The sequence below is a fragment of the Staurois parvus genome, unplaced genomic scaffold (genome assembly GCF_062004578.1).
Source record: "Staurois parvus isolate SC_StPar_1 unplaced genomic scaffold, SC_StPar_1.0 ptg001774l, whole genome shotgun sequence".
Lineage (NCBI taxonomy): Eukaryota > Metazoa > Chordata > Amphibia > Anura > Ranidae > Staurois > Staurois parvus.
Window position 1 is genome coordinate 386,010 of NW_028319570.1, and position 144,179 is coordinate 530,188.

The 144,179-nt window shown below is 46.8% G+C and overlaps 2 protein-coding genes across 2 annotated transcripts in view; one reads left to right on the forward strand and one right to left on the reverse strand.

Moving 5' to 3' along the window:
• LOC149434329 (alpha-1-antiproteinase-like) overlaps positions 1-22,573 on the forward strand; it is a 25,617-nt gene extending 3,044 nt beyond the window's left edge. The window contains exons 2-5 of the mRNA XM_089663814.1: positions 8,001-8,752; positions 12,167-12,428; positions 19,048-19,195; positions 22,331-22,573. Coding sequence (XP_089519940.1) covers positions 8,001-8,752; positions 12,167-12,428; positions 19,048-19,195; positions 22,331-22,519 — 1,351 coding nt within the window. The 3' untranslated portion in view covers positions 22,520-22,573. The remainder of the gene's footprint in view (positions 1-8,000; positions 8,753-12,166; positions 12,429-19,047; positions 19,196-22,330) is intronic.
• Positions 22,574-41,854: 19,281 nt separating this feature from the next.
• CLMN (calmin) lies at positions 41,855-93,049 on the reverse strand. The gene is given in 14 exon segments (XM_089663815.1): positions 41,855-45,915; positions 47,973-48,034; positions 53,707-53,767; positions 56,656-56,825; positions 62,100-63,353; positions 64,516-64,598; positions 65,550-65,743; positions 68,068-68,249; positions 71,141-71,233; positions 74,464-74,534; positions 74,537-74,546; positions 80,598-80,693; positions 91,330-91,463; positions 92,983-93,049. Coding segments are annotated over 14 exon segments (2,655 nt in total). The 3' UTR covers positions 41,855-45,737.
• Between the last annotated feature and the right edge of the window lie 51,130 nt (positions 93,050-144,179).

Genomic DNA, 144,179 nt, shown 5'->3' on the forward strand with positions numbered 1-144,179 from the left:
TCTTCTTCTTCTTCGTCGTGCCCCGTGACTGCCCAAATGAGTGAAGTGTGCGGTGATTCTAAGATCGACGGCACTCATCTGCATGTCATACTGACTGACAGTATTATTTCTCTTCCCCAGCAGACTCCAAGGGCATTTAAATTAAAGGTACAGTGTTCTGCACTAATATAAAGGCTCTCTGAAGCCTAGAAACACCCTTTTAATAAGTTAAATTCGCAGCGAATAAATTCGCATTGAATCGAATTTCTCCCGCAAATTCGGCGAATCAGCCGAATCAAATTTTTGAATAATTCGCTCATCTCTAATAATAAGTATTCATATTTTAATAAGCCTTTAGATAATAAACACATATATATATATACATATAGAAAATAGTAAAAAATAGATCTGTCTGTCTGTCTGTCTGTCTGTCTGTCTGTCTGTCTGTCTGTCTGTCTGTCTGTCTGTCTTATAGCAGATATAGTACATTTTACAGGGAGGTTCTTCTTTATTGGTTTGCGCTGCATTTGCAATGTTCTCTAAGCACTGGACCTCTGGAAGGTGTTACTCCCGTCATGACCCGGCCATCTCTTGCTATTTGGCACTGTGTTACATTAACTGGCAATTGCGCGGTCATGCAACACTGTACCCAAATGCCACTTATATCATTTTTTTCACACAAATAGAGCTTTCTTTTGCTGGTATTGGATCACCAATGGGTTTTTTTATTGTTTATTATATAAATGAAAAAAACATCAAATATGTTGAAAAAAAAATATTTTATTACTTTCTGTTATAAAACATATCCAATAAAACAATTTAAAAAAAATCAAATCTAGGCCAAATTGTGTTCTGCTACATGTAAAAAAAAAATCCCAATACGTGTATATCGATTGGTTTGCTGGAAAGTTTTAGTGTCTACAAACTCTGGGATATATTCTGGAATTTTTTGATCAGTGATCAGCAGGCAATCTGACAATAGATGATGCTCGATGGGAACTAACTAAATGACACGTCTCCAGTGACACCAATACAGTGATTGGTGATAATACTATACACTGTACTGATGACTAATGGGAAGGGGTTAACATTTAGGGCTAATCAAGGGGTTAACTGTGTGCCCACCAATGTTTACTGTGTGCTGATTTACTAAGCAAGGGAGAAAACAAATGGCATGCCTCTGCTTTCCTTAGAGAGCCCTGTGTTGTTAACCAACACAGGGCTCTCTTCTGTCATTTGCTGAGCCGGTCAGTGGGTCTCGGTCATAAATCATTGGCTGGGACCCACGAGCTGGATTACGTACATGATCTGGCGCAGTATACCTGCAGTAGGCGGTTAAGGATTGTGCATTCAATAATTTTCAATTGCTTTTGTTATTTATTATAGGTACTTATAGAGTGCCATCAATTTACGCAGCGCTTTACATATATAGTGTACATTCCCATCAGTCCCCGCCCCCGAGGAGTGTACAATCTAAGGTCCCTAACTCACATTCATACATACACATACTAGGGCCAATTTAGACAGGAGCCAATTCACCTACCAGCATGTCTTTGGAGTGTGGGAGGAAACCGGAGTACCCGGAGGAAACCCACACAGGCCCAGGGAGAGCATGCAAACTCCAGACAGTTGGTTCTGTGGTTGGGATTTGAACCAACGACCCGAGTACTGCCAGGCAGAAGTGCTAACCATTTAGCCGCTGTGCTGCCCGGTTATGAACTACTTGTTGATATGCAGGTCATCTACCTACAAATACACAATCATGGGAACATTGGAAGAAAACAATTATTCCTATACGTTATCAAAAATGGTCCAACTGCACCCATCGAGTGTTTCATATGGGGTGTAATTTCTGGATCTGTTGAGTTTTTTTGAGGTTTAGATCAGAGAGGTGAGTGGTGGTCGGTCAACCTATTGATTGGCCTGAGGAGTAATCATAAGAGGAATTGAATTCTTCTCCACCATCTTGTGAGGGGGGATTACGGCTGTGTAATGGGCGCTATATTACTGAGCCTTGATATATATATTTTTGGAATTTTTTCTCTTTGGTTCTCCAGCGTGTCCAGTAGACCTTCAAGGTCCCCCCATGGGCCGGGTGGGGCTCGACGCATGCCACCCAATCTTAGAATGCATTGACAACATGGGGCTTGTTAGAGGGAGCATTGCATACATCGTTGTTAGATAGATATTGGAGGACTTAAAGGTCCTGAGGAAGTGGGTCATTCTGTGAAACGGGTAGACCAACGTGTGGACCTTCATCAACTTTTCTCCTTTGAGCTCCATTCTTACTGACCTATTATATTCTTGCTTTATTGCATTTTATTCCTTGTTGAATATTTATGTCCTTCAGACATTTTTTCATATAAAAGTTTGTAATAATAAATTAATACATGTGTTCTAATGGTTTGTTGGAGGCCCATTTAAAATCCCATTTGCCTTGGTTTAAGAGAAAGTTTGTAGAATTGAATTTGGGTTTTAAGAGGGAAGGGTAATTTGTAGGGATGAGCTTGGGCACGGTAGAACTAGGATCTGAACCCACGTGCTCGAGCCCGTCAGGAAGTTGTCACCTGTACACAACCCTTGTATACGTGCAGCTCTGGGGTGGGGAATGCCCTACCACCGGTGATTGGGGACAGATTTCTTGCGGGTCAACATACATTTCTGCCAACTCACCATGGATCTTCAAGTAACAACCAAAAGCTTTAAATTCCAGCCTATCAGAGCCTAGCAGGACTGCCTCGACCACTTGCCGAACCAAGAGATCCAACATGGCTCTGAAATGTTGCACTTTTTGACTGTGATCACTCTGAATAAAAGCTTTTGGACGTTACTTGAAGATCCATGGCGTGTTGGCAAGTCGGTACATTGACCCTCAGTCTATATGAGGAACGTGTGCGATGGGTATATTGATCGTAGAGCCACCACCTGGGATCCTAGACCGAAACACCTAGTCGTTAGGCCAGATAGGCAACGTTGTCTTCAGGGTTCAACTTTTGAAGGGAAGTTCTCTCATTTTGAAGAGTCAATCTGGCCAAAACATCATCTTTTCAAACCCTCAGCAGATGGTTTCATTGGCATGGTGAGATATAACGGCTGTATCAACAGAAAATAAAAAAATAGAATTTCCCCATAATCAATGAAAATCCCAAAGTACAACTCCGTTACACAAAAGCCCCCACACCCATGTTTAAGGAAAGCTATGCAAAAAAACCAAAGTTTGCTACAAATAAGACAGCAGCTTACAATGGCTGCTGACCTTAAATCATCCACCAATTAAAATTTAAAAAAAAAAAAGGTAAAGAAAAAAATAATAAGAGTCCCCCAAAGAGTACAGCAAATAGTTTGCAAATAGAATTAAAGTCGAATTTCCTGAATGACCCTTACAGCAAAAAATGGTGGTTTACTGTAACTTAAAATAAAAGCTGTATCAACAGAAAATAAAAAATATAATTTCCCCATGTTTGAGGAAAGCCATGCAAAAAAACAAAGGTTGCTACGACTAAGACAGCAGCTTACAATGGCCGCTGATCTCAAATCATCTACCAATTAAAATTAAAAAAAGTAAAGAAAAAAAATAATAAAATTCCTCAAAAAGCACAGCAGCAAATAGTTTGCAAATAGAATTAAAGTAGAATTTCCTAACTGACCCTTACAGCAAAAAATGGTGGTTTTCTGTAACTTAAAAGCAGATGGTTTCATTGGCATGGTGAGATATAACGGCTATATCAACAGAAATTAAAAAAATATAATTTCCCCATAATAAATAAAAGTCCCAAAGTACAACTCCGTTAAACAAAAGCCCCCACACCCATGTTTAAGGAAAGCCATGCAAAAACCAAAGGTTGCTACATATAAGACAGCAGCTTACAATGGCAGCTGATCTCAAATCATCCACCATATAAAATTAAAAAAAAAAAGTAAAGAAAAAAAAAACAAATAATAAGAGTCCCCCAAAGAGTACAGCAAACAGTTTGATTGCACAAAAAGTTAGCAAAGAGAATTAAAATAGAATTTCCTGACTGACCCTTACAGCAAAAAATGGTGGTTTACTGTAACTTAAAATAAAAGCTGTATCAACAGAAAATAAAAAATATAATTTCCCCATAATAAATGAAAATCCCAAAGTACAACTCCGTTACATGAAAGCCCCCACACTCATGTTTGAGGAAAGCCATGCAAAAAACCAAAGGTTGCTACAACTAAGACAGCAGCTTACAGTGGCCGCTGATCTCAAATCATCTACCAATTAAAATTAAAAAAAAAAAAAAGTAAAGAAAAAAAAAAAAAATAAAATTCCCCAAAAGCACAGCAGCAAATAGTTTGCAAATAGAATTAAAGTAGAATTTCCTAACTGACCCTTACAGCAAAAAATGGTGGTTTTCTGTAACTTAAAATAACGCCTATATCAACAGAAATTAAAAAAATATAATTTCCCCATAATAATGAAAATCCCAAAGTAAAACTCCGTTACACAAAAGCCCCCACACCCATGTTTAAGGGAAGCCATGCAAAAAAAAAACAAAGGTTGCTACGCATAAGACAACATCTTACAATGGCTGCTGATCTTAACTCATCCAACAATTAAAATAAAAAAAAAAAAGTAAAGAAAAACAAATAATAAGAGTCCCCCAAAAAGTACAGCAAATAGTTTGCAAATAGAATTAAAGTAGAATTTCCTAACTGACCCTTACAGCAAAAAATGGTGGTTTTCTGTAACTTAAAAGCAGATGGTTTCATTGGCATGGTGAGATATAACGGCTATATCAACAGAAATTAAAAAAATATAATTTCCCCATAATAAATAAAAGTCCCAAAGTACAACTCCGTTACACAAAAGCCCCCACACTCATGTTTGAGGAAAGCCATGCAAAAAAAAACAAAGTTTGCTACAAATAAGACAGCAGCTTACAATGGCCGCTGATCTCAAATCATCCACCAATTAAAAATAATAATAATAATAAGAGTCCCCCAAAAAGTACAGCAAATAGTTTGATTGCACAAAAAGTTAGCAAGCAGAATTAAAGTACAATTTCCTAACTGACCCTTACAGCACAAAAAAATGGTTGTTTACTGTAACTTAAAATAACGGCTATATCAACATTAAATAAAAAAAAACAATTTCCAAATAATAAATAAAAATCCCAAAGTACAACTCCGTTACACAAAACCCCCCACACCCATGTTTGAGGAAAACCATGCAAAAAAACAAAGATTGCTACGAATAAGACAGCAGCTGATCTCAAATCATCCACCAATTAAAATTAAAAAAAAAAAAAGTAAAGAAAAAAAATAAGAGTCCCCCAAAAAGCACAGCAGCAAATAGTTTGCAAATAGAATTAAAGTAGAATTTCCTAACTGACCCTTACAGCAAAAAATGGCGGTTTACTGTAACTTAAAATAACGGCTGTATCAACAGAAAATAAAAAAATATTTTCCCCATAATAAATTAAAATCCCAAAGTACAACTCTGTTACACAAAAGCCCCCACACCCATGTTTGAGGAAAGCCATGCAAAAAAAACAAAGGTTGCTACGAATAAGACAGCAGCTGATCTCAAATCATCTACCAATTAAAATAAAAAAAAAAAAAAAGAAAGAAAAAAAATAATAAGAGTCCCCCAAAAAGTACAGCAAATAGTTTGCAAATAGAATTAAAGTAGAATTTCCTGACTGACCCTTACAGCAAAAAATGGTGGTTTACTGTAACTTAAAATAACGGCTATATCAACAGAAAATAAAAAAAAAATAATTTCCCCATAATAAATAAAAATCCCAAAGTACAACTCCGTTACACAAAAGCCCCCACACTCATGTTTAAGGGAAGCCATGCAAAAAAATGAAGGTTGCTACGCATAAGACAGCAGCTTACAATGGCCGCTGATCTTAACTCATCCAACAATTAAAATAAAAAAAGAAAAAAAAACATAATAAGAGTCCCCCAAAAAGTACAGCAAATAGTTTGATTGCACAAAATGTTAGCAAAGAGAATTAAAATAGAATTTCCTGACTGACCCTTACAGCAAAAACTGGTGGTTTACTGTAACTTAAAATAATGGCTGTATCTACAGAAAATAAAAAAAATAAAATTTCCCCATAATAAATGAAAAATCCAAAGTACAACTCCGTTACACAAAAGCCCCCACACCTATGTTTGAGGAAAGCCATGCAAAAAAAACAAAGGTTGCTACGCATAAGACAGCAGCTTACCATGGCTGCTGATCTCAAATCATCCACCAATTAAAAATAAAAATAAAAAATGAAAAAAATAATAATAATAAGAGTCCCCCAAAAAGTACAGCAAATAGTTTGATGGCACAAAAAGTTAGCAAACAATTAAAGTAGAATTTCCTGACTGACCCTTACAGCAAAAAATGGTGGTTTACTGTAACTTAAAATAACGACAGTATCAACAGAAAGTAAAAAAAATTAAATTTCCTCATAATAAATGAAAATCCCAAAGTACAACTCCGTTACACAAAAGCCCCCACACCCATGTTTGAGGAAAGCCATGCAAAAACCAAAGGTTGCAACGCATAAGACAGCAGCTTACAATGGCCGCTGATCTCAAACCATCCACCAATTAAAATTTAAAAAAAAAATGTAAATAAAAAAGTAATGAGACCCCCAAAAAGTACAGCAAATAGTTTGAATGCACAAAAAGTTAGCAAGCAGAATTAAAGTACAATTTCCTAACTGACCCTTACAGCACAAAAAAAAGCGGTTTACTGTAACTTAAAATAATGGCTGTATCAACAGAAAATAAAAAAATATTTTCCCCATAATAAATGAAAATCCCAAAGTACAACTCCGTTACACAAAAGCCCCCACACCCATGTTTAAGGAAAGCCATGCAAAAACCAAAGGTTGCAACGCATAAGACAGCAGCTTACAATGGCTACTGATCTTAACTCATCCAACAATTAAAATAAAAAAAAAGTAAAGAAAAAAAAAACATAATAAGAGTCCCCCAAAAAGTACAGCAAATAGTTTGATTGCACAAAAAGTTAGCAAACAGAATTAAAGTAGAATTTCCTGACTGACTCTTACAGCAAAAAATGGTGGTTTACTGTAACTTAAAATAATGGCTATATCAACAGAAAATAAAAAATATAATTTCCCCATAATAAATGAAAATCCCAAAGTACAACTCTGTTACACAAAAGCCCCCACACCCATGTTTGAGGAAAGCTATGCAAAAAAAACAAAGGTTGCTACTCATAAGACAGCAGCTTACAATGGCTGCTGATCTCAAATCATCCACCAATTAAAAATAAAAATAAAAAATAAAAAAAATAATAATAATAAGAGTCCCCCAAAAAGTACAGCAAATAGTTTGACTGCACAAAAAGTTAGCAAACAGAATTAAAGTAGAACTTCCTGACTGACCCTTACAGCACAAAAAAATGGTGGTTTACTGTAACTTAAAATAACGGCTATATCAACAGAAAATTAAAAAAAATAATTTCCCCGTAATAAATAAAAATCCCAAAGTACAACTCCGTTACACAAAAGCCCCCACACCTATGTTTAAAGAAAACCATTAAAAAAAAACAAAGTTTACTACGAATAAGACAGCAGCTTACAGTGGCCTCTGAAATCATCCACCAATTAAAATTAAAAATAATTGAAAAAAAAAAGTAAAAATGAAAAAAAAAAAATAAGAGTCCTCCAAAAAGTACAGCAAATAGTTTGGTTGCACAAAGAGTTAGCAAACAGAATTAAAATACAATTTCCTAACTGACTCTAAATGTGAAATGTGGCACATATTCTGTCATCTTATATCCAACCAGTAGATGGAGCTCTCATTCCTTTTTACATGTTGTCAGTTCTTACCTTCTATTCCAAAATGCCTGTTTTTTTTTTTTACGGAGCTCAAATGCTCAAGCTACAATTTACAGCCGCAAGAAATAAATAAGTCAGAGCAGCGCACAGGTCCAGGGAGGTATCAAATATCTATTTACAACAGTACAAACATACTTATAGATGAGCTGTTATTGAATTTTTTTTTTACTCTCTCTGCAGGAAAATGAGGGTTCTACTGTTCCTGGGTTTGAGTGTGGCTCTTCTTTACTCAGTGGTGTTTGCCGACCACCACATGGGTGAGGGGAAAAAACCTGGAAACAAAGACAATCATGAGAAGAAAGGTGACCCCCACCATCACCACCACCATGGCCACCACCATGGTCATCACCATGGCCACCACCATGGCCACCACCATGGCCACCACCATGACCACCACCATCATTGTAACAATGAAACACTGGCCTGCCACAAATTAGCAGCTAGCAATACCAAATTTGCATATGACCTCTACAGGCAGGTAGCGGCGGACCATCCATCAGAAAACATCGTCCTTTCCCCAATCAGTATATCTGTGGCACTGTCTTTTCTGTCCGTTGGTGCCAAGGAGAAAACCCATGACCAGATCATAGAAGGCATTGGCTTCAACACCTCTGAAATTCCAGAGAAAGAAATTCATGCTGGCTTCCACCATCTGCTGGATGTGCTCAACGATGACAACAGTGAGCTTCAAATCGACATTGGGAACGGCATTTTCTTAAGTGAGAAATGGAAGTTCCTCGATGAATTTCTCGACAAGGCCAAGAACCTCTACGATTCCGAAGCCTTCACTGTAGACTTTACTAATTCTGAAGAGGCCAAGAAACAAATCAACAGCTACGTTGAAAAGGAAACGAACGGCAAGATCGTGGATGTGCTGAACAGTGTAGCCAAGGACGCAGCCTTCGTTCTGGTCAACTTTATTTATTTCAGAGGTAAGTCATCGAGAGTAAGTTATAGGAGAACATTTAGAACCTTGCACTCCCAGCAAGCCCCTCCTCCTTGCTAAAATGCAGCAATATTAAAAAAAAAAACACCTGTGGATGAAAATGTTACATAATATATTCACCTTTCCCCAACTTCCATGGTACCTAGGGGTGATGCCAACCTACTGCCAATAAGATCTTGGGGAATGTTGAGGGCACCAAAACTCAAGAAAAGATACAGCAGCACATTGCAAGATCATCTTCTCCTGAGATTGAGCTATTCAATGATCCCTTGAATCTTGCCAGCAGCATGATGACGTCAACCTCTAGGCAGAAACTGGGGAAGAGGAAGGATATCATCTTACATTTTACCCCCACAGGGATTTTTATTAGGTTTCATTGGATGGTTTAGAGAGAGGGGGGTGGGCTGCCCTCAAAAAGTGGACCTTATGAATTTGGTGCAAGACCATCTTTTGGCATTGTAAGTGGCATCTGTCAGGGTGTAAACATCCAGGCTTCCATTTAGAAACTTACTGGGGTCAAGCAAAATTAAGGACGACACTAGATGGAAGCCTGGACCCTCCAACATGGCCCATTTCATACGGTAGAGAATATTCTTCTGGAGCCTTTTTTCTTCAAGTTTATGACCTAAAATTAACTCCTTTGCAAGAGTCCAGGCCCGATATTACAAAAAAATTGAGACAGAAGTTTATAACATTCTGTTCTTTGTGGAACTGATCTTGTCGGCGAATCCACAGTGCTTATCCCAAGGTAGGACCCACCTGTGCATCATTATTGGCCCATAAGCAGCTCAACCTTCAGGAGATAGGCCCTTATGCAGGCCATACATGGTTCGAATTCCGAATGATTTTTCATCCGAAAATCGGAAACGTTGTTCACTCGGTAATCCGATGGTGCCATCATTGATTTGGAAAATGGGCCGACAGAGTCATAAAGTTCCCATATAACAGGCAAAAATTCTGTTCCTTCCAGGTCACGGCTCGTGCGCATGTTCTTTTCAGAAAAACGAACGTATGATTTGACCATCATTGAGGCGAAAATCGGTCGTTTTTCACTAATTTTCCAACATGCCGATCACCGAAAAGGGGAGGAACCATGAAAATCAGCCGGTGCCATTGATCTCACTAACAGAGCGAAAATCGGCTGATTATTCTTAGGTCTGATTTTCGGACAAAAAATTGGTCGATTTTCAACCCATGTATGGCCGGCCTTAGGCCTCATTCACTGAGTAGCTGAGACCCGTCGTCTGTGAAGGGGCCATGTGATTACAGCTACTCATCCCAATTTGATAGGTGTATGGGTGAGCTGCCCTGAACCACAGTATACCCACAGTATACCCTCTTCTTCAGGGCTAGTAGCTCTGAGGAAGATTGGTTAGCCCTCGAAAAGCCCCACATGGAAGAAAAATATATCTGAAATATATTTTAAAAATATTCTTATCAAATATATTGACATATATTTAAAATGCCACAATTTTGGCCGTATTCAATATATTTCAATAAAAAAAAAAATATATATATATATATATATATATATATATATATATATATATATATGTATATATATATATAGATAGATATATATATATAGATATATATATACTGTGTGTATATATATATATATGTATGTATATATATACACACACAAAATATATGAAAGATATTTAAAAAAAATACATTTCAAATGTACTGTGTGTCTTTAAATGTACAAATCTACATTTTTGGAATGCATTTACAACTATTTGTAAAATTATATGTTAAAATTACTTTTTTAGATATTAAAAAAATCTGAAGAATGTATTTAAAAAAAAATATATTTTTAAAAATATATAATTTTTTAAATATATTCTTCAGATTTTTTAACATATATTTGTAAATGCATTCCAGAAATGTAGATTTGTATTTTTAAAGACGCACAGTATATTTGAAATGTGTATTTAATGGACAAAGGTACTGGGGAGCCAGAGATCAACCAGCAATTTGAGGGAGTGATGGGCTTCCTTATAAAGGCCGTCTGACACCAAACTGAGCTAATGCATGCGTAACTATGCGCCAGTCCGCATGTGTGTTCTGGCTCAAGTCCGTGCCGCAGTGCGCATGGATTTTCGCCACCGTGCATTTCTGCGGCCATGCAAGGTACTGGCAGGAATGCCAGGTCTCTGAGTACCTCTGCTGTGGACAGAGCCCTGACAGCCCCTGTGTAAATCTCTATAGTTAGTTGTCACCAGAGCACATGTTAGTTGATACCCTCACCTTTCCAATCAATTTCTGCCCCATTGGTAATGGACAACTAGTGATGATGAATGGAATGGAACAAGGAACACCATCACTCTTCCAAATGAGCTATAAACCTGTGTAACGCCCTCCAAGTTAGTTAGATAGGGTTTGGGTTAGATAGAGGCCTGGGATGAGTCAGCCTGGGAGTGAGGCAGGAGTTCACCTCAGGACAGGCTGGGAGGTTCTACAGTTCAGGGCTTCTGGAGCCCTCCCACCGTTCCAGACACTAAAGAACTTTCTGGAACAGGAGAGGAGGAGGGGAGGAGGCCTAGATATGCTTTCTTGAGGAACCATGGCCAATCACCTAGCAGGAGGTTGGGCATGGTGACTAGGGCAACCCTCAAATATGACATAGCCTGGGGAGAGGGGAAAGTTGGGTGGAAGATGGATTGAGAGGAGGCTGGAGTGTGGAGCCTGGGAGGTGGTCCCAGGGAGGGGAGCGTACCTACCGACAGGGTGCTGGACAGGAGGAACTCGACTGCTCAGTCACCTAAGTAGGACACCCTGAGCAGCAGGGAAGAAGCCAGCCCAGCAAAAGGTCTGAAGGCAGCTACCAACCCACCATGCTGGCAGGACAGTGTGAGTACTCCTGCAATCCCTAGGCCAGATAAGGAAAGGGGATAGTCAGGTGCAATGGCCAACTAGTCTTTATCCGGGACTGCTTAACTGCAAGATTTTGGGACCCCCTTGCTCAGGGATACCCCTCAGTACAGCTGGTAAAGAGGAGGGTCTGAGGAGGTACACCAAAACGGGACACTGCCATGTTTTTGCAAGTCCACATTTTTTGTACTTAGTTGCTGAGAGGTTCGCAGTCGGGTTCTGTAGTTCTTCGGCATCCCTTGTACCCCTAGATCCCATCCAATTTATTAACCCCTTAATAAAAACAACTGGAAACCAGCACAAGGACTTTTTAATGACGAGCACAAGTGTGGAAAGTGCGTGTTGCCTGGCCGTGCAAAGCTTAGGGGAACCCAGTCAAAATCCGGCGGCCCTTACGAGGGAAATGCTGCACCTGCCAAAGCCGTCTTTTCAGTGTCTGGTTTTCTGACACAAGTGCAGTTATAAGATAAGAAGAACTCATTTTTTTCCACATTATATATTTATTTTATCATTCATTCATTGGTAGGAAAATGGGAATATCCTTTTGAGGAGAAATTTACCGAAGAAGGAGATTTTCACGTGAGTAAGGATGAGACCGTGAAGGTGCCTTTCCTGTTTAAGACTGGCTTTTATAGCTGTGCGGTCTTAGATGATGCCACCGCCGTAGTCCTCCACTACAAAGGGAATGCCTCCGCCTTGTTCATCCTCCCCAACGAAGGCAAAATGGAAGAAGTGGAAGCTAACTGGAGGGATACAGTCAAGAAATTTAAAAAGTCCAATCACAGAGAGTAAGAGCACCTCTCCTTGGAACTGTTTATTACACGTTTTTCTCTCTATATATACTGTATATGTCATATGAAAAGAGAAGACTGAAGCAGACATTCTCAACCAGGGCAAGAGATCCATGGAATCCTAGGGTTCCTCCAGAAGTTGCTTGGGGTTCCTTGAGCCGTGCCTGATAGACCTCCCATCTGATGGTGCCTGTATACAGTGAAGGAAATGCGTATTTGATCCCCTGCTGATGCTGAATGTTCGCCCCTCACACAGAAATGATCGGTCTAACAATGGAATGTTCGGTGTAACACTGAGAGACAGAAGAGCAACAACAAATTCAGCAGAAATGCGTCTAACAGATGATGACTGATCTGCATGTTCATGAGGGAAAGAAGGATTTGATCCCCTTCACAAAACATGACTTAGTACTTGGTGGCCAATCCCTTGTTGGCCATCACAGAGGTCAGACGTTTCCTGGAGTTGGCCCCCAGGTTCGCACACATCTCAGGAGGGATTTTGGCCCACTCCTCTTGGCAGATCCTCTCCAAGTCATTAAGGTTTAGTGGCTGATGTTTGACAACTCGAACTTTCAGCTCCCCCCACAGATTTTCAATCTGATTAAGGCCTGGAGACTGGCTAGGCCACTCCAGGACCTTAATGTGCTTCTTCTTGAGCCGCTCCTTTGTTGCCTTGGCCGTGTGTTTTGGGTCATTGTCATGCTGGAACACCCATCCACCACCCATTTTCAATGCCCTGGCTGAGGGAAGAAGGTTCTCACCCAAGATTTGAGGGTACATTGCCCCGTCCATCGTCCCTTTGATGCGGTGCAGTTGTCCTGTCGCCTTAGCAGAAAAACACCCCTAAAGCAGAATGTTTCCACCACCATGTTTAACAGTTTGGATGGTGTTCTTGGGGCCATAGGCAGCATTCCTCCTCCTCCAAACACGGCGAGTTGAGTTGATGCCAAAGAGATCGATTTTGGTCTCATCTGACCATAACACTTTCAACCAGTCCTCCTCTTCATCACTTATTTCCCTCATGAACATGCAGATCAGTCATCATTTGTTAGACGCATTTCTGTTGATTTTTTTTGTTGCTATTCTGTCTCTCAGTGTTACAATACACTGAACATTCAATTTTTAGACCGATCATTTCTTTGTGAGGGGCGAACATTCAACATCAGTAAGGGATCAAATACGCATTTCCTTCACTGTATACAGGCACCATCAGATGGGAGGTCTATCAGGCACGGCTCAAAGAACCCCTAGCAACTTCTGGGCAAGAGATCCATGGAATCCTAGGGTTCCTCCAGAAGTTGCTAGGGGTTCCTTGAGCCGTGCCTGATAGACCTTCCATCTGGTGGTGCCTGTATAGTTCCAGGGCCAAGACCACTTAGCATAACCAGCTGCAGAACATCAATTTTTTTTAGCTGTCTGCATGGGTTTGTTCACAGTAGTTGGCAAGGGAGCGGTAAAACCAACTGGTCAAGTTGCAGCTTTACTGCTCTTAGACCACTCACCTGAACAATGACATGCAGCATGTTGCATGCAAGTCTATAGGGCGGCACCACAACCGCGTACAATGAACAGATTTGTGGCACAGTGGTGTGGCATTTACTATGCTGAAATCGGGAGGAGAGGAGGCGACATATTGCCTCCTCACTACCTGTCAAATGTGCTCTGAAAAGCAAAAAAGCAAACCACCATGGATAGCTTTTCAAAGGGGCAGCAAGGGCTGCCGCACAAGTGAATGAACCCTAATGGTGGCATTCTGTCCACCATTGTAAGGGGTGCATTCTTTCACTGGCCAATGACATAAGGGCTACTTTTCCCACTGACACCCAGTGAGGCACTTTCCCAATGACCCCTCCATTGAATTGGTTTTGGTAGGGGTTCTCCGATACCTGAATATTATTTCAAGGGTTCTAAAAGGTTGAGAAAGGCTGGACTGGAGGCTTCCTTCTTCCATTTAGTTTTACAGCTTCAGTGAGCATGCTCTTCTTCAGTCTTCATCCCCCTTATAGCTGTCCTTTTCAGAAGGGCACCTCCTGCTTCCTATCAGCGGCATCATTCAGCATGACACCCTCATGGTTCATGCCTTCTTACCTCATATAGCTGAGAAGTGCATCGATAGACCTTTACAAATACCAGAAGCCCTCAAAGAAAGTGTCCTCGTTGTCCCTCTGTAGCACTACCCCAAAGGAGCCGCTGATTTTAACTGGTTCTTCTCCAAACATTGCAGAAGCTACCAATCCCAGAGGCAAGAATCCATTCACTCTGGCTCCACCAAGCAGTCTAGGGCATATCTTTTAACATTGCATTTGCTTGTAGAATGTGTAACAGGTGAGGGATTGGAGTGGTAATGGATACTCCAGAACTCCAGGATACACTCAGAGACCAGAACAGAGATTCAGGACAGGACACAGTCTCAGAAATAGCTAGAGCTGGCACCCCAGGAGCACACAATCACTGAACCTTGAACTTGGGTCAGTACTCACAATATCCCATGGCAGCTGTACATCCCCCAGCATCCACCAGGCACTCCTAACTTATCCAGATGGAATCCTAAGCTCCAGATGAAATTAGGAATAGCTCCCCCAGCTCTGCCATGGCTGGAACCTCACTGACCATCAGTCAACTCTAGCAGGACTACCTCAGAGGAGCAGCAGCCCCTGAGGGTGGGAACTCCTCCAGTGGGACCAGACCACCCATGCCCTAGGCTTCAGACTATTTATGTCCCCTTCCACCCACCTACTGGGCACACCTCCCCAGGGATTAGCTGGAGCACCATAAAATTCAGGCTGCCCATTTGACTTTCCCAACCCTCTATGTTTTGGAAACCTCCAGATTGCAGGGGGAAACAACCAAACCAGCAGCCTGTGAAGCAAAAAAATAATCAATAGCTGCTCCAATGACAACAGAGAAAACAAAAACTACATTTTTCTAGCATCCTATACAAGGATAGCCACACCTCTGATTTGCATGTTCTCGATCCTCGATCTCCTGCTGAAAAATATGCAAAGAGCATGCTGAGTAGAGGGATTATGGGGATGCTCTGCTTCCCACAATACTCTTTTTCGGGATACTTGGTCATCCTACTCCACTCCTTAGGACCCTAGTCTGTTAATTGGTTCATCTACTACAGGGGTTCTGTAAACTTTATAAACAAAGGACCAGTTTACTGTCCTTCAGACTTTGGGAGGGGTTGGACTGTGGGTGTAAACAATACCCCATCATTGATATTAGGAGGAAATGTGCCCCATTGTTGGTGTCGTGGAGGAATAGTGCCCCATTACTGGTATTGGGAAGAAATGGTGTTCCATTGTTGGTATCAGGGAGGAATAGTACCCTATTGTTAGTATCAGGGGAAGGAATAGTGCTCCATTGTTGGCATCATGAAGGAATAGTGCTGCATTGTTAATATCAGGGGAAGGAACAGTGCCCCATTGTTGGGATCAGGGAGGAATAGTGCCCAATTGTTAGTATCAGGGGAAGGTATAGTGCTCCAATGTTAGTATCAGGGAGGAATAGTGCCCCATCATTGGTGTCAGTGGGAGGAATAGTGTCCCATCATTGGTGTTAGTAGGAGGAATAGTGCCCCGTCATTGGTGTTAGTAGGAGGAATAGTGTCCCATCATTGGTGTCAGTGGGAGGAATTGTGCCCCATCATTGGTATCAGTGGGAGGAATAGTGCCCCATCATTGGTGTTAGTAGGAGGAATAGTGCCCCATCATTGGTGTCAGTGGGAGGAATAGTGCCCCATCATTGGTGTTAGTAGGAGGAATAATGCCCCATAATTGGTGTCAGTGGGAGGAATAATGCCCCATCATTAGTATCAGTGGGAGGAATAGTGCCCCATCATTGGTGTCAGTGGGAGGAATAGTGCTCCATCACTGGTGTCAGTGGGAGGAACAGTGCCCCATCATTGGTGTCAGGGGGGGGGAATAGTGCCCCATCATTGGTATCAGTGGGAGGAATAGTGCCCCATCACTGGTGTCAGTGGGAGGAATAGTGCCCCATCATTGGTGTCAGTGGGAGGAATAGTGCCCCATAATTGGTGTCAGTTGGTGGAATAGTGCCCCATTGTTAGTGTCAGTGGCAGGAATAGTGTTTCATTGTTTTATTGGGGAGGAATAGTGCCCCATCATTGGTGTCAGTGGGAGGAATAATGCCCCATCATTAGTATCAGTGGGAGGAATAGTGCCCCATCATTGGTGTCAGTGGGAGGAATAGTGCTCCATCATTGGTGTCAGGGGGGGGAATAGTGCCCCATCATTGGTATCAGTGGGAGGAATAGTGCCCCATCATTGGTGTCAGTGGGAGGAATAGTGCCCCATCATTGGTGTCAGTAGGAGGAATAATGCCCCATAATTGGTGTCAGTGGGAGGAATAATGCCCCATCATTAGTATCAGTGGGAGGAATAGTGCCCCATCATTGGTGTCAGTGGGAGGAATAGTGCTCCATCACTGGTGTCAGTGGGAGGAACAGTGCCCCATCATTGGTGTCAGGGGGGGGGAATAGTGCCCCATCATTGGTATCAGTGGGAGGAATAGTGCCCCATCACTGGTGTCAGTGGGAGGAATAGTGCCCCATCATTGGTGTCAGTGGGAGGAATAGTGCCCCATAATTGGTGTCAGTTGGTGGAATAGTGCCCCATTGTTAGTGTCAGTGGCAGGAATAGTGTTTCATTGTTTTATTGGGGAGGAATAGTGCCCCATCATTGGTGTCAGTGGGAGGAATAATGCCCCATCATTAGTATCAGTGGGAGGAATAGTGCCCCATCATTGGTGTCAGTGGGAGGAATAGTGCTCCATCATTGGTGTCAGGGGGGGGAATAGTGCCCCATCATTGGTATCAGTGGGAGGAATAGTGCCCCATCATTGGTGTCAGTGGGAGGAATAGTGCCCCATCATTGGTGTCAGTGGGAGGAATAGTGCCCCATCATTGGTGTCAGGGGGGGAATAGTGCCCCATCATTGGTATCAGTGGGAGGAATAGTGCCCCATCATTGGTGTCAGTGGGAGGAATAGTGCCCCATCATTGGTGTCAGTGGGAGGAATAGTGCCCCATCATTGGTGTCAGTGGGAGGAATAGTGCCCCATCATTGGTGTCAGTGGGAGGAATAGTGCCCCATCATTGGTGTCAGTGGGAGGAATAGTGCCCCATCATTGGTGTCAGTGGAAGGAATAGTGCCCCGTCATTGGTGTCAGTGGGAGGAATAGTGCCCCATCATTGGTGTCAGTGGGAGGAACAGTGCACCATCATTGGTGTCAGTGGAAGGAATAGTGCCCCATCATTGGTGTCAGGGGGGGGAATAGTGCCCCATCATTGGTATCAGTGGGAGGAATAGTGCCCCATCAGTGGTGTCAGTGGGAGGAATAGTGCCCCATCATTGGTATCAGTGGGAGGAATAGTGCCCCATCACTGGTGTCAGTGGGAGGAATAGTGCCTCATCATTGGTATCAGTGGGAGGAATAGTGTCCCATCATTGGTGTCAGTGGGAGGAATAGTGCCCCATCATTAGTGTCAGTGGGAGGAATAGTGCCCCATCATTGGTGTCAGTGGGAGGAATAGTGCCCCATCATTGGTGTCAGTGGGAGGAATAGTGCTCCATTGTGAGTATCAGTGGGAGGAATAGTGCGCCATCACTGGTGTCAGTGGGACGAATAGTGTCCCATCATTGGTATCAGTGGGAGGAATAGTGCCCCATCATTGGTGTCAGTGGGAGGAATAGTGCCCCATCATTGGTGTCAGTGGGAGGAATAGTGCCCCATCATTGGTGTCAGTGAGAGGAATAGTGCCCCATCATTAGTGTCAGTGGGAGGAATAGTGCCCCATCATTGGTGTCAGTGGGAGGAATAGTGCATCATCACTGGTGTCAGTGGGAGGAATATTGCCCCATCATTGGTGTCAGTGGGAGGAATATTGCCCCATCATTAGTGTCAGTGGGAGGAATAGTGCCCCATCATTGATATCAGTGGGAGGAATAGTGCCCCATCACTGGTGTCAGTGGGAGGAATAGTGCCCCATCATTGGTATCAGTGGGAGGAATAGTGCCCCATCATTGGTGTCAGTGGGGGAAATAGTGCCCCATCATTGGTGTCAGTGGGAGGAATAGTGCCCCATCATTGGTGTCAGTGGGAGGAATAGTGCTCCATCATTGGTGTCAGTGGGAGGAATAGTGCCCCATCATTGGTGTCAGTGGGAGGAATAGTGCCCCATTGTGAGTATCAGGGGAAGGAATAGTGCCCCATCATTGGTGTCAGTGGGAGGAATAGTGTCTCACTGTTGGTATCAGATAAAGGAACGTTTCCCCATCGTTGGTCTCATTTGTAGGAATCATATATCAATGTTGGTGTCATTGGAGAAAGTGGGAGAAATAGTGCCCAACAGACCAGATAAAGACAAGCAAAGGCCCTCATCCGGCCCCCGGGGCCCAGTTTGGAGACCACTGATTTACTACCTACTAAGGGTTGATGATGACTCCACAACTGCGAGGTGCCGGGCTTTGGTCAGCCAGCAGAACAGACTAACATTGTCCATTCATATGTTTTCCTTTGCAGGTATTCCTGTGTCATCGAGTGATACATTGTTTTTATGCCATCACCTCCCTGTTTCTTCTCCCCTCCTCCAGTCTAGTGAATTTGAGCATCCCCAAGTTTTCTTTTTCCGGCTCCTTTGATCTAAAAGAAGTTCTTCCTAAGCTGGGAATAGCTGATGTGTTTACCAGCAAAGCGGATCTTTCTGGAGTCTCCGGGGCTCCCAACCTGAAAATTTCACAGGTGAATTGTTATTTTTTTTTTTTCTGGATATAAATTTGGGGGGAGGGGGAGCGAGATCGTCAAAAAGAAATGAGGTAAGAGCGATGGTCTACCTGGATTCTCAATTGTTCAGGTGTTTTCCGATGATTGCAAAAATTTGGGTTCCTATTCTGAGAATTTACAAAATGACCTTTTTATGTTAAATTTAATTTAGTGGCTTTCAGAATATATTTTTAGGGGGGTAGGGGTCATTGAAAAAAAAAAAAATCAGGAGATTTGCACCCCGTAATAAAAGATCAGCTGTAAGATTACACAAATGCATTGCTTGGTGTTTTCTATCAATTTACCTCCTTCATGACCACGCCATTTTTTGCTATTCAGCACTGCGCCACTTTAACTGGCAATGGCTCGGACCTACTGGCAGTCCAGTTCGGACCATCAGCCCACCATTCTGCTGTGTTGGATCCTCACTAAGCTGCAGTCATTGGTTGTTAGGATTGCCGGCATCATAGCAACCAATGACGTCACGTGTGTGCCCCGCCTCCTGCAGCGTGCTTCTCTTCCTAGCTCCTGCCCCCACCTGTCTCTAATGGACTCTATTGATCTATAGTGAGACTCTGATGTATGGGGGCACTCTGACGGGGACACCTGATGTAAGGGGCACTCTGACGGGGACACCTGATGTATGGGGGCACTCTGACGGGGACACCTGATGTAAGGGGGCACTCTGACGGGGACACCTGATGTAAGGGGGCACTCTGACGGGGACACCTGATGTAAGGGGGCACTCTGACGGGGACACCTGATGTAAGGGGCACTCTGACAGGGACACCTGATGTAAGGGGGCACTCTAACTGGGACACCTGATGTAAGGGGGCACTCTGACGGGGACACCTGATGTAAGGGGCACTCTGACGGGGACACGTGATGTAAGGGGCACTCTGACAGGGACACCTGATGTAAGGGGGCACTCTAACTGGGACACCTGATGTAAGGGGGCACTCTGACGGGGACACCTGATGTAAGGGGGCACTCTGACAGGGACACCTGATGTAAGGGGGCACTCTGACAGGGACACCTGATGTAAGGGGCACTCTGACGGGGACACCTGATGTAAGGGGCACTCTGACGGGGACACCTGATGTAAGGGGCACTCTGACGGGGACACCTGATGTAAGGGGCACTCTGACAGGGACACCTGATGTAAGGGGGCACTCTAACTGGGACACCTGATGTAAGGGGGCACTCTGACGGGGACACCTGATGTAAGGGGCACTCTGACGGGGACACCTGATGTAAGGGGGCACTCTGACAGGGACACCTGATGTAAGGGGCACTCTGACGGGGACACCTGATGTAAGGGGGCACTCTAACTGGGACACCTGATGTAAGGGGCACTCTGACGGGGACACCTGATGTAAGGGGCACTCTGACGGGGACACCTGATGTAAGGGGCACTCTGACGGGGACACCTGATGTAAGGGGCACTCTGACGGGGACACCTGATGTAAGGGGGCACTCTGACGGGGACACCTGTTGTAAGGGGCACTCTGACGGGGACACCTGATGTAAGGGGGCACTCTGACGGGGACACCTGATGTAAGGGGGCACTCTGACGGGGACACCTGATGTAAGGGGGCACTGTGGTTTTGGCAGCTGGTATATGGGAGCACTGTCATTGGGGAATCTGATATATGGGGGCACCCTGATTGGGACACCTGATGTAAGGGGCACCCTGATAGGGACACCTGATATGAGGTCACACTGATTTGGGACACCAGTTTCAAAGGGGTACTCTGATTGGGACACCTGATTTGATGAGGACACTTGATATGAGGGCGCACTGATGGGGACATCTGTTTTAAGGGTGTACTCTGATGGGGATCTTAATAAAAGGGAGTACTTTGATAGGGACACCTGATTTAAGGGGGTACTCTGATGGGGACACTTGATATAAGGGGGTACTTTGATGTGGACACTTGATATGAGGGCACACTGATGGTGAACCTCATGTATGGTGACACCTGATGTAATGGGGGCACTCTGATGGGGACACCTGATATGAGGGGACACTGATTGGGGAACCTCATGTATTGTGACAGTACTCTGATGGGGACACCTGATGTAATAGGGGCACTCAGATTGGGACACCTGATATAAAGGGGGTACTCTGATGGGAGCAACTGAACTAAGAGGTACTCTGATGGGGACACCTGATGTAAGGGGACACTCTGATTGGGACACTCTGATGGGGACACCTGATGTAAGGGGACACTCTGATGGGGACACCTGATGTAAGGTTGTTCTATTTTCTTTTACTTGAAAAGAAAGATTCGGACCTCGTCTGGAAGAAAATTTGAGCAACCGGACCTCCTTGAATTTTAATTCATTAACCCTGACCTACAGCATGCCTCCACTATGTGTTATGGAGAAGAGGAGAGGGGGAGAGTATTATGTAGTCCGGTGGGGAAAGCTCTACCAAGGCTGACAACACTTCTTCAGATTTCAGTACAAGGCTTGCTGTTGTCATCTCAAGCAGGAAGTTAGGAGCTCACTGGATGGGGAATCTCATGTATGGCGACACCTGATGTATGGGGGCACTCTAATGGGGACACCTGTTTTAAGAGGGTACTCTTATGGGGGCACCTGATATAAGGGTGTACTCTTATGGGGGCACCTGATATAAGGGTGTACTCTTATGGGGGCACCTGATATAAGGGGGTACTCTTATGGGGGCACCTGATATAAGGGGACAACCTGATGGGGACACCTGATATAAGGGGCACCCTGATGGGGACACCTGATATGAGGGCACACTGATGGGGGAACCTCATGTATGGTGACACCTGATGTATGGGGGGGCGCTCTGATGGGGACACCTATTTTAAGGGGGTACACTGATGGGAACACCTGCTATAAGGGGCACCCTGATGGGGACACCTGATATGAGAGCACACTGATTGGGGAACCTCATGTATGGTGACACCTGATGTAAATGGGAACTCTGGTGGGGACACCCATGTACTTGCAGCATTTTTTAAAGGGAGAACACATGGGGAGTTGCGCATATATTTCAGGGATGTCGTACATTTTTTTTTCCCTGGAAATATATTTTATAAACTTGATGTCAATTGGTTGTTTTTTTCCCCTCTGCAGGCTGTTCACAAAACTAAGATCACCGTAGATGAGAAGGGGACAGAGGCGGCCGGGACCACTGTACTGGAGGCCATCCCCATGAAACTTCCTATGCAGGTCACTATGAATCGTCCGTTCTTATTCAGTATTTATAACCACGAAACCAGAAGCGTCCTCTTCATGGGGAAAGTTGTAAACCCGGCAAAATAGTTCCCTGCGTGTGGCATTTCCGAAGCTTTAATAAAGATTATTCTTTTGGTTTAACACGTCTCGACTCCTTTATGTGCGGCATGTTGTGGGCGATCTTCAGAGGAACCCTTTTCCATCACAGCCGTGCGGATGGTTGGGTTCCCTGGCTCCTAGTGATAGCAACCATTCAGGCAATACCGCCCCATCTGACACACCAAGGCTGGAGGAAAAGATTCCCCCTCCCCCCCAAAAAGACAACGGGTAAACGAGATTGCTGAAAAAAAAAATGTCTATTGCACTTGCGAAGGTAAACTCGTCTCTCTAATAAAGGTAACCCCCTCCCCCAGTTATGTAGCACCCTCCTAGATAGGTTGATAGGAACATTGAGTTTTTGGCTTGGTGGTAGTTGGGTCTGTTCTGTTTGTAAAGTTGTGCACTTGGTGTTCTCCTAAGCTCAGTAGGGTTGTGATCTCTCACTCTTGCCAGTAGGTGTCACTGTCTATTGCACTTGGTGTTCTCCTAAGCTCAGTGGGGTTGTGATCTCTCACCCTTGCCAGTAGGTGTCACTGTCTATTGCACTTGCGAAAGGTAAACTCATCTCTCCAGTCAGGTAACCCCCTCCCCCTGGTTATGTAGCACCCTCCTCAGGGGCGGACTGACCATTTGGAAACTCGGGCACTGCCCGAGGGCCCGGGGTCAGTAGGGGGCCCCATGAGATGCCCCTGGTACCTTTTTCATAGGCTTTTTTGTTTGGGCAAGGACACAGGGGCCCCATGATCCCCTATTGCCCCATGAGCTGTCAGTTCGCCCCTGACCCTCCTAGATAGGTTGATAGGAAAATTGAGTTTTTGGCTTGGTAGTAGCTAGGTCTGTTTTATTTCTAAAGTTGTGCGCTTGGTATTCTCCTAAGCTCAGTTGGGTTGTGATCTCTCACCCTTGCCAGGAGGTGTCACTGGCTATTGCACTTGCGAAGGTAAAGTCTCTCCAATCAAAGGTAACCCCCTCCCCCTGGTTATGTAGCACCCTCCTAGATAGGTTGATAGGAACATTGAGTTTTTGGCTTGGTGGTAGTTGGGTCTGCTCTATTTGTAAAGTTGTGCACTTGGTATTCTCCTAAGCTCAGTGGGGTTGTGATCTCTCACCCTTGCCAGTAGGTGTCGCTGGCTATATTTTGTAACTTGCACTTATCGGAGTATTCCATGCCCCGTACCTCTCCCCAGTTACCCCTCCCCAGTTACAAGTGTTACCAGCATTACAACTAAATAAAGACATCCCCTAGACTGATAATTGGGTCAGTGTGCAGGAAGTTGCTATTTGTACCGACAGCCTCTGCAGAATCAGGAGAAGAACTTTGGTCCTCTGTGTGACTGTACTTTTATTACATTTTATTACCATCAGCCAGCAGCCCTTTTGGGGGGGGGGGGCGTGCCACTAAAATAATGACAACATTGTCATCTGATCCTCCAACACACATAACCACCACACCGGTAACCGTCATTGATAAAAAATGAAAAAAAAAAATGCATCTGATGACCCTATGATTGTGACGGGAGTGACTTTGGGTGGGGGGCCCATGGAACCCAGCTCACTTTGGAGGGGTGGGGAGACCCCTGTCTCAGCTCCCCATATCCCTCTTATGTGTAAGTCACCCTGTGCCTGTTAGGGGTACAGGGTGGTATGTCCTGATATTGTGTAGACATGTCTAGGAGATAGGTGGGGTGGGGGGGTTGTGGATTGTTTAATGTCATGTGGCTGCATCCCATTGTTCTATTGTTTGTCTGGCTTGGGAGCAAACTATTATGGGATGTATGTGTTTATGTGTATTAGCTTAGTGGGGGGTGGGGTGTCTCCAGCAGCCCTCCCTCCTGATGACACTGTCTGCTGGTGTGGAGTTTGAATACCTGTGTTTCTCTTGTTACTAAATGTAGATTGCCTCTCCCTGTGTCATTATGCAGGGAGGGGGGATTGTCCCCTGAGTGTATATATCTTGTATCTGTGTTCAAATAAAGTAGTCTACCTCCTGGTTTACTTCACATCTGGTGCCGTCTGGATCTTGGGGTAACAATAGCCAGAGTCACTGTTCTCGTGTTCCAGAGCCTGAAAAGCAGCGTCTTGATGGAGATACCCAGTCGTGGGTGTCTGGGGTTCGTTGCAATGATTCCCTGAGGCTGCCCAGGAACTTAACGAACTACATGCAGTTCTAAAGCTGGATGCACAGTACTTTCACTTTAATATTGCTATACATAGTCCTCAATCAGCAGTACAGAGGTAACAGGCTCATCCGGTGCAAACTGCCATGGCTTTATGACCACCCACTTAATAATAAGGTCCCCCAAAGCTGCCCTGACCTACTGCTGCATGGGCTCCACTAGACCTCTGAAGGGATCCTGTGGTATCTAGCACCTAGCGGTCAGTAGCAGATCCTTTAAATCTTGTAAGATGTGAGGTGGGGCTTCTGTGGATTGGACTTGTTTTTCCAACACATCCCGCAGAGGCTCGATTGGATTGAAATCTGGAGAATTTGGAGGCCAAATCATCGCCTCAAACTCGTTGTTGTGTTTTCTCAAACCTTTCTTGAATTCTTTAGACCAGGACACTGCTCCATAGTCCAGTTCTGACTCTCATGTGCCCATTGCAGGCACTTATGGTTGTGGACACGGGTCAGCATGGGCACCATGTCTGGTCTGTGACTACAAAGCCCCATACACAGCAAACTGTGATACCCTATGTGTTCTGACACCTTTCTATCAGAACCAGCATTCACTTTTCCAGCAGTTTGAACTCCAGTAGCTCTTCTATTGGATCGGTTTACATGGACCAGACTTCCCTCCCCACCTCCATGAATGAGCCTTCCATCCCCACCTCCATCAATGAACCATCCCTCTCCACCTCCACCAATAAGCCTTCCCCCCACCTCTATCAATGAGGCTTTCCTTCCCACCTTCATCAATGAGCCTTCCCTCCCACCTCCATCAATGATCTTTCCCCCCACCTCCATCAATGAACCATCCCTCCTCACCTCCACCAATGAGCCTTCTCTCCCCACTTCCATCAATGAGCCTTTCCCACCTCCTTCAATGAGCCTTCGCTCGCCACCTCCATCAATGAGCCTTCCCCCCACCTCCATCAAGGTGCCTTCCCTCCCCACCTCCATCAATGAGCATTCCCTCCCCACCTCCATCAATGAGCCTTCCCTCCCCACCTCCATCAATGAGCCTTTCCTCTCCACCTCCATCAATGAGCCTTCTCTCCCCACTTCCATCAATGAGCCTTTCCCACCTCCTTCAATGAGCACTCCCCCACCCTCATCAGTGAGCCTTCCCTCCCCACCTCCATCAATGAACCATCTCTCCCCCCACCTCCATCAATGAGTCTTTCATACACCTCCTTCAATGAGCCTTCCCTCCCCACCTCCATCAATGAGCCTTCTGTCCCCACCTCCATCAGTGAGCCTTTCCTACCTCCTTCAATGAGCCTTCATCCTACCCCATCAATGGGCCTTCCCTCCCCTCCTCTATCAATTAACCATCTCTCCCCCCACCTCTTTTAATGAGTCTTGGCCACCCATGACCCTGTCTCCAGTTCTTCCTTGGACCACTTTTAGAACATCCCAAAAGAGCTGCAGAAGTCCACATGGTCAACTGACCGAAAGAGACAAAAGGACATTGCACAGAACTGTGACCCGGAATAAGAAAACAACTGCTGCAAAAATGACTGTAGAGCTCAATCTCAGTCCTGTGAAGACTGAGTCCCATGAGGCTAATGGTGCCTGCAGTGCCTTCCATCCAGGAATACTAACCCCCCTCCCCCCCCATAGAAGGAGACCTCTGAACAGGAGAAATGCATGGGGGTGGAATACACACAAGTACAGAAAGCCCAAAAATGAGGTTCTAGGCTACTGTGTGGTAGACGTATTATTGAATACAGAGGATCATATTGATGGGTTATAACATGTACAGTGGTTATAAAAAGTCTACACACCCCTGTTAAAATGTCAGGTTTCTGCGATGTAAAAAAATTAGAGAAAGATAAATAATTTTTGAACTTTTTCCACCTTTAATGTAACCTATAAACCTATATAGGTGGAGGGAAGTAAAAATAAAAAACTAAAATAATCTGGTTGCATAAGTGTTCACACCCTTACACTAATCCTTTGTTGAAGCCCCTTTTGGTGTGATTCCAGCACTCAGTCTTTTTGGGGAGGAGTCTATCAGCACGGGACATCTTGACTTGGCAATATTTGCCCACTCTTCCTTGCAAAAACACTCCAAATCTGTCATATTGTGAGGACATGTCTTGTGCACAGCGCTCTTCAGATCACCCCACAGATTGTCCATCGGATTCAGGTCTGGGCTCTGGCTGGGCCTTTCCAGAACTTTCCTCTTCTTCTGGTGAAGCCATTCCTTTGATTTGGATGGATGCTTTGGGTCGTTGTCATGCTGGAAGATGAAGTTCCTCTTCATGTTCAGCTTTCTAGCAGAAGCCTGAAGGTTTTGTGCCAATATTGACCGGTATTTGGAACTGTTCATAATTCACTCTACCTTGACCAAGGCCCCAGTTCCAGCTGAAGAAAAACAGCACCAAAACATGATGCTGCCACCACCATGCTTCACGGTGGGTATGGTGTTCTTTTGGTGATGTGCAGTGTTGTTTTTGCGCCAAACATATCTTTTGGAATTACAGCCAAAAGGTTCAACCTTGGTTTCATCAGACCAGAACACATCTCCCATATGATTTTGGGAGACTTCAGATGTGTTTTTGCAAAATTTATCTGGGCTTGGATGTTTTTCTCCATAAGAAAACTCTTACATCTTGCCACTCTATCCCATATCCCAGACATATGAAGAATACAGGAGATGGTTGTCACATGGACCACACAGCCAGGACTTGCCAGATATTCCTGGAGCTCCTTTCATGTTGCTGTAGGCCTCTGGGCCGCCTCCCAGACCAGCTTTCTTCTCGTCTTTTCATCCATTTTGGAGGGACATTCAGTTCTTGGTGATGTCCCTGTTGGTGATGTCACTGTTGGTGATGTCACTGTTGTGCCATATTTTCTCCACCTGATGATGACGGTCTTCACCATGTTCCATGATATACCTAATGCCTTCGAAATTCTTTTGTACCCTTCCTCTGACTGATACCTTTTAACAATGAGATCCCTCTGATGCTTTTTGAAGTTCTCTACGGACCATGGCTTTTGCTGTAGGATGTGACTAAGAAAATGTTAGGAAATAGCTACTAGAACAGATGAACTTTATTTGGGGTTAATCAGAGGCACTTTAAATGATGGCGGGTGTGTACTGACTCCTATGTAACGATTGTGAATGTGATTGCTTAATTCTGAACACAGCGACATCCCCAGTTATGAGAGGGTGTGCACCAGGGGCGGACTGACCATTTGGAAACTTGGGCACTGCCCGAGGGCCCGGGGTCAGTAGGGGGCCCCATGAGATGCTCCTGGTACCTTTTCATAGGCTTTTTTGAGTTTGGGCAAGGACACAGGGGCCCCATGATCCCCTATTGCCCAAGAGCCACATGAGTTGTCAGTCCGCCCCTGGTGTGCACACTTATGCAACCACAGTATTTTAGTTTTTTATGTGCTGTGCACAGGAGATGCCCTCACAATCTGACAGATTTGGAGTGTTTTTGCAAGGAAGAGTGGGCAAAGAGTGTCTCCAATGCACCCGTGTGACCTCAGATCTTCAGAGCTTTACTGGGTGACCCCATGTCTCTTGTGCCAACCTGTGTCTCCTCTGTGCCCCTGTGTGAACCTGTGTCTCCAGTGCATTCCTCTGTGACCCTGGACCTCCAGATCTTTCCTGGGTGACCCCATGTCTCTAGTGCCACTCTGTCTCCACTTTGCCCGAGTGAACCTCTGTCTCCAGTGCATCCCTGCATGACCCCGGTTCTTCAGAGATTTCCAGGATGACCCCATGTCTCTAGTGCCACCCTGCATCTCCACTGTGCCCGCGTGAACCTGTGTCTCCAGTACACCCGTGTGTGATCCCGGATTTCCAGAGCTTTCCTGGGTGAACCCATGCTTCTACTGCCAACCTGCGTCTCCACTGTACCCGTGTGAACCTGTGTCTCCAGTGCACCCGTGTGTGATCCCTGATCTCCAGAGCTTTCCTGGGTGACCCCATGTCTCTAGTGCCACCCTGCATCTCCACTGTGCCCGCGTGAACCTGTGTCTCCAGTACACCCGTGTGTGATCCCGGATTTCCAGAGCTTTCCTGGGTGAACCCATGCTTCTACTGCCAACCTGCGTCTCCACTGTACCCGTGTGAACCTGTGTCTCCAGTGCACCCGTGTGTGATCCCTGATCTCCAGAGCTTTCCTGGGTGACCCCATGTCTCTAGTGCCACCCTGTGTCTCCACTGTGCCCCTGTGTGAACCTGTGTCTCCAGTGCACCTGTGTGTGATCCCAGATCTCCAGAGCTTTTGCTGGGTGACCCCATGTCTCTAGTGCCACCCTGTGTCTCCAGTGCATTCGTGTGACCTCAGATCTCCAGAGCTTTCCTGGGTGACCCCATGTCTTTAGTGCCACCCTGTGTCTCCACTGTGCCCCTGTGTGAACCTGTGTCTCCAGTGCACCCGTGTGTGATCCCAGATCTCCAGAGCTTTTGCTGGGTGACCCCATGTCTCTAGTGCCACCCTGTGTCTCCAGTGCATTCGTGTGACCTCAGATCTCCAGAGCTTTCCTGGGTGACCCCATGTCTCTAGTGCCACCCTGTGTCTCCACTGTGCCCCTGTATGACCCTGGCAAGGTAAAGAACAAAATGACTGGAGTTAGGCTTTAAAGCAGAACTTTGCTTTGAGTGAAGTTGTCGTTTAATTAATCCCCCCTTTCCCCCTGAGGGCTGGCTGAGACTCATTCCGGATCAGCTCCTCTTCATTAGGCCCATTTGTGGTCCTGCTTGTGGTTGACTTTGTGGTCGACTGTGTGGTCACATTTATTTCTATATTGGCCGGCAGCAGTCCTTCGAAATACACTTCTCCCCATTGGAATGAACAGGCTGCAGAAACATGTAAAAAAAAATGGCAGTTTGATGGACCACTTGGTCTTTATCTTCTTTCAGTATTCCATGTTTATTCCAGTCTTTAGCAGAATGTTTTTGTTCAGACTTTGTTGATGGTGAAATATATTGAATATGGCCAAAAGTGTAGCATTTCAAATATATATATACCGTATTTGCCGGCGTATAAGACGACTTTTTGACCCTTGAAAATCTTCTCAAAAGTCGGGGGTCGTCTTATACGCCGGTACACATGTTAGGGGGGCTGCGGCATTAAGTACAGGGGTTTGCAGGGGCTGACGTCTCTTACCTGGATCCAGTCCCACGGCGATCCGGTCCAGGAAGCGCGGCGTCTCCTTCAGTTCGGCCACTGGATGTTCGTGCGGCTGCGCGGCTCCGCCTCCTCACCGGTGATTGGCCGCCAGAACTGTAGCTCGGGAAAGGCACACAGGCGGCCAATCACCGGCGAGGGGGCGGAGCCGAGCGGCCCCGCGAAAATTGAGTGCCGGAGCAGCAGGTAAGTGCTCTGTGTAGAGGTGCTGCTACAACCACATATGCTGGCTGCAGCAGCACCGTACTAGAACAGGGTCAGCAAGTGTCAGTGGGAGGAATAGTGCCCCATCATTGGTGTCACTGATACCAATGATGGGGCACTATTCCTCCCACTGATACCAACGATGGGGCACTATTCCTCCCACTGACACCAACGATGGGGCACTATTCCCCCCCCCACTGACACCAACGATGGGGCACTATTCCCCCCCCCACTGACACCAACGATGGGGCACTATTCCACCCCCCACTGACACCAATGATGGGGCACTATTCCACCCCTCACTGACACCAATGATGGGACACCATTCCTCCCACTGACACCAATGATGGGGCACTATTCCTGCCACTGATACCAATGATGGGGCACCTATTCCCCCCACTGATACCAATGATGGGGCACTATTCCTCCCACTGATGCCAATGATGGGGCACCATTCCTGCCACTGATACCAATGAAGGGGCACCTATTCCCCCCACTGATACCAATGATGGGGCACTATTCCTCCCACTGACATCAATGATGGGGCACTATTCCTCCCACTGACACCAATGATGGGGCACTATTCCTCCCACTTACACCAATGATGGGGCACTATTCCTCCCACTTACACCAATGATGGGGCACTATTCCTCCCACTGATACCAATGATGGGGCACTATTCCTCCCACTGATATCAATGATGGGGCACTATTCCCCCCACTGATATCAATGATGGGGCACTATTCCTCCCACTGACATCAATGATGGGGCACTATTCCTCCCACTGGTGTGCATTGGAAGAGGGGTAGTCTTATACGGCGAGTATAGCCCAAACACTACATTTTAGCAGGAAAAGTAGGGGGGTCGTCTTATACGCCGGCAAATACGGTATATTTATTTATTTATAATGTTGAAATGTGTTTTTATTACAAAATATGTGAAAAATATTTTTACAAATATATTTTCAAATATACTGTACGTCTGTAAAAATACAAATCTACATTTTTGGCATGCATTTACAAATGTATGTAAAAATTGCTTTTTTATCTGTTAAAAAAAATCTGATTATATTAAAAAAAAATTAGATTTTTAAAAATAGATTTTTTAAAATATGTTCTTCAGATTTTATTTAACATATAAGCTTGAGGTGATTGTAGCCGTATTAGTGCACTTGTGAATTTTTGTCCTCAATGTAACTAACAATGTTAATGCAAATAAAAAAAGTATCACAGACAGTACTCAATTGTTTTTTACATATATTTGTAAATGCATTCCAAAAATGTAGATTAAATGTATTTTTAATGACATACAGTATATTTGAAATGTATGTTTAAAAATATTTTGTCATAACAATGCATTTCAACATACAGTGTGTGTATATATATATATTTATTGAAATATATTTTGAAATATACTGAATACAGTCAAAATTGTAGTATTTCAAATATTGGTCAATATATTTGGGAAGAATATTTTTAAAATATATTTCAACTATATTTTTCTTCCATATGGGAAGGGCCACGAGCTGAGTGCCAGGGGGGGGGGGGGCTGTATTTTTAATGACATACAGTATATTTGAAATGTATTTTTAAAAATATTTTTCATATATTTTGTAATAAAAACACATTTCAACATACAGTGTGTGTATGTACATATATATATTGAAATATATTTTGAAATATATTGAATACGGCCAAACTTGTAGCATTTAAAATATATGTCAATATATTTTGGAAGAATATTTTTAAAATATATTTCACATATATTTTTCTTCCATATGGGAAGGGCCACAGGCCGGGTGCTGGGGGGTGGGGCTGGAACCCCTTGAAACACAAAGATAACACATAGCCTTCAGAAATAGATCAATCTTTATTACAATGTATTCATCCATCAGTTCTATGTACACTGGCTGTCGTTATACTGCGGATATTAGTGCAATAAGTCCTGCAGGAAAGAATTATACGCTGCGTCTAAAAACGGGTACAAAGTGCAAAGTTTCATGAGAGCTCTTATTCATGGAAGCCCCGAGTCTGGCCTGAAACAGCGTTCTTCAAAAACTTTATTGGCAGGAACCGACTGGCAGTGAGGGGTTCATATCTCTTACAGAAGCTTCGTCTTGCGTGTCATACAACCCGGCAAAGAGATTCAGGGACAGCGCTGGAAATCAGGTGAGTATTGCAGCTGGAACTGCAAGCTCTAAGATAGAACTGAAGACACATTCATTTCTCCGCAAGGCTTCACTGCTGGTTTCCCTTAGTCAAGATGGCGGCACCAGCACCCAATAGCCAACTGAAGAATCGGCTTGGGTGAGGACACTGCTGGTTTCCCTTAGTCAAGATGGTGGCACCAGCACCCAAGAATTGGCTTGGGTAAGGACACTGCTGGTTTCCCTTAGTCAAGATGGCAGCACCAGCACCCAAGAATCGGCTTGGGTGAGGACACTGCTGGTTTCCCTTAGTCAAGATGGCGGCACCAGCACCCAAGAATCGGCTTGGGTGAGGACACTGCTGGTTTCCCTTAGTCAAGATGGCGGCACCAGCACCCAAGAATCGGCTTGGGTGAGGACACTGCTGGTTTCCCTTAGACAAGATGGCGGCACCAGCACCCAAGAATCGACTTGGGTGAGGACACTGCTGGATGCCCGGACAGGTAAGTGCCCTAATATCAAAAGTCAGCAGCTCCAGTATTTGCAGATACTGACATTTATTTTTTATTTTTTTTAGGGGCCCTGGAACGCCTCTTGAAGTTTAGGTATGGCAATTGTTAGAACTTGTCCAATGTATGTAAGTGCCATACCTGTGGGATCCCCATGGAAGCTGGAGGTCACTGCAGTAGGCACCGCTACTACATTACTACTACAGTGAATGCTGATAGCTTCTGAGTCCAGTGCTGCAACAGGAGGTTGCTAGCTTAGCAAGGGGACCATTCAGAGAACTCTTTATATATAAGCAATAAATGCACAGCTTTCTCTGATTGGATGAGGTGGAGATCGTGACATCACAGCCACGACTCTCCACCTCATCCAATTAGTGAACCATTTGCAATCTTTGAGAAAATGCAAAGTGTTCCTAGAATGGTCCCTGTAATGAGCAAGCTGTATTCACAATGCAGAAGGGCAGTTGCTCGGCAAGGGACCCGATGCCGACTGCAATGATCTCCAGCTTCCACGGGGATCTGACAGGTATGGCACGTATGTACTTGCATTAGTCCAAGCTGGACCATGTGGCCATATATATGCATACGACCAGTGCTCACGGATTATCCCAAACTTCCGTTTCTTGGAAGCCTACTGGAGAAGAAAACAGCTGCCACCTAAAGCAATGATCTCCAGCTTTCACGGGGATCTGACAGGTATGGCATATATGTATTTACATTGGTCCAAGCTGGACCATGTGGCCATATACGTACATTCGACCAGTGCTCATGGATTAGCCCAAACTTTTTTGGAATACCACTGGAGAAGAAGACAGTTTCTGCCTAAAGCAATGATCTCCAGCTTCCACGGGGATCTGACAGGTATGGCACACACGTACATGCATTGGTCCAAGCTGGACCGTGTGGCCATATGTGCATATGACCAGAGCTCCTGGATTAGCCCAAACGTCCCTTTCTTGGGAGCCCATTGGAGAAGACAGCTGCCGCCTAAAGTAATGATCTCCAGCTTCCACGGGGATCTGACAGGTATGACACACAGGTACTTGCATTGGTCTAAGCTGGACCATGTGGCCAGTAGGCTTCCAAGAAACTTCCGTTTCTTGGAAGCCTACTGGAGAAGAAAACAGCTGCCACCTAAAGCAATGATCTCCAGCTTTCACGAGGATCTGACAGGTATGGCATGTATGTACTTACATTGGTCCAAGCTGGACCATGTGGCCATATAAATATGCATACGAACAGCGCTCATGGATTAGCCCAAACTTCCCTTTCTTGGAAGCCCACTGGAGAAGACAACTGCCGCCTAAAGCAATGATCTCCAGCTTCCATGAGGATCTGACAGGTATGGCACACAGGTACTTGCATTGTTCCAAGCTGGACCATGTGGCCATATATATATATATATACACATATGACCAGCGCTCATGGATTAGCCAAAACTTCCCTTTTTTGGAAGACCACTGGAGAAGAAGACAGTTTCTGCCTAAAACAATGATCTCCAGCTTCCACGGGGATCTGACAGGTATGGCACACACGTACATGCATTGGTCCAAGCTGGACCATGTGGCCATATATATGCATACGACCAGAGCTCCTGGATTAGCCCAAACGTCCCTTTCTTGGGAGCCCATTGGAGAAGAAGACAGCTGCCGCCTAAAGCAATGATCTCCAGCTTCCATGGGGATCTGACAGGTATGGCACACAGGTACTTGCATTGGTCCAAGCTGGACCCTGTGGCCATACGTATGCATACAACCAGCGCTCCTGGATTAGCCCAAACTTCCCTTTCTTGGAAGCCCACTGGAGAAGAAGACAGCTGCCACCTAAAGCAATGATCTCCAGCTTCCACGAGGATCTGACAGGTATGGCACACAGGTACTTGCAGTGGTCCAAGCTGGACCATGTGGCCATATATATGCATACGACCAGCGCTCATGGATTAGCCCAAACTTCTCTTTCTTGGAAGCCCACAGAAGAAGACAGCTACAGCAGTGGTCTATCTCCAGCGGTCCCCCCCCCCCTGCACAGTCACAGCTACTATGCTCCAATCAGCAGGAAGCTTATTTATTTTCTGAGATACATTGTAACTACTTGATAGGTGCCTATATCAGCACATGACTCAATGACATACAGCGCCAACTTATGGTTGCATAAGGACTGCATCTAGAAAAGATAACGTCCAGTTGTATACTGTGAGCGGTTGAGTTAATAAATAAGTTCAAATGTCCCAGCTCACTGGAAATGAAGGCCATAACCAACCAATGAGATGCCTGGCTGATATCGAACTCACTGTGTCCTCCTAAAAATTGGCTCACAGTTCAGTTGAACTGTTTAAATGTACGACTAAAATTGATATTGCATTCCTGACACTGCCAGTGGGTTCAGTCCATCCCTCCGTGTGGTGAATCTGATTCTGCCAGCCTTTCAATAGAAAAACATTGAAACAATTTTACAAAAAGCATTGACAACCTTCGGTGTAATAGAAAAATATGGCTGTACACGTTTCATCAAACCCTAACAATAAATAACCTCTTGAAACACACATACTTCACAACTCATTTTAGGGTGGACCTGTCCCCGGCACACACAATGGAGACAACCAGCCCACTGGAAATAAGATGCCTGGATGATATCGAACTCGCTCCTCCTAAAAATGAGCTCACTCCCAAGATGGTGGACTCCACTCTGTGTATGACAGGTCTTCTTTAAGCACATCCTTAATACATGTTCACAACTCTGCTACAGTCCACCATTTTTCATACAACATAAAATTTACACAGATCTTTATTATAGAATAGATTTTTATATACAAAATTCCCGGCGCGTGGCACGATCCCGATACTTGCCTAGCACAGAAAGATAATTATTTTAAAAATAGATTTAGCTCTTTTGACAACAGACCACTGAAAGAGATGGTTCCTCAGGTAAGTGGAGACAGCAAAGCACAGGAAAAGATGCTTTTCATCACTATAGGTCTAAAAGTTGGTTGGACACATGACTATCACACCTACATGGGTTTGTTGGACATCCCATCCCAAAATCATGGCCATTAATATGACGTTGGCTATCATTTAGGGTTAGAACATCTACTATTCATCTGGGAAGGCTTTCCACAAGATTTTGTAGTGTGTTTGTAGGAATGTGTGCCCATTTAACCGGAGGTACATTTGAGGGGTCAGGTACTGATGTTGGCTGAGAAGATCTGGCTCATAGTTGCTATTCTATCTCATTCCTAAGGTGCTCATAGGGTTGAGGTCAAGGCTCTGTGAAGGCCACTCGAGTCCTTCCACACAATTGACTAAAGTGTCTTTGTATGCTGTAGTATAACAGTATTAACAGTTCCCTTCTCTGGAAACACTTGACGATCATACCTACACATGTTTGACGACCCATTCCAAAATCATGGTCATCAGTATGGAGTTGCCCCATTATTTTGTGGCTACAACATCCTCCACTCGTCTAGTGGAGTTTCTATACCTTCAGACCTCAGATCACCCCAATTCCTGCACCATCACACTTTTGATCACACCCAATTCCTTCACCTTTAGACCTCAGATCACCCCAATTCCTGTACCTTCAGACCACAGACCACCCAGTTCCTGTACCTTCAAATTTCAGATCACCCCAATTTCTGCACTTTCAGAACTCAGATCACCCAGTTCCTCTATATCTTCAGACCTCAGATCACCCAAATTCCTGCACCTTCAGATCTCAGATCACCCCAATTCCTGCACTTTCGGACCTCAGATCACCCCAATTCCTGTACCTGCACACCTCAGATAAGCCCCAAATTCTACACCATTCAGGGGTTTTACACGCCTATCACTGCAGCTTGCGGTTTCACTTAGAGGATGAAGAAGGTAGGCTTCTTCAAATAGTACATCGATGTCTGCAGTCATCCTCTAAGTGAAACTGCAAGCTGCATTGATAGGCTAGTAAAACCCCTGAATGGTGTAGAGTTTAGGGCTGATTTGAGGTGTGCAGGTGCAGGAGTTGGGGTAAACTGAAGTCTGAAAGTGCAGGAATTGGGGTGATCTGAGGTCTGAAGGTGCAGGGATTTGGGTGATCTGAGGTCTGAAGATACAGGAACTGGGTGATATGAGTTTTGAAAATGAAGGAATTGGGGTGATCTGAGGTCTGAAAGTGCAGGAATTGGGGTGATCTGAGGTCTGAAGGTGCAGAGATTTGGGTGATCTGAGGTCTGAAGATACAGGAACTGGGTGATATGAGTTCTGAAAGTGCAGGAATTGGGGTGATCTGAGGTCTGAAGGTGCAGGGATTTGGGCGATCTGAGGTGTGAAGATACAGGAACTGGGTGATATGAGTTCTGAAAGTGCAGGATTTGGGGTGATTTGAGGTCTGAAGGTGCAGGAACTGGGTGATATGAGTTCTGAAGGTACAGGAACTGGGTGGTCTGTGGTCTGAAGATGCATACTGGGCCTACACTGATACTGGGAGTCGAACCACCGCCCAAATGTTACTGATGTCATGCAGGTGGGTGGGCCGTGGGTGCAGAGGAGCAGTCCAGGCTTTGTGACTGATAGCTTAGGGCAGCGGCACTTCGGGGGCCACATACAAAGACGCAGGAGGCCTGCTTGTTCTAGGTTGCTGACCCCCGCCCCATCCTAACCTATGTTTTATTGTCTGTGATATTAAACCTCTGTCCAGTGCTAAATATCGCCACGTATTTGTCAGTCTCTGCTGCCACTGAAAGTCTTGGGCTTTTATCGATAAATTCTCTGGTCAGTATCAATATATTCTATAGTTGATCTTTTTTAAAACTTTGCGTAAAAAAATAGACGATAAGCGCGGCGCACATTCCCTATCGGATAGCTTCTTCTCTTTAGATTATATTTTACTTCATTATATACAAAGATGTATTTCCCATTTAGGGACAGACTCACGATGTCCTGACCACGGTCCTTCAGCAGGACACTGGGAATGTCAAACCACTAAAAGTAAGAAGAAAATCCACGCGTGGCCGTAATGTGTGAGCGGCTAACTATATTATCTTGCTAAATAAACTTCTGAGATACTTAGAATGAAACATTACTTCACCTAACAAACATAATGCACATACATCTGTGATCCCTCCACCTCTAAATTGTACTAAAAGGACGATGACAGCTATTATCCGCCCTACAGGCACTGTGCCACTGCCCCGCCCACTCACACGGGTGACACCCACCTTGAACTCTCCATTGCTGTACTCCCACCTAACTACCTCCCTCATCGAACGCGGACCGGCGCTACACTTGTGTGGGAAAGTCAAGTATAAAAATGGGCTGTAAAGTGGAAGTGGTTTATTGAATTGCCCATATGGAAGAAAAATGTGTATGAAATATATTTAAAAAATATTCTTCCCAAATATATTGACGTATATTTGAAATGCTACAATTTTGGCCGTATTCAATATACTTAAAAAAAAACAAATATATATATATATATATATATGTATGTACACTGTATGTTGAAATGCATTTTTTAATATATTAATATATGAAAAATATTTTTTAAAACATATATTTTTTAAAATATAGTCTTCAGATTTTTTTAATATATAAAAAATTCATTTTAACATATATTTGTAAATGCATTCCAAAAATGTAGATATATACATGTCTATAATCTACATTTTATATATACTGCATGTTGAATTGCATTTTTTTAATATATTAATAATATATAATATTTTTTAAAATATATATTTTTTAAAATATAGATATGTATATATATATATATATATATATATATATATATATGTGTGTGTATACTGCATGCTGAAATGCATTTTTTGTTATATATAACAAAATATATATATATACATGTCTATAATCTACATTTTATATATACTGCATGTTGAATTGCATTTTTTTCCATATATTATTAATATATAATATTTTTTAAAATATATATTTTTTTAAATATAGATATGTGTATATATATATATATATATATATATGTGTGTGTATACTGCATGCTGAAATGCATTTTTTGTTATATATTACAAAATACATGAAAAATATTTTTTAAAATATATATTTTTTTAAATATAGTCTTCAGATATTTACCATATAAAAAAGACATTTTAACATATATTTGTAAATGCATTCCAAAAATGTAGATTATATATATATATATATATATATATATATATATATATATATATATATATATATATATATATATGTATACTGCATGTTGAAATGCATTTTCTTTATATATTACAAAAAAATATGAAAAATATTTTTTTAAATATATATTTTTTTACATATAGTCTGCAGATTTTTTTCAACATATAAAAAAGTCATTTTAACATATATTTTGACATATATTTGTAAATGCATTCCAAAAATGTAGATTTGTATTTTTAAAGACGTACAGTATATTTAAAAATGCAGTATATATATATTTATTTTTATTTTTTTTAAATATATTGAATACGGCCAAAATTGTACCATTTCAAATATACGCCAATATATTTGGGAAAAATATTCGCCAATATACACTCACCGGCCACTTTATTAGGTCCACCCATTCAATTGCTTGCTAATACAAATTGCTAAGCAGCCAATCACATGGCAGCAACTCAATGCATTTAGGTTACATTCACACTTGAGCGTTTTGTAGCTCGAAGCTCAGAAAACTTAAAAAAATCCATTCTTCTCTATGGTGCCTGTTCGTGTGATCAGGTGTGAACAGGCACTATAGAGGACAATTGATTTTTGTAAGTTTGAGCTTTTTTGGAGCTTCAAGCTACAAAACACTCAAGTGTGAATGCAGCCTTAGGCATCTAGGCGAGGTGAAGATGACTTAGTTACACAGTTAGTCTGGCTGAAAAAAGACAAAAGTCCATCCAGTTCAACCATTAAAAAAAAAAAGTTATAATCCTACATCCACAGTTGATCCAGAGGAAGGCAAAAAAACCCAGCAAAGCACGATCCAATTTGCTCCTGCAGGGAAAAAACTCCTCCCTGATCCCCCGAGAGGCAATCGGATATTCCCTGGATCAACTTTCCCTATAAATGTTATATCCAGTTATATTCTGTGTATCCAAGAAAGAATCCAGGACTTTCCTACAGCAATCCACTGAGCTGAAGTTTAAACCGAGCATCAGAATGGGGAAGAAAGGGGATTTAAGTGACTCTGAACGTGGCATGGTTGTTGGTGCCAGACAGGCTGGTCTGGGTATTTCAAAAACTGCCGATCTCCTGGGATTTTCACGCACAACCATCTCTAGGGTTTACAGAGAACGGTCCGAAAAATAGAAAATATCCAGTGAGCGGCAGCTGTGTGGAAGAAAATACCTTGTTGAGGTCAGAGGAGAATGGGCAGACTGGTTGCTGTGACATTCCGATGGTAGGCTCAGAATTTGGAAGAAACAACATAAAAGAATGGATCCATCCTTCCTTGTATCAATGGTTCAGGCTGGTGGTGTCATGGTGTGGGGAAGATTTTCTTGGCACTAGCAAGGTGGACCTAATAAAGTGGCCGGTAAGTGTATGTGTCCCATTGGAGACATCAGGGGCCACTTTTGAGGTGTGGTTAACAGAGAATGGTCCGAAAAAGAGAAAATATCCAGTGAGCGGCAGTTGTGTGGAGGAAAATGCCTTGTTGATGTCAGAGGAGAAAGGGCAGTCTGGTTCCAAAGGATAGAAAGGCAACAGTAACTCATGCCAATATGGATCAAAATCTCTGAGGAATGTTTCCAACACCTCGTTGAATCTACGCCATGAAGAATGAAGGCTGTTCTGAAGGCAAAAGGGGGTCCAACCCGGGACTAGCAAGGTGGACCTAATAAAGTGGCCGGTGAGTGTAGTCAAGTACATATTATTTCATGTTTTTTGAGATCTTCTACTTGGAGGTAGTTGTAGAATATATCCAGTGAGCGGCAGTTGTTTGGAGGGAAAATGCCTTGTTGAGGTCCAAGGTCAGAGAAGAATGGGCAGACTGGTTCAAGAGGGTAGAAAAGCAACAGTAACTCACGTCAATATGGACCAAAATCTCTGAGGAATGTCTCCAACACATTGTTGACTCTATGCCACAAAGAATGAAGGCAATTCTGAAGGCAAAAGGGGGTCCAACCTGGTACTAGCCAGTTGGACCTAATAAAGTGGCCGGTGAGTGTAGTCAAGTAGATATTACTTCATGTTTTTTGAGGTCTCCTTCTACTTGGAGGTAGTTGTATCTGACCTCCAGAAACATAGTAGGATGTTCCTGCACCAAATCAGGACTTCCCTATAGTCAAGTACATATTATTTCATGTTTTTTGAGATCTTCTACTTGGAGGTAGTTGTAGAATATATCCAGTGAGCGGCAGTTGTTTGGAGGGAAAATGCCTTGTTGAGGTCCAAGGTCAGAGAAGAATGGGCAAACTGGTTCAAGAGGGTAGAAAAGCAACAGTAACTCACGTCAATATGGACCAAAATCTCTGAGGAATGTTTCCAACACCTTGTTGACTCTATGCCACGAAGAATGAAGGCAATTCTGAAGGCAAAAGGGGGTCCAACCCGGTACTAGCCAGTTGGACCTAATAAAGTGGCCGGTGAGTGTAGTCAAGTACATATTATTTCATGTTTTTTGAGATCTTCTAGTTGGAGGTAGTTGTAGAAAATATCCAGTGAGCGGCAGCTGTTTGGAGGAAAATGCCTTGTTGAGGTCCATGGTCAGAGAAGAATGGGCAGTCTGGTTCAAGGTGCATAGAAAGGTAACAGTAACTCATGTCAATATGGACCAAAATCTCTGAGGAATGTTTCCAACACCTTGTTGAATCTACGCCATGAAGAATGAAGGCAATTCTGAAGGCAAAAGGGGGTCCAACACGGTACTAGCCAGTTGGACCTAATAAAGTGGCCGGTGAGTGTAGTCAAGTACATATTATTTCATGTTTTTTGAGATCTCCTTCTACTTGGAGGTAGTTGTATCTGACCTCCAGAAACATAGTAGGATGTTCCTGCACCAAATCAGGACTTCCCTATAAATATGGTCCCATACCTGGCAGATTTTTGACATCTTTCTAAATATTTCTTATATTTTGAATATTTGGTCAATAAAAGTTGTGTTTTAGGCCACGGTGGGTCTGAGGCGTGGGCTTAGCACATTCCCGCTCATTATCCTTTGAATGCCATTTCCCACAAACGGGCCAGCGGATTATAGTTTAGTGATAGCAATTTTTAATTATAAAATTATAGTTCAGGCCAGCAATTCGCAATTTATTATTATTTGTTTTTTATTCAACCCGACTCACGTTGAAGAATGTTTTTGGAATAAAGAAGCCAGTTTACTTCCCAACTGAATTAACCCTCTACTAATTCATACTAGTCCAATATTCAAACCAGCAGTATGAGCCCTACAGAAGAAGGAACCCTAAAGTACCCAAAAACTGTTGGCGTGTGGTTTCTGGGCCTCTAATTTTCAAGGAAAACTTTTGGACCTCTAAACATTTGGCGTTCTTCTTTTTCCTACACCTTCCGGTGCTTGGATGCACCTTTGAGGCCCCTTTGTGTTAGAGAGCTGCCTAGCCAAAATTGTTGTACTCTACAGCAGGGGGTCTCCAAACAAAGGGCCAGTTTGCTGTCCTACTGACTACTTCAATTTTTGGATCAAACTTGTCTGTATATCCTCCAAGGTGCCTAGTGCAGCAACACAAAGGAGGCCAGGGCCTCCCCCAGGAAAGAAAAGCTAATATAGCTAATGTGCTTGTCTTTATGTTAGCATATAGGGCTGAGATTGAGGGCGGGGGGGGCAGTGATTCAATGAGGTTCTACCCAGGGGCGGACTGACCATTTGGAAACTCGGGCACTGCCCGAGGGCCCGGGGTCAGTAGGGGGCCCCATGAGATGCTCCTGGTACCTTTTTCATAGGCTTTTTTAAGTTTGGGCAAGGACACAGGGGCCCAGGGGCGGACTGACCATTTGGAAACACGCGCACTGCCCGGGGGCCCGGGATCAGTAGGGGGCCCCATGAGATGCCCCTGGTACCATTTTCATAGGCTTTTTTGAGTTTAGGCAAGGACCAAGGGGCCCCATGATCCCCTATTGCCCGGAGGTCCCATGAGTTGTCAGTCCGTCCCTGGTTCTACCACATCCCACAGTGCTGTCAGTCTAACACGGAGTTGCTATGGGCAGGTCGGTGACCAACTTGAAATCCCTTACTGTAGAAGACAGTAAGGTCACCGGCCTGGCCGGTCACAAATTTTTTTTTTTTGGCAAAATAAGACATCACACACACAATGGTTTTGAGGTTAGGTCTAGGGCTCTGTTCACACTAGTGCCATTTCAGATGCAACTTGAACCGCAAGACATCGGACAGCACATTATTCTCTATGGCATCCATTCCCATCAATTCAACTTTTGGAAATGGTTCCTGTACTACCTTGGTGCAAATCCAGCATGATTTTGGCCCCATGGAATAGGCAAACCGCTTCTAAGTAGCATCCAAGCTGCATCCGAGTTGGACTACATATTCGCAGCCCAATCAGAATCGGGTGGCGAGCAGCGTGAACCTGGACTCAGAAGTTTGCCTGGACTGTAGCTTTATCATCGTTTGGTCTTTCTGCAAAGTTGTGCAAAGTCAAGAAGACTACCTAGCAGTAAAAAGGTTTAAAGATATAAAATTACGTGTAAGTTTGTATGAAGCAGCTAAACCGAAAACAAAAAAAGAGTTACATTTATGTCAAACATTCCGCTTACCGGCACAGAGAAGGAGATCTCCGGCGTGTCTTCTAACGTCAACGTGCAGCTTATTATTCCACGTTTTCTGCCATTTAAAGACTTATAAGTGACGGCTGCTTGTATTTCTATGGCGTTACTAGGCAGCAAGTCTTCTGTGCTCAATGGTACATCATTCTTCTTAACGCCTTTCTCATTAAAAATACACTATATTGCCAAAAGTATTGGGCCCGCCCTTCAAATCATGTGATTCAGGTGTTCCAATCCCCTCCATATCATGTGATTCAGGTGTTCCAATCCCCTCCATATCATGTGATTCAAGTGTTCCAATCCCCTCCATATCATGTGATTCAGGTGTTCCAATCCCCTCCATATCATGTGATTCAGGTGTTCCAATCCCCTCCCAATCATGGGATTCAGGTGTTCCAATCCCTTCCATATCATGTGATTCAAGTGTTCCAATCCCCTCCATGGCTACAAATGTATAAAATCAAGCCCCTAGGCATGAAGACTGCTTCTACAAACATTTGTGAAAGAATGGGTCGCTCTCAGGAGCTCAGTGACTCAAAGCAATCTCTTCCAAAAAGACCCATGGGCTGAAGGAAAGGCTATACTGTACATACACTATATTGCCCAAAGTATTGGGCCCGCCCTCCAAATCATGTGATTCAGGTGTTCCAATCCTCTCCATGGACACAGGTGTATACAATCAAGCCCCTAGGCATGCAGACGGCTTCTACAAACATTGGTGAAAGAATGGGTCGCTCTCAGGAGCTCAGTGACTCCAAGCGTGGTCCCGTGATAGGTGGCCACCTGGGCAATAAGTCCATCCGTGACATTTCCTGGCTACTAAATATTCCACGCTCAACTGTTAGTGGGATTATAACAAAGTGGAAGCCACTGGGAACAACAGCCACTCAGCCACCAAGTGGTAGGCCACGTCACATGACAGGGCGGGGTAAGTGCATGCTGAAGCACACAGTGTGCAGAAGTTGCCAACTGTCTGCAGAGTCAATAGCTAAAGACCTCCAAGCTTGGTGTGGCCTTCAGATGAGCCCAACAACAGTGCGTAGAGAACTTCATGGAATGGGTTTCCATGGCCGAGCAGCTGCATCCAAGCCTTCCATCACCAAGTGCCATGCAAAGCGTTGGATGCCGTGGCGTAAAGCACGCCACCACTGGATTCTAGAGCAGTGGAGATGTGTTTTCTGGAGGGACCAATCACGCTTCTCTGTCTGGCAATCCGATGGACATGTCTGGGTTTGGTGGTGGCCAGGAGAACGGTACTTGCCTGACTGCATTGTGCCAAGTGTAATGTTTGGTGGAGGGGAGATTATGGTGTGGGGTTGTTCCTCAGGGGTGGGCTTGGCCACCTAGTTCCAGTGAAGGGAACTCTTAAGGTGCCATTTTGGACAATTTCATGCTCGCAACTTTGTGGGAAGAGTTTGGGGATGGCCCCTTCCTGTTCCAACATGACTGCGCACCAGTGCACAAAGCAAGGTCCATAAAGACATGGAGGATCCAGTTTGGGGTGGGGGAACTTGACTGGCCTGCACAGAGTCCTGACTTCAACCCCATAGAACACCTTTGGGATGAATTAGAGCGGAGACTGCAAACCAGGCCTCCTCCCCCGACATCAGTGCCTGACCTGACAAATGTGCTTCTGGAAGAATGGTCCAACCTTCCCATAGACACCCTCCTAAACCTTGTGGACGGCCTTCCCAGAAGAGTTGAAGCTGTTATAGCTGCAAAGGGCGGGGCCAACTCAATATTGAACCCTACGGACTAAGACTGGGGGGCCATTAAAGGTCATGTGCATGGAAAGGGCGGGGCCAACTCAATATTGGACCCTACGGACTAAGACTGGGGGGCCATTAAAGGTCATGTGCATGGAAAGGGCGGGGCCAACTCAATACTGAACCCTACGGACTAAGACTGGGAGGCCATTAAAGGTCATGTGTGTGGAAAGGCCGGCGGCCCAATACTTCTGGCAATATAGTGTATATTATGTTCTGAGTTCCTCAGAATTTACATATTTATTTTAAAAAAGTACCAAAAAATGATTTGACATAAACCTGTGATTTACGTTTCATGGCCCTCTAAGGCAGCATTTTAGCCTGCAGACGAGGACTAGAAATGCAAACTAAGCCTTCCCAGCAGCTGCTACATAAGACAACAGCAAGAAAAGGTTCAAGGAATGGCAGTAGCAAGCTAGTTCGCACAAAGGCACAAAATGATAATATTTTGCTCATTGTGTCTGATTTGTTACGGGCTGCTATCAGGGTGCTAGCAGTATAAATTATTGCTGTAGGAGACATTGGCGATAGGAAATTGGTCAACAATTTGAAGCCGTGGGCCGGCGCTTATTCGTCCTTCACTAAGAATTCAACTTTGTCCATATCCAACTCCGGGAGGATGAAGATGCAGTAGCAAATAAACCACAGCAGGATCCCGATGGGATACAGCTTCCTCAGGTCATGATCGGACATGAAAGCTCCAGATCCCGGGGACCCACTTTGGGTGTCACCATACTCGTTTTTGCTGCAAAGAAAGAGAAAAGGACAGTTAAAAAATAGAAGAGAAGAGCATATACAAAAAGGTACTAGCTACGAGTTCTCGAATTCCACAGAATGCAAACCTCTAAGAGGGAGCATACAAGTTGTTGAGTAGGTCAGGGGTCTCCAGACTTACTATACAAAGGGCCAGTTTACTGTCCTTCAGACTTTAGTGGGGCCGGACTGTGGACATTGGGTGTAGAAAATCCTCCCCCATCATGGAAGTAAATGATGCCCCATCATTGGTGTCAATGACAGGAATGTGCCCCATTGTTTTTGTCAGTGAAAGGAACTGTGATCCATCTCTGGTGTCGTTGGAAGAAATTGCACCCCATCATTGGTGTCGTTGGGAGGAATAGTGCCCCATCATTGGTATCGTTGGGAGGAATCGTATCCCATCATTGGTGTCGTTGGGAGGAATCGTGCCCCATCGTTGGGAGGAATTGTGTCCCATCGTTGGGAGGAATCGTGTCCCATCGTTGGGAGAAATCGTGTCCCATCATTGGTGTCGTTGGGAGGAATCGTGCCCCATCGTTGGGAGGAATCGTGTCCCATCATTGGGAGAAATCGTGTCCCATCATTGGGAGAAATCGTGTCCCATCATTGGTGTCGTTGGGAGGAATCGTGCCCCATCGTTGGGAGAAATCGTGTCCCATCATTGGGAGAAATCGTGCCCCATCCTTAGTGTCAGTGGGCCCCTAGCGTTGGTGTCACTGGGAGGAACTTTGCCCCATTGTTGGTGTCAATGTTGAAATAGTGCTCCAAGGGCCAGCTAAAAGCAGACGAAGGGCCGCATCTGGGCCCTGGGCCACAGTTTGGAGACCACTGGAGTAGGTGGTACTACACCCCAGATAAAAGCTTCTCTTGCAGATCACCAGACTGTTAATGAAAGTATCCCATGATATGGCAGAATTGTTAAGTAGCCTCCTCCTTCTGGAGAACGGTTGGCGGTCTGGTGTTGGATAGCTTCAGATGTTGGACACAACTGATGGCTTGGTCAATGTTACTGAAAGAGGGAGCATTCAAGTTCTGGAGGAAGCGGTTCTACACCCCAGCTTGACTTCATAAAAACTTCCCGTCTAGTTCTCCTGATTGTTTATGAAAGTGTCCCATGATGTGGTGGCATTGCACAGTAGCCTCTTTTGGATCTTTGTTACTCAAAGAGGGAGTATACAGGTTGTTGAGTATGAGGTACTATGACCCAGCTAGACAGATGTTGAACACAACTGATGGCTTGGTCAATGTTACTGAAAGAGGGAGCATTCAAGTTCTGGAGAAAGTGGTACTACACCCCCACTAGACCTTATGGAAGCTTCCTGTCCAGTTCGAATGATTGTTATTGAAAGTGTCCCATGATGTGGTGGCATTGCAAAGTAGCCTCCTACTTCTGGTGGACCATTGGGGGTCTGGTCCTCGATCTCCTCAGATGCAGGATACAACTGATGCCTTAGACAACGTTATTCAACGAGGGAGCATACAGGTTTATGAGAACGTGATACTACACCCCAGATAAACTTTATAAAGCTTGCCCTCTAGTTCTCCAGATTGTTATTGAAAGTGCCCCATGATATGGTGGAATGAGCAACCTTTTGGAGGACAATTGAAGGTCTGCTGTTGGATCTCTGATTTCAGGTTCTCAGGATTTATCTGAGCTTTGTCTGAGCTTTCAGAAAGCAGGGGGCGGAGAGCTGAAATTACACTCAGCAGAGCTCAGTAAGGAAAACTCTAACAACTGATTGGAGGGAAGGGACACACACAGAGCTGAGACTGTCGATCACAGGCTGTGTGCTGGAGGTTGTTTCCCTGTCACCTTTTTGCTCTTGGTGTTAGGAAAATCTGTCAGATGTGACTGGTGCTGATAGCAGAGGAAAGGGGCAGCAAACAGAAATGACACTCAGTGCTCTGGATTGAGGCAAGTACACACTATAGAGGGATAGGCTTTGTTCATGTTTCAAATCTGAAGTTTACAACCACTTTAAGGATCTCCTTTAGTGTCACTTTAAGCTCTATGTTCACCCATCGCCTTTGATGAACGGAACTCACCTCAGTCCTGAATTTTGGTCTTTATCATCCTCTGTGTGTTCCTCCCTCAAAGTGATCAGATTCTGCCAAATACGCATGAAAATATTGTTATTCTTTAAAAGAATAAAAAGTGAAAATTAGATTAAAAATGACAAAAGATGAAAAGAGTTACAATCATTGAATCTGATTAATAGCCGAAGCCAAAACCTTTATTCCTGCCTCTGTCAAGGCTCAGGATCGAATTTTCTCCACCATGGCCTCTTCTATTCTACGCCTCTTTTTGTCTGCTAATGACTTATAATACTTTGTATCTGGAACATGCAGCCACCCTCCGAAAATATGTGCTTACAGTGTTACTAAATCCAGGACCCGCATTCACTATATCCGCTCTCCCCGGACCCCGCATTCACTATATCCCCTCTCCCCGGACCCCGCATTCACTATATCCGCTCTCCCTGGACCCCGCATTCATTATATCCTCTCTCCCCGGACCCCCCATTCACTATATCCGCTCTCCCCGGACCCCGCATTCATTATATCCGCTCTCCCCAGACCCCGCATTCACTATATCCGCTCTCCCCGGACCCCGCATTCACTATATCCGCTCTCCCCGGACCCTGCATTCACTATATCCGCTCTCCCCGGACCCTGCATTCACTATATCCGCTCTCCCCGGACCCCGCATTCACTATATCCGCTCTCCCCGGACCCCGCATTCATTATATCCGCTCTCCCCGGACCCCCCATTCACTATATCCTCTCTCCCCGGGCCCCGCATTCACTATATCCGCTCTCCCCGGACCCCCCATTCACTATATCCGCTCTCCCCGGACCCCGCATTCATTATATCCTCTCTCCCCGGACCCCGCATTCACTATATCCGCTCTCCCCGGACCCCCCATTCACTATATCCGCTCTCCCCGCACCCCGCATTCACTATATCCGCTCTCCCCGGACCCCGCATTCACTATATCCGCTCTCCCCGGACCCCGCATTCACTATATCCGCTCTCCCCGGACCCCGCATTCACTATATCCGCTCTCCCCGGACCCCGCATTCACTATATCTGCTCTCCCCGGACCCCCCATTCACTATATCCGCTCTCCCCGCACCCCGCATTCACTATATCTGCTCTCCCCGGACCCCGCATTCACTATATCCGCTCTCCCACAGTACTCAGAACATGGAAATGCAATAATTTTAGTAAATATAAACTGATAAATCCCTTTTCTCATCAGCAGTATAGAGCAGTCTTGTGACTTCTATCAGTGTCCAGCAGATTACTGGTTAAAGCTTGTAGGAGGAGTTTTCATTCTGCTTTAGGAGGATGCAGAACCCCTGGCCTCTTTCTGAACAGAGAGGATTAGCCCTGTGCTGATCACATGCACTCTCCCAAGAAAAAAAAAACCTCTCTAGCAATACACACCAAACTGAGCTTGTGAAGAGTGTCTCCACACGATATAACTTATCAAGAGATAAAAGGGGGACGCTAGAAGAAGGGGAGGATCAGAGAAGACAGGATCAAACAGCCTTTTTACATAATGTGGAGGATTAACCCCTTAGGTTCCACAGTGAGTATAACCAGCATGCTTTGCTGCATCTACAGACTGATGTCACTGTTGCGGGTTTAGTAACACTTTAAGTACTTGAACCCCAAGGCCACGTCTGACATTTCTCTCCTACATGTACACAAATCTGCATTTTTTTGCTAGAAAATTACCTAGAACCCCCAAACATTATATATTTTTAAGCAAAGACCATGGAGAATAAATGGTGGGTGTTGCGATTTTTGTATATCACGATATTTGCGCAGTCGTTTGTCAAACACCAATTTTTTTTTGGGGAAAAAAAACCTCAATGAATTTTAGTGAACACAAACACAATATAATACCCAATTTTTTTTTTTGAAAAATATAAAAAAAAGATGCCACAGTATATTGGCTACAAACGCGTCACGCTTTAAAATTGCGCAGAAGGGCAACTGATTACATTAAATTATCCATAGGAGACCCTTCAAAAACCTTTACAGGTCCCCGGATCAGAGCCCCATACACACAATGAGAATGTCTGACGAACGATCGCCCGCTTTTTTTTTTTTTTTTTTTTCATGCGAGTTTACGATCGATAATAAAAAAAGGTTACTAAATTTACCAAAAATCTAGTAGGATAGAATAAAAATTTGATGTCATGTACAGTGAAGGAAATATTTGCTCCTCGGCTGATGTTGAATGTTCGCCCCTCACACAGAAATGATCGGTCTAACAATGGAATGTTCGCCCCTCACACAGAAATGATCGATCTAACAATGGAATGTTCGCCCCTCACACAGAAATGATCGGTCTAACAATGGAATGTTCGGTGTAACACTGAGAGACAGAATACAACAACAAATTCAGCAGAAATGCGTCTAACAAATGATGACGGATCTGCATGTTCATGAGGGAAAGAAGGATTTGATCCCCTATCATTCAGCAGGATTTCTGGCTCCCAGGTGTCTCTCATACAGGTAACAAGCTGAGATTAGAAGCAGTCTCTTAAAGGGAGTGCTGCTAATCTCATTGTGTTACCTGTATAAAAGACACCTGTCCACAGGAGCCATCAAACCATCAGATTCCAAACTCTCCACCATGGCAAAGACCAAAGAGCTGTCCAAGGATGTCAGGGACAAGATGGTAGACCTACACAAGGCTGGACTGGGCTACCAAACTATGGCCAAGCAGCTTGGTGAGAAGGTGACAACAGTTGGTGCAATCATTCACAAATGGAAGAAACACAAAACAAGTGTAATGTATTTGTATTGGATTTGCAGATGAAAACTATAATGATTAAACAAAAAAATTGTACAGTTTGGTATTTTGCATTTTTTTAGCGTTCCCCCCCCCCCCCCCCCCCAAAAAAAAAAAATTTTGGGGGTTAAAAAACATCCAAAAACGCAGGTATGCGGCATTTTAGTGCAATTTTTTGAAGCATTAGAGTGTTTTTACAGCTAAAAAAAACTCCTCTAGAAACCCACTAGATCTGGGGGGTTTTCCCAGCCAAAAAAAGTTTTTAGCATTTTTGCATTAGCATTTAGCCGCATTTGCGTTTTTCCACGTTTTGGTTTTTTTAACCCAAAAATTTTTTTTTTTGGTCTGAAAAACGTCCAAAAACGTGAGGTGTTTTACTGCGTTTCTCAGCTTTACAGTGTGTTTACAGCTAAAAAAACTCCTCCAGAATCCCACTATTCCTGGGTTTTTTTCCAGCCAAAAAACGTTGATTCCAGTCTGTGTGTGTATGGACACCGAGGATAACATGCTGGGGGGGCTACCGGCTGTAGAAAAAAACCCATCAAAAGCCAAAAACAGCCGCTGTAAAAACGTCCCGTGTGCGTGAGGAATCAAGCATGGGGGCGCTTTAAAAAAAATATTTAATTTTATTATTTGTTTGCTTTTTTTTTTTTTTTTTCACTGTAACTTTCATTTTGTTTTCTGGATCAACTTTATTGCTATCACAGGATGGGCCGTGACAGGTCCTCTTTATGGAGAAATCTTCTGTCTGTTAGACCCCCAGATCTCTCCTCTGACCTCCAAAGCATCTGATCGAGACCAAGATCGGATACTGCTGTACAAGCCGGTAACAGCTTGCCACCGGCCGACCCGGAAATCGGAAGTGACGAAATCCCCACCGCTTCTGGTTTATGACATCACAGAAGAGGGGTGGGAACTTCTGTTCCCTCCACTCTTCCTAGGGAATGCGACCGAATAGGTTGCGTCTTTATTGGTCTCCCCAATTGGACAGGAGAGTCTAGTAAAGACAGTGGAAAAGGGGGGGGGGGAGGGGCTTCCACTGCCTGTAAAAGTGATCCAGCGGTTGTATAGCCGCTGGATCACTATTACAGAAAAATAAAAAAGAGAATCGCCAGCTGATAAGAACAATACCAAGATCATGGTTGTAGCTGTAACTACAATCCTGGTATAACCACCTCAATACCAGGCTGTATATATACAAATGGCGTTAATGATGTGGCTACAGCAGGACTTCACTCAAAAATCGGTTAACCCCCGTTAAAGTTTTTTTGAAGATTGGGGGAGGGGGGAGTGAGTACTGATTGTTATCGGTACCCACTTCTGCAATCCTCACCTAGGTAAGGATGGTGTCTCTTGCAACCCCAACCAACTATGCATTGTTGATAAGTCATTACCCTTGTGCTGATTTTTTTTTTATCATTCATCTGCCCATTCTCCATTCATAAATCGTTTTTCATTCATGGAAGCTATAGCACAGCTTCTATGAATGGAGAACGGGGGAGGGGTGTGGAAATGGGGGCATAGTTGGTACACTTGATGAATGCCTATGGCAGGTCCCTCGGCTCTGTTAACCTCCATGGAAGTGGAAGAGTACGGTGGTGCAAAGTAGGCATGCTTGATGACTGCCTATGAGGAGGGTGGGGGTTGGGAGTAGGGTGTCAATGGAGGAAGATTTGAATGAATGCAGGAGCCCATCAGCACAAGGGATACAATGCATTGTTACTAAGTCATGTTCCTTGTGCTGAATTTTTTTTTTTTTCATTCATCTGCCCTTCCTCCATTCATAGATCGTTTTTCATTCATGGAAGCTATAGCACAGCTTCTATGAATGGAGAACGGGGGAGGGGTGTGGAAATGGGGGCATAGTTGGTACACTTGATGTATGCCTATGGCAGGTCCCTCGGCTCTGTTAACCTCCATGGAAGTGGAAGAGTACGATGGTGCAAAGTCGGCACGCTTGATGACTGCCTATGAGGGTGGTGGGGGTTGGGAGTAGGGTGTCGATGGAGAAAGATTTGAATGAATGCAGAAGCCCAGCAGCACAAGGGATACAATGCATTGTTAGTAAGTCATGTTCCTTGTGCTGATTAATTTTTTTTTTCATTCATCTGCCCTTCCTCCATTCATTGATGGTTTTTCATTCATGGAAGCTATAGCACAGCTTCTATGAATGAAGAATGGGCGAGGGGGAGGGGGGGGGTGGAAATGGTGAGCATAATTGGCACAACTGATGAATGCCCATGAGGGTGGTGGGGGTTGGGAGTAGGGTGCCGATGGAGAAAGATTTGAATGAATGCAGGAGCCCAGCAGGCAGCACAAGGGATACAACGCATTCTTAGTAAGTCATGACCCTAGTGCTGTTTTTTTTTTTCATTCATCTGCCCTTCCTCCATTCATAGATCATTCTTCATTCATGGAAGCTATAGTACAGCTTCTATGAATGGAGAAGGGGGTGGAAATGGTGGGCATAATTGCAACATGAATGCCTATGACAGGTCCCTCGGCTCTGTTAACCTCCAATGAACGGGAAGATCACGTTGGTGGGGGTTGGGGAAGGTGGTGGGGTGTCAATGGAGAAAGATTTGAATGAATGCAGGAGCCCATCAGCACAAGGGATACAATGCATTGTTAGTAAATAATATCCCTTTTGCTGAGTTTTTTTTTTTTTACTGAACTTAAGCTGTCCATAGATGGATTAAAATTGAAAGCGGTTCAGCGGGGACCGGCTGAATTTGGAACCATGTGTGACCTTCCCTGTTCGACAGAAGTCGATCGTTGAACCGGATTGCTAAAAAATGTTTCTCGATCAGCGTCTGCATTGTTAGAAGCGGGCAATGGCTGCCTGCGTATTTTCTAACCCTTTCCACCAATCTGGGCATTGCCATTATATACAGATAGGAGGACATAACTGGAGGAAAGGCCGTGGTTGTGTCTTCTGCAATATATAAATAAAAAGGAAAGCGACTTACCAAAGGTTTGTGAACTTTGCGCTCTCTTCTGTTGCGGGCGCGCGCGCCATTCTGTAGCTCTCTGTGAAAAATGCAAAATGTGTCAACTGGACGTTGCTCAACACCAGAATATCTTCCCCATGAAGGACTTAGTCTTCCTCCCGTAGACATGGATGACTTGGGGACTAAAGGATAATAAATGTCGCCAGGGCCGGGACAAGGGGTGGGCGGGAGGGGCAGCTGCCCCGGGCGCAATGGTTTACTATAGGGATGGGGGGCGCCCTCCTTCTGTTACAAGGCTGACAGCAGCAGTGATTTTGAAAAGCGAGTGACTGCCAGGTGTAGGATCTCCTAAGCTTCCACAACATAAATGGGGAGGCGGGGGGGGGGGGGCAATGTCATGTGTTCCCACACACCATCAATCATGAAAAAAAAAATCGCAGCCGCTATCAAACCCGGATCAGAATTGCATCATCTCCCCTTATTCCTAAAGTGTATATAGTTAGTCTGGCTGAAAGAAGACAAAAGTCCATCCAATTCAACCATTAACCCCTTCCAGTCCGGACACTTTCCCCCCCTTCCAGTCCGGACACTTTCACCCCCTTCCAGTCCAGACACTTTCACCCCCTTCCAGTCCAGACACTTTCACCCCCTTCCAGTCCAGACACTTTCACCCCCTTCCAGTCCGGACACTTTCCCCCCCCTTCCAGTCCGGACACTTTCACCCCCTTCCAGTCCGGACACTTTCACCCCCTTCCAGTCCGGACACTTTCACTCCCTTCAAGTCCGGACACTTTCCCCCCCTTCCAGTCCGGACACTTTCACCTCTTCAAGTCCAGACACTTTCCCCCCCTTCCAGTCCGGACACTTTCACTCCCTTCCAGTCTGGACACTTTCACCCCCTTCAAGTCCGGACACTTTCACCCCCCTTCCAGTGCGGACACTTGCCCCCCCTTCCAGTGCGGACACTTTCACCCCCTTCAAGTCCAGACACTTTCACCCCCCTTCCAGTCCGGACACTTTCACCCCCTTCCAGTCTGGACACTTTCACCCCCTTCAAGTCCGGACACTTTCACCCCCCTTCCAGTGCGGACACTTGCCCCCCCTTCCAGTGCGGACACTTTCACCCCCTTCCTGCCCAGGCCAATTTTGAGCTTTCAGCGCCATCACATGTCATAGTGTGATGGATCCATCCTGCCTTGTATCAATGGTTCAGGCTGGTGACTGCCAGGTGTAGGATCTCCTAAGCTTCCACAACATAAATGGGGAGGCGGGGGGGGGCAATGTCATGTGTTCCCACACACCATCAATCATGAAAAAAAAAAATCGCAGCCGCTATCAAACCCAGATCAGAATTGCATCATCTCCCCTTATTCCTAAAGTGTATATAGTTAGTCTGGCTGAAAGAAGACAAAAGTCCATCCAATTCAACCATTAACCCCTTCCAGTCCGGACACTTTCACCCCCCTTCCAGTCCGGACACTTTCCCCCCCTTCCAGTCCGGACACTTTCACCCCCTTCCAGTTCAGACACTTTCCCCCCCTTCCAGTCCGGACGCTTTCCCCCCCTTCCAGTCCGGACGCTTTCACCCCCTTCCAGTCCGGACGCTTTCACCCCCTTCCAGTCCGGACGCTTTCACCCCCTTCCAGTCCGGACGCTTTCACCCCCTTCCAGTCCGGACGCTTTCACCCCCCCTTCCAGTCCAGACACTTTCACCCCCTTCCAGTCCAGACACTTTCACCCCCTTCCAGTCCAGACACTTTCACCCCCTTCCAGTCCAGACACTTTCACCCCCTTCCAGTCCAGACACTTTCACCCCCTTCCAGTCCGGACACTGTCACCCCCTTCCAGTCCGGACACTTTCACCCCCTTCCACTCCGGACACTTTCACCCCCTTCCAGTCCGGACACTTTCCCCCCCTTCCAGTCCAGGCACTTTCACCCCCTTCCAGTCCAGACACTTTCCCCCCTTCCAGTCCGGACACTTTCCCCCCCTTCCAGTCCGGACACTTTCACCTCTTCAAGTCCAGACACTTTCCCCCCCTTTTAGTCCGGACACTTTCACTCCCTTCAAGTCCGGACACTTTCCCCCCCTTCCAGTCCGGACACTTTCACCCCCTTCCAGTCCGGACACTTTCACCCCCTTCCAGTCCGGACACTTTCCCCCCCTTCCAGTTCAGGACACTTTCACCCCCTTCCAGTCTGGACACTTTCACCTCTTCAAGTCCAGACACTTTCACCCCCTTCAAGTCCGGACACTTTCACTCCCTTCAAGTCCGGACACTTGCCCCCCCTTCCAGTGCGGACACTTTCACCCCCCTTCCAGTCCGGACACTTTCCCCCCCCTTCCTGCCCAGGCCAATTTTGAGCTTTCAGCGCCATCACATGTCATGGTGTGATGGATCCATCCTGCCTTGTATCAATGGTTCAGGCTGGTGGTGGTGGAGTCATGGTGTGGTGGATCCATCCTGCCTTGTATCAAAGGTTCAGGTTGATGGTGGTGGTGTCATGGTGTGATGGATCCATCCTGCCTTGTATCAATGGTTCAGGCTGGTGGTGGTGGTGTCATGGTGTGGTGGATCCATCCTGCCTTGTATCAATGGTTCAGGCTGGTGGTGGTGGTGGTGTCATGGTGTGGTGGATCCATCCTGCCTTGTATCAATGGTTCAGGCTGATGGTGGTGGTGTCATGGTGTGATGGATCCATCCTGCCTTGTATCAATGGTTCAGGCTGGTGGTGGTGGTGTCATGGTGTGGTGGATCCATCCTGCCTTATATCAATGGTTCAGGCTAGTGGTGGTGGCGTAATGGGGTGGTGAGATTTTCTCGGCACTCGCATGGTGGACCTACTAAAGTGGCCTATGAGTGTTAAAGGAACTTAGGGGTTTCTTGACTGTCTCCATTCTGGTTTCTTGCAATTCATTTTAACTCGAAAACCATTTCATAAATAACCATTTCGCACATTTCATTACCTTGAATGCCACGGATCCTGAAGACTGGCCCCGATTTCTGCAGCAAGTCTGGAAGTCCGATCCTCCATGAGATAGAATTCTTCATCCGAATCTGACTTCCTAGCATAGATTCTTCCTCTACTTGGAGCTTCATCCCAGTCATCATCAGGATCTTCGGTGTGTTCAAAAACCTGAGATTAGTAAAGCCATGTTATCTTCAAGACATTCTAAATCAACGACTTTTAAAGACCAATCCTGAGCGAATGGGTTTACGGGCATGGTTTTGGGTCAATTATATTCTCATTTTTTATTATTCTCAAGTTTTATTACTTTTTTTACAAATTTTTATTCTTGGCATAAAATACATGTTCTCCATGAAAAGCCCAGTACTGGCCACTCACTCACTGACTGCTCTCGACTAATTTCAAATTCGTAAAGATTTCATGATTTTTACATTTTACCCTTGAAAAAAAATAATTATACACAGTACTGTGCAAAAGTTTCAGGCAGGTGTGAAAAAATGCTGTAAATGAAGAATTCTTTCAGAAATAGAAGTGTTATTAGTTTCTTTTTATCAATTTACAGAATGGAAAGTAAATGAACAGAAGATAAATCCAAATCCAATCAATATTTGGTGTGACCCCACCCCTTTGCCTTCTTCTAGGTAGACTTGCACCCAGTGAAGGAACTCGGCAGGTAGGCATCTCAGAGAACTAAGCACCAATCTTCTATGGATGTCGACCGCCTCAAATCCTTCTGTCTCTTCATGTCATCCCTGACAGACTCCAGATCGGGGCTCTGTGGGGGCCAAACCATCACTTCTAGGACTCCTTGGTTCTTCTTTACATTGAAAATAGTTCTTAATGACATTGACTGTATGTTTGGGGTGGTTGTCCAGCTGCAGAATAAATTTGGGGCCAATCACACTCCTCCCTGTTGGTACAGCATGATGTATCTGCTTGTATTTCTCAGCATTGAGGACACCATTGATGAAGGGCAACATTGAGGAGCATAGACACAGTGGTCAGCCAAGGAAACCTAATGCAGCGGATGAAAGACACATCATGCTTACTTCCCTTCAACATGGCAGGGCCAATAACACACCTCCCTGATGGTATGGCATGATGGAGAAGTATCTGCCTGTATTTCTCAGCATTGAGGACACCATTGATCCTGACCAAATCTCCAACTCCTTTTGCAGAAATGCAGCCCCAAACTTGCAAGGAACCTCCAACCATTTTTGGTTGCAGACTCTCATTATTGTCCCGCTCTCAAACCCTTCGCCTTTGCCTCGTGCTACAGCTAAATATTTCACATTGTGACTCATCAGCCTAGAGCACCTGCTGCCATTTTTCTGCATCCCAGTTCCTATGTTTTCCTACATAGCTGAGTTGCTTAGTCTTGTTTCCACATCAGAGGTGTGGCTTTTTGGCCGCAATTCTTCCATGAAGACAACTTCTAGCCAGACTTCTCCAGACAGTAGATGGGTGTACCTGGGTCCCACTGGTTTCCGCCAGTTCTGTGATGATGGCACTGCTGGACACCTTCCGATGTGGAAGGGAAGTAAGCAAGATGTGTCTTTCATCTGCTGCATTAAGCTTCCTTGGTCGACCACTGCATCTACGATCCTCAACGTTACCCAACCACCATGTCCATACTCCTCAATGTTGTCTATTTCTTTGTGCTTCTTCAAAAGATCTTGATGAATGGAATTAATCTTTCAGCCTTTCGTCAACAAACTGCCTCCTGCTACAGCCAAATATTTCACATTTTGACTCATCAACCTACAGCACCTGTTGCCATTTTGCTGCACCCCATGGTTCCTGTTTTCCTGCATAGATGAGTTGCTTAGCCTTGTTTCCATGTCATAGGACTAGCTTTTTTGGCCACAATTCTTCCATGAAGACCACTTATCCATACAGTAGATGGGTGTACCTGGGTCCCACTGGTTTCCACCAGTTCTGTGCTGATGGTACTGCTGGACACCTTCCGATGTGGAAGGCAAGTAAGCAAAATGTGTCTTTCATCTGCAGCATTAAGTTTCCTTGGTCGATCAATGCATCTACGATCCTCAACGTAACCCAACCACTGTATCTACACTCCTCAACGTTGTCTATTTCTTTGTGCTTCTTCAAAAGATCTTGATGAATGGAATTAATCTTTCAGCCTTTCGTCAACAAACTGCCTCCTGCTGCAGCCAAATATTTCACATTTTGCCTCATCAGCCTAGAGCACCTGCTGCCATTTTTCTGCACCCCATCTTTCCTATGTGTTCCTGCATAGCTGAGTCGCTTAGCCTTGTTTCCATGTTAGATGTCTGGCTTTTTGGCCGCAATTCTTCCATGAAGACCGCTTCTAGCCAGACTTCTCTGTACAGTAGATGGGTGTACCTGGGTCCCACTGGTTTCAGCCAGTTCTGTGCTGATGGCACTGCTGGACACCTTCCAATGTGGAAGACAAGAAAGCAAGATGTGTCTTTCATCTGCTGCATTAAGTTTCCTTGGCCGACCACTGCATCTACGATCCTCAACGTTACCCAACCACTGCGTCTACACTCCTTAATGTTGCCTATTTCTTTGTGCTTCTTATTTCTTTGTGCTTCTTCAAAAGATCTTGATGAATGGAATTAATCTTTCAGCCTATCGTCAACAAACTGCCTCCTGCTATAGCCAAATATTTCACATTTTGACTCATCAGCCTACAGCACCCGTTGCCATTTTTCTGCACCCCATGGTTCCTTTGTTTTCCTGCATAGCTGAGTTGCTTAGCCTTGTTTCCATGTCATAGGTCTTGCTTTTTGGTCGCAATTCTTCCATAAAGACCACTTCTCCGGACAGTAGATGGGTGTACCTGGGTTCCACTGGTTTCCACCAGTTTTGTGCTGATGGCACTGCTGGACACATTCCAATGTGGAAGGGAAGTAAGCAAGATGTGTCTTTCATCTGTTGCATTACGTTTCCTTGGCTGACCACTGCATCTACAATCCTCAATGTTACCCAACCACTTTGTCTAAACTCCTCAATGTTGCCTATTTCTTTGTGCTTCTTCAAAAGAACTTGATGAATGGAATTAATCTTTCAGCCTTTCGTCAACAAACTGCCTCCTGCTACAGCCAAATATTTCACATTTTGACTCATCAGCCTAGAACACCTGTTGACATATTTCTGCACCTCATGGTTCCTATGTTTTCCTGCATAGCTGAGTTGCTTAGTCTTGTTTCCATGTCAGAGGTGTGAATTGTTGGACGCAATTCTTCCATGAAGACCACTTCTAGCCAGACTTCTCTGGACGGTAGATGGGTGTATCTGGGTCCCACTGGTTTCCACCAGTTCTGTGCTGATGGCACTGCTGGACACCTTCCAATGTGGAAGGGAAGTAAGCAAGATGTGTCTTTCATCTGCTGCATTAAGTTTCCTTGGCCGACCACTGCATCTACGATCCTCAACGTTACCCAACCACCATGTCTACACTCCTCAACGTTGCCTATTTCTTTGTGCTTCTTCAAAAGAGCTTGATGAATGGAATTAATCTTTCAGTGTTTCATCAACAAACTGCCTCCTGCTACAGCCAAATATTTAACATTTTGACTACAGCACCTGTTGCCATATTTCTGCACCCCATGGTTCCTATGGTTTCCTGAATAGTTGTTGCTTAGCCTTGTTTCCACATTGGAGATTTGGCTTTTTGGCCACAATTCTTCCATGAAGACCACTTCTGGCCAGACTTCTCCAGACATAGATGGGTGTACCTGGGTCCCACTGGTTTCCACTAGTTGTGTGCTTACGGCCCTGCCATGTCGAAGGGAAGTAAGCATGATGTGTCTTTCATCTGCTGCATTAGGTTTCCTTGGCTGACCACTGTGTCTACGCTCCTCAATGTTGCCCTTAACCAATGGTGTCCTCAATGCTGAGAAATACAAGCAGATACATCATGCCGTACCAACAGGGAGGTGCGTGATTGGCCCCAAATTTATTCTGCAGCAGGAAAATGACCCCAAACATGCAGCTAATATCATTAGGAACTATCTTCAGTTCAAAGAAGAACAAGGAGTCCTGGAAGTGATGGTTTGGCCCCCACAGAGTCCCAATCTCACCACTATGGAGTCTGTCTGGGATGACATAAAGAGACAGAAGGACCGGAGGAAGCCGACATCCACAGATCTGTGCTTAGTTCTCCAAGATGTACACAGAACAACCTACCTGCCGATTTCTTTCATAAACTGTGTGCAAGTCTGCCTAAAAAAAGGCAAAGGGTGTTCCCCCCAAATATTGACTGGATTTGGATTTCTCTTCACCATTTTTATAACTGATAAAAATAAACTATTACCACTTCTATAGGTCAGGACACTCTACCACAAAGATCTGGCCATAAGAGATAAAGGAAGGTGATTTAACTCATTAGAACGTACCAAAAGGAAGTATACATTTTGGGTGGATTGAACTTTTAAAATGGAGAGCTGCTGAGCAATTACAACCAGCAGACCTTCTTGTCTTCCTTGCTTGCAGTGGTAGTGAAAGGAATATGCCATCCAGGGCATTAAACCCTCAAAAAGAACATATTACATTTTGGGTGTTTGGCTTGTTCTGGTTCAGACTCAGCTATAACATTCCAAAGCAGACTGGAAATACACAGTGCATGTGTGGAAGTAAATATGGTGGCAAATCTGGGCTTGAAGACCCTCACTCTTCTAATAGACGTAGCCTATCCTACCCAATTCCGTGGCTTGCAAACACATCACCTCCCCAAGCCCCTTGAGACCCACAGTGGCCTTTTCATGGGAATCTTGCTACCACTTCCTTCTTTTCCTAACCTACTCTTTCTTACTGTGCCCTCCCCCTTCCCCAGGAACCTAATAAATACTGTCCCACTGCCAATAATAATTCTTATTCTTAAAAATAAGTTCTTAATAATCATGCCCTGAACCGCCTTCTGACCATTTGGTGGCTCCTTTCTTCTCATCTTACCCCAATACTTCCCTTAGCTTGACCATTCATACACCTGCAAGGACTCTCAATTGGGGTCGTAAAATACTGCAGGTACAAAGAAATGTGTTAATGTTGCTAGAAATCCTGTGAACTCCTAACTTCTTGTAGTGAGTTATCAACTCTGCCGTATTCAAAGCCAAAGCAGTGTTGTCAGGCCTGTCTGAGTCCTCCCCTGCTGGACTACAGAACCCCTGACCCTTATGTTATGGGTAAGAGGAGGAGGGATGTTCTGTAGTCTAGCAGCGAGAACGTGGCAGGGATGAAAGCACAACTTAGGATTTTAGTATACAGGAAGTTAGGAACTTACTGGATTTCTGAATGGTCAACAGGTTTTTTTTCTGTATTTTTTATTGTATTTAGAGTGAAAACACTTTGGGCATGTACTCATTTTTTCGTTTTGCCTGGAAATACACTTCAAAGACCAAGTTTATCCAAAACTAATATTTTATGGTGACACTGGTCTACCTCTACAGATATTACCTGAGAAGTTTCATGATGGTCAGAGCGAAAAGCAAAATTGTTGGGCTGTAGGTCATAGACTGCTTGAGACACTGATCCATTCAATATTGATCCTACCGATTGAGATGGTGAGCCAGTCTTTGTGTATCTCACGTCTTGCACATAGTCCTTCAAACTTAACTCCCAGTCTTCAGATTCTGGTGTCAAAGTCATTTTTTCTATCTTCTCTCCATCCAGTTCGTCATCACTGAATAATTCGCTGTCCCCTGAGTGGCCTTCAGATGAATCATCAAAGTCTGTACTGACATCAACAATACTATCTTTACAGGGGTCAGCAAAGGCTTGCAAGACATCTGCAATGGGAACACTATAATGGGGATAATAAAATAAGTCATGAGGGATTATGGAAATTTTAGCAGCGCTCTTATCATCCATTGGGTAAGTTCCCTCTTGTGGGTCTTCAACAGAATCCAGATGATTTCTTGAATTAAACTTATCTTCTGTGCTTGATCTGTATGCTTGGAAGACGGTCAACTGTCTGGAGTGGTCACCTTCTAAATGACCTCTGGGCTTATGTAGGACATACTTGAAGGGGTCATCTTCTTCATTATGGTCATGTGGTGTCACTAATCCACTATCATCAGACATCGGTGATGGCTTTATGGAATCTTGAGAGTCCTCAGAATGATAAAAGAGGTCATTAGGTTCAGAAATTGAAGAAAACGATGAAGAAGAGTCACAATATCTGTTGTAGTTATCACTAAATATATACGTTGGCTCCTGATAAATGGGTCCACCTGACGTTGATTTGGGTGAAATTTGATCTAATAAGTTGTGGTGAAGGTCTCCTTGTCCATTAGGAAGTAAAACTGTTTCCATTTGACTTTCAATATTTAGGATTTTATTTGATCCATTAGCAGAGATTTCCCCAGATACATCAGAATTCAATGAAGACATTTCAGGCCGACGTGAAAACTTGTCAAACGTAAACCCAACCATCTTCAGTACTGAGCCCTGATTAGCTTCTGCTAGGAGTTGATGTGGTCTGCTCAAACTGTTCATGGAACTCGACCTTCTGTCATCTGCAACATTAACTTCTGTATAGACGTGCGTCTCCGGAGGTGTAAGAGGCCTTGTCTGGAGTTCCACCGTAAACTCATTCTCCTCATTTTTGGGTAAAGTAATAATCTTGCCTTCTTCTTCCCTAGGACCATCTTTGTATCGCACGTACGTCATTTCCACCGGAGCATCTTCGGTGTGACCTGTGAAGTCATCCTACCGAGTAATGGACAAACATAAGTTTGGACTTAAGAAATTAACATTTAACAACATCTTCATTGACATGAAATCTACAAGGGACCTTTTTAACTCCATACTTGGAAGCAACCTATTTCAAACATAAAATAACCTAATTTACTATGAGAAATTTTGCTATTTGGTATCCAAAACCTGGAAAATATCTGGTTTGGGATGGAGAGCATGCTGGATCGGTCACTAGTCATGGATAGGCAGCTGAGTGGGCAGTGGGGAAGGAATCCCATCCAGTGGGTTGTGTTCGGTGTTGGATGGTGGTAGTGCCAGGACAAGCTCATTCAGCACCCAGGGCAAAGATGACAAACTGTGCCCCCTTTTCCCCTTCCTTCCTGCTCATGATGTGCACGTTTAGGGAACCCTATACCCAGCAGTCACTTGCTTATCAAAATCACTGCCCCTGGCACTACTCCTGTCAGCCTTGTAACAGAAGGAAGGCACCCCCATCCCTACAGTAAACCTTCTAAATAACCTCTGGGCTTATGTAGGACATACTTGAAGGGGTCTTCTTCTTCATTATGGTCATGCGGTGTCACTAATCCACTATCATTGCACCCAGGGCAGCTGCCCACCCCTTGTCCTGGCCCTGGATGATGATGGTGGTGGATCCTCTTAGGGGCTTGGGCTGCATTCTGGTATGGCCTTGTTGTCATTGCAGCAAGAAGACTTTGGTGGCCAGGAAGGAGCACCTGGTGTCCAGAAAAGTGCCACTCTTGATGTCGGGTTCACAGAACGCTTATTGAAAATGTACACATTGAGCCAACAAGTTTCGGGGGGGAACTGACTCCCCCTTCTTCAGGGCTACTGCTGAGTGCTAGTGGATTTCTAGATATCCTCAACAGCCATGATCCTAGCACTGTCCTAATGTATATATTATTTTTGAAGCCCAGCATTGAAGGATATCTAGAAACCCTTTTTGGGAACCACCCCCACCCACTGGCACGCAGCAACTGCCCTGAAGAAGGCGGAAGTCCATTCCCTCGAAACACGTTGGCTTAATGTACATGTTTACATTTTCAATAAATGTTCTATGAACCCGACATCAAGAGTTGCACTTTTCTGGACACCGGGTGCTCCAGCCAACCGCAGGAAAAAAAACACAAACAATGTCGTAAATGAAACTTACCGGGTCAAGTTCTGGAAAATGCTCCAGGAACTGTGTGACGTACGTCATTATGGAGTGTTCATCTGGTGAATCCACCATCACATCTACAACCAGAAGGATTGGACATTTAGACTTAACAAAAGGAATGAAGAGCAGATTTGCACAAAATCAGAGTTTAGATTACTGAAGTCAGATTGGTGAGGAATGACTACCAAGGGCTGATGTATGTGAATGCACTTTGTACTGGGTGTCCTCTCGTATCTAATGTATGTATTCTGTTACATGAATAACTAGACTGGGCCAGTCCTGTGATCCAGACACCCCTTACCAAGGTTTTTCACATCACTTTTCTACGTGTAGTTAGGCAGCATAGCCTGGCCAGCAGCCCAAGCCTACTAATGGAAGGAGTAGAAGCACATTGACCTCAGTGGAGAGGACCTCACTCTCTACTCCTGTTAGCCAACAATACTCATTATTAGACTGACAGCACTGTGCAATGTGGTACAATACAGGTAGCTAACACTGATGCCCAGGGGTGGACTGACAACTCATGGGGCCCCCGGGCAATAGGGGATCATGGAGCCCCTGTGTCCTTGCCCAAACTCAAAAAAGCCTATGAAAAAGAGGTACCAGGGGCATCTCATGGGGTCCCCTACTGACCCCGGGCCCTGGGGCAGTGCCCGAGTTTCCAAATGGTCAGTCCGCCCCTGCTGATGGCCTTCCCTCTTAATCCAAGCCAAGATTTGTAATTCTGTTCAAGTAGATCCAGGCACCCCTCCCACACAGAACAGCGGGGGCCTCACTTTTCACCACTGCACTTGAGTTATGAAGCAGTAGCCTGCTGACTGGACAATGGAGGAGAGACAGCATGCGTTTAAGGTGGTTCTAGGCTGAGATGATGTCATCAGTCTGTTGCAGGCAGGAGGAAGCATTTCCTCAGTCTCCCCTCTTGTGATAAGATGTCAACATTGTAACTTTGTAGCATGTCGCAAGTTGTCCACCTATTTGTTGGCCTGTATTACTCTGTACCCCAATGTTAGTTTTTTATCCTTTACCCTCTGGTTCCAAAAGCCGAGGGATGTTGAGACTCTGCTGTGCAATAGTAAAGGCGTCTTCCAAGTTCTCCCTGGGCGATCTCTCCAGTGCCTTCTTGATGTCCACAAGGCTGGAGTCTATGGCTTTAATAATGGCCAAGAAGGCGATTCCACTTCTCCAACTACCAGCAAAATCCTGAACCGCCACTCCGTACCTGAGAGGAAGGAGAAAGGGGAACACATGGTTTGGGAATGCTTAGAGTCACACTCACCAAGAAATTAATACTGATTGTGTCTGCAACACCCTTTCCTATGAACTGTCTGAATGTTCTATTGTGCTTGGGTTTATCGGTTACATAGATGTCTATGAGCTAGCCATTCATTATTCATGAGCTCATGTATAAGCAGTACATAGATGTCTATGGGTTGCCTGTTCATCATTCATGGCATCATGCATGAGCAGTAGATACAGGTCTATGGCTTGCCCATTCATTTTCCATGGGGTCATGGTTCAGCAGTACATAGATGACTATGGGTTGCCTGTTCATCATTTATGGGGTCATGTATTAGCACTACATAGGTGTCTATGGGTTGCTCATCAATCATCCATGGAGTCATGTACAAGCAATACATAGATGTCTATGGGTTTCCCATTCATGGAGTCCTGTATAGGCACTAAATATTTGTCTATGGGTTGGCCGTTCACTATTATTGGACTCATGTACAAGCAATACATAGATGTCTATGGGTTGTCCACATTCATCATTTACGGGCTCATGTACAGGCAGTACACAGATGTCTATGGGTCGCCCGTTCATTCAGGGCATCATGCATTAGCAGTAGATACAGGTCTATGGGTTGCCCGTTCATTTTTCATGGGGACATGCATGAGCAGTACATAGATGTCTATAGGTTGTCTTTTCATTATTCATGGGGTCATGTATGAGCTCTACATAGATGTCTATGGGTTGTTCACATTCATCATTTACGGGCTCATGTTTGGGCAGTACATAGCTGACTATGTGTAGCCCGTTCATCATTTATGGGTTCATGTATGAACATTACATACATGTCTGTGGGTTGTCCATTCAGAACATGACTATGCAGAACTAGAGGAACTCCGGCACTCAGACTATGTACAACTAGAGGAACTCCGGCACTCAGACTATGTACAACTAGAGGAACTCCGGCACTCAGACTATGTACAACTAGAGGAACTCCCGCACTCAGACTATGTACAACTAGAGGAACTCCCGCACTCAGACTATGTACAACTAGAGGAACTCCCGCACTCAGACTATGCAGAACTAGAGGAACTCCCGCACTCAGACTATGTAGAACTAGAGGAACTCCCGGACTCAGACTATGCAGAACTAGAGGAACTCCCGGACTCAGACTATGCAGAACTAGAGGAACTCCCGCACTCAGATTATGTAGAACTAGAGGAACTCCCACACTCAGACTATGCAGAACTAGAGGAACTCCCGCACTCAGACTATGCAGAACTAGAGGAACTCCCGCACTCAGACTATGCAGAACTAGAGGAACTCCCGCACTCAGACTACGCAGAACTAGAGGAACTCCCGCACTCAGACTAAGCAGAACTAGAGGAACTCCCACACTCAGACTAAGCAGAACTAGAGGAACTCCCGGACTCAGACTATGCAGAACTAGAGGAACTCCCGGACTCAGACTATGCAGAACTAGAGGAACTCCCGCACTCAGACTATGTAGAACTAGAGGAACTCCCGCATTCAGACTATGCAGAACTAGAGGAACTCCCGCACTCAGACTATGCAGAACTAGAGGAACTCCCGCACTCAGACTATGCAGAACTAGAGGAACTCCTGCACTCAGACTACGCTGACCTAGAGGAACTCCCGCACTCAGACTATGCAGAACTAGAGGAACTCCCACACTCAGACAATGCAGAACTAGAGGAACTCCTGCACTCAGACTACGCTGACCTAGAGGAACTCCCGCACTCAGACTACGTAGAACTAGAGGAACTCCCGCACTCAGACAATGTAGAACTAGAGGAACTCCCGCACTCAGACTATACAGAACTAGAGGAACTCCTGCACTCAGACTACGCTGACCTAGAGGAACTCCCGCACTCAGACTATGCAGAACTAGAGGAACTCCCGCACTCAGACTATGCAGAACTAGAGGAACTCCTGCACTCAGACAATGCAGAACTAGAGGAACTCCTGCACTCAGACTACGCTGACCTAGAGGAACTCCCGCACTCAGACTACGTAGAACTAGAGGAACTCCCGCACTCAGACAATGCAGAACTAGAGGAACTCCCGCACTCAGACAATGCAGAACTAGAGGAACTCCCGCACTCAGACTATGCTGAACTAGAGGGCCACATTGTTTCCATGCCTGCTCTGGGAAAAGATAGAAAATAACTAAAATGCAAAAATTTTTATTAAAAAGCACATTTTTTTCCTGCCAGCAGTCGGCCTTCAAACTCCGAGCTAATCAGCCCAGAACATGAGGCTACAGCAAGGCGGAAAGGGCCGACTCTTCTTACTTTCTTGTCCTCTGCTGAACCCAGCTGAGCAAAGCTTTGATGGCCTTCCGCTGATCCTTAATTGAAACGGACAGACTTTTCTCCGCGCTGGGATGAGACGCGTCGGACTCGTTCCCGCCAGGCAGGGAGGATAGACTGGAAGACGACGACATTCTGTTCAGGTTTCCTGTGAGTTCTTTAATCTGGGAGCAGAGAGAATACAGACGATATAAACATTTGCTGCACAAAACCGATAACGGCATGAGATGGTCTACGCGTTTCTGTGGACAGAATGTTCCTTTCTGAATACGGAATGGAAAAATCCCCAAATTACTGCACAAGGCATTTTATCTGCTTCCATGATTCTCTAATCGTAACAGAAACGGGTTGCTAAGCAGACATGTGAACGCCGGAAATGTTCGTCTCGTTATGGATGCATTTGTTCATCAGAGAATTTCATTTCGGATGTTGAACTGATTCATTTTTGGAATTTGTTTCCTAACTTCCTATTCATTTCATATATTCGTTGTTCTGGGTGGATTTAAAAAAATAGCATTTTTTTACAGCAGATTGATATATTCGATATACACTAAATTGCCAAAAGTATTGGTCCAGCCCTCCGAATGATTGGATTCAGGTGTTCCAATCTCCTCCATGGCCACAGATGTAAGGTGAAGGGGAGGCGCAGCAAATGGCCAGAAGAACTGGACATGCTACACACGTCCTGTGTACTTTGATGACTTTTTTTTTCAGGCATGTGTAGCACAGCATGGTGTGTGTTTGTGTGTGTATACACTATATTGCCAAAAGTATTGGGCCCACCCTCCAAATCACTGGATTCAGGTGTTCCAATCCCCTCCATATCATGTGATTCAGGTGCTCCAATCCCCTCCATATCATGTGATTTACGTGTTCCAATCCCCTCCATGGACACAGGTGTATACAATCAAGCCCCTAGGCATGCAGACTGCTTCTACAAACATTGGTGAAAGAATGGGTCGCTCTCAGGAGCTCAGTGACTCCAAGCGTGGTCCCGTGATAGGTGGCCACCTGTGCAATAAGTCAGCCAGTTTGGGGTGGAGGAACTTGACTGTCCTGCACAGAGTCCTGACCTCAACCCCATAGAACACCTTTGGGATGAATTAGAGCGGAGACTGCGAGCCAGGCCTCCTCCCCCGACATCAGTGTTTGACCTGACAAATGTGCTTCTGGAAGAATGGTCCAACCTTCCCATAGACACCCTCCTAAACCTTGTGGACGGCCTTCCCAGAAGAGTTGAAGCTGTTATAGCTGCAAAGGGCGGGGCCAACTCAATATTGAACCCTACGGACTAAGACTGGGGGGCCATTAAAGGTCAAGTGCGTGGAAAGGGCGGGGCCAACTCAATATTGAACCCTACGGACTAAGACTGGGGGGCCATTAAAGGTCATGTGCGTGGAAAGGGCGGGGCCAACTCAATATTGAACCCTACGGACTAAGACTGGGGGGCCATTAAAGGTCATGTGCGTGGAAAGGGCGGGGCCAACTCAATATTGAACCCTACAGACTAAGACTGGGGGGCCATTAAAGGTCATGTGCGTGGAAAGGGCGGGGCCAACTCAATATTGAACCCTACAGACTAAGACTGGGGGGCCATTAAAGGTCATGTGCGTGGAAAGGCCGGCGGCCCAATACTTTTGGCATTATCAAATCGGACAGATTTGAATCGGAAAGATTTTATATTTTCAGATGCTAGTACAACCCACCAAGGGAAATAACACGAGCTGACTGGATAATATCAACTGGCATAGCGTTCATTTGAATTAACGATGGATGTAATCGAACAAATTCGAAAACTGAATACATTTCCCCATGGGCCTGAACTACGATCGCATCATGTGATGTCATCCGAATGAAATGAATGAAACAAATGTATATAGTTTTGTTACTTTTTTTTTGATTCGTTGACATTCCTTCCTATGTCCATTCAGAGATTCGGATGAATCCGAATCTCCAAAAATGATGTTTTTGTCTGAAATATGAATTGTAACGAAGTGCACGTCTACTGCTAACCAGTGGCCACAGGGCCATCAATATGGCCAGTACGCCCTGCACAGGACTTAGGCCCCACCACATCGGCAGAGGGGACCGTCCATTCGTCCCACCTCCCCCATTCATGTCATGGTAAACATGTTGCCAAGGAAGGAGAGATGGCAGCAAGAAAAGGCAGCACAAGTCCACAATGCTGTATATGGGCTTCTCAGAGCCGGCCGCCATCCACACAGCGCCAATGACAACCATACAACGCCCGTAGGTTCTCCTTCTGCATCTAGTATAATTATTCGATCTAATGGCTACCCGGATGAAAGCAGAATCCATTCACTGCTGGATGGGTGGTATCAATTCTCCTTCATACCACCCCTTAAGCAGGCCATAGACGGGTCGAAAACCGTCCGTTTAAAAAAAAAAAACGAAAAATTGGTCATTCGATCGGCCAACGTTACTACCAACAGTAAAAAAATCAGACGATTTTTGTCCTGTCTATAGCCGGCATTGAACCCCATAATTACTTCTGTCCCTTGCAGAGATAGGGGAGCACACAGGGGAGCAATACATAACAAGAAGAAGAAGAAGAAGAAAAAGAAAAAGAAGAAGAAGAAGAAAAAGAAGCAAAAGAAGAACAAGAAGTAGAACAAGAAGTAGAAGAAGAAGAAGAAGAATTCCAGTCCACTATTATATTTTATATGAAAGTCTTGCGGTTGCAACAATGTATCCATTTGTATCCATTTCTGATACAGATGTTTTTATTCGGATACAAATGGATACATTGGTGCAACCGCAAGACTTTTATGTAAAATATAATAGCGGACTGGAATTCTTCTTTTTCTTGCAGGTCACGGCTCATGCGCAGATTTTTTATCGGTAAAACGATCAGCCGATTTGCCCATCATTGCCTTGAATTTTCCAATGTGCCCAATAAAAAATATGTGCAAAAAGCCCAAAAAAAGGCCGACCAATTAACCCACTAATGGTGCGAAAATCAGCCGATTTTTTTTCCGGACGAAAAATAGGCCGATTTTCGACCCGTCTATGGCCGGCATTAGACGTGATCTACCTGCAGGAAGAGGATGATGTTCCAGATCAAACCGAGAACCAACGAGGGGTTTCCATCAGCGATTTCGGCGGCATCTATACTGACCAACTTCACCTGGAAAGAAGAGAATACCAACATTAATATAATCTGCAGCAGTGTTTCTCCACCTATTTAACCCAGAGGAACCCCTAAAATAATTTTCAGGTCTCGGGGAACCCTTACTGAAGCCAAATTTAGGTGGTTAACGGCAAAAATTCCCTTTGTGTTGGTGGTCAGTAGAAAGAATGCAGCCCTTACGGTGGTGGCCAGAATAGCACCCTGACAGGCAGCGTTTCCAAGTGGTGCAGGTCCTGGAACCCTACAGACACCATCAATGGAGGTCAATGAACCCCAAGCAACCTCTGGAGGAACCCTGTGGTTCCATGGAAGCCTGGCTGAGAATGGCTGATCTACAGAGACACCTCTCCTGTCTTCTTCTATGTATAGGATCCTTCCAACCACGAGATTTCCCCACCAGAATTCTGTTCCTGCCAAGGGCGGACTGACAACTCATGGGGCCCCCGGGCAATAGGGGATCATGGGGCCCCTGTGTCCTTGCCCAAACTCAAACAAGCCTATGAAAAAGGTACCAGGGGCATCTCATGGGGCCCCCTACTGACCCTGGGCCCTCGGGCACTGCCGATTTTCCAAATGGTCAGTCCGCCCCTGGTTCCTGCACACCTGGAAGATATGGGCGTTCCCAACCACCTTTGTGCATTCTTAGCTCCCCCTGATATGACCTACGTAATATAAAATATATAAAAACACAGCAGGAGTTGTGGGAACCCCTCATAATGGGCACAGTGGGTGTACAGACTCGGAAACTGAGCACAGGGATGGTGGGAACCCCTCATAATGGGCACAGCGGGTGTACAGACTCAGAAACTGAGCACAGGCATGGTGGGAACCCCTCATAATGGGCACAGCGGGTATACAGACTCGGAAACTGAGCAAAGGGATGGTGGGAACCCCTCATAATGGGCACAGCAGGGGTACAGACCCGGGAACTCAGCACAGGGATGATGGGAACCCGTCATAATGAGCACAGCGGGGGTACAGACCCGGGAACTCAGCACAGGGATAATGGGAACCCGTTATAATGGTGGCCCGCCATCCAAAATGTGTCGTCCTTCAGTAGATTACAGCTGAAAGAGGCTGGATATGTGTTTTCAAAAATAATCCAAAAATTTTTATTGAATGGGCATTTTCTTCATTTAAAATCCAGATTCTTTCAATAAATAAAACCCATTAGGACCTCCACAATCTTTTTCCTATAATTCTGGTGATTCTCCGGTCTCCTCCTCAGCCCGGTGCAGACACCCCCTACAGCTGGAACGCTTTAATTGTCACAGCAGGCTGATTGCGTTCCCATAATCTGGAGTCGGACAGCCCAGCCGGCTTAGGAATTGCTCTGAATTAAATCTCAGAAATCCGATTAAAGATCGACGCGCCTCTGGAGGAGAACGGGTCACAAAAAGCATTTAGTCAATTAATCCGCGCGCTGCACATCGGACTGACAGCTGGAGGACACAGGCCAGGGGGGGAGTACACAGGCTGCCCTTACTGAACTCCTTCTGGAAATGCTGGTTGCCTGGCTGGCCTGACGGTCCATTAGCATTGCTTCAGGGCAAGCATGCAACAAGTTGGGCAAAAAAAACAAAATTTTAAAAATGTAAAACGCATCAAAAACCACGCCAAAAACACACAGCAAAAATGCAAACTGCACTGGAATGAACCAGGCCTGAAATGCATTGAAAACGCACCAAAAGATGCACACGTGTTGCGTTTTTGATGCATTTGGCATTTTTAATCTGCCCAGTTGGCCAAAAAAATTCACAAAATGCATCAAAAACGTAAAACGTACAGCAAAAAGCACCTCAAAATGGACAAGACGCAAACTCCATTGGTGTGAACCAGCCCTGAAATGCACTAAAAAAGCATTGAAAATGCACATCTGTTGCGTTTTTAAACTTCCCAGCAAGTTGACCGAAAAAAATTTACAAAATGCATCAAAAACGCAAAACGTACTATAAAATGGTCTGCAATGCATTGAAAAAGCATAAAGAATGCACACACAGCATTTTTTGATGTGTTTTTAAATTGGGGGGGGGGGGGGATTTGTGCTGGGAGCATATAGGGAGAGAGAGGATTTGAGCTGGGGGGGAAGGAGGGGTGCAACAATTTGTCCTGGGAGGGGGGATTTCAGCAGGGGGGCAAATTTGTACTGGGAGGGGAATTTCAGCAGGGGGGGGCAGATTTGTACTGGGAGGGGGGATTTCAGCAGAGACGGGGCAGATTTATACTGGGAGGGGGGATTTCAGCACGGGGGCAGATTTGTACTGGGAGGGGGATTTCAGCAGGGGGCAGATTTGTACTGGGAGGGGGGATTTCAGCAGGGGGGCAGATTTGTACTGGGAGGGGGGATTGCAGCAGGGGGGCAGATTTGTACTGGGAGGGGGGATTTCAGCAGGGGGGCAGATTTGTACTGGGAGGGGGATTTCAGCAGGGTGGCAGATTTGTACTGGGAGGGGGATTTCAGCAGGGATGGGGCAGATTAATATTGGGAGGGGGGATTTCAGCAGGAGGGCAGATTTGTACTGAGAGGGGGGATTCCAGCAGGGGGCAGATTTGTACTGGGAGGGGAGATTTCAGAGGGGGGCAGATTTGTACTGGTAGGGAGATTTCAGCAGGGGGGCAGATTTGTACTGGTAGGGGGGATTTCAACAGGGGGACAGATTTGTACTGGGAGGAGGGGTAATGTATGCTTAGGGTGTGAGCATGCAAATTAGGTCTTGATTTTTTTTGGGGGGGGGGGGGGGGGTAGAGGGGCTTTTTGCTGACTCAAACATCTTGGGGGGGGGGGGGCGCAGGTTTTGCCATTTTTGCTCTGGGCTCTGTATGACCCAGTGCTGGGTGCCCTTTTCATTCCTATTGGGACCCTCACTCATCCACCTGTCCTATGAGGACAGAGACTGTGTCCATGCCCTGTGTGTCCCCATAGAAGTGAATGGGTCGCTGGCACAGGGATCTACACGATACCAGTGCTTCCCCACGCTGGCAAATCACGGACACGGGGACACGTGCAACTACTGGAGAAATGGACTGAATTTTTTATTTTTTTGCTCCACCTGCGCACATCCACACACTGGAAGAGCAGTTTTGCCTAACTGCCACTTTGTCACCGCCCTCCTCCCTGGTCCTGAGACGCGCAGGCCGCTACAATGAGCCTGGGCGCCCTGCAGATTCTGCGAGAGGAAAACACGCACACACACCGGTCCGGTATGTCGATCAATGAAGACACTTACATTGCTGTCTTCCAGAAACTTGAGCGATTTGGCGATGTTATTCAGCCGGAATATGCGATGAGACGACGATTGTATTCATGGAGCTGAAAACACAGACAGGAGCGGCATTATCAGTCCGCAATGGAAGACATATTCAAATATTACCCAGAAATATACTAGGAGTCACATTGGATGGATAAATAAACAGGAACAAAAGGTCTAAAATGCTGCTCCATGCTCCCTCCAGGCCTGCTCCGCCCTATGTGTTTCGTCACATCTAGGACGAAACCTGTAGGGCAGAGCCTGCTGTGATGTCATCACGCACCAGAAGTTTGCTGGAGGCCATCTTCCTTACTGGCCAGACTGTTTGTTTATACACCCTTTTGAAACCTTGTATACAGTGCCTTGAAGAAGTCCCCCTCCCCTTGAAATGTCCCCCATGTTGTCATGTTACAATGTATTCCTCCCTCCCCCACTGAAAATGTCCCCATGTTGTCATGTTACAATGTATTCCCCCCCCTGAAAATGTCCCCCATGTTGTCATGTTACAATGTATTCCCCCTCCCCCCCCCATGTTGTCATGTTACAATGTATTCCCCCCCCCCCCATGTTGTCATGTTACAATATATTCCCCCTCCCCCACTGAAATGTCCCCCATGTTTTGTCATGTTACAATGTATTCCCCCTCCCCTTGGAATGTCCCCCATGTTGTCATGTTACAATGTATTCCCCCTCCCCCCCCATGTTGTCATGTTACAATGTATTCCCCCCCCCCCCCCCCATGTTGTCATGTTACAATATATTCCCCCTCCCCCTTGAAATGTCCCCCATGTTGTCATGTTACAATGTATTCCCCCTCCCCCCCCATGTTGTCATGTTACAATGTATTCCCCCCCCCCCATGTTGTCATGTTACAATGTATCCCCCCATGTTGTCATGTTACAATGTATCCCCCCCCCCATGTTGTCATGTTACAATGTAACTATCGGGATTGGATGTGATGGACGGACACAAAGTGGCACATAATTATGAAGTGGAAGGAAAATGAGAAATGGTTTCCAACATTTGTGACCAATAAATCTGTGAACAGTGTGGCGGCATTTGTATTCGGCCCCCCCAGAGTCAATACTTTGTAGGACCCCCTTTGGCTGCAATTTCAGCTGCAAGTCTTTTTGGGGATGTCTCTTTGCACATCTACAGAGGGACATTTCTGCCCATTCTTCTTTGCAGAATCCCTCAAGCTCTGTCAGACTGGATGGAGGGCGTCTGGGAACAGCAATTCTCAGGTCTGGCCACAGATTCTCCATTGGATTTGGGTCTGGACTGTGACTGGGCCATTCTAACACATGAAGATGCTTTGATCGGAACCATTCCATTGTAGCTCTGGCTGGATGTTTCGGGTCGTTGTCCTGCTGGAAGGGGAACCTCCGCCCCGGACTCAGGTCTTCTGCAGACTAACAGGTCTTCTTCTAAGATTGCCCTGTATTTGGCTCCATCCATCTTCCCATCAACTTTGACCAGCTTCCCTGTCCCTGCTGAAGAAAAGTATCCCCACCACATGATGCTGCCACCACCATGTTTCACAGTGGGGATGATGTGTTCAGGGTGATGTGCAGTGTTAGATTTCCGCCACACATAGCGTTTTGCTTTTAGGCCGTAAAGTCCCATTTTGGTCTCCTCTGACCAGAGCCCCTTCTTCCACATGTTTGCTGTGTCCCCCACATGGCTTCTCACAAACTGCAAAAAGGCAGATTTGTGGAGTGCACGACTAATAGTTGTCCAGAGGACAGATTCTCCCCCCTGAGCTGTGGATCTTTGCAGCTCCTCCAGAGTTCCCATGGGCCTCTTGGCTGCTTCTCTGATGAATGCTCTCCTTGCCCGGCCGGTCAGTTCAGGTGGATGGCCATGTCTTGGTAGGTTGGCAGTTGTGCCATACTCTTTCCATTTTCGGATGATGGATTGAACAGTGCTCTGGGAGATTTTTTTTATAATGCAATCCCACTTTAAACTTCACCACAACTTTATCCCTGACCTGTCTGGGGTGTTCCTCGGCCTTCATGATGCTGTTTGTTCACTAATGTTCTCTAACAAACCTCTGAGGGCTTCACAGAACAGCTGGATTTATATTGAGATCACATGACACACAGGGGGACTCTATTTACTAATTAGGTGACTTCTGAAGGCAATTGGTTCCACTAGATTATAGTTAGGGGTATCAGAGTAAAGGGGGCTGAATACAAATGCACGCCACACTTTGTATTTATTTGTAAAAAATGTTGAAAACCATTTCTCACTTTCCTTCCACTTCACAATGATGTGCTACTTTGTGTTTGTCCATCACCACCAATCCTGGTGAAATACATTGACGTTTTTGGTTGTAACCTGACAAATTGTGGAAAATTTCAAGGGGTATGAATACTTTTTCAAGGCGCTGTATATGGATGGCCCCTGAACTGCAGTTTGGAGGTTGCTGTTCTATAAGTAGGCCCTTTGGTAACTGGATTTAGTACTTTTTAAGACTGTCATACAGAAGCCTTCAGTTGTACTTTAATCTGCTAAGGATGACCCCTGCTGGTGGCCAAATCCTCCATCTGCTACAGGCAGCTCAAATACTCATAAAGCAATGCAAAACCAAGAACCACAGGGGTGGGAGCTGTGTCCTTCAATGAACTCCAGTGAGTAGACCCCCCCCCCCGCCCCAAAGTTTTCGCTTACGTTCCCTGAAGGGCACAGCCCAGCAGAATCTTGACCGTAGGGATGTCCCACAACAGTGACCATCGAAGGGTGGGCAACCAAAACCAAATGACCCGAAAGACCCCCCAAGGGAAGCAAAAGACTGAGCTGCTTGTAGCAGATTGGGGGGGGGGCACCAACAGGGGTCTAACTAGGTGTTCTTTTTCTGCTTATTGTTCTCCTAAAGGTGGTCAAGATTCTACTGGGCTGTGTCCTTCAATGAACTCAGAGAAAGCAATTGTACCGCGAGTAGAAAAAAAACCCAGTTTCTCTTGCGTTCATTGAAGGACACAGCCTGGTAGAATCTTGACCATAGGGATGTCTCAAATCAGTGGCCATCGAGGGGTGGGTAGCCAGAACCAAACAACCCAAAAGACCCCCCTAGGGAGGCAAAAGACTGAGCATTTGGGGGGTTGGGTTTAGTCACCAGAAGGTGGTACCCCTTTGCCAAGGTTTGTTGTTCTTTGCTGCCTATTGTCCTACTCCGGAAGGTTGTACCTATAACCCTATGGTCAAGATTCTACTGGGGTATGTCCTTCAATGAACTCCAGTGAGTAGATCCCCCCTTCCCAGTTTTCTCTTACGTTCACTGAAGGACACAGCGCAGTAGAATCTTGACCGTAGGGATGTCCCACAAGGGTGACCATCAAAGGGCGGGCAACCAAAACCAAATTACTTGAAAGACTCCCCAAAGGAAGCAAAAGGCTGAGCTGCTTGTAGCAGATTGGGGGGGCCACCAGCAGGGGTCATAACTAGGTGTTTTTTTTCTGCTTCTTGTTCTCCTAAAGGTGGTCAAGATTCTACTGGGCTGTGTCCTTCAATGAACTCAGAGAAAGCAATTGTTCCGCGAGTAGAAAAAAGAAAACCCAGTTTCTCTTACGTTCATTGAAGGACACAGCCTGGTAGAATCTTGACCATAGGGATGTCTCAAATCAGTGGCCATCGAAGGGTGGGTAGTTAGAACCAAACAAGCCAAAAGACCCACCTAGGGAGGCAAAAGACTGAGCAGATGGGGGTTGGGTTTAGTCACCAGAAGGTGCTACCCCTTTGCCAAGGTTTGTTGTTCTTTGCTGCCTATTGTCCTACTCCTGAAGGTTGTACCTATAACCCTATGGTCAAGATTCTACTGGGGTATGTCCTTCAATGAACTCCAGTGAGTAGAAGCCCCCCTCCCCAGTTTTCTCTTACGTTCACTGAAGGGCACAGCCCAGTAGAATCTTGACCGTAGGGATGTCCCACAACAGTGACCATCAAAGGGCGGGCAACCAGAGCCAAATGACTTGAAAGACCCCCCAAAGGCAGCAAAAGACAGAGCTGCTTGTAGCAGATTTGGAGGGGGGGGGGGGGGGTTGGCCACCAGCAGGGGTCATAACTAGGTGTTTTTTTCCTGCTTATCGTTCTCCGAAAGGTGGCGCTATAACCCTACGGTCAAGATTCTACTGGGCTGTGTCCTTCAATGAACTCAGAGAGAGCAATTGTACCGTGAGTAGAAAAAAGAAAACCCAGTTTCTCTTACATTCATTGAAGGACACAGCCTGGTAGAATCTTGACCGTGGGGATGTCCCACAACAGTGACCATCAAAGGGCGGGCAACCAGAACCAAATGACTTGAAAGACTCCCCAAAGGAAGCAAAAGACTAAGCTGCTTGTAGCAGATTGGGGGGTAGAATCTTGACCATAGGGATGTCTCAAATCAGTGGGCATCGAAGGGTGGGTAGCCAGAACCAAACAACCCAAAAGACCCACCTAGGGAGGCAAAAAAGTGAGCAGATGGGGGTTGGATTTAGTCACCAGCAGGTGCTACCCCTTTGCCAAGGTTTGTTGCTCTTTTCTGCCTATTGTCCTACTCCTGAAGGTTGTACCTATAACCCTATGGTCAAGATTCTACTGGGGTGTGTCCTTCAATGAACTCCAGTGAGTAGATCCCCCCTTCCCAGTTTTCTCTTACGTTCACTGAAGGACACAGCGCAGTAGAATCTTGACCGTAGGGATGTCCCACAAGGGTGACCATCAAAGGGCGGGCAACCAAAACCAAATTACTTGAAAGACTCCCCAAAGGAAGCAAAAGGCTGAGCTGCTTGTAGCAGATTGGGGGGGCCACCAGCAGGGGTCATAACTAGGTGTTTTTTTTCTGCTTATTGTTCTCCTAAAGGTGGTCAAGATTCTACTGGGCTGTGTCCTTCAATGAACTCAGAGAAAGCAATTGTTCCGCGAGTAGAAAAAAGAAAACCCAGTTTCTCTTACGTTCATTGAAGGACACAGCCTGGTAGAATCTTGACCATAGGGATGTCTCAAATCAGGTGGCCATCGAGGGGTGGGTAGTTAGAACCAAACAAGCCAAAAGACCCACCTAGGGAGGCAAAAGACTGAGCAGATGGGGGTTGGGTTTAGTCACCAGAAGGTGCTACCCCTTTGCCAAGGTTTGTTGTTCTTTGCTGCCTATTGTCCTACTCCTGAAGGTTGTACCTATAACCCTATGGTCAAGATTCTACTGGGGTATGTCCTTCAATGAACTCCAGTGAGTAGAAGCCCCCCCTCCCCAGTTTTCTCTTACGTTCACTGAAGGGCACAGCCCAGTAGAATCTTGACCGTAGGGATGTCCCACAACAGTGACCATCAAAGGGCGGGCAACCAGAGCCAAATGACTTGAAAGACCCCCCAAAGGAAGCAAAAGACAGAGCTGCTTGTAGCAGATTTGGAGGGGGGGGGGGGGGGTTGGCCACCAGCAGGGGTCATAACTAGGTGTTTTTTTCCTGCTTATCGTTCTCCGAAAGGTGGCGCTATAACCCTACGGTCAAGATTCTACTGGGCTGTGTCCTTCAATGAACTCAGAGAGAGCAATTGTACCGTGAGTAGAAAAAAGAAAACCCAGTTTCTCTTACATTCATTGAAGGACACAGCCTGGTAGAATCTTGACCGTGGGGATGTCCCACAACAGTGACCATCAAAGGGCGGGCAACCAGAACCAAATGACTTGAAAGACTCCCCAAAGGAAGCAAAAGACTAAGCTGCTTGTAGCAGATTGGGGGGTAGAATCTTGACCATAGGGATGTCTCAAATCAGTGGGCATCGAAGGGTGGGTAGCCAGAACCAAACAACCCAAAAGACCCACCTAGGGAGGCAAAAAAGTGAGCAGATGGGGGTTGGATTTAGTCACCAGCAGGTGCTACCCCTTTGCCAAGGTTTGTTGCTCTTTTCTGCCTATTGTCCTACTCCTGAAGGTTGTACCTATAACCCTATGGTCAAGATTCTACTGGGGTGTGTCCTTCAATGAACTCAGAGAAAACAGGGGCAGACTTGATGGACTACATGGTCCTCCTCCAGGTATAGCCATGTTACTTTGAAGAGTAATGTTTCCAGCTTTAGGATATTTTTGAACCCTGGTGAGCCCCGACCCAACTACCCAACCAAAGATGACTTACCAAGCTCTGCCCCGTCAGAACCTCCAAGAGGGCCATCAGGATTTTACCGTCTTGAATATCCACAAACAAATCCTTGACTTCCAGCGGTGGGGTGCACTGTGGAGACACACAAATGGCAGATATTATTACTGTGCTGACCAAAGCTAAAAACACACACACAGGTCCTCCAGAAGAGGGCGCTATCTAAAGCTGGCCATACACTAACAGATTTTCCAACGAACATTCGTATGAAAATTCTCAGTACATTCGGTGACTTAAAGAATGTCGTTCAAAAATATTTCAACATTTCTGACCATCTCCTGTACCTTTTCTGCAGTCTCTGACCATCTCCTGTACCTTTTCTGCAGTCTCTGACCATCTCCTGTACCTTTTCTGCAGTCTCTGACCATCTCCTGTACCTTGTCTGCAGTCTATAACCATCTCCTGTACTATGTCTGCAGTCTCTGACCATCTCCTGTAGTGTGTCTGCAGTTTCTGACCATCTCCCGTACCATGTCTGCAGTCTCTGACCATCTCCTGTACCATGTCTGCAGTCTCAGACCATCTCCTGTACCATGTCTGCAGTTTCTGACCATCTCCTGTAATAATGTCTGCAGTCTCTAACCATCTCCTGTAGAATGTCCGCAGTCTCTGACCATCTCCTGTGCTATGTCTGCAGTCTCTGACCATCTCCTGTACTATGTCTGCAGTCTCTGACCATCTCCTGTACTATGTCTGCAGTCTCTGACCATCTCCTGTACTATGTCTGCAGTCTCTGACCTTCTCCTGTACTATGTCTGCAGTCTCTGACCATCTCCTGTACTATGTCTGCAGTCTCTGACCTTCTCCTGTACTGTGTCTGCAGTCTCTGACCATCTCCTGTACTATGTCTGCAGTCTCTGACCGTCTCCTGTATTATGTCTGCAGTCTCTGACCGTCTCCTGTACCATGTCTGCAGTCTCTGACCGTCTCCTGTACTATGTCTGCAGTCTCCGACCATCTCCTGTACCATGTCTGCAGTCTCAGACCGTCTCCTGTACCATGTCTGCAGTCTCTGACCATCTCTGGTATTATGTCTGCAGTCTCTGACCATCTCCTGTACCATGTCTGCAGTCTCTTGTCATCTCCTGTACTATGTCTGCAGTCTCTGACCATCTCCTGTGCTATGTCTGCAGTATCTGGTCATCTCCTGTACTATGTCTGCAGTCTCTGACCATCTCCTGTACTATGCCTGCAGTCTCTGGTCATCTCCTGTACTATGTCTGCAGTCTCTGACCATCTCCTGTACTATGTCTGCAGTCTCTGACCGTCTCCTGTATTATGTCTGCAGTCTCTGACCATCTCCTGTACTATGTCTGCAGTCTCTGACCGTCTCCTGTACTATGTCTGCAGTCTCTGACCGTCTCCTGTACTATGTCTGCAGTCTCTGACCGTCTCCTGTACTATGTCTGCAGTCTCTGACCGTCTCCTGTACTATGTCTGCAGTCTCCGACCATCTCCTGTACCATGTCTGCAGTCTCTGACCGTCTCCTGTACCATGTCTGCAGTCTCTGACCATCTCTGGTATTATGTCTGCAGTCTCTGACCATCTCCTGTACTGTGTCTGCAGTCTCTGACCATCTCCTGTACTATGTCTGCAGTCTCTGACCGTCTCCTGTATTATGTCTGCAGTCTCTGACCATCTCCTGTACCATGTCTGCAGTCTCTGACCGTCTCCTGTACTATGTCTGCAGTCTCCGACCATCTCCTGTACCATGTCTGCAGTCTCAGACCGTCTCCTGTACCATGTCTGCAGTCTCTGACCATCTCTGGTATTATGTCTGCAGTCTCTGACCATCTCCTGTACCATGTCTGCAGTCTCTTGTCATCTCCTGTACTATGTCTGCAGTCTCTGACCATCTCCTGTGCTATGTCTGCAGTATCTGGTCATCTCCTGTACTATGTCTGCAGTCTCTGACCATCCCCTGTACTATGTCTGCAGTCTCTGGTCATCTCCTGCACTATGTCTGCAGTCTCTGACCATCTCCTGTACTATGTCTGCAGTCTGTGATCATCTCCTGTATTATGTCTGCAGTCTCTGACCGTCTCCTGTATTATATCTGCAGTCTCTGACCATCTCCTGTACTATGTCTGCAGTCTCTGACCATCCCCTGTACTATGTCTGCAGTCTCTGACCATCTCCTGTACTATGTCCGCAGTCTCTGACCATCTCCTGTACTATGTCTGCAGTCTCTGACCATCTCCTGTACTATGTCTGCAGTCTCTGACCATCTCCTGTACTGTGTCCGCAGTCTCTGACCATCTCCTGTACTGTGTCCGCAGTCTCTGACCATCTCCTGTACTGTGTCCGCAGTCTCTGACCATCTCCCGTACCATGTCTGCAGTCTCTGACCATCTCCTGTACCATGTCTGCAGTCTCAGACCATCTCCTGTACCATGTCTGCAGTTTCTGACCATCTCCTGTAATAATGTCTGCAGTCTCTAACCATCTCCTGTAGAATGTCCGCAGTCTCTGACCATCTCCTGTGCTATGTCTGCAGTCTCTGACCATCTCCTGTACTATGTCTGCAGTCTCTGACCATCTCCTGTACTATGTCTGCAGTCTCTGACCATCTCCTGTACTATGTCTGCAGTCTCTGACCTTCTCCTGTACTATGTCTGCAGTCTCTGACCATCTCCTGTACTATGTCTGCAGTCTCTGACCTTCTCCTGTACTGTGTCTGCAGTCTCTGACCATCTCCTGTACTATGTCTGCAGTCTCTGACCGTCTCCTGTATTATGTCTGCAGTCTCTGACCGTCTCCTGTACCATGTCTGCAGTCTCTGACCGTCTCCTGTACTATGTCTGCAGTCTCCGACCATCTCCTGTACCATGTCTGCAGTCTCAGACCGTCTCCTGTACCATGTCTGCAGTCTCTGACCATCTCTGGTATTATGTCTGCAGTCTCTGACCATCTCCTGTACCATGTCTGCAGTCTCTTGTCATCTCCTGTACTATGTCTGCAGTCTCTGACCATCTCCTGTGCTATGTCTGCAGTATCTGGTCATCTCCTGTACTATGTCTGCAGTCTCTGACCATCTCCTGTACTATGCCTGCAGTCTCTGGTCATCTCCTGTACTATGTCTGCAGTCTCTGACCATCTCCTGTACTATGTCTGCAGTCTCTGACCGTCTCCTGTACCATGTCTGCAGTCTCTGACCATCTCTGGTATTATGTCTGCAGTCTCTGACCATCTCCTGTACTGTGTCTGCAGTCTCTGACCATCTCCTGTACTATGTCTGCAGTCTCTGACCGTCTCCTGTATTATGTCTGCAGTCTCTGACCATCTCCTGTACCATGTCTGCAGTCTCTGACCGTCTCCTGTACTATGTCTGCAGTCTCCGACCATCTCCTGTACCATGTCTGCAGTCTCAGACCGTCTCCTGTACCATGTCTGCAGTCTCTGACCATCTCTGGTATTATGTCTGCAGTCTCTGACCATCTCCTGTACCATGTCTGCAGTCTCTTGTCATCTCCTGTACTATGTCTGCAGTCTCTGACCATCTCCTGTGCTATGTCTGCAGTATCTGGTCATCTCCTGTACTATGTCTGCAGTCTCTGACCATCCCCTGTACTATGTCTGCAGTCTCTGGTCATCTCCTGCACTATGTCTGCAGTCTCTGACCATCTCCTGTACTATGTCTGCAGTCTGTGATCATCTCCTGTATTATGTCTGCAGTCTCTGACCGTCTCCTGTATTATATCTGCAGTCTCTGACCATCTCCTGTACTATGTCTGCAGTCTCTGACCATCCCCTGTACTATGTCTGCAGTCTCTGACCATCTCCTGTACTATGTCCGCAGTCTCTGACCATCTCCTGTACTATGTCCTGCAGTCTCTGACCATCTCCTGTACTATGTCTGCAGTCTCTGACCATCTCCTGTACTGTGTCCGCAGTCTCTGACCATCTCCTGTACTGTGTCCGCAGTCTCTGACCATCTCCTGTACTGTGTCCGCAGTCTCTGACCATCTCCTGTACTATGTCTGCAGTCTCTGACCGTCTCCTGTACTATGTCTGCAGTCTCTGACCGTCTCCTGTACTATGTCTGCAGTCTCTGACCGTCTCCTGTACTATGTCTGCAGTCTACGTGGCCCCTGAGCAAACCTTGCCCTGGTGCCATTATTATCTGGTGCAGGCTCGAATCTAACTAATAGCACAGCAGCAACACAGACAGTTTCCTATTTCAGTTGGTCTGGCCAATGAGTAGGTCTGAGCAGCTGCGGCGCCCTCTGCAGTCCCATCAATGGTGTAGAGCGATGCCGGAGATAAAGCGGAATACATTAAATCTGGAATTCCCTGTTTTTTGCACCAAAAGGACCAACAACAAGAGTCCCACAACCAGCCCCCCCCCCCCCCCTCCCCGTCCGGAGGAAAGTCAGCGATTTTGTCTCTTTGATTTTCTTTAATGTCCTTGAATGCCATTGAGGAGCCTCTCGTGTATAAATCCTCCGCCCCCCCCCACGCCACCCCCGCCCCCACCCCCGCACTGAACGCATTCTGCACCGCCATACACAAAGCTGCAGCAACCAGCCGCTTAGTCGATTCTAAAAGATTTTTTTTGTACTTCAGATCTGAGGATCCCGACCTTCTCTGTGTGCAGGCAGAACATTCCGACCGAATAACACCCCCATCCAGGGAGCTGATCATCCTTCAAGGAGGACTCCCCTGCAAAGGCACCATGGGGTGTAGTGCAGCTGGCTATTACAGTTACAGTTAGGGGGTCTATTTTCTACACATTGGCGCAGGCGGCACGAACTTTGCCTGTAATTTCCATAATAGATGAATTCCTATGATCGTCGGCTCCATCTAGTGACCAAAACGTGATATATTTTCTCATTGAGGTATTTCAGAAAACTGTACTGCATTTTGGCCACTAGATGGAGCGCAAGATCATGGGAATTCATCTATTAGAGGAATTACAGGCAAAATTTGTACAGCATGCGCCAGGGTGTGTGTGACATTCGTACAGCAAATGTTTTGTAAGTGTGTCTAAACCCACAAAGAAAAATGTAACATACTACAGAGTATCAGTCCGTAGGTGTGAGGCTTGCATTTAATGTGATCTTTTCATTGTTTAAGTGGTGAACCTACCAGTGAGACATACTTCCTGTCCCTGGGTGGCTACGCTCACTTCTCCACTGTATCTAAGGAGGGAGAAATGGTTGTCACCCAGGCTGGACTACAGACAAGCCTGCCCCTTGTTCATGCCAGTTACATAGGGAATGGGGACGTCAGTAGTTTACCTTCTATACTTGTAGAGAATGTGTTGCCACCCTGCCTCACTGACTTCCAATAGAGCGTTTTTCAATACTTGACACAGGCCCGGTCCACTGTTGACACCGTCATGGCACGGTCCACTGTTGACACCGTCATGGCACGGTCCACTGTTGACACCGTCATGGCACGGTCCACTGTTGACACCGTCATGGCACGGTCCACTGTTGACACCATCATGGCACAGTCAAAGTTGAAACCATCATGGCACAGTCCACTGTCAATACCATCATGACATGGTCCACTGTCGACATCATCAAGGCTTGGCCCACTGTTGACACCATGGCACGGTCCACTGTCGACACCATCATGGCATGGTCCACTCTTGACATCATCAATGCTTGGCCCACTGTCGAAACCATCATCACACGGTGCACTGTTGACACCATCATGGCACAGTCAAAGTTGAAACCATCATGGCACGGTCTGCTGTCAACACCATCATGGCAAGGTCCACCATCATGGCTCGGCCCACTGTCAACACCATCATGGCAAGATCCACTGTCAACATCATCAAGGCTCGGCCCACTGTCGACACCATCAAGGCTCGGCCCACTGTCGACACCATCATGGCATGGTCCACTGTCGACACCATCATGGCACGGTCCACTGTCGACATCATCAAAGCTCGGCCCACTGTCGACACCATCATGGCACGGTGCACTGTCGACACCATCATGGCATGGTCCACTGTTGACACCATCACTGCACAGTCCACTGTTGATGCTATCATGACTCGTCCCACTGTTGACGCCATCATGGCACTGTTTACTGTTGACACTATCATGGCACGGTCCATTGTTGACACCATCATGGCAAGGTCCATTGTTGACACCTTTATGGCACTGTTCATTGTTGACACCTTTATGGCACTGTCCATTGTTGACACCATCATGGAACTGTCCATTGTTGACACCATCATGGCACGGCCTACAGTTGACACCATCATGGCACGGCCTACAGTTGACACCATCATGGCACTGCCTACAGTTGACACCATCGTGGCACGGCCTACAGTTGACACCATCATGGCACGGCCTACAGTTGACACCATCATGGCACAGCCTACAGTTGACACCATCGTGAAACCAACCCTGAGAAATTGCAAGCAACCATCGCTTGAGTGCATTTATGCAGGAAGTGGCTGCAAAGAAGCTGCAGTGATCAGCAGAAGCCATCAAGGTTTAAAAAAATGGGAAATAATCGCAATAATAATTACAAAAAGCAATTGCTTCTGATACACAATACACAATGCTTTAGAAAACGAAGGGTCACCCAGATTCAGATTTATTTTAGGCTATTAGAAATGAGAACAATACACAGCACATACATAACAGGTGGAAAATGTGAGGGAGGTGAAGTCCAGGTCTCTGATGAAGGCCATGCATGCCAGAACAAAGGTGCTTTTGTCAGTCGGTGTGGCTCGTGTGTGTTGGCACGGGCTCCGTGGAAGGTGTGGTGCACCCATGATGTAAGGTTGCACTCGATCCCGCACATCAGAAGGCCCACATAAACCCAGCAGACAAAGGAGGGCCTGTGCCCCCCCCAGTACCCCCACTCACTGCCATCGATCAGTGTCTGGGTCAACTGTGCTGGGGGCCCCATAACTCCAAATGTCAGTTTTTTAGGCAGCCTAGAAAATGACCAGAGGGGAGATCGGTGCTCTCCAGTAACTGACACAGTCCAGGCCTGCAGGTCTCAGGCCGAGTCTGGAATGCCGAGCTTTTATTTATGCCATTACCCCAGCACCGCCGGAAGCTTTTGCAGCAACAAGTGCAGGCTTAAATACTTTCAGGATGAGGAAGTCAAAGCAGTAATAAACCCAAAAGCAAACATTTATTATATAGCAGCTTACTAATTCTTAGATGTGATGGCTGCATTCACTTTCTTTTTTAGGCTGTTTTCACCTGGTTGATACTCAATTTTAAAACCAAACTTTACCCTACAATTGCCTATGAACATTCAACCAGAGGAGAAAATAGCTTAAAACAATGGCCTAAGAACATTCAACCAGAGGAGAAAATAGCCTAAAACAATAGCTTAAGAACATTCAACCAGCAGAGAAAATAGCCTAAAACAATAGCCTAAGAACATTCAACCAGAAGAGAAAATAGCCTAAAACAATAGCCTAAGAACATTCCATCAAACATAGCATAAAACAATAGCCTAAGAAGTTCAACCAGAAGAGAAAAAAGTCTGAAACAATAGTCTAAGAACATTAAACCAGAAGAGAAAATAAGCCTAAACAATGGCCTAACAACATTCCATTAAAAATAGTCAAAAACAATAGCCTAAGAACATTCAACCAGAGGAGAAAATAGCCTAAAACAATAGCATAAGAACATTCCATCAAAAATAGCTCAAGACAGAAGCCTAAGAAAATTAAACAAGAAAAGAAAATAGCCTAAAACAATGGCCTAACAACATTCCATCAAAAATAGTTAAAAACAGTAAACTAAGAACATTCAACCAGAAGAGAAAATCGCCTAAAACAATAGCCTGAGAATATACAAGCAGCAGAGAAAATAGACTTAAACAATAGCTTAAGAACATTCAACCAGCAGAGAAAATAGCCTAAAACAATGGCATAACAACATTCCATCAAAAATAGTTAAAATCAGTAGCCTAAGAACATTCAACCAGAAGAGAAAATCGTCTAAAACAATAGCCTAACAACATTCCATCAAAAACAGTCAAAAACAATAGCCTAAGAGCATTCAACCAGAGGAGTAAATAGCCTAAAACAATAGCCTAACAACATTCCTTTAAAAATAGTTAAAAACAATAGCCTAAAATATTCAACCAAAACAGAAAATAGCCTAAAACAATGGCTTAAGAACATTCCATCAAAAATAGTCAAAAACAGTAGCCTAAGAACATTCAACCAGCAGAGAAAATAGCCTAAAACAATGGCTTAAGAACATTCAACCAGAAGAAAAAATAGCCTAAAACAATGGCTAACAGTCCATCAAAAACAGCCAAAAATAATAGCCTAGGTACATTCAACCAGAAGAGAAAAAATTCTCAGACGGTTCAGCAGGGATTGGCCGAGATTCAAGCCATGTATAGCCAGGCTGAATGTACCCAAGTTGATCAATCGATCAACTTGGGTACAGCCAGCCTGTCAGATTTTCCATGCAATTACTGCTAGAGCCTATTATAGACGCTAGCAGGTTTCTCCTGGTGCAGAAAGAAAATCGCTCCTTCTATGGCCGACCTTAAAACAATCACCTATAACAATAGTCTAAGAACATTCAACCAGAAGAAAAAATACCCTAAGAACATTCGATCTAACCTCGCTCACACAACAGCCAAAGCTTTACACAATATGAGAAAAATCCCTAAAACTTGCGAGGAAATGCTGGTCAGTTCACACAGAACGAAGGTACATTCAGTTCCGCTGGACGGTTAGCTGTGCATTTTTAATGTTCAGCCAATCTATAGCCGAAGCGGAATCTCTAACACTCGCCCTGCGTTTGCTGTCCCCCTCCTTCGGCCTCTGCGAATCATTAATTGGATTTCACAGTCCGTCCCGTACAATTGTAGACGGAAGCTCGGTGATGGATTTTTTGGCTCGAGTTATTCCCGAGAGCAGACGTCCCAACAAATGATTTCACTTTGACAGGTGAAGGCTAGCAGGGTTGAGCGGGGGGGGGGGGACTGGAGGGGGAGGGAGGGAATTGGGGGGGGGTCGCAGTCTATGTTCCATCCAAAAAAAAACCGTTCTCTTTTTTCCTGCACAGAGGAGCCTCATAGGAGCCTCACCTAATAACTTTCACAAAAGCCAAAATCTCTCAGGAGAGGACTGATGGTCAATGACAGGTGCCCATTGGTGCGCGGATCCATTCAGGTAGGTGATACAATTAGCCCCTTGAATTGAGAGGGTCCCATGACATGGAGCGGCCACCATTCACTCTTAATGGTCGACTTCATTCAAAATTGATGTTTGGGTTCGGAGTGGACCACCACCACCATCTTATATATCATGTGATACCCAGACAAATGATTGTTCTGCAACCCCTAGGAGGTCCACACTAAGGTGTCACATGTCTGACCCAATTATTCATCCTGTGTTATGGAGGATCCATCAATGGAGCGTGACTCCAACAGTTGGCTGGTACTTGACATTTCTGCCAGGACTTCTGATGGTCTTCACAGAATCCATGCCAAGACTTCCAGTGGTGCTCTCAGAATCCCTGCCAGAACGTCCAATGGTACATAAAGAACCAGAGCAGGCATTTCAATGGTACTCGTAGAATCCCTGTTAGGACTTCCAAAGGTACTTGCAGAACTCTTGCCAGGACATCTAATGGTACTCATAGAAACCTGCCAGAACTTCCAATGGTACTCAGAATCCCTGCCAGGATTTCCAAAGGTACTCAAAGAATCCCTGCAAGAACATCCAATGGTACTCAGAATCCCTGCCAGGACTTCCAATGATATTTACAGAATCCCAGCCAGAACTTCCAATGGTACTCAGAATCCCTGCCAGGACTTCCCCAATGGTACAGTAAAAACAGTGGCAGGAATTTCAATGGTACCCGTAGAATCCCTTTCAGGACTTTGAAAGGTACTAACAAAATCTTTGCCAGGATATCCAACAGTACTTACAGAAACCCTGCCAGGATTTCCAACGGTACCCATAGAAACCCTGCAAGAACTTCCAATGGTACTCAGAATCCCTGCCAGAACTTCCAATGGTACTCAGAATCCCTGCCAGAACTTCCAATGGTACTCAGAATCCCTGCCAGAACTTCCAATGGTACTCAGAATCCCTGCCAGGACTTTCAATGGTACTCAGAATCCCTGCCAGGACTTTCAATGGTACTCAGAATCCCTGCCAGGACTTCCAATGGTACTCAGAATCCCTGCCAGGACTTCCAATGGTACTCAGAATCCCTGCCAGGACTTCCAATGGTACTCAGAATCCCTGCCAGGACTTATAATGGCACTCATAATCCCTGCCACGACTTCCGATGGTACTCAGGATCCCTACCAGGATTTCCAATGGTACTTAGAATCCCTGCCAGGACTTCCAATGGTAATCAGAATCCCTGCCAGGACTTCTAATGGCACTCAGAATCCCTGCCAGGACTTCTAATGGCACTCAGAATCCCTGCCAGGACTTTCAATAGTACTCAGAATCCCTGCCAAGACTTCCAATGGTACTCAGAATGCCTGCCAGGACTTCCAATGGTACTCAGAATCCCTGCCAGGACTTCTAATGGTACTCAGAATCCCTGCCAGGACTTCTAATGGCACTCAGAATCCCTGCCAGGACTTCTTTGCCTTGTGACAGGCATCAATGGTACAAGAAATGGGGGGAATCACTATTAGCGATGAAAAAACATACTTTTTCCTGAGTAAATTACTATGTAGCAGACTTCCAGGATTCGTTTTTAGTGTCTGCCCGGAGGAATAAGTAATATCTCGTCATACCTTTTCCAGATGAAGGTTCATCCACCGCGTGAACGTTCTTTTCTGTACATTTTCCCGTTCAGCTAGAAGGAAAAAAAAAAAGTCGATGAATAAAACAAGAAATACGGATCTACAAAATAATTCGGCCTTAAAGTCTATGGAAATCTGAACACTGAAATCTCACGTATGCAATAAATATAAAATCAGTGAGACTCGATAATATAGCAGCGATTGCATGTAAAGGTAAAACCTCATAAAACTCAAATGCATTAAAGTGCAGCGCTTAAAAGTATTTCAAAGTATAATAGTATAAAATTATATTTAAAATTGTTGACAGTTCGTGATAAAGTGCTTGATACAGGAGTTGATGGTGACTTTAAATTCCAGTGGCGTGCCAGTGAATAGTAAAAATACGCACTCACCAGATGCGTATCTTTAAATACGCATATAATTAGTATGACCAGAGGTCCCCCTCTCAGGATGGGATGGATGAGTTGGGCCGTTTTAACGGACTCTTCTCCCTCTTGATCCAGATAAAGATACGCATCTGGTGAGTGCGTATTTTTACTATTCACTGGCACGCCACTGGAATTTGACATCACCATCAACTCTTGTATCAAGCACTTTATCACGAACTGTCAACAATTTTAAATATAATTTTATACTGTTATACTTTTAAATACTTTTAAGCGCTAAGAGAACAGAATAGTAAATCAGAACCACTTGTCCTGCGCTCCCGCGATGTCCCTCCTGCAGTGTCCCCGGCAATGTAGTCCGGCCGATGCCGGCATCCGTCTTCCGGGTTCCGTCCCCTGCGAGCGTCGGGACGTACGGGGGACGGAACTGGCGGGAAGTTTGAAAATGACAAAAAGTGACATTCACTAAAATCCCATAGTATAACATTCCTGTATCAACCCATTTCACATACATTTTGTCCCGAGTGCTTTGTCCGGCGCCCTGCCTGCATTTTTACTGTTCTTTCTGCCTGGAAACTGAGAAACGTCCATGGCGTCCAAAAAGCGTCCCTTTAGGTCAGACGCGGTTTTAGACCGGCTAGAGAACAGCGATAGTAAATCAGAACCACTTGCAGAATTGAGTGATAATGATTGGTGGGGGAAATTCCTCATCAGACACTGAAAACGATTCTGCGACTGAGCTCAGCGATGGGCCAACTTGGCGCTCTATTTCACATTTCAGTGTTTTTGGTTTCATTATATTATTGAATTACATTTATTATTATTATATTATTATTTTTTATGATTATTTATTAAATTATAATTTATGATTTCGTGTTTCCAGTTTTATCCTCCCCGGGATGTTTACTAGACTCTTGTTCGGACAGATTTCAGTGAGTTATTCCTGAGAATTACAGGCCTACAATATAAAAAATACATATTTCCATGCAAAAAAATGTACCGCTTTGAGCACAGAAATACTGACATCATCAGACCGCTAGGGAGGCTACAGCTACAAATCCCGATCTAGTAGGGAGTTATGTTTTCATTTTTCTTCAAAGTTTCCCTTTTATCACGAGTCTGTTTGTGAACGTCAAGGCACTGAAGCCTGAGAATCGCTTTCATCAAGGACCCTGATTCATTGTGACATTACGTGACACAAACAATGGCAGCCTTCATTAGCCGCACACAGAAGCCCAGCTTAGATGTCTTTAATTACTGAGCTGCGTCTGCAGGACGGCGGCGCTGACCTTGCCTAAATGAACGCCGCGTTCCGTCTGATGCATCTCGGTGGGTGAAGCCGTCCGATGCTTTGCAGGTTGTCAGTTTGCCCTATAAAGGTGTCAGCCCTCCTCAGCAATGAAATGATTGTTATTGGGAGGAGAGGGCGGCTAGGCTGGGAGGTGTGGAATGCACAAATAACTGACATGCTTTGTATATATCATCAGCGGCCGAAATGGTAAGGAAGAGAACTTCAGGCAGTCGGCAAAGCCTGTAGACACTTTTTTGAACCTTTAGGGCTCCATTTACACTGCGGCTGATAAACTCACGTTTAGGAGCTGTTCAGCGTTTTTTTCAGCAGCCCCTGAACTCTCCCTAATGTTCTCCTATGTGTCCGTGTACACCTTGTCATTTACAGTCGTTTACAGTCGTTTTGAGTTCACTGTCGTTTTTTTTTAACGCAACAAACTTGCGTTCAGACGTTGTTATCAGCGTTTCAAACGCAAACCGCTTATAAACGTGGCTAAATGCGTCAAATTGCGTTTATAAGTGTTTGCGTCTGAAATTTTTTTTTAACTCTTCCAGTTCCCGATGCTGTCCAGAGCATTTTTTTCATCATGAAAAATGCATGCAAAGAGTTTTCAAGGTACTCAGATGGACAAAACACTGAACACAGGATGTTCCTACCAAGCTTGTCACACATTGTAATGACCAATTCACACCTCAGACCTCCCCCACCCTTGGAAACAAAAGATATGTTAATGACCATTCACACCTCAGACCTCCCCCACCCTTGGAAACAAAAGATATGTTAATGACCATTCACACCACAGACCTCTCCCACCCTTGGAAACAAAAGAGACATTAATGACCATTCACACCTCAGACCTCTCCCACCATTGGAAACAAAAGATATGTTAATGACCATTCACACCTCAGACCTCTCCTACCCTTGGAAACAAAAGATATGTTAATGACCATTCACACCTCAGACCTCTCCCACCCTTAGAAACGAAAGATATGTTAATGACCATTCACACCTCAGACCTCTCCCACCCTTGGAAACGAAAGATATGTTAATGACCATTCACACCTCAGACCTCTCCCACCCTTGGAAACAAAAGATATGTTAATGACCATTCACACCTAAGACCTCTCCCACCCTTGGAAACAAAACATATGTTAATGACCAATTCACACCTCAAACTCCTCATGAAGACCCCCTGCCGGGTGACCTTAATGACTCCACCAGACACCTTTCCCACCCTTGGCAACAAAAGAAATGTTAATGATCAACTCACACCTCAGTTAATCTCAACACATACTGCTGTCTCTGCTTCTACTCTCTGTATTTCTCTGAAACAGTCTTAAATAGCTCATAATTTAATTTTCAGTGCATTCTGGGCATTTGGGAGGTTCTGCTGTACTTATGTTTAAAAAACGCTTCTAAACACAAATGCACAAAAACGCGCATAAACGCATTATGCAAACGCGGCTAAACAGACATTTTTTAACCTACGTTTTCCAGCAGTCAGTTTCCATCGTTCAGAAACGTCCCGTGTACATGGGGCCTTAATCTCAAAGTACCCTCTAAACTGTACCTTTGTCCTTCCCCGATCCTCTAGTGGCAAATCTAAACCTCCAGCAAAATGAATTCTGTTGTGAAGATAAGTTCTACCACAGTGGAGCAAATAATCCATACAGCAAAAAGTGTGTACACATCTCTTCAAATGATTGAGTTCGTGTGTCTCCAGTGAAGGGGAGGGATGTGTTTGGGTTCCGTCTGACCCAATCAGCTACAGCTGGGTCATTCCCCGTCTTCCAGCTAGACATACACAAAAGGGGTACGGATGTTTGTGACATCATTGACCTAAAAGGGCCACATGGACCCACCAAACCCAAGCTCATCCTTAGTAAAGGGTACTGTTACTACGTCCTAATACAAAGACATTTTAAACGATTGTGCTCTTCCAACCTTGTGGCAACAGTTGAAGGAAGACCCTTTTCTGTTCCAACATGACTGCGCTCCTTATGACCAGCTCCATAAAAACATGGTTTGACAGACTGAACACCTTTGAGATGAATTGGAATGCCAATTACGAGCCAAGTCTTCTCATCCAACATCAAGACATGGTTTGACCAGTTTGGTGTGGAGGAATTCGAGTGTCCTGCACAGAGCCCTGAACTCAACTCTACTGAACACCTTCGGGATGAATTGGAATGCCAGTTGTGATCCAGGTCTTCTCATCCAGCATCAGAACCTGACCTGGTTTGACAGACTGAACGCCTTTGAAATGAACTGGAATGCCAATCACGAGCCAGGTCTTCTCATCCAACGACAAGACATGGTTGACCAGTTTGGTGTGGAGGAATTCGAGTGTCCAGCACAGAGACCCCGACCTCAACGCTACTGAACACCTTCGGAATGAATTGGAATGCCAATTGTGATCCAGGTCTTCTCATCCAGCATCAGAACCTGACCTCACAAATGGGCCTATATTCCCACAGATAGTTACATAGTTAGTCTGCCTGATAAAAGACAAAAGTCCATCCAGTTCAACCATTAAAAAAAAAAAAGTTATAATCCTACACCCACAGGTGATCCAGAAGAAGGCAAAAAACCCAGCAAAGCACGATCCAATTTGCTCCTGCTGGGAAAAAAATTCCTCCCTGATCCCCCAAGAGGCAATCGGATATTCCCTGGATCAACTGTAACTATAAATGTTATATCCAGTTATATCCTGTGTATAAATCTTCTCAAGAGAGAATAAATTCAATTCCTCTAATCTTTCCTCATAGCTGATCTCCTCCATGCCTCTTATCAGTTTGGTTGCCCTTCTCTGTACTTTCTCCAGTTCCCCAATGTTCTTTTTGTGAATTGGTGCTTAAAACAGATACACTCCAAGATCTTGTGGAAAGTCTTCCCAGAAGGGTGGAGGCTACTGAAGCCACAAAGGGGCGGTGGGGACTCCATAATGACCATAGGGAATGTGGGGCAACTCTATATTAATGCCCATGGGGTGCCAACTTCATATTAATGACCATGGTGGGGCAACTCCATAATATTGGTCACGAGATGCCAGTTCAATATTAATGGCCATGGTGGAGCAACTCCACATTTATGGCCATAATGAAAGTGGGGCAACTCTATATAAATGGCCATGGATTGGAATGGGATGTCCAACAAGCTCCAGGTCACCAAAAACATTCGGCCAAAGAGTGTTTTATCCTAATCTCAGTTTGAAAGCCACTGCGCCAAATTACGACGCACCAAATTATAAGCTCTGAAAGCTGGACATCAAGATAACACAACCCATCAAATCAGTGTTCTACTTACTAACCCTCCCAGCTTATTAACGCATATAAAACCTCTGAAATAATAAAAAATGCTGCCAATAATCAATGCTAACTAAATGCATAATCCAATTTTGCAAATTTGTCCAAATTTTTAAAGCAGTTTTTCTTTAATTTCTCCTTCACAATTTTGTGAAAAATGGAAGAACAAGCAAAGAAGGAAAAAAAATTGGGTCATGGAAAGAAAGACAATAAAAGGCAAGAAAAGGAAGGACAAGGAAGAAAGAACAAAGCCGGAAGGAAATGAAATAGAAAGGAAGGAAATGGATGGGAAGACTGGGCATGGTAATATGGACAAAGAAGTAAGGAAAGAAAAGGATGAAAGGAAAACAAAAAAGAAAAAGAAAGGAAGAATGAATTATTATTATTATTACAACTTACAATCCAATAGTGAAGAAGGAAAGAAATGAAAGAAAGGTTAAAGGAAATAAAAGGAAGAACAAGGAAGGTAAGACAAGGAAATAAGGAGGAAGGAAAAGACAAGAATGGAAGGAAGTAAAAGGAATTAAGAAAATGGAGGGAAAGACAAGGAAGGCAGGACAAGTTAGGAACTGAAGAAATAAAACGAAGATAGGAAAAGGATAAAAGGCCTAAGAACTATAGAAAATGATGAAAGGAAATTAAAGGAAGGACAAGGAAATAAAGACAAAAGAAGGAATAAAGAAGGAAGGACATGACTGGAAGGAAAAGGAAGAAAATAAATTGAAGGGATGAGTAGGAAGGCAGGGTAAAGAAAGAATAAAGGAAGGGAAAAATACTGTATGTAAAGGAAGGAAGGATCAGGACCTATAGAAAAGGATGAAATGAAATCAAAGGAAGAAGAAGGAAAGATAGCAGGAAGGAAAAGAAAGAGAAGAAAAGGGCCAGGAATTATAGAAAAGGATGAAAGGAAATTGAAGGAAGAAGGGTAGGAGGAAGGAAGGAAAGAAAAGAGAAAAAGGACAGGGTTAGGAACTATAGAAAAGGATGAAAGGAAATTGAAGGAAGAAAAGGAAAGAGGAAAAGGAAGAATGGGCCAGGAAAGAATGAAAGGAAATTGAAGGAAGAAGGAAGAAAAGGAAAGAGGAAGAGGAGGAAAGGGCCAGGAACTATAGAAAAGGATGAAAGGAAATTGAAGAAAGAAAAGGAAAGAGAGGAAAAGGAAGGGCCAGTAACTACACAAAAGAATGAAAGGAAATTGAAGGAAGAAGAAGGAAAGGATGAAGGAAGGAAAGAAAAGAGGAAAAGGAGGAAAGAGTCAGGAACTATAGAAATGGATGAAAGAAAATTGAAGGAAGAAGAAGGAAAGAATGATGGAAGGAAATAAAAGAGAGGAAAGGTAAGAAAGGACCAGGAACTACAGAAAAGGATGAAAGGAAATTGAAGGAAGAAGGGTAGGATGAAGGAAGGAAAGAAAAGAGGAAAAGGAGGAAAAGGTCAGGAACTATATAAATGGATGAAAGGAAATTGAAGGAAGAAAAGGAAAGAGAGGAAAAGGAAGGGCCAGGATCTACAGAAAAGAATGAAAGGAAATTGAAGGAGGAAGAAGGGTAGGATGAAGGAATGAAAGAAAAGAGGAAAAGGAGGAAAGGGCCAGGTACTACAGAAAAGGATGAAAGGACATAGAAGGAAGAAAAGGAAAGAGGAAAAGGAGGAAAGAGTCAGGAACTATGGAAATGGATGAAAGGAAATTGAAGGAAGAAGAAGGAAGAAAAGGAAAGAGAGGAAAAGGAGGAAAGGGCCAGCAACTACCAAAAACGATGAAAGGAAATTGAAGGAAGAAGAAGGAAAGGATGAAGGAAGGAAATAAAAGAGGAAAAGTAAGAAAAGGCCAGGATCTACAGAAACAGATGAAAGGAAATTGAAGGAAGAAGAAGGAAAGGATGAAGGAAGGAAAGAAAAGAGGAAAAGGCCAGGAACTACAGAAAAGGATGAAAGGAAATTGAAGGAAGAAGGGAGAAAAGGAAAGAGAGGAAAATGAGGAAAGGGCCAGGAACTACAGAAAGGAATGAAAGGAAATTGAAGGAAGAAGAAGGAAAAAATGAAGAAAGGAAAGAAAAGAGGAAAAGGAGGAAAGAGTCAGGAACTATAGAAATGGATGAAAGGAAATTGAAGGAAGAAGAAGGAAGAAAAGGAGGAAAGGGCCAGGAACTACAGAAAAGGTTGAAAGGAAATTGAAGGAAGAAGAAGGAAAGGATGAAGGAAGAAAAGGAAAGAGAGGAAAAGGAGGAAAGGGCCAGGAACTACAGAAAAGGTTGAAAGAAAATTGAAGGAAGAAGAAGGAAAGGATGAAGGAAGGAAAGAAAAGAGGAAAAGGAGGAAAGTGCCAGGAACTACAGAAAAGGTTGAAAGGAAATTGAAGGAAGAAGAAGGAAAGGAGGAAAGGGCCAGAGACTAGAGAAAAGGATGGACAAAGAAGGAAGGAAAAAGAATGAAAGACAAGATTAGAAGGAAGGACGGAATGGCAGGACAAGGAAGGAACTTACTATCCCCATACACCACCAACACTGGACATAGAAGTATTTTGTCTCAAATCTCCCACTTCCAGTAATCCCCACTCCACCTGGAATGTGTCTCTCTGTGGGTTCCCAGATTCCAGCCCATTAAACTTCGGCAATATTAGTAACATTAACTTCTTACAAATGTGTTTCCATTTCATGGGCCGAGTATTAGCCGTCTACAGGGAATCTCACACTGTAACATTTTAATGTTGGCTCGTTTCGGAGCACATGGCACACATGGGAAGCCTACATCTGGAGATGGCAGTAAACTTTACGGCAAGAGAGCCCTCATAAACGTCCACTGTGTACACAGACGACAATGCTCTAAGTGCCCTCCAGTGCCAGCCTGAGTCCGGGGGCCACACACGCTTATTTTGGTTCCAATAAATGGTAGGTCTTATGTAAGGAAGGTGCCGTACCGAACACAGACAGCCAACGACTGACCGGGCAGAGCGCTGTTTATCATGGCGCTGGACGGCTCGGATATTATTTCAGCACAAAGTGGCACCTTGGAATTCTATCAATCCCCGTAACCCGGCACTGCGTAAAACAGGCCCTGCTCCCGCGTCCCGCCGCCAAGAACTGTTACGGCAATAAAGTTTTCCTTTCCTGAGGAGCGTCAATCACTGCTGCACCCTCCAGTAATAATTTCTTTTAAAAACATTTTTTTTAATGAATTCCTGCCAAAAAGTAGCACTTTTCAAACTCCTATTAGTAGGGTTCGAAAACGGAAATGGCTCTAAGTAAAAAAAAGATGGCCCTGCCAAGCCTGTACCTTCTACAACCAAAGGATTAGCACTTCTTGCCATTCTTGTGCTAAATCCTCAGTCTTCGGAGCATTGATGTCATAACGGCTGCCTGCGTCCAACAAGTTGCGCTTAAAGCAGGACTCCAGCCAAAAATGACAAGATAAGAAATTACCAACCAAACGATAAGAAGAACAAAAACAACTTTAGATGCAGTATTAGTTTTCAATCCAGAGATTTTCTCCTGCAGTACTTTTTTTCTGCCACTAGATGTCCTCAGTCTGATAGCCAGAATTATTCCACCTACTTCCCCTGAGCTCAGGTCATCCTGGACCCGCCCCCCCCCCCCCCCAGCCTGTGAGTGGGCAGTGAAAGGAGAAGCAGTGTCGTGATGAGCTCATCTCTCTGTCAAGGTGCTCTCTCCTCCTATCAGCATGCTCCTTGTCAGTATGTGAACTGATTGGCTCCTTGTGCTGTTTCTCCCTCTCTTAATCTGAGCTCTGCTGTACAGGGACTGCGAAAAAGCTGCTACCAGAAGGTACTCGCACTGCTTGTATTTAAAAAAATAAGTTTCATGATGATTTACCCTTTTCACGCTGTCCACACGCAAATGTGCGTCTGCGCCGAGACGCCGAGTGGCCGCACATTTGCATGCAATTAAGAAAAACATATGTGCTGAGAGCGCGCGCCTTGCGAGCTCCCAGCACACATGTCCGGTACTCACGGAAAGGTCCCGATCTCTTCTTTCGATCGGGACCTTTCCCGATCATGTGACCGCTGTGACGGCCAATCATAGCGGTCACATGACCCTAAAACCCCGCCCCGCCTCCCTGCTTCTGAAACCTTTAAAGGGCCGGGAGGCGCCGGCGCCAAGGGGTTAATGATTACAGGGCTGTATTAAAATTGGATCTTTTTTATTTCTTTCTAATTCCCCCACCCCCACGTAGTGGAGGAAAAGAAAGGAAGATGTGTTAGTGGTCCAAATCGACTGAAGGGCTAATTGGAGGGGGAAGGCTAAGTGACAACTATCGCACCTTTCATAGATACATTGGATGGGTGGTGTCAGGGGCGGACTGACCATTTAGCCACTCGTGCACTGCCCGAGGGCCCCAGGTTAGTAGGGGGCCCCATGAGATGCCCCTGGTACCTTTCATAGACTTTTCTGGGTGTGGTTTGAGTGTGCGCGAGGACACAGGGACCCCATGATTTCCTATTGCCCAAGGGCTCCATAAGTTGTCAGTCCGCCCCTGGGTGGTGTCACGCTAGGACAGGAAGCTTGTTACTGGCAGGATCACCAGTTCAAAATAAAAGGGGTTGGAAAAAAAAGAAAACTAATGCAGCCACCACTTCTAAGTACTGGTAAGCTGCAATATATTCAATTTTTGATTCTGGGGGTAGATATCCTGTAAAGTCGACCCTCTCTGTGTAGTCAGCAGCTGCATGTGCTGCCCAGCCACACTATGGTACAAGGGAAATACTATGAAAGCAAATTAACCCAGTTCAGTTTCATCAATGACCGACCATTGGGAGGGGGGGGGAGTTGAGGTCAGTCTATAGCAAGTCACCTGGATGACAGTTTGTGGCTCTATTGCCTCCTCCTGACTCTGGAGGACCATAGAACCTTCCAGAAGTCGCTAAGCAGGAAGGGGTGGAGACCTAGTCTGCATGTTTATGGGAGTCCGGCCAACCCCAGGTTTGGAGGCCCTGGTAGAGTGGTGGACTGGCCCATCAATATGGGAGAGTCAGGCTGCCAGAGGAGTCGGGTGGAAGAAGGAATGCTGAGGAGACTATCGGTGCCTGGGAGGGGTCCCCTAGATCTGGCTGGGGGGGGGGAAACCTCCAGGCTGGGCTCAGGAGGACACATTCAGCAGTGTAGCATGAATGGGATCAAGATCTGGAGCAGAGATGACAGAGTGAGTACAGCAGCACTCTCTGGGACCTGCAAGGGGAAAGACTGCAACACGTAGCAAGCTCTCTAAGGACAGTGGGGCTCAGTCCTTCATCCTTGTCCTGGGAGATCTTCCGAGAAGCCAGGAGGGCTGGTAGTATTTACAGGCCGTGGAGCTGGGAGCAGCACCACAGGGGGGAAAGAAGATATCTGTGCAAGTAGTTACAAGGAGTTAAGCTGATTATGAGGGACTGCTGGTTCCTCGCCCATAAAGAGCCTCTGCTACTAATCCAGATGAGGTCTTACTATAGTTACATAGTTAGTCTGGCTCAGGGGCGGACTGACCATTTGGAAACTCAGGCACTGTCTGAGGGCCCGGGGTCAGTAGGGGGCCTCATGAGATGCCCCTGGTACCTTTTTCATAGGCTTTTTTGAGTTTGGGCAAGGACACATGGGCCCCATGATTCCCTATTGCCCGGGGCCCCATGAGTTGTCAGTCCGCCCCTGGTCTGGCTGAAAAAAGTCCATCCAGTTCAACCAAAAAAAAAAAAGATAATCCTATACCCACAGTTGATCCAGAGGAAGGCAAAAAACCCCCCAACAAAGCATAATCCAATTTGCTCCAGCAGGGGAAAATCTTCCTTCCTGATCCCCTGAGAGGCAATCGGATATTCCCTGGATCAACTTTCCCTATAAATGTTATATCCAGTTATATTCTGTGTATCCAAGAAAGAATCCAGGACTTTCCTACAGCAATCCACTGAGCTGTCCACAACCAACTCTTGAGGGAGTCTATTCCACATTCTCACAGCTCTTACTGTGAAGAAACCTTTCTGCGTTTGGAGATTACATTTCTTTTCCTCCAGATGTAAAGAGCGCCCCCTTGTCCTCACTGTTCCATAATGTATAGCAGCATAATGTGCTAAACCTACCCGCCAGGCAGGGTTACCTTTCTGCTTCAAGAATGAAGTCCTCCCCTGTAGCCAGCCATGGCTCCGTCCTGAGTTATTGTACGGATGGAGCATCTGTTGGGACCAGAGTCACCTAGTGCTACAGGAGGGTGCACTAGCCTGTTCTTTTGGCTTGCACATTCACAGCCCGTACTCTCCCTGGTTGTCTATGATCAGCTCAGCATACTCCTTGCACAAAAAAAACAAGATGGCACCAGTGGGCTCTGGTCCCAATGGCGGCATCTTCCTTAAAAAAAAACTGGAGATGGAGCCGTGGCTGGCTAAAAGAAGGTTGTGGACTTCATTGTTTAAACAGAAAGGTAGCCCTGGCTGGCGGGTAGGTTTAGCACACTATGCTGACAGTGTACAGACCCATATGGGACAGCATAGTGAGCTTTTGTAGTAAAGGTGAGTTTACACAATATGGATACTCTTGGCTGTGATGGTCCCATAGTGAATGTAGGGAACGAGCAGCCATTGGGACCAGCACCCATTGCAGTCCCATATGTGTATATGCGTATAGTGTGCCAAAACTACCAGCCAGCCAGAGCTCAACTTCAGTCCACAACCTCCTCTGTAGCCAGCCATGGGTCCGTCCTGAGTTATTGTAGGGATGGAGCAGCCATTGGGACCATCATCCCCCTAGTGCCACAGGAGGGTGCGCCATCCTGTTCTTTTGGCCTACACATTCGCAGCGTGTACTTTTTCCTGTTGCCTATGATGAGCTCAGCGTACACACTGCGCCAAAGAACAAGATGGCACTCTCTCCCATGGCACTAGGGGCGCTGGTCCTGATGGCTGCTTCATTCGTTGGGATGGAGCCATGGCTGGCTGCAGAGGAGGTTGTGGACTTCATTCTTTAAACAGAAAGGTAGCAAATATGGATACTCTTGGCTGTGATGGCCCCATAGTGAATGTAGGGAAGGAGCAGCCATTGAGACCAGCACCCATTGCAGTCCCATATGTGTATATGCGTATAGTGTGCCAAAACTACCAGCCAGCCAGAGCTCAACTTCAGTCCACAACCTCTTCTGTAGCCAGCCATGGATCCGTCCTGAGTTATTGTAGGGAAGGAGAAGCCATTGGGACCAGCAACCATTGCAGTCCCATATGGGTATATGCGCATAGTGTGCCAAAACTACCAGCCAGCCAGAGCCCAACTTCAGTCCACAACCTCCTCTGTAGCCAGCCATGGGTCCGTCCTGAGTTATTGTAGGGAAGGAGAAGCCATTGGGACCAGCAACCATTGCAGTCCCATATGGGTATATGCGCATAGTGTGCCAAAACTACCAGCCAGCCAGAGCCCAACTTCAGTCCACAACCTCCCCTGTAGCCAGCCATGGGTCCATCCTGAGTTATTGTAGGGAAGGAGCAGCCATTGGGACCATCATCCCCCTAGTGCCACAGGAGGGTACGCCATCCTGTTCTTTTGGGCTGCACATTCGCAGCGTGTACTTTTTCCTGTTGCCTATGATGAGCTCAGCGTACACACTGCGCCAAAGAACACAATGGCACTCTCTCCCATGGCACTAGGGGTGCTGGTCCCGATGGCTGCTTCATTCGTTGGGATGGAGCCATGGCTGGCTGCAGAGGAGGTTGTGGACTTCATTACTTAGACAGAAAGGTAGTCCTGGCTGGCGGGTCAGTTTTCCACACTATGCTTCTATACCCATATGGGACATCATAGTGTGCCTTTTAGGTGAATTTACACTTCAAGTATGGATATTCTTGGCTGTGACGGCCCCATCTCCAGTTAATGTATGGAAGGAGCAGCCAGAACAAAATGCTTTCCCATACGGGTACAGCAGCACATTGTACTAAAGCTACCCGCCAGCCAGGGCTACCTTTCTGCTTCAAGAATGAAGTCCTCAACCTCCTCTGCAGCCAGCCATGGCTCCGTCCCGAGTTATTGTAAGGATGGAGCAGGCGTTGGAACCATCACACTTTAGTACCACAGGAGGGTACATGTGTCTTCGGCAGAGGTGTTAGGAGTCCTGGCACCCCTGCCAGTACCTTGCATGGCCGCAGAACTTCACATCGGCTCAAATTTGGCACCAAACAGCCTTTATAAGGAAGCCCTGCACTACTCTCAGGTGCTGGTTGATCTCTGGCCCCCTAGTACCTTCCTTCCCTTGCTATCCTGACTTGTGATTTCCTGTTAATGACTCGGCTTGCTCCTGGACCTGTCTGCTCTGTTGAACCCGACCTGACCCCAGCTTGTCTAACGGATCTTCTCTCCTGCTCTCTGTCTATGACCTCAGCTATCCCTTTTGACTACGTCTGCTCCGATCCCCACCTGGCACCCGATTTTGGCTCGAACTGGTTATCCTGTGATCCTCTGTTCTCTGGAAGACCTGCATACCTCGCACAGGCGCCCCCTGCCTGCAGACCCCATCTCAGCGCATCATCCGTGCTCCTGGGTGGACCACCAACCAGCACTCCTACAGGTGATCTGTACTACTCTGGGCCTGACTCCTGCTGTCCCACCTTCAGGGGAGTCCGGAACTTAGCCGCAAGGAAAGCCCTCTCTCCATTGGCCTCTGTCACCAGGGACGTGATAGTGCGCTATCCTGTTGTTTAGGCCTGCACATTCGCGGCGTATAATCTCTCCTGTCGCCTATGATGAGCTCATCAGCGTACACCCTGCACAAAAGAACCAGATGGCGCTCCCTCCCAGGCACTAGGGGGTCCCAATGGCTACTCCTTCCCTACAATAACTCAGGATGGAGCCACCGCTGGCTGCAGAGGATCTGAAGAAGCCTCTTCTAAATGTAGTTGTGGACTTCATTCTTTAACCACTTGCCGTTCGGCCGCTGTATATAAACGGCCAGACGGTGGCAGTGCAGGGGTGGGTTGCCGTTCATAAATGGCCACCGCGATCCAGTACCCGCTGTGTCCTCCGGACACAGTGGAACACCGATCGTTGGACGGGACCTCTGTGTGAGGTCCTGATCATGTGATCACTGATTAGCCAATCAGTGATCACATGCAGAGTATTAGCAAGATGTCCCTTCTGACATCACTGCTTACTACGTCTGAAATCTGTGAATGATCACCGAGATCACTTGGTACAGGGCGATTCACAACAGCCTTGTACCATGTGACAAGCTGTGACCAATCACAGCTCACACAGTAGTTCTCAATGGCTGCAAGAATGCAGCCAGAGAGGAGAAATGATTGATTTTACAGCCTTTATGAGTGTAAAAGCAATCAGTGTAAAAAAAAAAAAATCTTCATCACCCCCCACAAGTAGTACAGTGTCACCATGGTGACCCCACACTGCTAGGGTGACAGTATGTAGAAAAAACACCAAATAATAATATAAAAAAAAATAAAATAAAAATGTAAAAAAAAAATTTTTTAATTATAATTTTTGGTTATAAACTAATTTGGGTTATTTATATTTTTTTACTAAAAAGATAACTAAATACATTTTGGCCGAGATTTATGATGAAATATTATTTATTTGCAATGTTATAAGAAAAACACTTTTTTAAATTTTTTTTGACTTTTTCATTTATATAGCAAAAAAAATAAAAAATCCCCAGCGGTGAATAAATACCACCAAAATAAAGCTTTATCTGTCTCAAAAAATGCTAAAAAATTCATATGGGTACAGTGTTGCATGACTGCGCAATTGTCATTCAAAGTGTGATAACGCTGAAAATTGCCCTGGTCAGGAAGGAGGTGAAAGTGTCCGGACTGGAAGGGGGTAAAAGTGTCCAGACCAGAAAGAGGTGAAAGTGTCCGGACCGGAAGGGGGTGAAAGTGTCCGGACCGGAAGGGGGTGAAAGTGTCCGGACCGGAAGGGGGTGAAAGTGTCCGGACCGGAAGGGGGTGAAAGTGTCCAGACCGGAAGGAGGTGAAAGTGTCCGGACCGGAGGGGGGTGAAAGTGTCCGGACCGGAAGGGGGTGAAAGTGTCCAGACTGGAAGGGGGGGAAGTGTCCAGACTGGAAGGGGGGGAAGTGTCCAGACTGGAAGGGGGGGAAAGTGTCCGGACCGGAAGGGGGTGAAAGTGTCCGGACCGGAAGGGGGTGAAAGTGTCCAGACCGGAAGGGGGGGAAGTGTCCAGACTGGAAGGGAGGGAAAGTGTCCGGACTGGAAGGGGGGGAAAGTGTCCGGACTGGAAGGGGGGGAAAGTGTCCGGACTGGAAGGAGGTGAAAGACTCCGGACTAGAAGGGGGGGAAAATGTCCAGACTGGAAGGGGGTGAAAGACTCCGGACTGGAAGGGGGGGAAAATGTCCAGACTGGAAGGGGGTGAAAGACTCCGGACTGGAAGGGGGGGAAAATGTCCAGACTGGAAGGGGGTGAAAGTGTCCGGACTGGAAGGGGGTGAAAGTGTCCGGACTGGAAGGGGGGGAAAGACTCCGGACTGGAAGGGGGGGAAAGACTCCGGACTGGAAGGGGGGGAAAGACTCCGGACTGGAAGGGGGGGAAAGACTCCGGACTGGAAGGGGGGGAAAGACTCCGGACTGGAAGGGGGGGAAAGACTCCGGACTGGAAGGGGGGGAAAATTTCCGGACTGGAAGGGGGTGAAAGTGTCCGGACTGGAAGGGGGTGAAAGTGTCCGGACTGGAAGGGGGGGAGGGGAAGTGTCTGGACTAGTAGGTGGTGAAAGTGTCCGGACTGGAAGGGGGTGAAAGACTTCGGACTGGAAGGGGGGGGAAGTGTCTGGACTGGAAGTGGTTAAGCAGAAAGGTCTCCCTGGTTGGTGGGTCGGTCTAGCCCACCATACTTCTTCCCCACCCATATGGAGCAGCATAGTGTGCGATTCTGTGAGGCTGAACTCACACATTGTAGTGCGGCATGGTGTGCTGCCCATGTCACGGTGGAACACAAGAGTCACTCTCTAGGCAAACACAATCCGGCGTCATTCATGGAACCAGCTGTGGTGACCTCAAGGCACTGACGTGTCTTTGTGTACGATGCAGTGCCAACCGCTAACGCGGGCCTTGCTGAGTGTTGGGCTGCAGAGACAGGACTGGATACTGAACAGAAATCCATTGTTTCTCGTGTTTTCATAAAAACAAACTCAATGAGCTCTTACATCAGAAGCGGGCTGGTGTCGGTCAACATGTAATCACAACAAGAGCTCAGACATGGCTCAACATTCTCCGAAGGGCTTCCAGGACATTAGACTCCACAGCCAGAGACTGATGTAATGGGAGATCCAGACTAGAGAAGACTAAAGCTGAACTCCGGCCTTAGGACTAAGGAGCGATCTGCATTCCAAGAGCTTCAAGGAGGGCAGACCACTACATGTCTCAATAAAGAGAACCTGTCACAGCAAAATACTATCACATAGGGGACTTTTGGTCTCCTATGTGATTAAAAAAAGTTTAGTGGCCAAAAAAGTTTAAAAAATGAAAGTTGCATCCAAGCAGTTAGAGGCTTGAGAAAAGATCTTGGGCAGCTCAGAAACGCGTAGCCACGCTCCTTTTGCCCTCCAGCATGATATCACTCCCTGCTCAAAACAGAGATCTGTGTAGAAAAGTATTCACACCCCTTGAAATGTTCCCCATGTTGTCACGTTACAACCAAAAACGTCAATGTATTATATTGGGATTTGATGAGATAGACCAACACAAAGTGGCACATAATTGTGAAGTGGAAGGAAAATTATAAATTGTTTTCAAAATGTTTTACAAATAAATATCTGAAAAGTGTGGCATGCATTTGTATTCAGCCCTTTACTCTGATACCCCTAACTAAAATCTAGTGGAACCAATTGCCTTCAGAAGTCACCTAATTAGTACATAGAGTCCCCCTGTGTGTCATGTGATCTCAGTATAAATCCAGCTGTTCTGTGAAGCCCTCAGAGGTTTGTTAGAGAACATTAGTGAACAAACAGCATCATGAAGGCCGAGGAACACCCCAGACAGGTCAGGGATAAAGTTGTGGAGGCGTTTGAAGCAGGGTTAGGTTATAAAAAAATATCCCAAGCTTTGCCCATCTCACGGAGCACTGTGTTCAATCCATCATCTGAAAATGGAAGGAGTACGGCACAACTGCCAACCTACCAAGACATGGCCGTCCACCTAAACTGACAGTCTGGGCAAGGAAAACATTCATCAGAGAAGCAGCCAAGAGGCCCATGGGAACTCTGGAGGAGCTGCAGAGATCCACAGCTCAGGGGGGAGAATCTGTCCTCAGGACAACTATTAGTCGTCACTCCACAAATCTGGCCTTAATGGAAGAGTGACAAGAAGAAAGCCATTGTTGGAAGAAAGCCATAAGAAGTCACGTTTGTGAGAAGTCATGTGGGGGACACAGCAAACATGTGGAAGAAGGGGCTCTGGTCAGAGACCAAAATGGAACTTTCTGGCCTAAAATCAAAACACTATGCAGAAAACTAACACTGCCCATCCCCCTGAACACACCATCCCCACCGTGAAACATGGTGGTGGCAGCATCATGTGGTGGGGATGCTTTTCTTCAGCAGGGACAGGGAAGCTGGTCAGAGTTGATGGGGAGTTGGATGGGTCAAAATAAATGAACAGCAAAAGCTCTGTACAGAGACTTCCCGTTCATTCATTGTGACGGGAGTCACTTTGGGTTGGGGATAATGGAACACAGCTCACTTTGGAGGGGTGGGGAGACCCCTGTCTCAGCTCCCCATATCCCTCTTATGTGTAAGTCACCCTGTGCCTGTTAGGCGTACGGGGTGATCTGTACTAATATTGTGTAGACATGTCTAGGAGATAGGTGGGGTGGGGTGGGGGGTTGTGGATTGTTGGGTGTCATGTGGTTGCATCCCATTGTTCTATTGTGTGTCTTGCTTGGGAGCAAACTATTATGGGATGTATGTGTTTATGTGTATTCGCTTAGTGGGGGTGACTCCAGCAGCCCTCCCTCCTGATGGGACTGTCTGCTGGTGTGAAGTTGGAATACCTGTGTGTCTCTTGTTACTAAATGTAGATTGCCCCGCCCTGTGTCATTATGCAGGGAGGGGGGATTGCCCCGCCCTGTGTCATTATGCAGGGAGGGGGGATTGCCCCGCCCTGTGTCATTATGCAGGGAGGGGGGACTGTCCCCTAAGTGTATATATCTTGTATCTGTGTTCAAATAAACTAGTCTACCTCCTGGTTTACTTCAAGACTGGTGTCGTCTAGTCTATGGTCAGCTGTGGTGTCTGTTGTCGGTGTTCGGACAGATTGGTGTCGTCTAGTCTTGTATGGTCAGCGGTGGTGTCCATGGTCGGTGTTCGGACAGATTGGTGTCGTCTAGTCTTGTATGGTCAGCGGTGGTGTCTGTGGTTGGTGTTCGGACGGGGAAGTGGTAGTCTAACGGAAGTACTCAAGCGCAGTCTGGGGTCCATTACATTCATAAACTGAAGCATAGGAAACACTGATTGTCCACTCAGAAAAGGAAGGGGCCGGTAAAATTCCTCTATATGCATTTGCCACTATCCAGGCGTATAGGGGGGCCGACCCCTGTAGTTACGCCCCTGATCAATACCATTTCCACTGTGGGGGGGCTCTGTCTAATGAGCCTATCTAGAGGCCTGAGCAGTGCCAAGCAGTGGGGAGGGTGTTACTCTACTCTCTCCTCCTATCAGCACGCTTCTCGTCAGCACATGAACTGACAGCCCCCTTCTGTTGCTTCTCCCTCTTCCAGTCTCAGCTCTACTGTACAAGAACTGAAAGAGGCTGATGCCAGGTCACATTCAGGCACTTGCACTTTAAAAAAACGTAATGATACATTAATGATTAAAGAGCTTCATTAATCTTTGTATTTCATCTGCCCGGCCTTCGGCTTTAACAAAGGAGGTTGCAGCACCATGAGACTGTCCTTAGCCATGGAACCCGCGCGGAGACGCTGCATCATGTGATGTCCTACAGTATAAACTAACCGCACCGACATTGAAACCTAAACAAACGCACGTTCATCCTCAATACGTTTGTAAGCTGGAAATCCTCCCACAAAAAGCGCTGAGGAGCGGTGACCGCCCCACCCCCCGCAGATGGCATTATTTCCGCGTAATACGCCGCCACCAGTGAAACTTATACCGACCTCGTAGTTCGAGTTCATCGTCTAATCTGATCGTTCCATTCAGACTAATGAGAAAATATTCTGTGGAATGCAGGAAAGATTATTCCTAAGAAGAAAAAACTCAACTGAACAAACAGCAAGAGATAAGGATAAGCCACAGCCCACAGATCCAGCATTACAGAGAACCGCTGATATGTCCGCCATGGCTGGGATGGGTGGGCTGATTTAAAGGGAAACTCCAGCCTTTTCTTGAGGGGTTAGCCGCTTTGATCCTGCCACTCTCTAAGGACGTACCCAACCAGCTTTGACAAATCTAAATAGGCCAATGGAAGTGTTCCACATTCTGTGCCAAGCTTAGGGATATTGTAGACTATGCTATGGAGATGGAGTGGGCAGTGTGGAGGTATGACAGTGGGGACTATGTACAGGAGAGGAGTGTGGAGGGTATGACAGTGGGGACTATGTACAGGAGAGGAGTGTGGAGGGTATGACAGTGGGCAGTATGTGCAGGAGAGGAGTGTGGAGGGTAGGACAGTGGGGACTATGTACAGGAGAGGAGTGTGGGGGGTATGACAGTGGGCAGTATGTACAGGAGAGGAGTGTGGAGGGTATGACAGTGGGCAGTATGTGCAGGAGAGGAGTTTGGAGGGTGTGACAGTGGGGACTATGTACAGGAGAGGAGTGTGGGGGGTATGACAGTGGGCACTATGTGCAGGAGAGGAGTGTGGGGGGTATGACAGTGGGCACTATGTGCAGGAGAGGAGTGTGGAGGGTATGACAGTGGGCACTATGTGCAGGAGAGGAGTGTGGGGGGTATGACAGTGGGCACTATGTGCAGGAGAGGAGTGTGGAGGGTATGACAGTGGGCACTATGTGCAGGAGAGGAGTGTGGAGGTATGACAGTGGGCACTATGTGCAGGAGAGGAGTGTGGGGGGTATGACAGTGGGCACTATGTGCAGGAGAGGAGTGTGGAGGGTATGACAGTGGGCACTATGTGCAGGAGAGGAGTGTGGGGGGTATGACAGTGGGCACTATGTACGGGAGAGGAGTGTGGAGGTATGACAGTGATCGGAATGTACAGGAGAGGAGTGTGGGGGGTATGACAGTGGGCACTATGTGCAGGAGAGGAGTGTGGGGGGTATGACAGTGGGCACTATGTACAGGAGAGGAGTGTGGAGGTATGACAATGATCGGAATGTACAGGAGAGAAGTGTGGAGGTATGACAGTGGGCACTATGTACAGGAGAGGAGTGTGGAGGGTGTGACAGTGGGCATTATGTGCAGGAGAGGAGTGTGGAGGGTATGACAGTGGGCACTATGTACAGGAGAGGAGTGTGGGGTGTATGACAGTGGGCACTATGTGCAGGAGAGGAGTGTGGAGGGTATGACAGTGGGCACTATGTGCAGGAGAGGAGTGTGGGGGGTATGACAGTGATCGGTATGTACAGGAGAGGAGTGTGGAGGTATGACAGTGATCGGTATGTACAGGAGAGGAGTGTGGAGGTATGACAGTGATCGGTATGTACAGGAGAGGAGTGTGGAGGTATGACAGTGATCGGTATGTACAGGAGAGGAGTGTGGAGGTATGACAGTGGGCACTATGTACAGGAGAGGAGTGTGGGGGGTATGACAGTGGGCACTATGTGCAGGAGAGGAGTGTGGGGGGTATGACAGTGATCGGAATGTACAGGAGAGGAGTGTGGGGGGTATGACAGTGGGCACTATGTGCAGGAGAGGAGTGTGGAGGGTATGACAGTGGGCACTATGTGCAGGAGAGGAGTGTGGGGGGTATGACAGTGATCAGTATGTACAGGAGAGGAGTGTGGAGGTATGACAATGATCGGAATGTACAGGAGAGCAGTGTGGGGGGTATGACAGTGATCGGTATGTACAGGAGAGGAGTGTGGGGGGTATGACAGTGATCGGTATGTACAGGAGAGGAGTGTGGAGGGGCTGACAGTGATCGGTATGTACAGGAGAGGAGTGTGGAGGGTGTGACAGTGGGCACTATGTGCAGGAGAGGAGTGTGGAGGGTATGACAGTGATCGGTATGTACAGGAGAGGAGTGTGGGGGGTATGACAGTGGGCACTATGTGCAGGAGAGGAGTGTGGGGGGTATGACAGTGATCGGTATGTACAGGAGAGGAGTGTGGGGGGTATGACAGTGGGCACTATGTGCAGGAGAGGAGTGTGGAGGTATGACAGTGGGCACTATGTGCAGGAGAGGAGTGTGGAGGTATGACAGTGGGCACTATGTGCAGGAGAGGAGTGTGGAGGGTATGACAGTGATCGGTATGTACAGGAGAGGAGTGTGGAGGGTATGACCGTGATGGGTATGTACAGGAGAGGAGTGTGGAGGTATGACAGTGATCGGTATGTACAGGAGAGGAGTGTGGAGGGGATGACAGTGATCAGTATGTACAGGAGAGGAGTGTGGGGGGTATGACAGTGGGCACTATGTGCAGGAGAGGAGTGTGGGGGGTATGACAGTGGGCACTATGTACAGGAGAGGAGTGTGGGGGGTATGACAGTGATCGGTATGTACAGGAGAGGAGTGTGGGGGGTATGACAGTGATCGGTATGTACAGGAGAGGAGTGTGGGGGGTATGACAGTGGGCACTATGTGCAGGAGAGGAGTGTGGGGGGTATGACAGTGGTCACTATGTGCAGGAGAGGAGTGTGGGGGGTATGACAGTGGGCACTATGTACAGGAGAGGAGTGTGGGGGGTATGACAGTGATCGGAATGTACAGGAGAGGAGTGTGGGGGGTATGACAGTGGGCACTATGTGCAGGAGAGGAGCGTGGAGGGTATGACAGTGGGCACTATGTGCAGGAGAGGAGTGTGGGGGGTATGACAGTGGGCACTATGTGCAGGAGAGGAGTGTGGGGGGTATGACAGTGGGCACTATGTACAGGAGAGGAGTGTGGGGGGTATGACAGTGATCGGTATGTACAGGAGAGGAGTGTGGGGGGTATGACAGTGATCGGTATGTACAGGAGAGGAGTGTGGGGGGTATGACAGTGGGCACTATGTGCAGGAGAGGAGTGTGGGGGGTATGACAGTGGTCACTATGTGCAGGAGAGGAGTGTGGGGGGTATGACAGTGGGCACTATGTACAGGAGAGGAGTGTGGGGGGTATGACAGTGATCGGTATGTACAGGAGAGGAGTGTGGGGGGTATGACAGTGATCGGTATGTACAGGAGAGGAGTGTGGAGGTATGACAGTGATCGGTATGTACAGGAGAGGAGTGTGGAGGTATGACAGTGATCGGTATGTACAGGAGAGGAGTGTGGAGGTATGACAGTGATCGGTATGTACAGGAGAGGAGTGTGGAGGTATGACAGTGGGCACTATGTACAGGAGAGGAGTGTGGGGGGTATGACAGTGGGCACTATGTGCAGGAGAGGAGTGTGGGGGGTATGACAGTGATCGGAATGTACAGGAGAGGAGTGTGGGGGGTATGACAGTGGGCACTATGTGCAGGAGAGGAGCGTGGAGGGTATGACAGTGGGCACTATGTGCAGGAGAGGAGTGTGGGGGGTATGACAGTGATCAGTATGTACAGGAGAGGAGTGTGGAGGTATGACAATGATCGGAATGTACAGAAGAGGAGTGTGGGGGGTATGACAGTGATCGGTATGTACAGGAGAGGAGTGTGGGGGGTATGACAGTGATCGGTATGTACAGGAGAGGAGTGTGGAGGGGCTGACAGGGATCGGTATGTACAGGAGAGGAGTGTGGAGGGTGTGACAGTGGGCACTATGTGCAGGAGAGGAGTGTGGAGGGTATGACAGTGATTGGTATGTACAGGAGAGGAGTGTGGGGGGTATGACAGTGGGCACTATGTGCAGGAGAGGAGTGTGGGGGGTATGACAGTGATCGGAATGTACAGGAGAGGAGTGTGGGGGGTATGCCAGTGGGGACTATGTGCAGGAGAGGAGTGTGGAGGTATGACAGTGGGCACTATGTACAGGAGAGTAGTGTGGAGGTATGACAGTGGGCACTATGTGCAGGAGAGGAGTGTGGAGGGTATGACAGTGATCGGTATGTACAGGAGAGGAGTGTGGAGGGTATGACAGTGATGGGTATGTACAGGAGAGGAGTGTGGAGGTATGACAGTGATCGGTATGTACAGGAGAGGAGTGTGGAGGGGATGACAGTGATCAGTATGTACAGGAGAGGAGTGTGGGGGGTATGACAGTGGGCACTATGTGCAGGAGAGGAGTGTGGGGGGTATGACAGTGGGCACTATGTACAGGAGAGGAGTGTGGGGGGTATGACAGTGATCGGTATGTACAGGAGAGGAGTGTGGGGGGTATGACAGTGATGGGTATGTACAGGAGAGGAGTGTGGAGGTATGACAGTGATCGGTATGTACAGGAGAGGAGTGTGGGGGGTATGACAGTGGGTACTATGTGCAGGAGAGGAGTGTGGGGGGTATGACAGTGGGTACTATGTGCAGGAGAGGAGTGTGGGGGGTATGACAGTGGGCACTATGTACAGGAGAGGAGTGTGGGGGGTATGACAGTGATCGGTATGTACAGGAGAGGAGTGTGGGGGGTATGACAGTGATCGGTATGTACAGGAGAGGAGTGTGGGAGGTATGACAGTGATCGGTATGTACAGGAGAGGAGTGTGGGGGGTATGACAGTGGGCACTATGTGCAGGAGAGGAGTGTGGGGGGTATGACAGTGGGCACTATGTGCAGGAGAGGAGTGTGGGGGGTATGACAGTGGGCACTATGTGCAGGAGAGGAGTGTGGGGGGTATGACAGTGGGCACTATGTACAGGAGAGGAGTGTGGGGGGTATGACAGTGATCGGTATGTACAGGAGAGGAGTGTGGAGGGGCTGACAGTGATCGGTATGTACAGGAGAGGAGTGTGGAGGGTGTGACAGTGATCGGTATGTACAGGAGAGGAGTGTGGAGGGGCTGACAGTGATCGGTATGTACAGGAGAGGAGTGTGGAGGGTGTGACAGTGGGCACTATGTGCAGGAGAGGAGTGTGGAGGGTATGACACTGATCGGTATGTACAGGAGAGGAGTGGGGGGGGTATGACAGTGGGCACTATGTGCAGGAGAGGAGTGTGGGGGGTATGACAGTGATCGGAATGTACAGGAGAGGAGTGTGGGGGGTATGACAGTGGGGACTATGTGCAGGAGAGGAGTGTGGAGGTATGACAGTGGGCACTATGTGCAGGAGAGGAGTGTGGAGGTATGACAGTGGGCACTATGTGCAGGAGAGGAGTGTGGGGGGTATGACAGTGATCGGTATGTACAGGAGAGGAGTGTGGAGGGTATGACAGTGATGGGTATGTACAGGAGAGGAGTGTGGAGGGTATGACAGTGATGGGTATGTACAGGAGAGGAGTGTGGAGGTATGACAGTGATCGGTATGTACAGGAGAGGAGTGTGGAGGGGATGACAGTGATCAGTATGTACAGGAGAGGAGTGTGGGGGGTATGACAGTGGGCACTATGTGCAGGAGAGGAGTGTGGGGGGTATGACAGTGGGCACTATGTACAGGAGAGGAGTGTGGGGGGTATGACAGTGATCGGTATGTACAGGAGAGGAGTGTGGGGGGTATGACAGTGATGGGTATGTACAGGAGAGGAGTGTGGAGGTATGACAGTGATCGGTATGTACAGGAGAGGAGTGTGGGGGGTATGACAGTGGGTACTATGTGCAGGAGAGGAGTGTGGGGGGTATGACAGTGGGTACTATGTGCAGGAGAGGAGTGTGGGGGGTATGACAGTGGGCACTATGTACAGGAGAGGAGTGTGGGGGGTATGACAGTGATCGGTATGTACAGGAGAGGAGTGTGGGGGGTATGACAGTGATCGGTATGTACAGGAGAGGAGTGTGGGGGGTATGACAGTGGGCACTATATACAGGAGAGCCGGACATCTACCCACGTAAGATAAAAATCTCATCTCCTCGTCCTTTCCCCCTCACCCCCACCTCTCTCTCCCTTGCCCTCTCCCTCCCCCTCATCCTTTCCCCTCTCTCTCCCCCTCCTCTCTCCTCCTCTCTCTCCCCCTCATCCTCTCTCTTCTTTTGTCTCTCTCTCTTCTCTCTCATACTGTCTCTCTTCATCTCTATCCCTTCCCCGTTCTTGGCGTGCCGAAGCAATTAAGCTGTTAGAGGATCCAGTTCGGTCTGATGCTGTTATTCCAGGTGTACCCCGAGAGCCAGAATATTGTTAAAATAAACATTTTCAGTTAAACATTTCCAGGTCAGGAGGAGGACACTGAGGATCGAAAACCCACGGGAGGAATGTTAAAGTGGAACACCAACTAAACGTACATTTGAGACGCAATCACTTACGAAGGCTTCTACCCATCAGAATATTGTCGATTCTGTGCGGCTTCTATTACAGTCCATCTGCACCGACCGGGGTGCGTAGCGGGTTGTAATTCCAGGTTACAGATGGGGGACCCCGTATGTACACGATGCAGTTCTGCAGCCTCTTGTATCACCTCTGGCCTGTTCATTGTTAGCGGGGTTCTACCTGTACCTTCTCCCTGCACTAAATATTCCTGACCCCTGCACTCTGCATTACATACTCCTGAACTCTGCATTACATACTCCTGACCCCTGCACTCTACATTACTTACTACGGACCTCTAAATGCTGCATTATTTACAACTGACCCCTAGATTCTGTGTTACTTACTCCTAATGACTGTATTACATACACCTCACCTCTGCATTGCAAACTACTGACCACTGAACTTTGCATTACATACTCCTGACCCCTGCACTCTGTGTTACATACTCCTGACCCCTGCACTCTGTGTTACATACTTCTGAACCGTGTACTCTGTGTTACATACTCCTGACCCCTGCACTCTGTGCTACATACTTCTGAACCGTGTACTCTGTGTTACATACTCCTGACCCCTGCACTCTGTGCTACATACTTCTGAACCGTGTACTCTGTGTTACATACTCCTGACCCCTGCACTCTGTGCTACATACTTCTGAACCGTGTACTCTGTGTTACATACTTCTGACCCCTGCACTCTGTGCTACATACTTCTGAACCGTGTACTCTGTGTTACATACTTCTGACCTGTCTACTCTGTTACTTACTCTTGACCTCTGAACTCTGCATTACTGATCCCTGAACTCTTCAAACCTTCCATTCTTTTTAATGGGGCCTTGCCAGATGATCCCCTCTAACGTTTTCCATTTGCAGAGGAGAGATGAGGGGTCTTATTTACCCGAGCGCAAATTTACAGCATGATATGTTCGGCTCGGAGTAACATCATCTTTCCTATTTTACCAAAAAATTTGGGTAGATATTGTGTTTTGGGTTTTTTTTATTCATTAAAGTGTATTTTTTTTTTAAATTGCATTTGAAAAATATATACATTCACTATATCCGCTCTCCCAGGACCCCGCATTCACTATATCCGCTCTCCCCGGACTCCGCATTCACTATATCCGCTCTCCCAGGACCCCGCATTCACTATATCCGCTCTCCCCGGACCCCGCATTCACTATATCCGGTCTCCCCGGACCCCGCATTCACTATATCCGCTCTCCCCGGACCCCGCATTCACTATATCCGCTCTCCCCGGACCCCGCATTCACTATATCCGCTCTCCCCGGACCCCGCATTCACTATATCCGCTCTCCCCGGACCCCGCATTCACTATATCCGCTCTCCCAGGACCCCGCATTCACTATATCCGCTCTCCCCGGACCCTGCATTCACTATATCCGCTCTCCCCGGACCCTGCATTCACTATATCCGCTCTCCCCGGACCCCGCATTCACTATATCCGCTCTCCCACAGTACACACAACATGGAAATTATTATTATTTTAGTAAATATAAACTGCTAAATCCCTTTTCTCATCAGCAGTATACAGCAGTTTTGGGACTTCTATCAGTGTCCAGCAGAGCACTGATTAAAGCTTGTAGGAAGAGTTTTATTTCTGCTCTAGGGGGATGCAGAACCCCTGACCTCTGTCTGGACAGTGCTGATTGGCCCTGTGCTGATCACATGCACTCTGCCAAGAAATAAAAACACACCAAACTGAACATGTGCAGAAAGTCTCCATACGATAAGTAAGAGGGGGGCGCTGGAAGAAGGGGAGGATCAGAGAAGACAGGATCAAACAGCCTTTTTACACAATGCAGAGGATTAACCCCTTAGGTCCCACAGGGCGTATAACCAGCATGCTTTGCTGCGTCTACAGACTGATGTCACTGTTGGGGGTTTAGTGACACTTTAAAGTCTAATTTAGTTTAGAAAAAGAATAATTGATGTGTTCTGGATCTGAGAATTCTGAAGCCTGATTGGCTGCGCCGGGTCCCCGCACTTGGCCCTCGCTCAGTTCCCTCTGCGCTCGCTCTATTGAACAAGCCTCAGTAATGAGCACCTTTTGCAGCGCGGGGGACAGGTGCTCTTTAACGCTTGAACTTGGTTTTTTGTTTTTCTTCTTTTCTTTGTAACCGACACGAAAGCCGAATCAAGGCTTGGCCGGATTAGCCGGTGACTATGCGATCTTCGAACGCGCGTCTCGTCGACTGTGACCGTTGGCATGGCAACGGTAAAGCCACTTGACAAAGCCCGCGTCGCTCCCAGCCGGGAGCCATCTTGCCGGACCCGGCATCCACGTCCAGATCGGAATGTTACCGTCGGCGTCGCGCATCTCCGCGCCTTCAGGGGTTTCCTGCTCTAATCTTTATCCCTCGGCTGAACTCTCCCGCAATCCGGGATTTGGCGCGCCTCGCTTGACCCTCCGCCGCCTCCATCTCGGGTGTCATGGCGCCTGTAGAATTCCGGAGATTACGGGCTGAGCCGCGATCAGACGCCAGATTCTCTCATTAAAACCGCATGGAATACCTTCGAGGAAGCAAAGTGCGAGGTGATCGCGGCGAAATCCGTCCCGTTTCTCGCCGAACCAAATCCGCATCACGGCCGGTGCACACCATAGAAACGCAGTCCAGAGGCGTTCCGGACGCGTTTCTGCATGCGCAGTTTTGGTGCTTTCCAGTTCATTTTTCTTCACTTTAAATAGCAACATTTGGGCTTCAGCGCGTTTCGGTGCATTTTTGATGCTTTCCTGTTCCTTTTTATTCCCCCTTTTTCTTCAATTTACACAGCCCCATGTGCGTTGCAGCGTGTTTTTGACGCGTTTCAGTGCGTTTTTGATGCTTTCCAGTTAATATCCCCCCCTCTCATTTTCTTCAATGTAAATAGGGGCATGTGGGTTCCGATGCGTTTTTGAAGCATTTTATCGCTGGACGACATGTTTGGTTACTTAATTCTGCCCCTTCCCTTCCAATGCGTTTTGCTCTGCCCCCTTCCCGCCAATGCGTTTTGTTCTGCCCCTTCCCTTCCAATGCATTTTGCTCTGCTCCCTTCCCACCAACGTGTTTCGTTCTGCCCCTTCCCTTCCAATGCGTTTTGCTCTGCCCCCTTCCTGCCAACGCGTTTCGTTCTGCCCCCTTCCCTTCCAACGCGTTTTGCTCTGCCCCCTTCCCGCCAACAGGTTTCGTTCTGCCCCTTCCCTGCCAATGCGTTTCGTTCTACCCCTTCATTCCAATGCATTTTGCTCTGCCCCCTTCCCGCCAACGCGTTTCGTTCTGCCCCTACCCTTCCAACATGTTTCTCTGTGCACCCTTCCCTCCAACGCAGTTCGCTCTGCCCCCCCTCCCCCCCGGAGCTCAGCCAAGGGGATGGACATTTCACATACAGGAGGAGACGATGTTGAATAGCAGCATGTATTCTTCCCCTCTGCGTGAAATTTCCATCCCCACCACTAGGCTGCGGGGGTGGAGTGAAACGCGTATGATAAATCTGAAGAGGGGCACCCTAGAAACGCGTTAGAACCTGCAGGCCAGGACTACAGAACACCTCCCCCTCTCCTATTCTCAATAACATGAGGGTTTTCTGAAGTCCACGGGAATAGCTGAAAGCAACATACATGATAAAGGTTAGTGCAGCACATTGGAAGTTATCAAGGTTCACTCACCGCACCGTACCTATGGAGGGGTAGCAGGTCACCCTAGGTCAAGAATTGTGTTCAGACTACAAAACACCTCCCCCTATCGTATTCTTCATATCAGAGGGTGTTCTGAAGTCCATACAATAGCGGAAAGCAATGTAAGTGATAACGGCCAGTACAGGCGGAGAGCATGCAGAGTTATCAACGTTCACTTGCTGTACCGTATCTAAGGAGGAGTAGCGTTCTCGCCCTAGAAGGGACTACAGAACACCTCCCCCTCTCTTCCTCTCCATAATGTGGGGAGTGTTATAAAATCCACAGAAAAGCTGGGAGCAATGTAGCTGATAACAGTCAGCACACAGATAGCATACAAAGTTATCAGCGCTCACTCGCTGTAGAGCAGAGGATGTTATTGGCTAATCACCATACTGTATCTTTGTCATTCAAGGACAGGAATTATGCCAAGACTACAGAACACCTCCCCCTCTTCTCATCTTCATAACAGAGAGAGGTTGTTCCTGAAGCCCATAGAGATTGCTGGGAACAATGTAACTGATAACGGTGTGTACCGGCAGAGAGCATCAGAGGTTATCAGCGCTCACCAATCTTACTGTATGTGTGGAGGAGCAGCCTTGTGCTAGGACTACAGAACACCCTCTCCCCTCCTCAACTCTCTCCTCCCCACAATCCTCTCCCCTCCTCAATCCCCTCAATCCTCTCCCCTCCTCAATCCTCTCCTCCCCACAATCCTCTCCCCTCCTCAATCCCCTCCTCCCCTCAATCCTCTCCCCTCCTCAATCCTCTCCCCTCCTCAATCCTCTCCTCCCCTCAATTCTCTCCAATCCTCTCCTCTCCCCTCCTCAGTCCTCTCCCCTCCTCAATCCCCTCCTCCCCTCAATCCTCTCCCCTCCTCAATCCTCTCCCCTCCTCAATCCTCTCCTCCCCTCAATTCTCTCCAATCCTCTCCTCTCCCCTCCTCAACTCTCTCCTCCCCACAATCCTCTCCCCTCCTCAATCCCCTCCTCTCCTCAATCCTCTCCTCTCCTCAATCCTCTCCTCTCCTCAATCCTCTCCACTCCTCAATCCTCTCCACTCCTCAATCCTCTCCACTCCTCAATCCTCTCCACTCCTCAATCCTCTCCACTCCTCAATCCTCTCCACTCCTCAATCTTCTCCCCTCCTCAATTCTCTCCAATCCTCAATCCTCTCCAATCCTCAATCCTCTCCCCTCCTCAATCCTCTCCCCTCCTCAATCCTCTCCCCTCCTCAATCCTCCCCACTCCTCAATCCTCTCCCCTCAATTCTCTCCTCCCCTCAATCCTCTCCTCTCTTCACTCCTCTCTTCTTCTCTCTTCAATCCTCTATAGGGGTTTTTCTGAAGTCCACATAGATTGCTGAGAACAATGTGACTGATAAGGAAGCAGCATGGGCATGAGTCAGCCGACGCACCCCTTGAACAAATCTCACCAATCACTTTCATTGATAAATCTAACAATCCAGATAAGATGCGATCATTGTGAGGCGGCAGAGTCGGCCTCCACGCCCGAGTACTTGAGATCAGCTCCTTAGAATGCGCGGCTCAGCCTTGGAGGCCGCCACACTGAACATGAAAAGACTTTGGAACCCAACAGCACAAAGCTGACACGGAGAGGTGAGCTGCCCATTGTGTCGTCTCGAAACGCAAAACCAGTTTTTCTGCGAATGTCAAAATTTAGCGATAAATGAATGTTTAGCGAGCTAAAAATATATATGTGAGCGGTTTCCATGACGAATAATGGAGCCAAACCGCAGGAAACGCTCCCTTCCCTGACTAGTGAAGGAGTCGCCCGTCATTCCTCTGGGCCTGACGTTGGATTTGAGGATTGAAGAGCAGCAGAGAACGGGCGAACGATTCCCAAATGGATGTTTAATACACGGGATAAAAAACAAAAAGATACAAAAAATTCACTTTAAGCAAACTCGGGGTTCACACTTCTGCAGTGCAGCATATCGCATGTGATTCGCTGAGGAACCGCGCCGCATTCCTGTGCCAATCACCTGCGAATTCTGTGCAGTGCAATTTGAGCCATACTTTGTGACCCCCACTCAGTAGTAACCCCCATCTCGGTTGATCCACCACTCAGTAGTACCCCCAGGTCTGCTAATCCCCATTCAGTAGTACCCCCAGCTCTGCTGATCCTCCACTCAGTAGTACCCCCAGCTCTGCTGATCCTCCACTCAGTAGTATCCCCAGGTCTGCTGATCCTCCACTCAGTAGTACCCCGAAGTCTGCTGATCCTCCACTCAGTAGTAACCCCCAGTTTTCCTTATCCCTTGCTCAGTAGCAACCCCCAGCTCTGCTGAGCCCCCACTCAGTAGTACCCCCAGCTCTGCTGATCCTCCACTCAGTAGTACCCCCAGCTCTGCTGATCCTCCACTCAGTAGTACCCCCAGCTCCGCTGATCCTCCACTCAGTAGTAACCCCCAGATATGCTGATCCACCACTCAGTAGTACTCCCAGCTCTGCTGATCCTCCACTCAGTAGTAATCCCCAGATATGCTGACCTCCCACTCAGTAGTACCCCCAGCTTTCTTGATCCCCCCTGCTAAGTAGTACCCCCAGCTCTGCTGATCCACCTCTCAGTAGTACTCCCAGCTCTGCTGATCCTCCACTCAGTAGTAATCCCCAGATATGCTGACCCCCCACTCAGTAGTACTCCCAGCTTTCCTGATCCCCTGCTTAGTAGTACCCCCAGCTTTGCTGATCCACCTCTTAGTAGTACTCCCAGCTCTGCTGATCCCCCTCCCAGTAGTACCCCCAGCTCTGCTGATCTCCCCTCAGTAGTAACCCCAGCTCTGCTAATCCACCACTCAGTAGTAACCCCCAGCACTGCTGATCCCCCACTCAGTAATAACCCCCAGCTCTGCTAATCCCCCACTCAGTAGTAACCCCCAGCTCTGCTAATCCCCCACTCAGTAGTAATCCCCAGCTCTGCTGAAACCCCCACTCAGTAGTACCCCCAGCTTTCCTTATCCCCTGCTAGTACCCCCAGCTCTGTCGATCCCCCACACAGTAGTAACCCCCAGCTCTGCTGATCCCCCACTCAGTAGTAACCCCCAGCTATGCTGAAACCCCCACTCAGTAGTACCCCCAGCTTTCTTTATCCCCTGCTAGTACCCCCAGCTTTGTCGATCCCCCACTCAGTAGTAACCCCCAGCTCTGCTGATCCCCCACTCAGTAGTAACCGCCAGCTCTGCTGATCCCTCACTCAGTAGTAACCCCCAGCTCTGCTGATCCCCCACTCAGTAGTAACCCCCCGCTCTGCTGATCCCCCACTCAGTAGTAACCCCCCGCTCTGCTGATCCCCCACTCAGTAGTAACCCCCAGCTCTGCTGATCCTCTGGTTGGCTGTTCTCTTCACTCCCCACTATATTGCTCCCATGCTGCGCACCACATGTGACATTGCTAGTTTCTCCTGCTCCAGTCCCCCAGCTCTGCTGATCCTCTGCCGCTCAGTCCTCTCTCTCCGGTCCCCACTCTCCTTCCTCTATATCTTTCCCATGTTGCACACCACATGTGCCGCCTGCTGTTTGCTCCAGTCTGGACCCCGCTCCCCTTCCTGCTGCTCCTCGCTGCACACCAGACACCCCCAGAATATAGACACATGAACCGGAAGTGACTGCTGATGACATCCTTCCTATTTGCTTCTTGGTTCCCAGTGCATCCTGGGATATCTCATACCGGCAATACCTCCAAAAAAAGCAAACTCTGAATAAAAGCCCCTCAAAAGCTGCCAGTGCTATTAGTAAGGAATGTCATAGACTTCTATGGAGGCTTCGGAGACACTTTGTAGCACCAACAAAGTGACATGGGGTGTCATTTTTTTTTTTTTTTTTTTTGAAGCGAAGCAAAAGCAACGTGTGAACAGGACTGTAAGGTGACCATTTTACTTACTTAGTGAGAGGAGCTTTGATTAGCGTTCAGAGCGCTTTAACAAAGTGTGCGCAACGCCAGATTCTGAAGCACATGTACAGGAGGCCTAAGGCTAGGTTCACCCTATGCAGGTTGCGCTTGAGGCCTTTCTACAGCGAGTTTTGCGTTGCGTTTTGCTTTTTATTTTCATTTTTTAAAACTTTTCTTGTTGCTAGGCAGATTTAAAACACAAAACGCATCAAAAATGCATCAAAACACGGCAAAAGCTCAAAAACACAACAACGCACTACATGCTTTTCTGCAGCGTTCCCATTCAAGTCTATAGAACCAAAAATGGAACGTTTTGCGTTAAAAAAAAGTCCCCGACCCTTTCCAAAAAACGCCACGGAAAACGCTTCGGTGTGAACCCGGGGTCAGAGGACGGGAGGAGAGAGCGAGGACGGGAGGAGAGAGCGAGGGCGGGAGGAGAGAGCGGGAACGGGAGGAGAGAGCGAGGACGGGCAGAGAGAGCGAGGATGGGAGGAGAGAGCAAGGACGGGCAGAGAGAGCGAGGACGGGAGGAGAGAGCGAGGACGGGAGGAGAGAGCGAGGACGGGAGGAGAGAGCGAGGACGGGAGGAGAGAGCGAGGACGGGAGGAGAGAGCGAGGACGGGAGGAGAGAGCGAGGACGGGTGGAGAGAGCGAGGACGGGTGGAGAGAGCGGGGACAAAAAGAGAGAGCGGGGACAAAAAGAGACAGCGGGACGGGTGGAGAGAGCGGGGACAAAAAGAGAGAGCGGGGACAAAAAGAGAGAGCGGGGACAAAAAGAGAGAGCGGGGACAAAAAGAGAGAGCGGGGACAAAAAGAGAGAGCGGGACAGGAGGAGAGAGCGAGGGCGGGAGGAGAGAGCGAGGGCGGGAGGAGAGAGCGAGGGCGGGAGGAGAGAGCGAGGGCGGGAGGAGAGAGCGAGGACGGGTGGAGAGAGCGAGGACGGGTGGAGAGAGCGAGGACGGGTGGAGAGAGCGAGGACGGGTGGAGAGAGCAAGGACGAGTGGAGAGAGCGGGGACAAAAAGAGAGAGCGAGGATGGGAGGAGAGAGTGAGGGCGGGAGGAGAGAGCGAGGACGGGAGGAGAGAGCGAGGGCGGGTGGAGAGAGCGAGGGCGGGTGGAGAGAGCGAGGGCGGGAGGAGAGAGCGAGGGCGGGAGGAGAGAGCGAGGACGGGAGGAGAGAGCGAGGACGGGAGGAGAGAGCGAGGACGAGTGGAGAGAGCGGGGACAAAAAGAGAGCGAGGACGGGAGGAGAGAGAGCGAGGACGGGAGGAGAGAGAGCGGGGACGGGTGGAGAGAGCGGGGACGGGTGGAGAGAGCGAGGACGGGAGGAGAGAGCGAGGACGGGAGGAGAGAGCGGGGACAAAAAGAGAGAGCGAGGATGGGTGGAGAGAGCGAGGGCGGGAAGAGAGAGCGAGGGTGGGAGGAGAGAGTGAGGGTGGGAGGAGAGAGTGAGGATGGGTGGAGAGAGCGGAGACAAAAAGAGAGAGTGGGGACGGGAGGAGAGAGTGAGGATGGGTGGAGAGAGCGGGGACGGGAGGAGAGAGCGGGAACAAAAAGAGAGAGTGGGGACGGGAGGAGAGAGTGGGGACGGGTGGAGAGAGCGAGGACCGGAGGAGAGAGCGGGGACAAAAAGAGAGAGCGAGGATGGGAGGACGGGAAGAGAGAGTGGGGACAAAAAGAGAGAGCGAGGACAGGAGGAGAGCATGCTGCAGATGCCCGAGGCTCCCTCCGATCCCACACAGACAGACGCGGCTTCGCCATGAAATATTTACACATCGAGCTGCGGAGAGGAGGAATCGATGAGCCGGAGAGGGAACATGAATATGGATCACATTATGGAGAGTCAGTGCGAGTATCGCAGCAACCTTCCACTGACACAGAGGGCTCTGCAAGCCGAGGAAAGAGGACCTGTCACCTCTCACCATGTCTCATAGCCTACGCAGGAATTTCTCCAATACAAAGGCAGACCAACACCCACATTGAGGCTTTTTGATATTTGCATAACTCCTCCCAAGAGCCCACCCACTGCCTGCAGCCACTGAAATGGCTTACTACGATGTCACTGCACACTGTGAGCCCTCGAAATGTGCTTTAGAAGCTGCAGCAAGTCAGATAGAGCTCCGCCTCATTTACTGGCTCAAGGACACCTATGATCATCTAGCCCTTTCCTCTCCAGACTGACTGTCCCGCCCCCTTTATTTTCCTGGATTTTAGTTCTTTCAAGCGCGGAGGGTTACCATCAATGGGCGTTACCTATGCAAATACAAAAAAGCAAGTGAGCGATTAAAGCCTAAAAAAGCTGCTAAACACCAAAAGGTACCATATAAAACCTCCACATGAAATCGTAAAAGCAGCGCTAAAATATCGATATGAATAACTAAAAGACAAATATTTGCACTTATATAGAATAACAGAAACACATAAAATAAAGTGACTTTGTGGTATGAAAACGTGTGAGTTTCAGAGATAATTACATATACGCATCATAAAAACGCATCACAGGGGAGCATGAGAATCCAGTGACAAAGTGCTTGTATCTAGATAAAGTGAAATGAAAAGTGATAACTGTCACTTCACCTCCCTAGCGGTCTGATTATGTCAGTATTTCTGTGCTCAAAGCGGTACATTTTTTTGCATGGAAATATGTATTTTTTTTATTGTCGGCCTGTAATTCTTAGGAATAACTCCCTGAAATCTGTCTGAACAAGAGTCTAGTAAACATCCCGGGGATGATAAAATTTGAAACACGAAATCATAAATTATAATATAATAAATAATCATAAATAATAATATAATAATAATAAATGTAATTCAATAATATAATCACCAAAAACACTGAAATGTGAAATATAGCGCCAAGTTGGCACATCGCTGAGCTCAGTCGCAGAATCGTTTTCAGTGTCTGATGAGGAATTTCCCCCACCAATCATTATCACTCAATTCTGCAAGTGGTTCTGATTTACTATCGCTGTTCTCTAGCCGGTCTAAAACCGCGTCTGACCTAAAGGGACGCTTTTTGGACGCCATGGACGTTTCTCAGTTTTCAGGCAGAAAGAACAGTAAAAATGCAGGCAGGGCGCCAGACAAAGCACTCGGGACACAATGTATGTGAAATGGTTTGATACAGGAATGTTATACTATGTGATTTTAGCGGATTTAGTGAATGTCACTTTTTGGCATTTTCAAGTTTCCCGCCAGTTCCATCCCCCGTACGTCCCGACGTCGCAGGGGACGGAACCCAGAAGACAGATGCCGGCATCGGCCGGAGGACATTACAGGGGACACTGCAGGGGGGACATCGTGGGAGCGCAAGACAAGGTAAGAGAAGAACAGATCCCGGGGGAACGCTGCAGTGTATTCCCGAGTGTAGCTCGGGGGGAGGGGGGGGTTAACGCTTGTGGTGCTGAAACTTTACCCCGAGCTACACTCAGGAATACCTCTGGGGGGGTTAATGGTGACCAATAAAGTGCAAAGTGCCAGACGTATTAACCAAACAATAGTCCACAATTAAGGTGCATGAAAGATCGTGGTGATCTTCAAAATCCAGTGATCTAATCCGGTATTATGGTGATGCGATTCATATGATAGGATTGCGCACTCACCAGATGCGCAATCAGACTGCGCATTTAGAAATACCAATCTCAGAAAACTGGAGGTCCCTTTCTGGTCTGGCCAGGTGCCACTCACTGTCCGGTATCCGCTGCCACACTTGGTACAGCCGCTCTGTGGGTGTTAAAAGCTCACAAGGAGCCCCAAAAAGAGGAGGCCAGATAGTGTATTATCCTTTAGGGAGGAGCTACAGCGTTGTGACGTCACGCCGCCGGTGCCACGTCGGCCCCGGCGGCCATCTTTGAAATCATCAGATGGTCAGTGTTTTTGTTTCCCTCACTTTTTGTGCTGTACATTTGGAATACACACCTCCTGTATAAAGGATAACACACTATCTGACCTCCTCTTTTTGGGGCTCCTTGTGAGCATTTAACATTTGTCACTGGATTTTCATGCTCATCTTCGATGCGTTTATATGATGCGTTTATGTAATTATCTCTGAAACTGACACGTTTTCATATCATGAAGTCACTTTATTTTATGTGTTTCTGTTATTCGATAGAAGTGCAAATATTTGTCTTTTAGTTATTCATATCGATATTTTAGCGCTGGGCCCTGCTTTTACTACCTAATCCAGCCTGCCTAGGAACGCCCACTCCGCCAGACCGACACCCACCAGTAAGGCATTCTCAAATCAGCATAATTCCTCCCAAGAGCCCCCCCACCCCACCACTGCTTGCATCAGGACTGAGGGCTCTTGAGAAAAGAACTGAGGCCAGACAAGGTAGATCCGTTCAAATCAGGAGGAACTGGGCCCCTCCGGCTTTCCCAGGGAATTACTCCCGGGCCCCAACTACCCGTGGGCACCTCGGTTTCTGTTCCAGCCGGTACTGGCCTTCAGAGCCGGCATCCTACCAGTAGAGGTGCTATACAGCCAACCATCCCCACCAAGAGGCAGGAATGACGGCGGAGCGCCCCCACTGGACACTGATAGGAACAGATACTACACTTGATCTTAGCCACAAGGCCGAAAAGTGCTTTCACATGGATCTGCTGCGGTTTCCCCACATCAAGGGTGCAGTGCGACGTACCACTTTGTAGTAGGCAGGAGGAGGCATTTCCTCAGTCTCCCCTCCCCCAGTGATCAGACTGTACATTGTAACTTTGTAGAAGGAGGAGGAGGCATTTCCTCAGTCTCCTCCCCCAGTGATCAGACTGTACATTGTAACTTTGTAGTAGGCAGGAGGAGGCATTTCCTCAGTCTCCCCTCCCCCAGTGATCAGACTGTACATTGTAACTTTGTAGAAGGAGGAGGAGTCATTTCCTCAGTCTCCTCCCCCAGGGATCAGACTGTACATTATAACTTTGTAGAAGGAGGAGGAGCCATTTCCTCAGTCTCCCCTCCCACAGTGATCAGACTGTACATTATAACTATTCAGAAGGAAAATGAGTCATTTCCTCAGTCTCCCCTCCCACAGTGATCAGACTGTACATTGTAACTTTGTAGAAGGAGGAGTCATTTCCTCAGTCTCCTCCCCCAGTGATCAGACTGTAGATTGTAACTTTGTAGAAGGAGGAGTCATTTCCTCAGTCTCCTCCCCCAGTGATCAGACTGTACATTGTAACTTTGTAGAAGGAGGAGGAGTCATTTCCTCAGTCTCCTCCCCCAGGGATCAGACTGTACATTATAACTTTGTAGAAGGAGGAGGAGCCATTTCCTCAGTCTCCCCTCCCCCGGTGATCAGACTGTACATTATAACTTTTCAGAAGGAGGATGAGTCATTTCCTCAGTCTCCCCTCCCCCAGTGATCAGACTGTACATTGTAACTTTGTAGAAGGAGCAGTCATTTCCTCAGTCTCCTCCCCCAGTGATCAGACTGTACAGTGTAACTTATTGGATTATCCTCCTATACAGAATCCCTCTCCGGAGTTCTCGTTTGTCTCTGCGATGTTCGGTGACACCGAGTCGTCTCCCAGCAGCTTTCTATGTAAATATTTCATGGTGGAGCAGCTGGAGCGGCATTGTGCGCTGGGAGGCAGCTCCAGGCGTTTGCTGCGCTGACAGTCATATCCGCCGTCCTCCGAGCCTCCGCTCTCTTGTAATACACAGAATCCAACGTGTTACATTGTTGCTTCTCACTCCAGAAAGATGTACAATTCATGTCAAAGACTTATTTGACACCCAACTGATGAAATGCTCCATCCTCCTTCTACAAAGTTACAGTGGACAGTCTGATCACTGGGGGGACTGAAGAAATGCTCCATCCTCCTTCTACAAAGTTACAGTGTACAGTCTAATCACTGGGGGAAGGGAGACTGAGGAAATGCTTCTTCCTCCTACAAAGTTACAGTGTACAGTCTAATCACTGGGGGAAGGGAGACTGAGGAAATGCTTCTTCCTCCTTCTACAAAGTTACAATGTACAGTCTGATCACTGGGGGGACTGAGGAAATGCCCCCTCCTCCTTCTACAAAGTTACAATGTACAGTCTAATCACTGAGGGAGGGGAGACTGAGGAAATGCTTCCTCCCCCTTCTACACAGTTACAATGTACAGTCTGAACACTGGGGGAGGGGAGACTGAGGAAATGCTTCTTCCTCCTTCTACAAAGTTACAATGTACAGTCTGATCACTGGGGGATGGGAGACTGAGGGCATGCCTCCTCCTCCTACAAAGTTACAATGTACAGTCTGATCACTGGGGGAGGGGAGACTGGGGGCATGCTTCCTTCTGCCTGCTGTCCCAGGACAACGTACACATTTGGTGGGTGATGCTGCATTTATCTGGAAGTACAGAGGGATTTGCATAAATTAGGACATGAGTCGTCCAACTACAAAGGTTCTGCCGCACACTCCCATAATCCTCCGCTCGCCCTAATAATATGTTTCCAATATTACCCGTGTGATTCACAGACATGAAACTGCGAGGTGTGAAGATGAGGGTGTCGCCGGCGCGTCTAATGACAGATAAACATATCAGTCTATAAATAATCATCGCATTGCCGCTCGCTGAATCGCCTCTCATTACCGGGACATAATCGCACGTCACCTCATCACCGGGACATAATCGCACGTCACCAGAAAATGGTTTCAGTGAACTGACTCTGCAATCTCCGGGTGGCATAGAAACCACTCAGACACCAGAAACACCCTCCCGGCACTGCACACGACTGGCTGGGAGCATCGATCAAATGTATGCCAGCAGTCCCGTCCAGGAGGAATCGACCGACTGGCTCCTCACCAGGGGCGGACTGACCATTTGGAAACTCAGGCACTGCCCGAGGGCCCGGGGTCAGTAGGGGGCCCCATGAGATGTCCCTGGTACCTTTTTCATAGGCTTTTTTGAGTTTGGGCAAGGACACAGGGGCCCCATGATCCCCTATTGCCCGGGGGCCCCATGAGTTGTCAGTCCACCCCTGGTCCTCACAAACAGGAACGGCCATAGATGGATCGAAGCCGGTCCCCGCTGAACTGGGAGAATTTTGATCTATCTATGGCTAACCTAAAGTCCACCACATCTAGGACCAAAAACATGAACCCAGCAACCGCCACATCCAAGACCAACAACAGGAACCCTACATCAACTATCATCCAGGACAACCAACCGGAACCCTACATCAACTATCATCCAGGGTCACCAACAGGAACCCTACATCAACTATCATCCAGGACAACCAACCGGAACCCTACATCAACTATCATCCAGGACAACCAACCGGAACCCTACATCAACTATCATCCAGGGTCACCAACAGGAACCCTACATCAACTATCATCCAGGACAACCAACCGGAACCCTACATCAACTATCATCCAGGGTCACCAACAGGAACCCTACATCAACTATCATCCAGGACCAACAACATGAACCCTTCATCAACTGTCATCCAGGGTCACCAACAGGAACCCTACATCAACTATCATCCAGGACCAACAACAGGAACCCTACATCAACTATCATCCAGGACCAACAACAGGAACCCTTCATCAACTGTCATCCAGGACCTCCAACAGGAACTCTACATCAACTATCATCCAGGACAACCAACCGGAACCCTACATCAACTATCATCCAGGGTCACCAACAGGAACCCTACATCAACTATCATCCAGGACCAACAACAGGAAACCTTCATCAACTGTCATCCAGGACCTCCAACAGGAACTCTACATCAACTATCATCCAGGACAACCAACAGGAACCCTACATCAACTATCATCCAGGACAACCAACCGGAACCCTACATCAACTATCATCCAGGGTCATCAACAGGAACCCTACATCAACTATCATCCAGGACCAACAACAGGAACCCTTCATCAACTGTCATCCAGGACCTCCAACAGGAACTCTACATCAACTATCATCCAGGACAACCAACAGGAACCCTACATCAACTATCATCCAGGACCACCAACAGGAACCCTTCATCAACTATCATCCAGGACCACCAACAGGAACCCTTCATCAACTATCATCCAGGACCAACAACAGGAACCCTTCATCAACTATCATCTAGGACTGCCAGCAGGAACTCTACATCAACTATCATCCAGGACCACCAGCAGGAATCCTACATCAACTATCATCCAGGACCACCAGCAAGAATCCTACATCAACTATCATCCAGGACCACCAGCAGGAATCCTACATCAACTGTCATCGAGGACCACTAGCAGGAACTCTACATCAACTATCATCCAGGACCACCAACAGGAACTCTACATCAATTATCATCCAGGACCACCAACAGGAACTCTTCATCAACTATCATCCAGGACCACCAACAGGAATCCTACGTCAACTATCATCCAGGACCACCAACACGAACCCTACATCAACTATCATCCAGGACCAACAACAGGAACCCTACATCAACTATAATCCAGGACCACCAGCAGGAACCCTACATCAACTATCATCCAGGTCCACAGAGTGGAACTTAACACCTTCCATCATTCAGAACAACATCAGGAACCCAACACCAACTATCATCCAGAAGCATTGTCAGGAACAGAACACCCACCAATATCCAGAAACACCATCAGGAACCCAGCACCCACCACATCTAGGACCAACAGCAGGAACCCTACATCAACTATCATCCAGGACCACCAGCAGGAATCCTACATCAACTATCATCCAGGACCAACAACAGGAGCCCAGCGCTCGCCACATCCAGGACCAACAACAGGAAACCTGCACCAACTATCATCCAGGACCACAGACTGGAACCCAACACCTTCCATCATTCAGGAACCCAGCACCCTGTACTATTAAGAACCATGGAGGAAACCAGTAACCACCAATGTCCACGACCATTATCAGGAACCCAGCACTTACCGCTATACAGGACCACCATCAGGAACCCAGCACCCGCCACATACAGGACCACCAACAAGAAACCTGCACCAACTATCATCAGGACCACAGACTGGAACCCAACACCTTCCATCATTCAGGAACCCAACAACCTCTACTATTCAGAACCATTGACAGGAACCCAGTAACCACCAATGTCCAGGACCACCATCAGGAACCCAGCACCCACCACCATCCAGAACCAGACAAGAACAGGAACCCTGGACCCACCACCATTCTGGACCAGATGGGAAATCTGCACCCATCACCATCCAGGACCAGACACGAACCCAGCACCCACCACCATCCAGGACCACGAGCAGGAACCAAGCATCCATCAACATCCAGAAGCAAAGGCAGGAATCTAAAGCCCACCACCATCCAGGACCACAGGCAGGAACAGGAACACAAAACCCACCACCATTAAGAACTACAGACAGGAACCCAGCACCTACCATCATTCAGAGCCAAATACAGGAATCTAAAGCCCACCACCATCCAGGACCACCATCAGGAAACCCAGCACTATCCAGGACCACCCTCAGGAACAGAAACCCTGTAATTGCAGCCATCTAGGATCACAGTCAGGAAACCAGCAGCCACCACTTTTTTGAACAATATTGGAAATCCAGCACCCACCACCTTCCAGGACCACAGACAGGACCAGTAGCCCAACATCCACCACCATTCAGAACCAGGAATCCAGTACCCACTACTATTCAGAACCACACACAGGACCAGGAACCCAGCACCCACCACCATTAAAAACACACAGGACCAGGAACCCAGTAGCCACCTCTATTCAGAACCACACACTAGAACAGGAACCCAGTACCCACCACCATGTAGAGCCACACAAAAGGACCAGGAACCCAGTACCTACCACCAATAGAGCTACAGACAGGACCAGGAACCCAGCACCCACCACCATTCAGAACCACACACAGGACCAGAAACCCAGTAGCCACCTCTATTCAGAACCACACACAAGACCAGGAACCCAATACCCACCACCATGTAGAACCACACACAGGACCAGGAACCCAGTACCTACCACCAATAGAGCTACAGACAGGACCAGGAACCCAGCACCCACCACCATTAAAAAAACACAAGACCAGGAACCCAGTAGACACGACCATTCAGAACCACACACTAGAACAGGAACCCAGTACCCACCACCATGTAGAACCACACAAAAGGACCAGGAACCCAGTACCTACCACCAATAGAGCTACAGACAGGACCAGGAACCCAGCACCCACCACCATTCAGAACCACACACAGGACCAGAAACCCAGTAGCCACCTCTATTCAGAACCACACACAAGACCAGGAACCCAATACCCACCACCATGTAGAACCACACACAGGACCAAGAACCCAGTACCTACCACCAAAAGAGCTACAGACAGGACCAGGAACCCAGCACCCAACACCATTCAGAACCACACACAGGACCAGAAACCCAGTAGCCACCTCTATTCAGAACCACACGCAAGACCAGGAACCCAATACCCACCACCATGTAGAACCACACACAGGACCAAGAACCCAGTACCTACCACCAAAAGAGCTACAGACAGGACCAGGAACCCAGCACCCAACACCATTCAGAACCACACACAGGACCAGAAACCCAGTAGCCACCTCTATTCAGAACCACACGCAAGACCAGGAACCCAATACCCACCACCATGTAGAACCACACACAGGACCAGGAACCCAGTACCTACCACCAATAGAGCTACAGACAGGACCAGGAACCCAGCACCCACCACCATTAAAAAAACACAAGACCAGGAACCCAGTAGACACGACCATTCAGAACCACACACTAGAACAGGAACCCAGTACCCACCACCATGTAGAACCACACAAAAGGACCAGGAACCCAGTACCTACCACCAATAGAGCTACAGACAGGACCAGGAACCCAGCACCCACCACCATTCAGAACCACACACAGGACCAGAAACCCAGTAGCCACCTCTATTCAGAACCACACACAAGACCAGGAACCCAATACCCACCACCATGTAGAACCACACACAGGACCAAGAACCCAGTACCTACCACCAAAAGAGCTACAGACAGGACCAGGAACCCAGCACCCAACACCATTCAGAACCACACACAGGACCAGAAACCCAGTAGCCACCTCTATTCAGAACCACACGCAAGACCAGGAACCCAATACCCACCACCATGTAGAACCACACACAGGACCAGGAACCCAGTACCTACCACCAATAGAGCTAGAGACAGGACCAGGAACCCAGCACCCACCACCATTCAGAAACACAGACAGGAACAGGTACCCAGCATCCACCACCATCCAGAACCACACACAAAAACAGGAATCCAGCATCCTCCACCATCCAACCCAGCGTCCTCCACCATCCAGAACCAGAGACAGGAATCTAAATCCCACCACCATCCAGGACCACCATCCGGAACTTAGCACCCACCACTATCCAGGCCTACCTTCAGTATCAGGAACCCTGCCCCCACAATCACCAAGGACCACAGACATGAAAGCAACACCCACCATTTTTCAGAACAACATTGGAAACCCAGCACCCACCACCATATCCAGGACCACAAACAGACACGGGAGCCCATCACCATTACAGGCTCTTCACATAATTATTGTTGTTCAGCACAGAATAAAAATGGCTTCATCTCAATCCAATAAACTCTTCCTGTCTCCCTGAATGAGCGGTGATTAAAATGTAATATTACAGATTAATCATGGAGATTAGAGGAGGACATAATCCCCCCATTCTACTGCCTCCGGGCCTTATTTCCATTTTATTTCCATATTAATAACGCCAACTTCTCCAGAGAACGCTCTCTGCTCCGACACGGCCTCCCTGAATCAGCAAAATATCAACGATAATACCAGCAGCCTGCGCACATTTCATCTTCCACCGCAGCTATTGTACATCAAACCACTAACAATGCAACTCCAATACCACTGTCTACAAAAATTCCAAATTCGACAGATCATCGGGAGACGTTGGTGGAGCCAAAATACTGCTGGAGGTTCTGCTCAACTTCGGTAGAGCTGAAATACTGCTGGAGGTTCTGGTCAATGTTGGTAGAGCCAAAATACTGCTGGAGGTTCTGATCAATGTCGGTAGAGCTGAAATACTGTTGGATGTTCTGCTCAACATCGGTAGACCTGAAATACAGCTGGAGGTGCTACTCAACGTCGGTGGAGCCAAAATACTGCTGGAGGTTCTACTCAATGTTGGTAGAGCTGAAATACTGCTGGAGGTTCTGCTCAACATCGGTAGACCTGAAATACTGCTGGAGGTTCTGCTCAACGTCGGTATACCTGAAATACTGCTGGAGGTTCTGCTCAACGTTGGTAGACCTGAAATACTGCTGGAGGTTCTGCTCAACATCGGTAGACCTGAAATACTGCTGGAGGTTCTGCTCAACGTCGGTATACCTGAAATACTGCTGGAGGTTCTGCTCAACGTCGGTAGAGCCGAAATACTGCTGGAGGTTCTGCTCAATGCTGGGAGACCTGAAATACTGCTTGAGGTTCTGCTCAATGTCGGCAGAACTGAAATACTGCTGGAGGTTCTGCTCAACGTCGGTAGAGCCAAAATACTGCTGGAGGTTCTGCTCAATGTCGGTAAAGCTGATATACTGCTGGAGGTTCTGCTCAATGTCGGTAGAGCTGAAATACTGTTGGATGTTCTGCTCAACATCGGTAGACCTGAAATACAGCTGGAGGTGCTACTCAACGTCGGTGGAGCCAAAATACTGCTGGAGGTTCTACTCAATGTTGGTAGAGCTGAAATACTGCTGGAGGTTCTGCTCAACATCGGTAGACCTGAAATACTGCTGGAGGTTCTGCTCAACGTCGGTATACCTGAAATACTGCTGGAGGTTCTGCTCAACATCGGTAGACCTGAAATACTGCTGGAGGTTCTGCTCAACGTCGGTATACCTGAAATACTGCTGGAGGTTCTGCTCAACGTCGGTAGAGCCGAAATACTGCTGGAGGTTCTGCTCAATGCTGGGAGACCTGAAATACTGCTTGAGGTTCTGCTCAATGTCGGCAGAACTGAAATACTGCTGGAGGTTCTGCTCAACGTCGGTAGAGCCAAAATACTGCTGGAGGTTCTGCTCAATGTCGGTAAAGCTGATATACTGCTGGAGGTTCTGCTCAACGTCGGTAGAGCCGAAATACTGCTGGAGGTTCTGCTCAACATCGGTAGACCTGAAATACTGCTGGAGGTTCTGCTCAACGTCGGTATACCTGAAATACTGCTGGAGGTTCTGCTCAACGTCGGTAGAGCTGAAATACTGCTGGAGGTTCTGCTCAACGTCGGTAGACCTGAAATACTGCTGGAGGTTCTGCTCAACGTCGGTAGAGCCGAAATACTGCTGGAGGTTCTGCTCAATGCTGGGAGACCTGAAATACTGCTTGAGGTTCTGCTCAATGTCGGCAGAACTGAAATACTGCTGGAGGTTCTGCTCAACGTCGGTAGAGCCAAAATACTGCTGGAGGTTCTGCTCAATGTCGGTAAAGCTGATATACTGCTGGAGGTTCTGCTCAACGTTGGTAGAGCCGAAATAATGCTGGAGGTTCTGCTCAACGTCGGTAGAGCTGAAATACTGCTGGAGGTTCTGCTCAATGTATGTAGACCTGAAATACTGCTGGAGGTTCTGCTCAATGTCGGTAGAGCCAAAATACTGCTGGAGGTTCTGCTCAACGTCGGTAGAGCCAAAATACTGCTGGAGGTTCTGCTCAATGTTGGTAGACCTGAAATACTGCTGGAGGTTCTGCTCAACATCGGTAGACCTGAAATACTGCTGGAGGTTCTGCTCAACGTCGGTAGAGCCAAAATACTGCTGGAGGTTCTGCTCAATGTTGGTAGACCTGAAATACTGCTGGAGGTTCTGCTCAACGTCGGTAGAGCCGAAATACTGCTGTAGGGTCTGCTCAATGGGCTGCTACTCTATATGACCAAACATTTGTGGACACCTGAACATCACACCTCCATGAGTTGGACATCCCATTCCAAAACCATGGCCATTATTATACAGTCACCCCCATGCCCCACATGGCCATTAATATGGTATTGCCTCATTTTGCAGCTATCCCCCACTCTTCTGAAAGACTTCCCACAAGATTTTAGAGGTTGTCTGTGGGAATTTTATGGAGTTACCCCCCAGGTCAGGTACTGATTTCAGACAGAAAGACCCGGCTCACAATCAGCATTTTAGTTCATCACAAAGGTTTTCAGCAGGGTTGAGGTCAGAACACTCAAGTTCCTCCAGACCAAACTGGTCAAACCATGTCTTTATGGAGCTGCCTCCACTCTTCTCTCAAAATGTTGGAGTGTGTCCATAGCAATTTGTGCCAATCAGCCAGAAGAGCATTTGAGCACAGAGCCCTGCACAGAGCCCTGACCTCAACCCTACATGATGCCTCTGAGATGAATTGGAATATCCATTGTGAGTCTGACTCACAATGGACATTCCAATTCATCCCGAAGGTGTTCAGTAGGGTTGAGGTCAGGGTTCTGTGCAGGACACTCGAGTTCATCCACACAAAACTGGTCAAACCATGTTTTTATGGAGCTGGATCCACTCTTCTAAAAAGGCGTCCCTGAACATTTTGGAGTCTGTCTGTGAGAAGGTGTGCCCATCAGCATCAGGCCTAAAGAGCATTTGTGAGCTCAGGTACTGATGTTGGATGGGAAGACCCGGCTCACAATGGTCATTCCAGTTCACCCCAAAAGGTGTTCAGTAGGGTTGAGGTCTGGGCTCTGTGCAGGACACTCAAGTTCCTGCACACTAAACTGGTCAAACCATGTATTGATGTTGGATGAGAAGAGTGGGCTTGTAACTGCCATTCCAGTTCATCTCAAAGGTGTTCAGTAGGGTTGAGGTCTGGCCTCTGTGCAGGACACTTGAGTTCCTCCACACCAGACTGGTCAAACCATGTCTTGATGTTGGATGAGAAGACCTGGCTCGTAATTGGCATTCCAGTGCTTCTCAAAGGTGTTCAGTAGGGTTGAGGTCAGGGCTCTGTGCAGGACACTCAAGTTCCTCCACACCAGACTGGTCAAACCATGTCTTGATGTTGGATGAGAAGACCTGGCTCGTAATTGGTATTCCAGTGCTTCTCAAAGGTGTTGAGTAGGATTGAGGTCAAGACACTTGAATTCCTCCACACCAAATTGGTCAAACCATGTCTTGATGTTGGATGAGAAGACCTGGTTTGTAATTGGCACTCCAGTGCATCTCAAAGGTGTTCAGTAGGGTTGAGGTTAGGGCTCTGTGCAAGAAACTCGAGTTCCTCCACACCAAACTGGTCAATCCATGTCTTTATGGAGCTGGTTTTGTACACAGAGGCACAGTCATGGTGGAACAGAAAAGGGTCTTCACCAAACTGTTACCCCAAGGTTGGAGGAACACAATTGTCTACAATGTCTTTGTATGATGGAGTATTACCAGGACCCTTCACTGCCAAAAACAATGGCATGGAGGCAAAGAGAAGATGAGAACGGTCAGTGGGGGAGAGGAGAAGATGACAATACCAGTTGTTGGGCTGTCAGATCGAGGTGGGGCAGGACTATCAGAGGCCACCCTACAGAAATTAGACCAGGACAGGCAGACAAGTTGAAGAAACAAGAATGACTACAAGAGGACTTGAGACCAAAAATTCAATTCAATCCCTGTTTAGATATCGCTTAGCGGGAACGCGGACTCTCGCCATTTTAAAAGCGCAATTGTATCAAATAGCGCATATTACTGAAGAGCACGTGTGAAAATGTCCGTCTGCTGGCTGCGTTTGGGCTTCCATTAACAATGAATGGTGCCGCTAACATGACATGCCTCTGTCGTGCCTCCCGTAAATGTACGCAACAACGCAGGCTTCGGCCATTGTTCGTGGAAAGCTTAGATGTGAATGGAGCTCCAAAGTCTGAAGTTCCATTGATATCATAACAAGAAAAAGCAACAAACCCGAACAGAGGACAAGGTGGACCAATCAGAATCTAAAAGAGGGAAAATAAATGATACCAAAAGAAAACAACATAAAAATGGAGGCGCTGTCTTCTCAGATCTTTATTTCCCATCCATAACTACTGAAACCCCAATAAACGCACTTCCCGCCTGCACCCCCATGTCGGAGTGTATTCCCGGCATCAACGACTCTTTCAGTAAAATAGTACTTTCTGAGGTTAGTTCTGAACTTTCCTCCGGTTGGTTGGAGGTCCTGTCCTCCTGTTCTGGATTATGGCTTTGTGATGAAAATCCCGCCCCACTGAGCCTTAATCACCCCCTTCATGTATTCAAAGGTTTCAGTCACTTCTCCCCGTTCCCTTCTTTCCTCCAGACTGGACATGTTAGGTTCCTGAAGTCGCTCCTGATGTTTTATCCCCCCCCCCAGACCTTCCACCATTTTTGCTGCCCATCTCTGGTCTCGTTCTATCTTATCAGCATCTTTGTGTAAGTGAGCTCTCCAGAACTGGACCCAGTGTTCTAAATGAGGTCCAACTAAAGATCTATATAGGGGAATCAGGACCTCCTTCCTCCTGATGGTGACCCCTCTAGTGATATAAAGACCTATATAGAGGAATCGGGACCTCCTTCCTCCAGCCGGTGACCCCTCTAGTGATATAAATATCTATATAGGAGGAATCAGGACCTCCTTCCTCCTGCCGGTGACCCCTCTAGTGATATAAATATCTATATAGAGGAATCAGGACCTCCTTCCTCCTGCCGGTGACCCCTCTAGTGATATAAAGATCTATATAGAGGAATCAGGACCTCCTTCCTCCAGCCCAGGACCCCTCTAGTGATATAAATATCTATATAGAGGAATCAGGACCTCCTTCCTCCTGCCGGTGACCCCTCTAGTGATATAAAGATCTATATAGAGGGATCAGGACCTCCTTCCTCCTGTCAGTGACCCCTCTAGTGATATAAAGATCTATATGGAGGAATCAGGACCTCCTTCCTCCAGCCCGGGACCCCTCTAGTGATATAAAGATCTATATGGAGGAATCAGGACCTCCTTCCTCCAGCCGGTGACCCCTCTAGTGATATAAAGATCTATATAGAGGAATCAGGACCTCCTTCCTTCCGCCGGTGACCCCTCTAGTGATAGATCTATATAGAGGAATCAGGACCTCCTTCCTCCTGCCGGTGACCCCTCTAGTGATATAAAGATCTATATAGAGGAATCGGGACCTCCTTCCTCCTGCCGGTGACCCCTCTAGTGATAGGATCTATATAGATGAATCAGGACCTCCTCCCTCCTGCCGGTGACCCCTCTAGTGATGCATCCTAGAATTCTATTCGCTGTCCCCACTGCCTGGTCACACCGTTCGCTCATTTTGCAATCATCTGAAAAAAGTACCCCCCAGTCCTTTTCCTCTGTAGTGCCGGCCAGCACTGTACCCCCGATGTTGTACTTTCTCAGGGGATTCTTTTTCCCGAGGTGTGTTATGTTACATTTAGCAACATTGAACCGCAATTTCCTCTTTTTAGACCAATCTTCCAGCAATGCCAAGTCCTGTTCCATGTTACAGACAACTCCAGGGATATCAATCCTATTATAAACATTCGTGTCGTCAGCAAAGAGACATCCCCTTACCCAACAAAGAGACATCCCCTTACCCAACAAAGAGACATCCCCTTACCCAACAAAGAGACATCCCCTTACCCAACAAAAAGACATCCCCTTACCCAACAAAGAGACATCCCCTTACCCAACAAAGAGACATCCCCTTACCCAACAAAAAGACATCCCCTTACCCAACAAAGAGACATCCCCTTACCCAACAAAAAGACATCCCCTTACATAACAAAAAGACATCCCCTTACCCAACAAAGAGACATCCCCTTACCCAACAAAGAGATATCCCCTTACCTAACAAAGAGACATCCCCTTACCCAACAAAAAGACATCCCCTTACCCAACAAAGAGACATCCCCTTACATAACAAAAAGACATCCCCTTACCCAACAAAAAGACATCCCCTTACCCAACAAAAAGACATCCCCTTACCCAACAAAGAGACATCCCCTTACCCAACAAAGAGACATCCCCTTACCCAACAAAGAGACATCCCCTTACCCAACAAAGGGACATCCCCTTACCCAACAAAGGGACATCCCCTTACCCAACAAAGAGACATCCCCTTACCCAACAAAGAGACATCCCCTTACATAACAAAAAGACATCCCCTTACCCAACAAAGAAACATCCCCTTACCCAACAAAGAGACATCCCCTTACCCAACAAAGAGACATCCCCTTACCCAACAAAGAGACATCCCCTTACCCAACAAAGAGACATCCCCTTACCCAACAAAGGGACATCCCCTTACCCAACAAAGAGACATCCCCTTACCCAACAAAGAGACATCCCCTTACATAACAAAAAGACATCCCCTTACCCAACAAAGAAACATCCCCTTACCCAACAAAGAGACATCCCCTTACCCAACAAAGAGACATCCCCTTACCCAACAAAGAGACATCCCCTTACCCAACAAAAAGACATCCCCTTACCCAACAAAGAGACATCCCCTTACCCAACAAAGAGACATCCCCTTACCCAACAAAAAGACATCCCCTTACCCAACAAAGAGACATCCCCTTACCCAACAAAAAGACATCCCCTTACATAACAAAAAGACATCCCCTTACCCAACAAAGAGACATCCCCTTACCCAACAAAGAGATATCCCCTTACCTAACAAAGAGACATCCCCTTACCCAACAAAAAGACATCCCCTTACCCAACAAAGAGATATCCCCTTACATAACAAAAAGACATCCCCTTACCCAACAAAAAGACATCCCCTTACCCAACAAAAAGACATCCCCTTACCCAACAAAAAGACATCCCCTTACCCAACAAAGAGACATCCCCTTACCCAACAAAGAGACATCCCCTTACCCAACAAAGAGACATCCCCTTACCCAACAAAGGGACATCCCCTTACCCAACAAAGGGACATCCCCTTACCCAACAAAGAGACATCCCCTTACCCAACAAAGAGACATCCCCTTACATAACAAAAAGACATCCCCTTACCCAACAAAGAAACATCCCCTTACCCAACAAAGAGACATCCCCTTACCCAACAAAGAGACATCCCCTTACCCAACAAAGAGACATCCCCTTACCCAACAAAGAGACATCCCCTTACCCAACAAAGGGACATCCCCTTACCCAACAAAGGGACATCCCCTTACCCAACAAAGAGACATCCCCTTACCCAACAAAGAGACATCCCCTTACATAACAAAAAGACATCCCCTTACCCAACAAAGAAACATCCCCTTACCCAACAAAGAGACATCCCCTTACCCAACAAAGAGACATCCCCTTACCCAACAAAGAGACATCCCCTTACCCAACAACCCTTTAGTTCTGTCACATATAGATGAAATAGAACAGATCTCAGTACAGAGCCTTGGGGTACCCCACTAGTGACTGGTCCCCGAGTGAACCCCACTTACATCCACACTCTGATATCTAGATTTCTTATTCTGTCCAGCAACAAAAAAAATTCCACTTATCAAAAAAAAAAAAAAAAAAGCTGAACAAACTGTGGTACAAACACAGCAAAAACGCGTGTAGAAAAACGCAAAACAAAAAGCACTGCAAAATAAACAAAAAGAAAAGTGCATAGGTGTGAATGGAGCCTCAGGGCCAGTTCACACAACATGCGTTTCAGTTGTTTTTCTGCATCCAAAACGCACAGAAAGCCGGTGACATGGTTGTCAGTGTCATAGTTCACATCAGTGCTCGCAGTTCCAGTGCGTTCCGGATGCAGAAAAAAAAGAGTAGAACCGGCGGCATTTTTCCTGCACAGAACTGTACTGGAACGCGGTAAAAGGCATCAGACATGCACCGGAACGCACCAAAAACGCATATGTCCCTATTTATATTGAAGGGAAGGGAAATAATGAA